This window comes from Telopea speciosissima, chromosome 10, assembly GCF_018873765.1.
Source record: "Telopea speciosissima isolate NSW1024214 ecotype Mountain lineage chromosome 10, Tspe_v1, whole genome shotgun sequence".
Taxonomy (NCBI): domain Eukaryota; kingdom Viridiplantae; phylum Streptophyta; class Magnoliopsida; order Proteales; family Proteaceae; genus Telopea; species Telopea speciosissima.
This window is the reverse complement of record NC_057925.1, coordinates 5395024-5515768: the sequence shown is the minus strand read 5'-3', so window position 1 is coordinate 5515768 and position 120745 is coordinate 5395024. Positions and strand designations below refer to the sequence as shown.

The following is a 120745-nucleotide window of genomic DNA, read 5'->3' as shown; positions in this document are numbered from 1 at the left end:
ATCTGAGGGTTTGCAATTGAAGCCATTTGATTATGCGACAGCAAGGAAACAGGTGAAATTTGATTTCTATTTTTTCACTTTTTGTTATGCTATGCCTGTGTAAATTTAATTTAATTTGTTTTCATAGAAGAATGATGAGATGTGAAGAACATGACTGGATGACACAACAGATATGCAAGCAGAATTTCTCTCAGATGTAATGCTCTTCCTAAAATGCTTATTTTAGTGGATCCTACTAGCATGGAAATTTTCATCTAATTAGCACTTCCTAGCATCGCTTCTATAATCACTTATCAGCATCCCATTGGTTTCATGCTGTCTTCTCATTGATCTGACTGGTGAGGGTTTTTTGGCTATCTAAGGAACCAAAGTCCAGAAAAAAAAATATGTGCAATGACTGATTTAGACCCTAACCAATCATTTTTGATTGATGAGAATGTGACATTTATCCATCATGAAGTTCTTGAATGCTTATTTTTGTGGATCCTCGGTCAATACTTATGGTGTGGAGCATGCTCGGTCTCTATTCTTCAAGTTTACTTTTTGTTCGCTATGTAATCTGCAGGTAAGGAAGAGCCTTTAAAACTTGAAGTGAATGATTTTGAAAGTGGTACATGAGGAAAAGAAGGGTGCTTTAAACTACCTGGTGAAGCTGGAAAAGTCACGAATAGACAAGATTATGTGTTAGAGCTTCCAATGGGAAGCCCTTCTCTTTCAGCACAGATGGGTGACACAAATATTGAGATAGGTCCTATAACTCCGACAAAAATTGTATGCTAAATCTCTGGAAATTGGATATGTATTTTGTTTGTAATTTGTTACTGAGGTTTTGTGTGGTAACTGGGCAATCTCTTGCTTTGTAGGTTATTGGAGCCACTGTCCAAATGCTGAAGAAGTCAAGCTGCACTTTTGGACACTTTTGGGGAATTCAACCTTGAAGATAAAGCTCAAACTAGATCAACAAGTGAGTTCTATTTTTATGTTATTGAAAACTTTACAGATTCCAGATTAATCTAACTAAGCTGACAGTTTAAAGTTGCCTAACCTGGCCGCTACCATTATTACAGGAATATAAATGTATTGTCACACTTGGGTTTCAATCTATCTGTCTTTTAAAAAATGCACAAAAATTCATACTACACATGAGGACCAAGATCTAATTATCTGATGAAAAACCACCATGCTGGTCCGGAGGCACTCTCAAACCTTAGAATTTTCAATAGTACTGTAAGCCCAATTCATGGAAAGGAGCCATTACTTAAAACCAAAGTCTTGGAATCTCTCTCTTTGTTCTTGTATCTTATCGTGCTCATCTGGGTCACACCCCATCCAAATGCCCCTTGTGCTTCTCTTCTTAATTCCAGAAAAGTTCACTCTTCAGAAAATGGGAAACTGTAGTTTAATAGGTCAGACTTTCTTTTCAACCTGATTGTGGTTTTGTGTATTGATAAGAGAACTGTTCTCCTTCATAATGGTTTCATGGTCAAATCTTAAGACTGTCAGTCCCTCCTCTCCTTATTCAACCTATATTGATGTTTATAAAGTTTGCAACAATTTAACTAACTATATTCTGTTTTCACTTCTCTACAATGTTTTTTACACTTGTAGTTGGGCCCATTGCCCTCAGACCAATGCCGGATGTCTTTTAAGAGTCCCTGGAGTTCGTCGAGGATTTGGAATAAGGTAGCCTAGTTATGGCTTATAAATGTGCATGTAACCAGAATTTTTGTTCGGTTTATGTTTTTTATTCTTGAAATTAAGCGTTTAGAGAATGGTTCTTTTCCACTGGTAGTTTGATGCTCTAATCCTAGTAAATTGGCATCATTTTGAACAAGAGTAGCTGAATCTGATAAGAATTGCATACATGTTGATTGACTTCATTTGGTCCTTCGATTTTTTTTTTCTTTTTGGTTAATCCTTCGACTGAATTAACTTCCAAGAGAAGCAAAAAAGACCAAGGGTTTCACACCGGAATTATACACTCACTCTTGCTGCTATTTTTTAGGTAAGTCATGGTTAAGCATAACAATGTTGTGCCTAATGGGCACTTTAGAAAACACTGGCAGAATTATGTTAAGACATGGTTTAACCACCCTACTTGCAAGACCAGAAGACATCTTGGTAAGTACCTCCATCAGGTTTTCTTTGTTTCTATATTCTGATAATATTTTAACGATTACAATTTAATCCTTCATCGTGCTTACTGTAGCAACATTGGAAAGCTGGCAAGCCCATTTGTCAACCATGTGCTGACTACATCAACAATAGCAAGAACACCCCTCCAAACAAAAAGAAATGACAATTGATTCTGAAGAGGAGGTTGAATTCTAAGAAAGGGCCTAGGAGCTGCACATTCTGAGAGAGACACTGCAGTGACCATGTTGGGGATGCTGAACGTGAGAGAGACTGAGAGGAGCAGTGATAGGGAGTGCAGGGAAGTGCAGGGAAAAGAAATGCCTTCAAAGCTTGATATTGGTGGCCTTGAGAATGTGAACACATAAATAAGTAATAAGCAAGAGATCTCTACTTGGTCGCATGATCTCTACACAAGCGTTTGGGCCAATGGGTGAGCACGCCTGGGTATCTACCCAGGGAGCAGAGGCATCATCTCACTGTGCCTTGTGAGAGTGCATAGGATACACTGCCAAGTAGATCTCCGGTTAGGGGAATTCATATTTGATTCGTGTTTGTATCCATTTAGGGGAATTCATATTTGAAATATGTATTTGATTCGTGTTTGTATCTGCATCCGCCGAGGTATTTTTGATATCCGTTCTTCAGAATTTTTTTCCTGTACAGTTCCCTAACCGGTTCCCTAGTTCCTCTCACAAGAGGAGGGTGGACCCCACCTGGGCAGACTGTTCGGTCAGGTGCTCCGGGTGGGTCCCACCCCCCTCTTGTGCTAGGAACTAGGGAACCGCACCGGTCAGGGAACCGTAGACGATAATTGTTCCCGTTCTTCATAGGTCTCAAGTATCTGAGTTACTCTTGATACTCATGATAGTAGAACGTGGGAACTGTTCACTGTTGTCCATTTTAGTACAGTTAAACTGTTATCAACATTTTTTCTTTTTGAATAAGAAGGTGATCATATCCTAGTATCCCACACAATTATATGGCTAGTTAAGGTTTTGGCCTTTTTCTCATGATGAAGACGAAAAGAATAATCTTGCCTTAAAAGTGACTATGGAGTTGAAGACAACGCAGGCAGTAAATTAAGGATTAACTCTTGGGAAAAAAAGGAACAAAAGAGAGGTTGAAAAAAAAATCCGACCTGCCGGATTCGAACCAGCGACCTAAGGATGTCTCACAGGATTCTCCCACTACAGTCCTCCGCTCTGCCAACTGAGCTAAGGTCGGAAAGAATGTGGCTGCTGGGATTCGAGCCCAGGTCTCCACGGCCACAACGTGGAATTCTTACCACTAAACTACAGCCACAACTTGGTGATGATAATATGCTATTCTTTAGGTAAATCTAGTTAAAGTTTTGAGTTTAGGGTCTATTTGGCAATGTTTCTGTTCTAAAATATTGTTCATGAGTCAGAAACAATTTTTTGTGTTTTTGTGATTTTTGAGTAATTCTATATCAACAAATGTTATATGGTAAAACTAAAAAAATAATATTTTGTTTCTGTCACTAGAAAAAAAAAATATGTATGTATAGAATTTCTTCTATTTTGTGGGGTTGATGGTAGCAGTGAAGGTTGAGGTGGAGGTGGTGACGGTGGTAGTATAGTGGGGGTGGCAGCAGTGGTGGAGTTAGTGGTGATGACTGATGATACAGGTGTCGCAATGATGGTGGTGGTAGCGGTGGCAGTAGAGTTGGTGGTGGTGGTGATTCATGAATATCGAGTTTGTATCATGTACATTTTTGCTTTGAGCTTGTGTTTTTGTTTTTTCAGAGTTTCTTTTTGGTGTTTCTCAAAACCATGCTAGAATCATTTCTTTTAATTGATTCATTTAAAAAAAAAAAACACACAAAAACAGACCGGGTGACACATTCAGAATCTGTTCCATTTTTTGCCCTCAGAAACAGAAAAAACACCAGAAACTATTTTTTAGAAGGTTAACATACAGACCCTTAGGTCTATATGTCAACGTTTCTATTCCAAAATATTGTTTCAGAGTGAACAGTTTTTTAAAACGTTGATCCTAACAAGTAACATATACTTAACTTCTTGCGGGTCTTCAGCCGTAATCAATAACTAAAGGATCCCCACCCTTTACACGATGTATCTTGGCATTGTAAGATCTTCCTTACAATCAATCAGCAGCCTAGGTCCAATCTTTCGGACTAAAATGCACACACACACAAAAAAAAAAAATGTTCCATACATCATGTTAAAAAACGGCTCAAAATTAAAACATAACAATCAAACATTTTGAAATGGCCCAAAAATGAAAACAAACGATACGGATTTTAAACATTTATTGAAATACAAAAACAACAATATACACATAAATTTTGGAGCCAATTTATGTCTTATTAATATTTAATATATAATATTAAAGTAACTTTTTAGAAATAAGAATAATAATATTCCTTTTTTTAATTGCCACTTTTCACTAAAAAAATGGCAAATTGGGACATTTTTTATGGTATACATTTGAGGCTAATTTGAAAAAAGATAGAGAAGCACGATACTCTTTTTTTGGGTAAAAAAACACGACATTTGATATGTATTTTAAATAACTATTGTTGATCAGTGTTTGGCTCTTTTTTTCGATCATTCAAATAATCGGTCTACCATTTGCTTGGTCAATCGTAACAAATAATGTGTAATAGAGAGTGCGGGCGTACCAAAGTCTGCAAGACTCAATGTTTGATGGAAATTATCCTTTTGACTTCTATCGATGTGGCCCTCTTGCCTCGATTGCTTCAAGGACTTTAGATTATAAAGGCCAAAGTGCAATGTGCAAAGAAAAGAACAATTACAAGACCAAATGATTGGCTTGAAAGAAAAACCAAGGATTTCTATTGATTCAACGCAAGTACATTCAAAGAGCATACTATTGATAGAGAATCAAAAGAGAACTTGATAGATAGAATGTCCGTGATGTTCTGAGAGAAAATTACACTAAGGAAAATAAAAATTGCGCTAAAAAAAAATTAAAGATAAATAAAATAACATGTTTTTGGTTGATCGAGAGATCCCTCTCACTTCTTGGATTCTGATATTTATATTTGTGAGGGTGATGTCTCTATTGGGAGTTCCTCAACTGCCCTTCCTTGGCGGTTACAAAACTGCTTAATCCCATGTACCCCTCGATTAGTTCCCACTCCAGTGGTAGTGTCAGTACGGGGTACTTCGCAATTACAACCCTCCTGGCCCCTCTAACTCTATTTTTGGGGAACCTAACTTGATGACCAATCTTTTTGCAGCTTGAACTCAATCAGTCTATCATTATTGGCCATTCAATCATTTTAGGGTGTAAACAATCAGTAATAGACTTTTGTAACTATTGTTGAGTTAAAGATAATGTGCTTTACTAGGGCCAAAAAAAATAAAAAAAGTTAAAGACAATGTGCATTCCTATGAGGTCCTAATTAACCATCCCTTTCTCTTTGATCTGAAATGCAAAAAAGAACTGACAAGATAATCTGATTGGCCCACTCATATTCGACAACCCTTTAACAAGCATGACCATAGTTGGAAAACTAGGTTTTGATTTGGTTGAATCTGAGTCGAGTCAAAATTTTGAAAAACCTAGTCAAGAGTCACATAGATTTGACAAGGGCAAGACTCTCTCTCTCTCTCTCTCCCCTTGGCGTTGGGAAGTTCTAACCTATTTTTTGTAGATTTTGGACAAATCTGAAGAAGCAAAATACTGGCTTATTCCAAAAGACTTTTTGTTAACTTTGCACCATTTTTGGGCTCTATTTTTTGTAGATTTTGGACAAATCTCAAGAAGCAAAATACCGGCTTATTCAAACTGACTTTTTTTTAACTTTGCTCCGTTTTTGGGCCCATAAGGCCCAAACATCAAAGGTTCCTTTTATGTGTTAACTATGTACAAATTTGTCATCTTATTAATATATATTTTTTTCTTTTCATTAAAAAAAAAAAAGAAAAAAATAATTCATTTCTCTTACCAAAATAAATAAGCCATCTCTGTCTCTCTCTCTCTTTCTCTCTCTCTCTCATGAAAACTTAAGGTACATTTTTGCTTGTTTTGATACATTTGCTTTGAGTTTGTGAGTGGGACAACTATTTATTTTCTTTAAAAAAAACCTCAAAAATTCATTGTTAGTTCAATTTAAGCAAACCTTATTCCAATTAATTAGTATTGGCTTTTGGAATCGTGTTTTACCATCCTATTTTACTTAAGGTCATTTTAGCTATTAAACTAACTAGAGAGGGTTTCCTACAAATGCATCGTAAAAAAAAGAATCTGGACAATGCACTAATGAGGGGTTAGAAAATAATATCATTCATATGAGGTCCACATTGGGCTCACATGGTTAGAATACGAGTCCCACTATTTATTATGTGAGAATGGTATAAAACGAATATGTACCGGGGCAGTGTAGCAATCTTTTTCCCAAAACTATAATCACAAAAATTTTTCCATCACTTTCCACCCAAATCTTTTTCATCTAGGCTCCGTTTGGTTGCAAGAAAAGTTAAAACGAAGGAAAGTGAAAAAATTTTAACCTAAAAAGAAAAGCATGGTAACCATTATCCAAATGATTGTATAAACTATATAATTTCTTATCATATTTAGTAATAATGTTTTTTAGATATAATTCCTAGGCCAAATGTTTTTTTTTTAATATATTTTTCTTAGGGGGAGGGGAACTGGGGAGGGGGTAGGTAACAACCAGGAGACTCGAACTCGAGACCGCCTGGTGAGCATGGGCATGAAGTGCACCACAACTTACCAACTGTGCTAGGCAGCTGTTGTTATTTCTAGGCCAAATGTTCTCTGTGCTGGGGGCGCAGCCTGCGCCCATACATATGGGGGTGGGGGAAATGACCGCCCTGTCCCCTGAATGGCAGAAATACCCATCCCCTCTGTCTGGGCGTAGCCTACGCTGCGGCACAGAGAATATCACCCTTAATTTCTATTTTACTTTTTTCAAATCCAAGGGATGTAGATGCAAATTAAAGTGAATTTTACTATCAAATATAGAATGATTAGTTAGAAAAATAATCATGTGAGTCAATAATTACGAAGTTTCATTTTTTAGTTTGAAAATTTTACTTCTTTTCCCTTCCCTTTAATCTCCCTTGTAAACAAACGGAGCCTAACGTTGTTAATATGGTTATTATTATTAGTTTTAGTTTTCATTTGGTAGTCAGAAATAGTTCGTAAACGATTCAGCCATAGACCAGGCCCGGCCTTGTCCAAAAAATAATCCATAATTCTGGACCCATTTAAGAACCCGTGTTTGAATAGATGTAAACCCTAAATCCAATCCAAAAAATAATAATGTAAACCACTAAAGATATCATTTATTAAGCTTGATGCACGATTAGGTTTCTAGGCCCTAATTGTTTGGCATAGAAATAATTTAAATTATGGGAGAATGTTCTCAAGGTCGTAGGTTGCGCCCAAGCACATGGGCCTGCCATTCAGGGGGCAGGAATGGTCATTGCACTCACCTTATGTGCCTGGGCGCAGCCTGCGCTACAGCACAGAGAACAGTACCCCCTAAAATTATTTTCATGGTTTACACTTTAAAGTCAATTGGTTTCATATGTTTCAATGGTTTAACGGTTTAATGGTTTTACTCAGGTCAGAACCAATAATTTCTTAATTCAAAATCTAATGGAATCAACTATTAGATATAAAAAATTTTGGAAGAAAGTTCTCTGTGAGGAGTGTATCGCTCACGCCTAGACACAGAGGGATGAAATGATCACCCATCCCCATGAAAAATGAAAATCTTACCATCATAATGTCAATACACGCGTGCTCATTGGCTCCGCATGTGCACAGGGGCCACTCTCGCCCATAGAGAACAATGACCCAAATTTTTAAAAACTAAATCAAATCGATTAATAATCAGTTTCGATTCAAAATTGATACCCTTACGTCAACCAAATCACTCCACAACTCTACGTCAACCAAATCACTCCACCATTCTCATTGGTGGAATTATTGGCTTGCAGCAAATATTCGATCATATCATATGTAATCCAATCCATAGCAAACAAAAGCAACACTTGAACGAAACGAACAAGAATGGCCCCTCTTCGACTCTCGCCGTTAGCGACTTTCCTCTTCTCTTTAGTATTCTCGATCATCCAATCACAATCATTCACGTCAACAAGTACAACCATTCAGCTCCCTCGATCAAATACCTCGTTCTCCGTCATCGATTACGGCGCCGCCGGCGACGGTAAGAACTATGACACGCAACACATACAAGCGGCGATCGATGACTGCTCCGCTGCTGGTGGTGGACGGGTGACATTTCCCGCCGGAGACTACCTGACGGCGACGATTTACCTGAGATCGAGGGTAGTGTTGGAGATCGAGAAGGGAGCGAGGATATTGGGAGGGACGAGATTGGAGGACTATCCGAAGGAGTCGAGGAGATGGTACGTTGTGTTGGCGGAGAACGCGATAGACGTAGGGATCACCGGAGGAGGAGTGATCGACGGTCAGGGATTGAAGTTCGTGGAGCGGTTGGATCCTCGGAAGAACGTGATGGTTAGCTGGAACAGAACGGGTGATTGTTACGGGGATGAGTGCCGGCCGAGACTCGTGGGTTTCCTTGATTGCCGGAATGTTAACGTTTGGGACGTCAGATTGACGGATCCCGCTTATTGGTGGTAAGTACCCACTGCCTAGTGCCTATATCTGATTTAGATCTGCCACGTAGCAGATAACCTGGCAAAGCAAGACTCATAGCCTCATATTAGGGAAAATTATCTCCTCCAGTTCTCCGGCTGGCCCAGTTCCCCGGATCTTTATCGCTCCAAGACTGGGGGCGGTCAAGTGCGATGGATTCCACCCGGGCAGGGCCCCAGGGGTAAGGTGGTCATTACACCCCTATATTACAAACACTAGGGAACTGGGCCAGGTTATCTGCATCCGGCTCCTCTCCAAGGACCCCACACCTAGGGAAGCATCCCATGGCGCTGGGCTGCTGGGTGTCCAGGGATGTGTGTGTCCAGCATGCATCTCAATGCACCCAGCAGCCTAGCACCGTTGGATGCTACCTGGGCAATGGGCTCCTGGAGACGAGCCAAATTGATATTATCTAATATTAAAAAATCTAATCTAGATCCTCTACTATCGAGCTGTGACCGTGCTGCCCAGACACGGTGAGACGCATAATGACAGCCTTACCCCCACTCGGGCAAGGTGCTCGGGCAGGGGTAAGGCGGTCATTACACGCCTCGTCGTGTCGCAGCACAGTCCTGCCAAGCAGCTCGGCAGTAGAGCATCCAAATTGTAAAAAATCAGAATTGGATAGGCCAGATCCACCTATTCAGATCAGAATTAGCTGTGGCCAATCCTGATTCATATAGGCCGTGATCAATCCTAATTCGAATCAGCCGTGATCCATGTACAGAATTTAGGGTTAGGATAATTATGGTCTATTCCGGCCAATTCTTGAACCAATCAATCCCGGACAGATTCAGCCTGATCCATAGTTGATCTCAATCCGGAATCCGAGTTCAATGACCTAACTTATTATTGCTTATCTGGGTTTCAGCCGCCTATCAGCCTAAAACCACACACCATTCCTGAGTCCTGACCAGCCCATAATCGGACTAAGCATGGTACTGGTCTGTTTACTTACCAGTCGGTCCAATGTCAGGATTTAACCGGCCTAACCTCCCAGTGGGCCAGCATTTTGATGCCCCTAATCTCAAGATGTATAGACTTAAGGTTCATAGCAACTATAGCTATGGCCATAAACCCAAATTATCCAGAATCTTTAATAATGCCTTCTTTTTTTTTGGGGTGGGGGTGGGGGGTTTAAATTTTGGGTACTCTTCTATAATGGCTATTGATGCTCAGTCTTAATATCATGAATATACAAAATTATTTATACTAATGTAGCTACCTTTAGTGTTCTCTTCACATGCTATTGTGCTCCTGCTATTGCAGCCTGCACATTGTTAGGTGCCAAAACACATCAATTCATGATATTTCAATTTATGGGGACTTCAACATCCCAAACAATGATGGAATAGATATAGAGGATTCAAATAACACTTTCATCACAAGATGCAACATCAATACAGGGGATGATGCAATATGCCCTAAGACATCCACAGGCCCCCTTGTTAATTTGACTGTTACAGACAGTTGGATTAGAACAAAATCTTGTGCAATCAAGCTTGGCAGTGCAAGTTGGTTCAATTTTGAAAGTATGTTGTTTGACAACATCACTATTACTGATTCTCACAGAGGGCTTGGATTCCAGATACGTGATGGAGGTAACAGACTTTTTGTTTATCTTCAAATCCCTTAACAAGTTCATTTTCATACCATTAATAATCTCCCTTTTATGCACAGGAAATGTGAGTGGCATTACCTTTTCAAATATTAAGATCAGTACAAGATACTATGATCCTTCATGGTGGGGGAGAGCAGAGCCTATCTATGTGACAAGTTGCCCACGAGACTTGAACTCCAAAGCTGGTTCCATCTCTGATCTGCTTTTTGTTAACATATCGGCCGTTTCAGAAAATGGGGTCTTCTTGTCTGGCTGCAAAGGTGGGCTTCTTAGCAACCTGAAATTCATTAATGTGAACCTTACCTATAGAAGATGGACACCGTTCCCAGGTGGATTGATAGATTACAGGCCAGGATGCCGAGGACTTGTGAATCATAGCATAGCTGGGATTATTATGGAGCACATTAAAGGATTAGAGATAGAAAATATGAGCATGAGATGGTTCGACGGTCACACAAGGCGATGGAATAACCCTTTTGACTTCAGGCCTTCAACTGTTAATGATATATCTTTGCTCAATTTCCACTCTGGTCTCTACGAGCAGTAGAGAGAATGTTCTTCACAAGCTCATCAGAAATGTTATTCTTTATGAAGATAATCGGGCACTGATTCTACATTGTTGTCATGGTTCAGCCCACCTGGGAACAAAGGGGGGAGGGGGAGAATTTTTCAAAAATAAAAAAGGGCAATGCCCACATTATGCGTGTGTAAATGATATATTGATCAGCAAGATTGGCCCAAACCATTTGCAAACGAGACAACTTTTTGAGGTCATTCGAAGTACATTGGAGTTCTTAACAGCATTGAAATCCATACTGCCAGAGGTTCTCTCTGTTAGCCTCACAAGCTAGGTAATGGGCTAAACTGGCATCCTCTCTACTAATATGCATATTATTACAGTCCAGAAGAGGTTTTTATTAAAAGTGAAAAGTATCAAAAAAACAATGAAAATAAGATCCATGGCCAGTCACAGAAATCAGATTGGTGCAGTAGTGGCACTAGTTGAAGGGAATCTGTAACGATTTGTATTCTTTACATACGGTGAGAGAGAGCTTGTTTGATCCCTGCAAGGATTCCATGTAGTACTGTTTCAGTTGCTGTTCCTGCATATCCACACACCAGGTTAGGTCTCTGAAGAATAGCACTCCAACAACCTATTTGTTGCATTGGTCTCTCCAAGCTTCCATCCATGCTTGGTCCAAAACTGTCAGTGGAAGTCAGCCTATTCCAATTTCTGTTTACTTGATTAATATCATGACCTTTACGTCTAAACATACCAAGTGGTTTCTTGCTCCCAGATTAACTATGCTAAGGTAGCACCTAAAACAGGGATTCTTATTTTCAAATCACAAGGCAGAGATTAGTCTCAACGTACTCCTAATAACCTGCAATTGACTAAGCTGGTCTCACTTTTGGTCATTAAAGATCCTTCAAAATGAAAATAACAATAAAGAGTCTTGAGAGAAGGAAAGAACATTGCAGTTTGCATGTTTCTATTCATGTTTTAGAGTCTTGAGAGAAGGAAAGAACATTGCAGTTTGCATGTTTCTATTCATGTTTTAAAAACTAAGTTATGAATGAGAGCAACCCATCCCTACTTTCAGGTCATAGATTTTGAAAGGAGTTCTTCAATTAACTCTTCACACTCTGGCTCATCTCCTTCCCTCCTTGTCAATGTTGGCTTTCCCAGCTCAATCAATAGATAGCCAGACAGCCAGTGACTCCAGCTTTGCCAATGGTCATCACTTTAAGCCGCTCCTAGACCAATACAACCAAGTCATATCGAATTGCTATGGCCCACTTGTCCACCTTCATGTCAGGTCCCTCTTGCCCTCACACCCCCTCCCCCGGATAACCAATCAGATTGATGCATCCCATGCATCGAATAGATTATCAAGATGCAATATAAATGTATGATAATTAGGGTTAATATTAACTCACATGGTTTTCTCCTTTTCTCAACTGCATCTTCTGTTCCATTGTTGCAACTTGTTGCAGGACATCTTTGCTGCAGTCAACTGAAAAATCAACTGGTGTCTTATCACAGTACGGTTTGAAAACACATCCCGCAACCTGCAGCAGCACATCTGAGCTCAAATTGTTTTCTCCTTTCCTCTATGGCTTCTCTTGCTTTCTTGAACACAGTAGGGTGATTGAAGAGCTCTGCCACTTATGACCATGGTTCCAAAACAAAACCATGCAAACCCATAATAGCTCACTCGTGACCACGGTTCCAAAAGCTCGTCAAAATCAGAGTTCAACTTACTTTACAACCAGCCTGAGTTATACCAAACTTCCTCAAGTTACAAAACTTGGGTGGAACTGTTATTGGTGAACCCTGATCTCAGTTCTAATCCAAAAAATACTGTTGATACTTCAACAGGCTGTTTCGCTCATTGAGATCTTTGATTTGATATGTATTTCGCCCTATGTTGGTTCATATCTCGAATCAGACCGGATGGATTCTGGGGGCAGTTTTGTACTTTCATGGGTGAAGGTTTTCTATATATTGTGGTTATCTTTTTGAGAGATGTGTGAGAGGATTTGTATTTTCTTCACAAAAATAGTGGATTCGGACTATCGCTATATATTGTGGTTTTCTTCTGCAAAATCGCCATTCTGCTACATTGTTTTTCTAACAAAAACTTCATCAAACTTTGATCAACTTTAGCTGCGACAATAAACTCCCAAAAAAAAAAGTTCCAAAACTTCAGTGGTAGTTTGGAAGTACTTCCACCATTTCAATTGAAGTTCATGTATACCCATGAAAGAAAAACACTGGCTAGGAGATGTTTCTCACAAGATATTTGATAGAATAGGTTATTGTATGCATTGAAGATGGTACCAAACACATCTAAAGGTCCATGTAACATAAAAAAATTGCCAAAATGCTCCTGTTATTTCGACAAGATACAGAGATCAAGATGGATTTGATAACGATAACGCCGGACATTAGGAGTTTGTTAACATACCACAAACATGGGCAAGATCCACTTACCCTGTAAAATGATAACAAACTTTTGGAGTATATTATATTAACATCACTTTTCAAGTATTCTATTATCATTGTCTGAAATGAACAAGATCTCAAGAATTAAACCTAGTTTAATCCAATTAACATCACTCTAAAAGGAATCAAATGTCAGAATCAAATCCAATATTCCAAAATCCTTCAGGAGTCATAGGTGGAATGTACTTATACCGATGCCTTGAAACACCATCATGATGCTCACAACGGAAATTGCGAGTGCTAATATTATCTGTGCCCAAACCTTCACCATCAGGTAGAACAGCATCATAGAATTTCTTGCACTGCTTGCATTCAATACCTTTCAGTTTCTCTCTTTCCGCTCTCTTTCTCACTGGTTCCACATACTTAAAATTTTTTACCTCAGGCCTTCTAGTTGATAGTTGATGTTTTTTTGGTGAAGGATCAACATGTATATCTTGTGTTTCATCATCTGAGCTCTCAGGATCAATGCCTTCCGGAGCTGGGAGTGGAAAATCAGGGATCTCTCCCTTCGCAGCTGTGTTTAAGTTCGCTTTAATATTCTCCATGGGAGTACAAAGAAAATCATGATGCAAATCCCTCCTCCCTGCAGACCTAGTGTCTCTCCAATTAGAAAATGGTCGCTTTATCCCAGAAAGTAATTTGGGTTGCACATAGGTGGGACATGTAGATGCACTAGAGGACCTGCAAGCAGGTGAGCGGGAACTTGAGCAGTGATTTAAACCAGACCTTCCATCATTTTCCAATTTTTCCTGGGGATTGATCTCATTCTTTTGTTTGTTCGCATTGGAAGTGGAGACAGGAGTATCTGGATCTTTATTTTCATTTTCTACAAAACAGGGAAACAAAAGACAATATTAACAACTACGAGATGCAAAACTTGTATACAAGTAGATGTAAATATTCTAAAGAGAGGCCCGATCTATAAAACAAATGCTTCATAAACTGTGATTCATTTTCACAGATTAATGAGAACAAAAACATTAGCTATAGAAATCTTGCCTTGTGAGACTCCATGAGTATGATGAAGCCTTGATGAATTACTTTCCTCTTCCATCCGGTTGTGGAGTGTATTTTCTGCAGTTAGACCAAACTTGCTGCAGAGGAAGTTGTATTGTGATTTCAAACTTTTGTAGGAAGCAATCATTTCTCTATTTTTCCACTTCTCCTTCATTATCTGAGAGACAGTTGATTCAACCTTCTGGAGTAATTCTTCTTGCAGTTTCTTTCCCTCGGCCACTTCTTCTGTCTTCTGCTTGAGCTCATTTTGAAGCTCATCAACAGTAGACTCTAAACTTTCAACTCTTTCTTGAAGTAGTTTCTTCTCTTTTTCATGCTTGCTCCACAAATACTCATTCTGTAATATGTCTGATGTTTCCAATTCAGATTGCTGGACTAATTTCTCTGGCAATTTACTTCCCGCAGCTATTTCTTCAGTTATTTCTCTGATGTCTTTGCGCTTATTGGCATTCTTCTCTACACTTTCTAGTTTGGCCAGAAGGTTCACTATCTGAGAGGCTTTTGATTCAACCATGCCTAGTAGTTTTTCATGCACTTTCCTTTTCTCGGCCATTTCTTCAGTTTTGCACTTGAGCTCATACTGGAGATGACCAACTTTCTCCTCTAGACTTTTTGTTTTTTCCAGAAGCATTTCCTTGTCCTTCTCATGCTCATTCCTTCTCTCATCTACTTCCCCAGTCTTTTTCCTAAGCTCCACTTTGAGCTCATTGGCGTTTTCCTTTGCACTGTCCAGTTTGACCAAAAGATCCTCTATCTGGGAGGCTTTTGATTCAACCATTCCTCGTAATTTTTCGTGCAATTTCTTGCTCTCAGATATTTCTTCTTTTTTCCACTTGAGTTCGTACAGGAGATGAACAGGATTCTCCTCTAGACTTTTTGTTTTTTCCAGAAACATTTTCTTATCTTTCTCATGCTCATTTCTTCTCTCATCTGCTTCCCAAGTCTTTTTTTGCAGTTCCTCTTTGAGGTCATTGGCATTCTCTTTCATGTTTTCCAGTTTGGCCTTAAGATCCACTATCTGAGATGATTTTGATTCAATGACTCCAAGTAGCTTCTCTTCCAATTTCTTTCCTTCAGACATTTCTTCAGTGCCAAGCTTGACCTCATATTGGAGACGAAAAACATTTGATTGAACATTCTTTAGTAGTTTCTCTCTTGATTGAGTTAACTGGGCCACTTGAAGACTCTTCTGTGTAAGCTGATGTTGGAGGTCATCCACATCCTTCTCCAGAGATTTTATTGTAGACAGGAGCCGTATCTTATTTACTGCATGCTCTTCCAACTGCTGATTGATCTTCTGTATCACAAAGTCTTCTGATTCAAGCTTCCTGCGTAGTTTTTTTTGCAAGCCTTCTCCATTAGCCACTTCCTTAGTCTGCTGGTGAATCTCATATTGGAGCGTAGAAATATTCTTCTCCAGGCTTTCTATTTTGGACAGAAGCATTTCCTTGTTACTCAAAAGCTCCTGCAAAAGCCGGTCTTTCACCAATTCCACATTATAGCTTGATTCAAGCATCTTGAGTAAATTTGCCTGTTTTTCCCTTCCTTCAGCCATTTCTCGATTCTTATACTCAAGCTTGTACTGGAGCTCAAAAACTTTCTCCTTTACACTTCTCATTGTGGAAAGAAGCATATCCATTTGATGCTCATTCAAAATCTCCTCACTATTCACCATCTGAGAGGCTTTTTCTCCACAGCTCTTTATCCAGGTCAGTTCCTCAATCCCCTGTCTGATATGCTCATGGAACTTATCAACCTCTTCATTCACCCCTAAACTTTCAATTTTGTCTGGAAGCTGTTTTTCATTTGTTGGTCCTTCCTCTACCAGCTCATTGTTATTCACTAATTTCAGTTTGAAAGAGGCAACCAATCGCTGGTTTTGTTCAATGATGTGTTTCTTTTCAAACTGAAGCTCTTCAATTATAAATAACAGAGACTTTTCCTTCTTTCTCCATTCATCTTCTGTTCTTTTGGCCTCTGCAAAGCTTTCCTCCAAGTTTTTAGAGTTCAATTGAAATTTTGGGAACAGCTCACCGCAGAAGATGTGTTCAATCTGAGACATTCTGTCTTTCACTTCCTGAATTGTGGCAACCATTACAGTACTAAGACCGGAAAGGTACTTGCCATCATCTTTATCAGCAGAAAGTGCTAGATGAGGGGGCATCTGCGAGTACTCTCCCATCTACAAAACAAAAGGACAACTGCAGAAACCAAAAAAAAAAAAAAATAGTATTACCCAAACTGCACATTACAACTTCCTCTGATTCACAACCACCTTCTCAACTAATTAGATTTCTGTCTCTTTCTCTATTTAGTGAGATAAATTACTGATATTTTCAAAGGTAACAATCTTGCTTTCTTGTTCGATATGTCTAAGCTGGAGTCCAACACATGACAGTCACAGATATAATGCATCATCAAATTGTTTCTGGTTGTTGTTCACATTTCAAGCAGTGGTTGGACAAACAAGGATGCGACCCTAACCAAATGCTGACATCTCAAGCAAAGGAACAGCGAACTGATTATGTATTACAAATGAGTGAATAACTTTCATTTGGATGCCAAGAAAAGGAAAAAAAAAAAAACATAATGAGACAAAAATAATGATAATGTAATGATTGATCTATAGGTCTCTATCTCTCTCCTCAAATTCAAATGTTTTTGAATGTTTTTTCTTTTCTTGACATCCAAACATTGTCTAAATGGAGAATTAAAACATAAACAGTTGGAACGTGAGAAGGGGAAATTATGGATCCTAGTTTTCTTATTATCTTGAAATTCATCCAAATGTTTACACCACCACCATCACCTATGACACTCCCCCCTCCCCCCCCCCCCTCCCCCCCCAAAAAAAGAGGAAAACATGGAATCAAACACAACCAAAATATAAAAGACCTTGTTCTTGCAACATTTTAGATTTCTGGTCAAAATGAACCAATAAGCAATATTTGAAACCAAAATAGTGAAACTGTGACAGTGATTGAAATGGCATTAAATAACACACTCACCTGGAAAACTTTAATGGTGTTGCAAGCGCATGTAAAAGAAGATAAATGTAGATCCAAAACACTACAAAGCCCCCAAAAAAACATGTTTTAGACTTCAGAGGAACTGAGGAATGGTGACAACAGACAACCAGATTTGATAAATTTGAACGGGAAGTAAGTTCTGAGAGATCAAATTTACCTAACAAGAAGAGATACTCGATCGGCGCAATCCCTTACTCATTTCCCCTCTAGAGCTTGTCAGAGACGCTATGCTGGTCTCAAAGACTTTTAAATCCAAAATTGTTTTTCTTTAAAAAAATATATATAATTACTTCCTTTTCCCGCTCAACTTTGCGCGGGACGCTTCCTGCTCCGGAAAAATGTGCTGTGATCTCCGGAGGATGCAATTTCCGTCCTTCCATGCGAACTGCAAAGTGGGCCTTGCCAATTGGTCAAACTTTACCACCTCCCTTCTTTTTTTCTTATTAAACTTTAGGGCACTTGTTTTCTGTGCCACAGCACAACTTGCGCCCTGGCACAGAGGCCTCCCATTCAGGGGGTAGGGTGATCATTTCACCCACCCCCATGTGTCTAGGCGCAATCTGCACCCCTGGCACAGAGAACATTTGGCCTAAACTCTATTCCACCTCCAACTATCTCATTTCTTTATCCCATGGACTTAATCTTCCCTCCCTTCTCATCTATGTCACGTCCTATAATATTTGGATGGCGATCTAGATGTTATCTGCCTAGAAGCGCACGGGGCATAGGCTGCGCTGAGACACATGGGGCAAGACAGGGCGGCCATTTCAGTCATTTAGGGGGCAAACTGATCAATTAGCCCACCCTCCATGTGTCTGGGCACATCCTCCGCCCCCAATGCAAAGAACATTCCCCATAATAATTATTTTTTTATCCCATCCATTTCCCTCCCCTTGCAATTAATTCCATTTCTCATCTCCACATTTCAAGTACATCCTTTAGTTCTTGCTTGAGTCCTCATCCTTTGCTTTAAAAAAAAAAAAGTGTCCTTAGGCTTTTCTATCGTCTTTCACCTGTCACCTAATTCCATTACATCATCGAAATTTCATATACTATCTCTTGTCTACCTTGGACAGGTTGATTGGGCCAATTGATGCAATTGCACTACCTTAGACCGATCCAAACTCATTTGGGAATCCAAATGAAGATGAACCAGGTCCAAATCTGGGGTTTAATCTACTAGGATATTAGTAGTCTATTTATTTATTTGGATTTATCTTTTAGTCTATTGTTTTATTTTGAATACAGTGTAGACAGTGATAGAGTTTTATTATGTTTTAGTTTTAGAGTTAGAATAGCTGGTTTTTGGTTCCTTTCATTTATACAATTATACCATGTAATCGTGCAATTAGAACTCAAATTTGAATAATGAATTGAGTTTGTGTTATGAGTTTCTGCTTGGCTTTGGTGTTAAGTGATCCTCCCCCCACCCCCTCTTCTTATGTGATTCCCCCTCTCCCCCTACAACTCTGATTCTTCCAAATTTCCCCTCTTTTCCTAACCGGCCCTCCAACAATTTGGTATCAGAGTCGAAGGATCGATCTCCTTCCCAATCAATCTCTCTTCCCTTGTCTAAACCCATTACTAGTTTACCCATTTCATCCCTTAGTGAACTCACTCATCGGTACCAAACTCTCTTTTGTTATTGCCTCAAAAAATAATAAAAAAGAAAGGCTTTGTTCAAAAATAGAGTAGTTGAATCAACACCCAACACTCCCCTGTGTTATCATCCATCAACCCCATCCCTTCGTTCTTCCATTGAAATCCTACCCCAACCCCCTTCGAATCCACTCTCTTAAAAAGAAACCCAACTCACCGCCCTACCAAACCAGCCCACCCTTCTTCCACAATAAGCAAACCCCAATCGCCCTCTCTTTTACTCTAATATTTCCTTCCCCTTTGCGCTAATGTTCCACCGGCAACAACTCATAAAAACAAAACAGCGAGAAGAGAAGAGAAAGCAAGAGCCAACGACAAAAAATAAATGGTTTCGAAGCTTATGTCTTAAGAAGTTTGCCTTTGATCTCCTCTCCAAAGCTGGACTTTTTGATAGTAAGACTGTTGAGACTCCTCTAGAACTCAATGTCAAACTTCGTCTCACTGATGGAGAACCTCTCTCGAATCCTGAACTTTATCGTACATTGGTGGGAAGCCTAATCTATCTCATGGTCACTCGGCCTGATATTACTTATGTTGTTCATGTAGTCAGACAATTTATGGATGCTCCTCGATCTATTCATTATGTTGTTGTGCTTCGCATTATTGTGTACATAAAGGGCACCTTATTTTAAGGAGCCCTTCTTCCGGCTTCTTCATCTCTTTGAGCTTCGAGCATGTTCTGATACTTATTAGATTGGTGATGTTACTGATCGTCAATGAACTACAGGCTTCAATATACTTTTGGGTGATTCTCTCATCTCACAGCGTAGCAAAAAACAATCTGTTGTGTTACACTCCAAATAGTGAAGCTGAGTATCATGCACTTGCCGACACTATATATAAGATTATCTAGCTACGAAGACTTCTTTGTGACATGGGTATTCCCTTGACTGCTTCAATTCCACTTTTTTATGACAATAAAAGTGTCATCCATATAAGTCACAATGAAGTCTTTCATGAAATAACACAGCATATCAAAATTGATTGTCATCATGTTCGTCAATAGGTACTCCACCTGCCACATGTCTCCTCTACATATCAACTCGTTGATGTTCTTAACAAGGCTCATAGGTATGTGTGTCTTCACAATTTCTTACATCCAAGCTTCAAATGGTTTCTCATCATCATCTTGACTTTGAGGGGGGGGGTTAGTGTATATAGTAAAGGGGTTGACACATGATTGTGTTAGTGTATATAGTAGGTGCCGACAAATTATTTTATTGTTTATTGCTTTTGTACATGTACTTAACTCAACACTCTTGTATATATACCCTACCGTACATAGATGAAGTCAAACAGAGTTTTACAAGTTCACACTTTTTTTCTTCTTCTTCCAAACTTTTGTTTATGCAAAACCATGGCACAGAGAAGATTGGGGGTTCTTTTCTTATTATTCTAAACTTTAGTTTCTGCAAAATCAAAGCATCAAGAAAATTGGGGGTTATTTTCTTCTTTTTCTTCTTTCAAACTTCAGTTTCCACACAAACCATGGCACTGAGAAGATTGGGGTTCTGTTGTTAGAGTAGAGTGCGGAGTAGACTTTAACAAAATTCAATTTCAAAATTGAAACAGGTCTTTAGCTATTTCACTATTTAAGATGAAAGTGATTTAAAATTTTCATAAATATGGTGAAAAAATAAAAAAAATCAAACATCCTAATATCAATCGCTACCTAAAAAAATCCTAATATTAATCATGGGTGGACATCAATGGTATGGATGGATTGTGAGCAAGTTGTAATAGGGCTTACTTAGGGAATATTAGGAGGGTGGCCTTGGGAGGTGTTCAATCTTCTTCTTCTTTTTTTGTTATGAAAAGGAAAATATATATTAAAAACTAAAAGTCTTTACAATAGATGAGGTAGCATCAGTATTTCTAGTGGCTTGCAGAGTCAAATTTCCTAGAGATCTAGCTAAATTGTCATTATAACATATCTGGAACTTCTATTTTTTTTTTTGGGTAAACGATCTGAAACTTAGCTAAGGAGAAATTAGAGGTTAAGTTTGACAGTTATAAGAAAACAAATAAACAAGTCCAGGGAATATTAACATTGTCCGGGGTGTTTATGAGGGTGTTAGTATCTCTTGTGGTGCACCATACTTCCTTAGGTAAGATTCATGATCTTTTTGCCGCCTTCCAACCTTCCACAAATTCGATGAAGTCTGCCTCTGTCTGATTTGTGGTTGGGTGATAACTTGCATCTATTAGCACAAGGTGTCTATCTATCAAAAAGCAAAAAGCCTAGCCCGACAGGCTTAGATCTGGGTTAGAAATGTCTATGCATATTAAAACATGGCAATTTATATCAATGTTAGCCACAACTTGAGATAGCTTGTACACCATAATATTTGTTGAACTATCGGGGGATATAATAGGCATATGAGTTGGGGGAGTAATATTTAATTCACATAACTAGTTAATTACAGATCACATGATAAAAGAGGGATCAACTGAAGATGATACATGGACAACATTGTTCCGAACAACCCAACTATAATAACAAGTGATAATAAAAATTGAGAAAAACCATTGAGAAGACTATTTGTCCAATGCCCAGGACAAATAAAGGGAGACACAAAGTCGTGCTAGAGAAGGGTTGGAGAGAAGCTCGGTTCTCAATCCAAGAGGGCCAGATGCCCATTCATGCTTAGTCCAATCATATGATAAAATCGATCCATCTGTTTCGAAAGCGTTGCTTTTGACAGGTAGTCCTGCATTCAAGACACACCAAATTTTTTTTTTAAATTTTGAACGTAATTTGAGTTTCTAGAAAAAACACCACCATTTTGCCAGGATGGGGCTGTAATGATTGTTAGAAAGGAATTTTGCAGCCTGTTGGGTTGAAAATCTTCCAGTAGAGGTGTTCAATCTTCTTCTTGATATCTCTTACTTGATGGGGTTTTTTCAAGTCTATGAATATTATAAAGAAAAACAGAGATATTATATCTATTGCTCATAAATGGGCATATAAGGCTCATACTGATAAGCTGATTGCTGTGGTCGTAGATAATGTATGTAAGTTTCTTTTTTAATAGTATGTTTTGACCCCGTGTTGATGCAGGATACATGACCAGGCAATGATCACTTATGACCCCATGAAATTGAAATAGGAATCATACCAAAATAGCCCTTAGGATTTAAATTTAAAAATTACTTTGATTTTTTTTTTTTAAATCATATTGTACAGAGTTTGATGTCGTTGAAAACCCATACCTTCTATTTCCAATTTTTTTTTTTTTTTTGTTCTTATTTTTTATAACTATGCATGTGTTCTCCACAAGGGTATCAAATTTGAATGGCAACAAAAAAATTGACATTGACGGGATAAACCAAACTAAACGAAACCGAATTTTATCTGATTAGGTTGAGTATTAGATTTCAAAACCAATTCAGTTTTGAATCCAACACAGGAACCAAATTCCAAAACCGAAACCAAATTGAGTTTTGATACTAGCATATTATAGTATGTTAATCTATTATAATACTAATATATTATAGTATATTAATACGGGGAAGCGCTTGTTGGTGCTTGCCTGCCTCCCATCCATAATCGGTAGGACATCACCCAGTTGTTGAGCTTACTTAAACAAGCAACAAGTGAGCCCCAGAAAGCAAGAAGAAGATGTGCGTACTAAGCAACCAAACAACTATGAGCTAGCTGTTCTACGACCACTCTCTCCTGATGGTCTAGCTGATCGTAGACCACCCTCCTCTTTCCGTCCACTCTTCCCAAAGTGAGCGAATATATTACACTATATAATATTAATCTTAGTATTAGATTTTATAATACTACTGTACTATAATATTATAATATAATAATATATTCTACTATCTATTATATATTATAGTATATAGATCGAGTACAAGAATCGGGATTGAATCATGTAAGAATTGAAACCGAACTAAGAACATTTGGTTTGAGTATCGAATTCTAGAACTGATTCAGTTTTTTATTCAGTTTTAGATCACACCAATACTCTTTAGAATCGAACTGAATAACCAATTCCTACACGGCTACACCCCTTCATTATTTTATTATCGTTTTTTTTTTTTTGTTTTTAACAAATGCCCCCCCTATAACTTTTTTAACTGTAAATTTCCCTTACTTCAAAACAGTGTAATATTTTGGTCCAATCCGTTAGGGTAGGGTGATAGAGGTTAGTTTCAGAAAATCTAATGACCAAAATACCATTATGATAAAAACCAATCAAAATTAAAAAGTACAGTAACAAAATTACCCTCATCTTTCTCAAATCGTTTAAGTTCTGAAACTGAAAATAAAAAAACCCTAAAATCATCTAACAAACCATCCTTTAATCACAAAATTTCATTTATTTCTCTTTTATACATCGATACCCTTGAACAGAGAAGAACACCGAAGAGCAATTAATCCTTTTCCAACTGTTCAGAGGAGCTTCTCGATCCTCTGTTCATGAAATCCGAGTAGATGAAATCCTATACTGGGGGGAATACAAAATAGGTAATTCTATTTGTCTTCCCACTGTTCCACTGTATCTTCCGCATATAAAAAGCCCATAACATGGGGTTCCCCAAATAGATCGACCAGATTTGCGAAACAGTTTTGAAGATATTCTGTATTTTAATGGGCTGTTATATGTGCTTCGTCGTAAAGGAGGTATTGTGGCTTAATTAGGATGTCAATGACCTTCCTCTTAATGAGGCAACACAGGTTGCCCCTCCATTTCGGTTGTTTTTAAATAGAGCTCCCCAGCCAATTGGATATTGGCTATTCAGGAAAAGGTATTTGGTGGAATCCTCAGGGGATCTATTGCAAGTTCTTGTTTGGTTCCGAGAGAAGTGGGGAAACTGTAATGATTTTGCTTCAGCTTCATGTAGTGTTTGCAGGCTTGATCAGGGTAGCAGGACTTGGGTTGAAGTTGAAAGTTTACCTGACCGTGTGTTGTTTTTGGGCCATAATTCTACGATTTCCTTATCGGCTCGTGATTTTCCTGTGTTTAGAGAACTCTATCTATTTTGTAGAAATTATTTTATGAATAGATCATTACAAACTCAAAGAGATCTATAGGAAGGTAACTCTTCAAGATTTTGTGATTAAAGGATGGTTTGTTAGATGATTCGAGGGTTTGTGATTTTCAGTTTCAAATCTAAATGATTTGGGGAAGATGAGGGCAATTTGATCACTTTATTTTTTTAATTTTAGTTGATTTTTATTATAAGGGCATTTTGATCATTAGATTCCTTGACACTAACTACCAACGTACCCGATTGACGAATTGAATCAAAATGCTATACTGTTTTGAAAGTAGGGGATAATTTGCAATTAAAAAAATTATAAGGAGACATTTGAACAAATGGGCATTTTCAGGGGGCATTGTTAAAAACCCATTTTTTTATTTTTTTGGGGTAGAACCTTTTATCGTCTCAGATCTCAGACAGTCAGAAACCCTCGTTCACGGTTCCGCCCAGCAGTGGACCTTATTCAGGGCATTTGGGTAGTTGCAGATTACAGAGTTCTCTCCACTTGCACGTGGCGACGCGATAAAGCTCAGGTCAGTGACTCTCTTTCTTGCTCGCTGAAATTTATTTATGTTTCTATTTTGTATTTTTTATGTTCTGCTGTTTTTTCCCCTTTTCAGAATGAAATCGTCTTTTTTGCTGTTCTGGTGTTTGGAATTCTCGTTCTAAACTGAAAATTTCCTACGTTTCTATGCAATTGCGAGGTTTCCTTTTGATAAAACCAAAGCTTACATGATATTTCTCTGTTTATTGGATGATGTATATGCCTGTTGCATAATGATTCTGTAAGGTTTCCTTCAATTCTTTTGACATATGGTTATGTTTTTGATTATCTGTTTCTCCTTGATTGTATTTTTTTTGGAATCGAATCCAGTAGATCAACTGGAACAGTTTGTATAGGGTTTTGTCACCGTCGAAGATTTTTGGAATTCTTCGTCTTCTTTGCCGTGAAATCAATGGGAAAGAACGAGTTTCTCACGCCCAAGGCCATTGCCAACCGAATAAAAGCAAAAGGACTTCAGAAGCTCCGATGGTATTGCCAGATGTGCCAGAAACAATGCAGAGATGAGAACGGTTTCAAATGCCATTGTATGAGCGAGTCTCACCAGCGGCAGATGGAAGTCTTCGGCCAGAATCCTAACCGTCTCATTGATGGTTACTCCGAGGAGTTCGAGAGCTCTTTTATTGAGCACATGAAGCGGAGTCACCGTTTCAGCCGTGTTGCAGCTACTGTAGTCTACAACGAGTATATTGCCGATCGCCACCACATCCATATGAACTCCACACAATGGGCCACCCTCACCGAGTTCGTTAAGCACCTTGGTCGTACCGGTCAGTGCAAGGTTGAAGAGACGCCAAAGGGGTGGTTCATGACCTACATTGACAGAGACTCGGAGACCCTATTCAAAGAACGTCTCAAGAACAAGAGATTGAAGTCTGATGTCGTAGAGGAGGAGAGGCAGGAGCGAGCTATTAGGAAACAAATTGAACGGGTTGAACAGACAATGTTCTCGTCAACGTCAGAAAACGAAGTAGGGCCCTCTGATTCTGAGCAATTGCATTTGCCACCAATGTCAGAACTTAAATCAGAAATGGGAGCTAAAGTTGCGTTTTCTATCAGTTCGTCTTCAAAACTTGTCGCAAGAGAGAATGTTGACAGCTCTGAAGTGATCTTTGAAGAGTCCGAAGCAGATAGGGGTGAGAAGATGATTAAATATGGGGGCAATGGAACAAAGAGTGGTGGTGGGTCAGCTCTGGATGAGTTGATGAAAGAGCAAGAGAAGGCAAAGGAGCGGAGTAATCGCAAAGACTATTGGTTATGTGAGGGAATAATTGTTAAAGTAATGAGCAAAGCATTGGCCGAGAAAGGTTACTATAAGCAGAAGGGTGTGGTCCGCAAGGTGATTGACAAGTATGTAGGAGAAATTGAAATGCTGGACAGTAAACACATTCTGAGAATTGATCAGGCAGAACTTGAAACTGTGATTCCACAAATTGGGGGTTTAGTGAGAATTGTTAATGGGGCTTACCGTGGTTCGAATGCAAGACTGAATTCTGTTGATACCGATAGCTTTTCAGCGAAGGTGCAAATTGAAAAGGGGCTATATGACGGAAGGGTTCTTCAAGCGATTGATTACGAGGACATTTGCAAGATTGTCCAGTGAGGCTCTCAAACGTAGATCATGAGGGACCCTTCTTTTGAGTTCCCCTGTTAACCCACTGTCTTTTTTATGTTTGAAATATTGTCTCTTATTTTGTAATTTGTACCCTTAATGCTCATCAAGATTGATCAGTGAAATCTCATTTTGATTCCAAGAATGAAAATTTGGATTATCCGATTGAAACTTTTTCATTGGTTGGCTCTGCATTTTCTTCTAACTATGCATAGTCTCTGTATATTATACTTCGGAAAATGGTTCATGGATGCATGGGTTGTAATGGAGTTGTCTGGGTTATATATATGTGCTGCCTTTTCTGTGTATTGTACATTCTTTTCTTCTCTTTTTCTACCAATGATGTAAAGTCGAATGTTGCTCCCAGCCCCAGGTGATAGTTGCTGTTTTCTATGAACGACATAGCCTGCATCTGATTACATATGAAGTGATTGATTTGACAGTTTATATGGTGGGTTGTAGACAATCTCCTGTTGAAAACAAATGATCCAATTGTTAACCATCTCATACATCATACATATTTTGTGTCTGGTGGGCTGCCTGGTATATCATATATGGGTTCTGCATGTGCAACAAATCTGATGATAAGACCAACAAACTGCAGTCTTACCGCATTAATCTGAATCTCCAAACATCATACCCTTACATGGCGGCAAAATAGGTGAATTTGAGTCGCTCCATTTTACTACAGTCTAAACCTATATAATTGATGAGGAAGTAGTTAGTTTTTTTTTTTTTTTGGATGGTTCTTAAAGTCCCTTCTTCTGGGAATATCATGCTTTACGAAACCACTATGAGTTGAACAGTAGTTATTTCATTTAGAATTAACCATTTGAAGGACCTGCACCAGTTTCATTGGTGTTACAATAACCTTTTGCTTATTTTGTTGATCTTGCTACCAGTTGCCACAATCATATGTGCTTCAAATCACAAAAAATATCACTTTCCTGTATACATAATTAGAAGTAATATGTGTGGCTACAAGGTGCTGGTGGAATCAATGCATCCCTTAAGGAGGTTTAGATTCCAACCCACAGGTAGGACTGTCAAGTACTGTTATACAGGAATATAGAGGGCTTAACATTCCCAGAAACAGTGTTTAGGTTAGACCTAAAATAAGATCAATAATATGACACAGCAACAGTGTTAGTAATGTAGTCCTAGGTAGGAGTAGTCCCACTAGGAGCCAGGGTAATGGGGTCACACACAAGGGCTGGCCGATTGGGTTAGGGTTTACTAATTTAGGTCAAAACTAGGGTTAGGGTTGGACAATGGCAATGGGGTTTATGGGGTTTTAATGTGCAGGTCTAGGGTGCTTTTATGGCATATAAATAATAGGATTTGGGAAGGTTTTCAAATTCTGCAATTTGGACAGAATTGAGTTGCAGGTTGTGGGTTTAATGGAGTGGAGGAATGGAGGGGATAGAGTGGGAATTATGAGCTGGGTTTAGGATCGAGTGTAGGGAGAAGTGTGGGGGTTGTGTGGTTCGAAATTGATGGTCAGATCTATAGTTATGAGGGAGTCCTAGTTAAGGTAGGAGTTGCAGGTTTAATGGAGATTAGGGTTTGATGGATGGAGGGGGTGTGTGGATTAGGTCTAATGAAAGGGGAATGGCTGGACAGATTGGAGAAGAAGGTTTGAAATCAAATTGCAGATTCAAACTTACTGGATTGCAGAGACAATGGCAGCAGCTTGATAACTTGAAGAAACCTCCCAATCTTCACTATACAAGGATTCGCAGGAGTCCACCCACCCTATCCACCTTGAGATCCACAAGGATATACACTCACAAAGAGCAGCAGCAATGACAGCAAACATAAAGCTAATTTTTATTAATCAAAATTCGTATTCAATGCTGGCCTCCCTTACAAACTTATATAGAAGACTCAAAAATAGATTTAGACACTAAAAAAGAAAGGCCTAACCCTATCCCTAACCTATTAGGTAACTTAAACTGACTAGGAAATTAGAATACTAAAGGAAATAGACTCAAAATAAGGCTGGACTTGTAGAGTCCTAATCCAGCCCAACTTACATCACATGACCACTTAAGTTGTCACATGACACTTAATCAAGTCACATGATCACTTAAATTGAACCAATTGGATACAACCAATTTGAACCGGTTCAATTGAAAAACATAAAAATAAACTAAGTATTGGTCTAATCCCGTATGCAACCTATATACCCCTAGTTTAGGCTCATTAAAGGGGCCTATACATCGAAAACCCTTGGGAACAAAGGCCCAACATGTATATAACCCAACCCTTGGCCTATTTCTAAAGAAATAAGCCAATGTCTATGATGAACCTGCATCAGTTAGCTACCCCATAGATGATCACGGTCTAATGGTTGGATTGACCATTACAGCAGGTTTAAAGTAAAGGGTAGGTTGCTGTCAAATTTGGTAACTCAGTATAACTCTCAAACCATAGGGTAGAATATCACCAAAATGATACCAATAGCAGGTCTCGTTTACAATATGACATCAGAACGTAGGTTACTAGTTCAAACTCCAAAATAGAAATTAGTTGCTAAAACAATAAATCAGCAGCACCGGCTGATGGAAACCTTAGTTGGAGCCATAGTTCATATCGAGGGAAGGGGCTGGCATACTCTATATCACTTCAGAAAATCAGCCAAGGTTGATGGCTGGATGTGGTACAACAGCCCAAGATAGAAAATAGAAACTACAGTGTAAAATAGTAATTTACAGCCCACAGCACAAACCAACCATTAGATAGGGCTAAAAGTATTACGGAAGGAGCATATCAATGAAGGTATTGCACCCTCAAAGTTTGAGATGAATCTGCTAGTCAAAACTGGAGGTATAGGGACTTGAAGTTTTCTGCAGTAGAAGACCAAACAAGCAGTGCCGCAGGGTTGGAGAAATCTTAATCACAACTGCTATTGATGAATCAATGGAGCACTCTTTACTCTTTAAACAATAAATCGGCAACCAACAACATAGTGGATTGATGGCTCAATACCTCACTGTTGGAACCTTGTTGCAGAGTTAACAAAATAGAAACTAAGAAGAGGAAAGATAGAAGAGAAAGGGGAAGGATGAAGGGGGATATTACCAAGGCCTTTCATCTATGGCCTTGGTCACTCTCTCACTATCCGTAGGTCTCTCTAATGCAAAAATCGACCTCGAACCAGGGAAACCAGTGGGAGATCGATTGCAGCCAGGATCAACACAATAAAGATGAACAAATTGAATAACTGAAACTTTTATTGCTTTTTTTTTTTTGTGTTTACATATGAAGAAACATTAAAAAAAAGGATAAGAAGAAGAAGAAGGGGATATAGATAGATGAAGGGGGGATAGGGATAGGAGGGGGGTAGGCTATCTCAGCCTAGGGTCTCTCACCCGCAGCTATCTCAGCTGTTGAACACAAGTCTTCTTGGACCAAACACTTGCAAGCAAGCAATAGAAATTCCATTAATCAAGTCTGAATTCAAGTACAACTTATGGGGCCTATTTATGGCTTGGCCTAAGCTTCACAAAATAGAAAGTCTCAAAAATAGAAACCAAACGAAAATAGAAACTAAATCTAACTAAAAGGAAACAAAGGACTGAAATAGAAACTTAAGAAAATAGAGACTTCTAAATACAAGCTAAGCCTACTTTCTAAATCTGAAATTAGAAACTAGTACTAACTTGCTAAAACTGAATTTAGAAACTATCTAATCTCCTATTACAACCAAACTGGAAAATAGTAACAAGGTAAACTAACATAGCTAAACAAAAAAAGGAACAAAACTGTCCATATGTGCTCCCAAATCACAGTAACTTTTAAAAAAAAAGAAAGAAAGTAATTTCTGTCTTGGTCTCTTATCTTCGTCATGCTTCTCTCTGGGCTGGGCTGCCTTTGGTGATGCTCCATCGAACCAACAAAAACTTGCCACATCATCAGACCAGGCTGCCTGTCACAGCAGTCGAATCCCACAACCTTGCTGGGCTGGTTTTGGGGCTTGTTCCCATGGGTACATGTGGACTTGTGATCGAAATCACTCTCACCATGGCTATCTTTGACAACAAACAAGGGCATAATATAAGTGAAGCTTTTCTTCAAACTAAAATCCTGGGAGGCTGTAGTACAGCCTCTCTTTTATTAATAGCTTCAATCAAAATACTTGTGGAGAGGGAATCACTACCAAATAGCAATCCAATAAAATAAAATCTAACCTAATATAGTCTCTATTTCTAGTTACATCTCAAATAGAAACTGGATACAAACAAAATCTACCTTGTAGCAACCTACTCAAATAGACACAGAAAAAATAAACTACTAAAAAGTCTCCCATGTAAGTCATATGAGGGGTCCCTTGGTGGGACAACACCTGGTTCATTAGTTGGGCCTAAAACATAGTCAACAAGGGGCTTTTAAAACTGGCTCGATGGACTTCATTGCTGATCCATATGAGGACCAAAGATGTGCTGTCTCAATGGGGCTTTAGGACTGGGTGTTGTTGGTTCTTTCTTCTCTTCAACCTCCATTAATCTACATCAGCTCTCCATGGCTTTAAAAATAAAAACCTCGATCTCGAGTTTATTCATTCAAGGGATCAACTTTGTGTGATGACAATCTTGCTTCAAGACCAAAACAAAACTTTAGCAGCTCCTTAAAGTTGGGAATGTAGCCTTGAAGGTGAGGATTCCTTTCTTTGAACTACTCAGGTGGAAATAACAAACTCTATGAGCTCATCTTCGAAATCATGTGTATACTTGAATGTAGTGTCCATAGAGTCCTCTTCTGTTGCATTTTTTGTCTTCTACCATGTCAAACTCCACTGTAGTGCCAAGTTAATGTAGACCTAGATGGATGATAGGATCTACTAGGAACCAGGTAAAATCAGGATCCGATAAGCTACTGATTTGGTGGGCAGATGTATTAGGACAATTCTGGGCCTAGGTTTATGATAATGGAGATAAATCTTATATGGTTTTAATAGGCAGGTCTAGGGGAAGCTTACAGTGAAGGTTTTGTTGAAATAGGCTGCTTACTGCTTACCCGATTGGGGTCAGCAGTCCTAGTTCCACTAGGATTGGTCCTACCTGTCCTAGCTTACTAGGATTAGTCCTAGTCGAGTTAGGGTGGTTAGTCCCACTTTATTTATGTTTCTTTTTCTTTATTTTTTATTTCCTTTTATTGTTTTTCCCCAGCCGAGTCCTAGTTTGGGATTCCTAGTTGTATTAGGAATTCCTAGTAGGACTAGGACTGAGTTAAGTTTCTATTTTCAGTTGTAATTCTGTTCTCTATATAAACAGGGCCTGAATGATCGAATTAATCATTCAAGCATTCTCTACATCTCTCTTTTAACATGGTATCAGAGCTAGTCTCTCAGATCTAGCCTGGTTCCTAGCCCACCACCCTCCTTCCATTATTACTCGATCTCCATCTTCCCCCCCCACTCAACTCTCTTCACTTTTTCTGGTTTTTTCTCCACTTAGGGCAGATCTAATGAGGTGATTTGTAGATGCTGCCCTAATTTTTCACCTCAACAATTGATGATTTAAGAAGTTCTTTGATCGATAGCTGCTGCCCACACTTCTGCAAATTTTTTTTTGGAGTTCTCCCTTATTGAAGATCAGATTCTCTTACAATTACAGGCTGGTTTTCTTGGGATCCAACACTGCAGGTTTTTCTGGACAGCTGCTGTCTCTGTTTCTCTTCCTACCATTGAGATCTGCATCAACTTTGAAGACAGATTCTGCAATTTTTTTTTACGACTTGAAGACCCCTGAATCTCAATCGACTTCTCTTCTAGGGTTTCCTCAAAAACCCTAACTATCGATTTTTATTTAGGGCTGGTTCTTGTTGCTACAGAAGGGACTCATCTTTCAGTTTTTTTACTGTTTTGTCTGCAATATGGGGGTCTCAGATGTAACCACGGCCAACTCTGGAGTTGATTCTCAGCCGGGGACAGAATTTCTCCCTTATGCTGCAGCTATTAAACTTGAAGGATCAAATTACCTCATCTGGGCCAGATCTATCTCCTTGACTGTGGCTGGTAGGGGACTCACTGGCCATCTTACTGGCACCACCACACAGCCTACTGAAGAAGGTGCTGCCCGTACTAAATGGGCTGCCAATGATGCTATGGTGATGTCCTTTATTATGAATTCTATGACCACTGACCTCTCCAGTCAATATCTACTCCTTGACACTGCTACTCAGATCTGGACTGCTGTCAAGGGAACTTATGGCCGTTCAGGTAATGATGCTCAGGTGTATGACATTAGGAAGACACTCCAACATACCACTCAGCAGGAGCTATCTGTCACTAAATACTATGCTGCTCTCAAGTGTTTATGGCAGCAATTGGATCACTATGCTAGGTTTTCACCTACTACTACTATTGACATTACTGCCTATCATTCCTATGTTGATAAGTTTCAGGTCTATGATTTCCTGGCTGGCCTCAATGATGATTATGATCCTATCTGGGTACAAGTCCTTGGTCGGATTCCTTTCCCCACTTTAGAGGAAACTTTTTCTTATGTTCACAGTGAAGAGACAAGAAGGGCTGCCATGATGATTACTCCCAAAGTTGAGCGATCAGCATTACTGACTGCTGCCTCCACTCCCGTTACTTCTTTTGACAGTGTTGGTGCTACCACTACTAAAGAGCCTGTGAAATGTGAGCATTGTCACAAACCATATCACACGAAGGCTCAGTGTTGGAAATTACATGGCAAGCCTGCTGATTTTGAGGCCAGACGAGGACGTGCTAAGTCTAAAAGCAAAGCCAATCACACTGAAAGTGTAGCCCCAACTCCTACTGCTGACATCGGTTTCTCTCAGGAAGAACTCCAGGCTCTCCGTCGTATGTTGAACACATCCGCTGCCTCTACTACGTCTGCTGCCAATTCAGGTTCCTTCTTTGCCCGTACAGGTATTTCTTTTGCTGGTCATTGTGCATCGGTAGTATCCACTCCATGGATCATAGACTCCGGTGCTACTAATCACATGACAGGTTCTTCTAGCCTTTTTGATACATATTCTCCTGCTTCTGGTAAGGATAAAGTCAAAATTGCTGATGGGTCCCTCTCCTCCATCTCAGGGAAAGGATCCATTGGTTATTCTCCTTCCCTTACCCTGCCATCTGTGTTGCATATTCCTAAATTTACAACTAACCTTCTTTCCATTAGCAGTATCACTAAATCCCTAAATTGTAAAGTGACTTTTTTTCCAATTCACTGTGTTTTTCAGGAGCTGGACTCGGGGAAGACGATTGGATCGGGTAAAGTGCATGGCGGATTGTACCTGCTTGATGGAGATCCTACACCTACTCAGTCTTTACCTTCGGCATCTTTCTCTTCTGAAATACATAAATGGTACTCTAGACTAGGCCATCCCCCCTTAGGAACTTTATCAAATTTATTTCCAGCATTAGTTAAGGATTGTAATAAGGAAGATTTTTTTTGTGAACCTTGTGTCTTGGCTAAACAGACACGTTCAACTTATCCTATTTCTAATAAGAGATCCTCTTCCTTATTTCATACTGTTCATACTGATGTATGGGGGCCTAGTAGGAAAGCTTCCCTGACTGGCCATCGGTGGTATGTCACTTTCATTGACTGTTATTCTAGGTTCACTTGGGTATACCTTATGCACACAAAAAATGAAGTTTTTTCTTGCTTTCAGCACTTTCATCAATTAATTAAGACCCAATTTACTGCCACTCTTAAAATTTTGAGTGACAATGGGAAAGAGTATACGGAAGGTCAGTTCCAAAAATACCTTGCTGCCCATGGAATCCTCCATCAGACCAGCTGTGTTGACACTCCAGCCCAAAATGGTGTGGCTGAGAGGAAAAATCGCCACCTCTTGGAGGTGGCTAGAGCTCTTATGTTTGCTCGCAATGTCCCTTCCCTTTATTGGGGAGATGCAATTCTTACTGCAGCCTATTTAATTAATAGGCTGCCCAGTCGGGTTCTTCTTTCCAAGGCCCCTATTGAGCTATTACTTGGCTCTTCTTCCTTCATAGTCCCACCTAAGGTGTTTGGCTGCGTTTGTTATGCCAGGGATACAAGGTCCCTTGGTAAACTTGACCCACGTAGTCTCCGCTGCATTTTCTTGGGTTACTCTGCTACCCAGAAGGGGTACAGGTGTTATTACCCTCCTTCCCGCCGGACTTTTGTTAGCATGGATGTTGTTTTTCATGAACATGTTTCATATTATGTGTCCCCACCTCTTCAGGGGGAGAGTGTTAGTGAAGATGTGCTAACTATTGACTCTCCACCTCCAATTCAGTCTGTTTACCACGAGTCTGAACCAGTTCGGCCTGTCCCTAGTACTTCCCCTGACTCAGGGGGAGAGGTTCCTATACAGGGGGAGACTATCTCTATTCAAGAGGAGCAACCTACCCCGGTCCAGACTCCTATCCAAAGGACTATTAGTGAATTTCAGAGGAGGATTGATGACCGTACTGTGAAGACCTATGGAAGGAAACATAAGCAGGTTCAATCAACTGTTGCTCCAGTACCCATCCAATTGCCGAACCCGGATCTAGAACCTGCCTCTCCACCTGGTAATATTCCTTCTCCTGAATTACCTATTGCTCTTCGCAAAGGTGTCAGGACTTGCACGCAGCATCCCATATCTCATGTTGTTTCTTATAACTCACTTTCCCCATCCTTTCATGCTTTTGTTTCCTCTCTTTCTTCTGTTCGTATTCCTAACCATTGGCAGGAAGCTCTATCAGACGGAAAGTGGAAGGCAGCTATGATGGAAGAAATGGAGGCCTTGAAGAAAAATAACACATGGGAGCTTGTGGTTCTTCCACCTGGGAAGAAAACCGTTGGATGCAAATGGGTGTTTGTGGAGAAACAGAAGGTTGATGGCACTGTGGATAGGTATTAGGCACGGCTCGTGGCCAAGGGGTTTACTCAGACATACGGCATTGATTACCAGGAAACTTTTGCACCTGTTGCAAAGTTGAATATTGTTCGTGTGTTATTATCTTGTGCAGTCAACCTTGGATGGGATTTGCAGCAGCTAGATGTAAAAAATGCCTTCCTAAATGGAGCATTGGATGAGGAGGTGTATATGGACGTCCCACCAGGGTTCTCTTGTGACAGAAACCAAGGAAAAGTGTGTAAACTGAAGCGTGCACTTTATGGGCTGAAGCAGTCACCTCGAGCATGGTTTGGCCGGTTCCACAAAGCTATGATTTCGTGGGCTATAAGCGAGTAATGCTGATCACACACTCTTTATAAAGAGGACTCGTGAAAAACTCATTGTTCTTATAGTCTACGCGATGATATAGTAGTTACGGTAATGATGGTGATGAGATCAAACGATCAAGACCTTCCTTGGACAAGAATTTGAGATTAAAGATCTAGGGAAATTACGATACTTTCTTGGGATTGAAGTGGCCAGATCTTCTAAAGGCATTTTTCTCTCCCAGAGGAAGTATGTCCTAGACTTATTAGCTGAAACCGGGTTGCTAGGCTGCCATCCTTCAGATACTCCTATGGACCCCTCTACTGTTCGACTCAAGGAGAAAGAAGGGGAGCCTGTTGATAAAGGCCGGTACCAAAGACTTGTAGGGAAGTTGATTTATCTCTCACACACTCGTCCTGACATTGCTGTCGCCGTGAGTACTGTAAGCCAGTTTATGCATGATCCCTATTCTTCTCATATGGAGGTTGTTCTTCGTATCTTACACTATTTGAAGTCGCACTGAAAAGGAATTCTTTTGTCTACGCATGGTCATCTACGGATAGAAGCATACACTGATTTTCATTGGGCTGGTTCTGCAGATCGCAAGTCTATTTCTGGGTATTGCTCCTTTGTAGGTGGAAATCTTGTCACGTGGCGTAGCAAGAAGCAAAATGTTGTTGCCCGTTCTAGTGCCGAAGCTGAGTTTCGAGCTATGGCACAGGGTATTTGTGAGTTACTCTGGCTTAAAGGGTTGTTACAAGATCTTGGTGTTCCTATTCGTCTTCCTATGATGTTGTACTGTGACAACAAGGCTGCAATCAGCATAGCACACAATCCTGTACAGCATGATCGTACCAAGCATGTTGAGGTGGATAGGCATTTCATCAAAGAGAAGTTAGAAGATGGGCTGATTTGTATTCCTTTTGTGACATCTGCGGATCAACTTGCTGATATCTTCACCAAGGGATTGTCTGGAAAATTGTTTCATCCCAATTTAGTCAAGTTGGGCATGATCGATATCTTTGCTCCAACTTGAGGGGGAGTGTTGAAATAGGCTGCTTACTGCTTACCCGATTGGGGTAAGCAGTCCTAGTTCCACTAGGATTGGTCCTACCTGTCCTAGCTTACTAGGAATAGTCCTAGTCGAGTTAGGGTGGTTAGTCCCACTTTATTTATGTTTCTTTTTCTTTATTTTTTATTTCCTTTTATTGTTTTTCCCCAGCCGAGTCCTAGTTTGGGATTCCTAGTTGTATTAGGAATTCCTAGTAGGACTAGGACTGAGTTAAGTTTCTATTTTCAGTTGTAATTCTGTTCTCTATATAAACAGGGCCTGAATGATCGAATTAATCATTCAAGCATTCTCTACATCTCTCTTTTAACAGGTTTGAATGAAAATTCAGAAATCAGAAAATTAGGGTTAGGGTTTCGGGTTTTAGGAAATAGGAAAAGGGATGAAATTAGGGTTTTAGGATGGGAATTTAGGGATGGGTTTCTGATCGAGTCTTCCAATGAAGGGGAAGAACACTCGGCCAGAGTTTCAGGCTGAATGGATGGGTACAAGTGTTAGATCTGGGAAATTCTAGGGGTTTTGGGCTTAATGTAGGTTGGGGGATTCTAGGGTTTAATGGAGGGATAGGGGAGAGAGGTTGCTGTCGAGTGTTAAGGAGATGGTAAGGCTGCTGTGGGTGAAATTTGGTTGTGATTGATGGAGGGAATGGGGCTGGACAGGGTTTAGATGAAGTTAGGGTTATGGGGATCGAATGTGGGAATGTAGGCTCAGGTTGGAGGATTAGGAGAAGAAGGATAATTGCAGGAATTTAAATTAACTTACTGGATTTGCAGAGTTCCAATAGCAGCAACTTGAAGCAGAGAAGAGCCTCCCGATCTTAACAGATGCAAGGAGTCGATTGGTAATTCCCCAATCCCTTCACCTTGAGATCCACAAGGCACACTCACTAGGGAGTAATGGCAGCAAAAACAAATAGAATTTTTATTATTTGAACTGTGGGAGAGCCTTCCACGATTATTCTTATTTATAGTCAAAGGGCCAATGGCCTTACACATATTCAGATCAGGAATGGGAACCCTAGATCTGATTCCTAAAACAAAAACAAGTCCTGCCCTCTTAGAAATCGTGGAGGGGGGACAACTTTAAATTAAATAACTTAAAAGGTTCTCTAAGAACCAATAGAAATAAAATAAATTCTAGCCAATAGGAAAGGGTCACTTAAATTGAACAATGGTTGGACCGGTTCAATTAAGTTTACAAACAAACCAAGTATAGAAAACTGAAAAGTAAAACTATGGCTCCAAGCAGCCCTATGTCTGGGGCTGCTTCTTCTTCTTCTTCCGGGTGCTTGGACCTGCATCACAAGTTCTTTAGGTTCTTCATCTGTGTTGTATACAATCATCTCAGTCATTGGGACCAAGCACAACACAAGAGTTCTATGAACTTAATCCTTGTCATCATCATTGTTAGCTGGTTGCTCTTCAACCACCTCGTCGAAAGGGAGCCCATCATAATATTTTGTCGCCGAGTTGGCTTTAATGGTGGCCACAATAGAATTCTTTGGACGTTGGGGGAAAAATTTGGCCAAGGTAGAAAATAGATACTAGTATGTAAAATAGTAACTTACAGCTCCCCAGCACAAACTGGCCACTAGATAGGGCTGAACGTATTGCACCCTCAAAGGGATGAAACTGCCGGCCAGAACTAGAGATATAGAGACTTGGAAGTTTTCTGCAGTAGAAGACCAAACAAGCAGTACCACATGGTTGGAGAAGTCTTCAATCGCGATTGTTATCGATGGGCCTATGGAGCACACTTCAAGCAAGAAATCAGTAGCAACAACACTACAACAGAGTGGATTGATGGCTCGATACCTCACTGTTTGAACCTAAAGAAACTAAGAGGAAAGATAGAAGAGTAAGGGGAAGGAACTAAGGAAGAAGGGGGGCTATGACCAAGGCCTCTCACCATGATTCTCTCTCACATTAAACAAGGGCATAAGTGAAGCTTTTCTTCATACTCCAATCATGGGGAGCAGTAGTACAACCCTCTTTTTATAAATAGCTTTAATAAAAAAAAACCCCTTGCATGGAGAGGGAATCAACTACAAAATAGCAACCCAATAAAATAGAAACTAACCTAATATAGTCCTTATTTCTAGTTATACATCTCAAAATAGAAACTGGATGTAAATAAAATCTATCTGTATCTATCTACTAAAATAGGAACTGGGCCAAAACTTGACCCATTAATTGGGGCTAAGACATAAGCCACAAGGGGCTTTTAAAACTGGCTCGATGGACTTCATTGCTGGTCCATATGGGGCCCAACGATGGGCTGTCTCAATGGGGCTTCAGGACTGGCTGTGACTGGTTCTTTCTTCTCTTCAACCTCAATCGATCTACATCATCAGCTGTGTTTCACATCCATAACCCAGAAGCAAGCTATAAATTCTCATTTCAGCTTCTACAGAGTACAACATCCAGCACACACCATGCATCCTAATTTAAAAGCCAACTCTTGTAGTTTGAAACTGCCTCTTACTCATGATATCATGAAGCAGTGTTTGGGAAGAAGGGGTTTGATTGAAAGGTGGGGTGGGGTGGGGTGGGGTGGGGGGGGGGGTTGGTTGTGGTGTATCGTGTATTGAAGTTGCAGTAGTAACTGGGTGAAGTCCAACTTACCTTTCCAAGGGGCATTAAAGCAGTGTTGGGGAAGAAAGTGTTTGATTGGAAGGTGTGGGTTGATTTTTGTTTATCGTGTATTGAAGTTACAGAACTTATAAACTAGGTGAAGTCCAACATTCCTTTCCAAAGGGCATTATGTACTATATTGTTTATGTGTGGTGTTACTAGTGTAGCCCTTATTTATGCATTGGATGAAAGAAAGATCCAATGGTTTAAAGCCTTTCCTAATGATAAGAGGGAAGGCCTAAGTGGGATGCATTCTTGCCATGGGCACCATGTATGTATGAGGAGGATTAATACAGCTGTTGTGGCTTAAGTATAGTGCTCTTGTATGTAGCTGGTTTAATTTATTCTCTTTCTCTTAATTCGGGGTTCGAGGATGAATTTTAATTTACTTCACAACTGGTCAAGTTCTTTCTTTAACTTTTCAATTGAGAGATCTTTTCACTTTTTTTTTGGGGGTGGGGGCGGCATTTTGCATGATTTGGCATCATTTAAACTGTTATCAAATTCCCCCCCCCCTTTGGTTAAGACTCAAGCAATTGCAGTCAATTTGGATCACTACATGTTTCTTTGTTATATCCGGGTTTTCCTTTTATTTTTTATTTTCATATTTTTTGCCTGATGAACGTACATAACCCATTCTTCTTTTGTGTAATTTCAAGAAAGTATTTCTATAGGCTTTTATTCAGACAGGATTGGACTACTGTATTTAGGAATCTGTAACAGCATTGCTGGAAATTTTAGAGCTGCAGGTTAAATTTGGGTTGGACAAACCCTATTTGTATGTAAAGTTCAATGTTCGTACATTGGTGTAACGGTAAGGTTGCGCCATTGTGACCAAGTGGTCATGGGTTCGAGTCTGGAAACAGCCTCTCTGCAAAAGTAGGGGTAAGGCGAATTTTTTTGGCATTTTGCATTGTGGTTGCTTTATCATCTTATATGATTTTCTTATCACAGTTTTCTGATCCGTCATTCAGATCGACTGTTCAGCTGCTTCAGGAAACAAGTGTAAGAAGTATCTTGTTTAAAAGTGTTATCTTGTAATAGTTTCGGAAGCAATTTATCTATAAAGAAACTAGCTGCTATGTTTTGTCAAGCAATTTGTGCTAATTACTTCTTTCAGTTCCATTAGAAACATGTTAATTGGCAGGAAACTTTTTTGCCAAAAGTTATTCTTGGACTATGCTGACTGATTATGTCCATGTTGGGGCTTTGGGTAATCGTTCATGCTACTTGCTTCAGATGCTGCATGAATTCATAAATTTATTATGAGGAAATGATTACTGTCTGGGTGCGTAGTCTCCACTAGCACTCCCCTCTCCTGAAATAACCTCTTTGCCCCCCTGAAATAATTCCTGTCCGGGGTTCTCATTGGGTGTTCCTGCCGGTGAAGGCTATGCTCCCTGACAGGAAACACTCTCCCATTTATTATATAGTTAACATAATTACAACTTACATTTCTCCCCTCCATCCCAGAAATAAAATATAAAAAATACACATTTATACCTTATTACTTATCAACAATCTTTTAAAATGTTTTGTGCATTTATTCAGTTTGAATGGATTTTCTAAGAGGTCTCCTTGCATATTAATACATCCACAGTATTTGAGTAAATCACGTGTCTTTGGTGTATCTTAATATCAACTGACTGATATTCCCCCCCCCCCCCCCCTTGCTGAAACCTTATTAAATGGGGTCTGCTCAGCCTCAGCTTTTGGTGTGTTCTGCAGGTCATCTCTGGAAGACCATGACCTATCCGTCTTTAATTGCACCTAATCATCCTCTGTATGCTAGCATATATTAAAGAGATCTCAAACACACCTTTTTGTTGGTCGTTCAAGGTACAGATTTGAAAATTATTCTCTCCCCTTAGGGATCATGATGATTGAACTGTTAGAGATGTCTTACATTCTTGGGGCATCAGAGTTTCTCTCTCTCTCCTGACTCCCTGTTGGTGAAACTTTGAAGAACCTAATGTGTCCATTTCCTTTTAGGTTTGGAAAAGTGCCAAAAACATTAATCTAGAGAGTTCTTTGATGAGGAAAAAATTGTATCCATGACTAACGGATTTCTTACAATTTATTGGCAATAAAAAAGAAGATTGTAAAAATGATCCTTGATGGATTTACTATGGTGCAGTTTTTTTTTTTTAAATCCTCCCCCAACTTTAACTAAGCACATTTATATTGATTTCAAAGTAGAAGTAATTTATGTGCCTTTTTTCTGTTTGAATTATTTGATAGTATTTTTGGGTCTCTTTTGACTTATCTCTCTCTCTCTCATTTTCTTTTAAATTTTCAACATGCATTTGTTAGTTTCCAACAAATCAATTTCAATTGATTGAGAGATTAGTATGGATTTTGATTCCTAATGTTTATCAGTTAGAGAATTACTGTGCGAAATCGGATGAATTATATTGGATGAAGTGTGGTTTTTGGATTGAAGAGCCTTCTAGCCATTGAAAGACACGATACCATAGCTCAACTTTTCTACGAGAGTGAATTTCCTCCTTCAAATATAAAGAGTTGTCTATTCAGATTGAACGATGTTGTCAATTTGCTGCACATCTTCTGTTTAATTTGCATGTAACTGTTCGCAGTTTCGTTCTTTGCACAGGTCATGACATGTTCAACCGAATGACTACATTTTTTAGAAGGAATATAAAAGATTGGGAAAGGCAGCAATCTATTGCTTTGATTAGGGTTATCTAGAAAGTAACAGTTATGATAGTTCGGAGCATAGAAGAGTTAAATAGCTAGAAAACTCTAGGTATTTTTTTTTAAAAAAAAAAGAGAGTAAAATCTGAGTTTGAAGCTCAACCACTATTATAGTGGAACTCTGTTCTTTGGTTTTCATTCATTAGGAAAAAGAGAATAAATAAAATAAACAAAAAATAATAGAAACAGGGAACTCTTTGTATAGCTATTTGGATCTAGGGAATTCCAAAATTTTTTCCCTACTTCTCCATACCAATGAATTTGTCACTTATCATTAGATTTTGCGGTTTGGCTTTAGAAGTTTTAGCTTCTTTAGGCTGTTATTTTTATCTTTTGAATTTGCTAGATGTCATAGTATTGCTAGGACTTTCTTTCTACTATTTTTTTTTTCTGGGTTGTGGGTGATGGGGGTAATAATGGATGGACCTTTGTTGTTGGTTTGTTTTTCACATTAAGATTACCTTATCTGAAAGATTTTCTTTCCCAACCCTTGGTTATTTCTTCCTGAAACTGTTTACTCTATGTGAGGATATATGAAAAATAGCATTGAAGATTTTTTGATGTGATGGAGGAGTCGATGGCCCTTTAGGGAATATTTTGTCTTGGGTATATTGATCTCTTGCTGGTTAACTGAAGCAGGGTTTGGTAAGTGGCTTGAATAAGTTTAGACAGACTTTATTGGAGCTGGTGTATGAGACTAAATGATTCTGTGTACTGCAGTTGTACTTTTCTTTCATCTTAATGAAATCTAATTATCAAAGAAAAGAAGAAACTTCATAGACAGTACAATTTGGGCATAGAAATTTTAAAGATCATCCAATTAGGACATTCATTTGGACTTCCTGCTCTTTGGTGAAGAACACAAGTTTACTCTAATTGGTTGCCATTGATCTGTTGATATAATCTGTTACTGGCTCCACAGCCACCTTTGCTGGGCTTAGCCGCATATCAATATAGCGATAACTTGGTGTAGTGCTTCCACTTCTGAAACCCAATGCTCACTTTAATTTGATCTACACACTGTTGCCCAAGAGATGAAGGATAATTTTCTCTCAGGCCAAAAAGCGGTATTAACTACATCAAGCTGATGACAAAAATGAGAGGGGAAAAGGAAACATGACATCATATAGTAGGCACAAAACTAAGGACAAATCTAATTAACACAGCTTGCCCTACTTGATATAAAAGGGGCATTTTCCATCAAGGTAATTTCATTTTAACTCGAGATAGAATTCTTGACAACATAGTATATTTAGCACTTGGAATAGAGTGGAGCCCCAAATAAAATGAATTAGATAGAGAATTTTAACAGCCAAAGCTTAGATAGATGAATGGACATTTGGGTAGACTTATCAAACATGAAGCCACTTTTCTCAAAATTAACCTGATGCACTGATAAATCTTTAAACAAATCTAAAATAGCCCTAACAGTAGAGACATCATGCTTATTAGCTTTACAAAAAATAAATGTATTTTCTCCAAACAACAAATGAGAGATTTCGGGGGCAGACCTAGCAATTTTGATGTCTTTAAAGAGATTCATCTCTTTGTACACATACATCAACCTCAATAATGCTTCCGTAGCAATAATGAATAAGTGTGTACTCAGTGGACATCCTTGACAAATGCCACAAGATGGTTCAATGACTTCAAAGCAATTACCCTCCAGTTATATAGAATATGTACAAGAAGCAATCAAATAGCCAATCGTATCACACCAAAGAGAACTGAATCTAAGAAATTCCAAAATTGATCTCAAAAAACCAATTCTAGTCGATCATATGCTTTCGACATATCAAGTTTAAAAGCCATCCAGCCTTGTTAACCTTTTATGTTTTTAAGAAAATGAAAGATCTGAGCAATTATAACATTATCAAAAATTTGATGTCCTTTCACAAAAGCTGCTTGGCAAGGCGATATAAAACTATCCAAAAAAAAAAAAACTAAGACAGATTTGATAATTGATTAGCAATAGTTTTATAAGAAATAATACACAAACCAATGGGCCGAAAATCCTCTGCTTGATTCACCTTATCCTTTTTAGGGATAAGAGAAATTAGGGTATATGATTAGTCCCAAATGGACGAGTTTGATGTTGGAAAAAGTTTTGAACCAAAAGGCATACATCCTGAAAAGATTGATTTGTGTTTTGTATTAGTAATGGAAGGAATACTAAAATTTGGACTGATCCCTGGATTCATGGTGTGGCGTTTTTTACTATTCCTAAGATTTGTGTTTGCCATAGTGCATACACAGTAGTCTCGGATCTGATGTGGTTCTCAGTGGAATGTGAATCTTATTTATAGTTTGTTTCCCGCTTCTCTTGCTTCAGCTATTGTTAGAATACCTTTGATGCATGATCCTATTGATGATTTGATTTTTTGCCCATATACGAAATCTGGAATTCTATCTACAAAACTTATTGCATCATGACTTGGTAATGGTGTACAGTCTTAAGGGATAATACTATAATAGCTGCTTCTTGTGATGTTCGATGTTGGTGGTTTTTTTTTTCCGGAAATTGGGCATTCACCCAAAATTTAGAGTTTTTGGTTGTAGATTATTTAGTCATGTTCTTCCTAAAAAGGGCCGAATTGCTAAATGGTCTGTAAGTGATTTATTATGTGTGTTTTGTAAGCAGGAAGTTGAATCTGATTGGCACCTATTTTTGTCATGCTCTTTTGAATCTGTTACATGCTTCCTGTTGACTGGTTTGAGCAATATAGAGTACGGATGATTGAGGCTGAGCAAAATGATACTGACAACTCTAGATTTTGAGCTTAATGTACAGAATCCCCATGTTCCTCTTACATCTGTCCTTGACAAATTAGGACTTTCACCATCTGTTTTGGTGAACCTGGCACTGAACTTGGTGAGCAAAGGGTAAGTGCCATTCTTCTTATGTCTTTCATAATCCATTGATGCGTTTTCAAAAATTTGTTGTCTTCCCTGAAGATGGTTGCTTTTGGAACCTTTAAAAACTTGCATGAATTCAGAGGGTTCTGAGATGGTAATGACACACAAGCAACTGACAGAATTGGTTAATCAACATACCTCATTAAACTACATCTCAATAATATATTTACTCAGAATGGGAGTACTTGTGTACTGTGCAATGTATTTGATAGCCTGTAAGCAGGTCTAATGCTTCTTCAAGGGAGGTGGGGGAAGAGGAAGGGGCACTCAAGCAGTCTGAAAGTCTATACTTTTTCTGCTGTCCTATTTCTTTTGGAACTTCTTACACAATGTTCTTCCATACTCTCAACCTGCAGTAATTATCCTTACATCGGTCATTATAGTCTGCCTTGCATGAATAGGATTTGAATGCATCAGAGCTGTATCTCCTAATTCAGTTTCTTTCGTATCTAAAAGAAGCTATAACAACTTAGTCTTTAATCTTTTCCTATAGGAATCCTAGGGTTTGTAACATTCCAAGTCAGAGTACTCCAACAGGAAAGGAATCTTGCTTGTGGCTCCAGTTTGCAAGTGCATGAAGGGTGATTGACCTCTCTGCAGACTTCTTTTATATCATGAACTTTAGAAATAAGGCTTATTATGAATGCTGCATAGGACTCTTTTAGGTTTCTGCATCATAGTCCTTTAGATGGATCCAAGATGACAGATTCTTTTTCACATCCTGTTATAATTATGGTGACTGCCATATAGCTGTCAGCTTTGTGACAGACGAACAATCTATGTAAACATATAAACTTCATTAAAGCCTTTGTACTTGTTTGGTTGCACTGATCAAAACAATGTATCTTACTATCTTCCCAATAATATTTGGGGGGAGGGGGGGGGGGGTAAGAATGAGGTAGTAAAGTTTCTGTTAGACTTATTCCTCCTGTTTGGATTTTGGTTTCTGACAATCAATGAATCAATTTTTCTACTGTTTACTGTGAGAAATTTAGCAGTAAGAAACAGTAACCAAAGCAATAACCAAATTATGACCCCCCTTCCCTCTCCTGCACACACACACACACACACACAGAGTGAGAGAGAGAGAGAGAGAGAGAGTGTGTTCTGGTTTTGCTCCCTTGCCTAAATCCTTATGAAACGCTGATTGCGGAACACATTTTTTTTGGAAAATTTGTCCTGTACAATATACATGCTGAACAAACTCTTTTTCTTAATTTCGAGAGCTGGTTATTCAATGTTGATTGTGTGTTGCAGACTGAAATTTTGCTGACAGTTTCTTATATCTCGGGTACTTGTTTGCTTCTTTTGCTTTTTCCATATTTTCACTTCCTCTTTTTTCGAGTTTTATAAACTGCTTTTGGCCTGTGTCAGTATTGTTTTCTGTTTTTTATATGAAAAGTAGCTTCTCTAGCTAGTCATTTATGGTGTGGCATATTGATGTTTTGGCACGTCATATTAATTGCAGGGTTTTCACAAGAATAGCATCCTCACCTGTATGTATTCTTAGCTGGCGGATTGATATGCCGTTCACGGAAAGTTTTATTTTATGTATGAAGTTGATTTCTGTTATGTTGTGGATACATTCTATGATTACGGTCCCATTACCAACTTGGTCACTGGTTATTGGAGATAGCCAGAGACCTTACAGGACCAGTTTTGTTGGCTACTTACCTTCTTCATAGAAGTGATTAGGTTTTTACGAGTCATTCCAAAAGATTTACTCCTTTATTTTCAGTTTCAAAAATTGTTTTTGCATAGCCTCTCTCGTTTTTATGCAACCTCTTCACCATAGTTCGGTTTTTTTTTCCCCACTTAAATCTGATGCAATGCCTCATTATGATTCCTATTTTGATCTTCTCTTTCATTCTGCAAAGCTTCCTTTAAAGATTGACAAATTATTTCAGAGTGAAGAAGAGAATTTGCTTTTGTAACTTCACCTTTGCAGTTTAGTCCATTCTGCTGTCAAAGCTATCTTCTTTGTCATTCTAAGCCATTTGAGGCCGGATAAAGCTTACTCAATTTTTATATGCTGTTGGAATCTAAACAATTTGGATTCAGGCAGCCACATTATCTATCAGCAATAGTGAAGCCAGTTGTAATAGGAGGTATTTTTAGAAAGGACAGAAGCATCAAGGTTTTCTTTTGGCCTAGCAGTATCAAGGGATCTAGAATGTGAAAGAAAGGGAATCTTTGGAAAGTTTTAAGTGATGGATACCCTATTTGGTTCTTATGTTGGCAGAAGGCTACCCCTTTCATGTGATCTCTTTGGTGTCTACAAAGGTTATGGGGTCCTTGGAGGCTCACAGAAATCTTGTGAACTGTTACTTGAGTATGGAGTTGGAAATCTTTTCAGCCATTTTCCTTTATAAAACTATGTAACCTTATTGTCAATTCATATCTAGATTTTTCTTTTTTTGGGGGTTGGGTTGAATAGTTCATATGTAGAGTTGGCTTCACAAGGGTTTCTTATTTAAGCCATTGCTTATTTTGATTGTATTTGTTTTTTTTTGTAGTTATTGCTCCATTTCTATGAAAACCCATTGGCACAGCCCCCTTTCTTTTGTTATTATGTCTAAATTATCCTTTTCTTCTTCATATTACTTTTGCCTATTATATAAATCCACCCATCAACTGACCCCAACCACAGCATGGACTTGTGCAGTTTTTCCCCTCTTCACTCATTTCTATCTTTCCATATTACATACTTACAGAAACAAAGGAGCATTTTTGGCTTGGGCTTGCTGAAACCATATGTTGTCTTTGGCCCATAGAAGATTGCATAGGGCAGACATAGTATGATCATAAAATTCTCCACCATCTGATATTTGTATTTCACAGGTTCGAGTCTGTAAACAGCTTCTCTGCGAAAGCAGGGGTAAGGCTGCATACATTATGACTCTCCCCAGACCCTGCTGTGGTGGGAGCCTTGTGCACCTTGGAGTTCGTACTGAATTTTTGTCCAATGATTCCCTCTTGGCTCTTTTCCAATCTCTCTTTAACCCTCCATTTGCTATTTTCTCATCCTACTTGGAATGTAAGTGGTTTTTTAGTGTATCTATTATCACTTTATATTTCATTTGAAATCATAGGAATCAAGTTATTTTTGCACCTCTTCTAATCCTTTACTTATTTTTAACAATGTGTCTAAATGGGTTAATGATTTAAGTCTGTTTGATATTCTTGTTTCTCCCTTCTCTATAGGTATCTATCTTGACTCTCTTTCAGATTCTTGCCAAATCTGGATCATTTCTCTCAGATTCTTTCTTGTAACATTAATGTATTTGGTATTTGATGTCCTACGTTTTACCATCCATTATTTACTTTGAAAATAGACCTTAGAACCTCCAACGGATTTAAACGAAGTTTGAATTCCAAGTAAACAATAATGGCCTTGGTTCTGCACTTGTGTATGTTATATAACCACTACCACAAAGATTAAGGCCATTCTAGGTCGATTTTACATTCTCCAACGATAAAAACAACTATTTTATCATTTGAGAATACAAAATCTACTTAAAATGCATACCAAAAGCTGCCTAAGGAATTGTGGCTACGCAAGCTTTTGAATCTGAGTTGGAGATTAAAGAAATATGGTGTTTTAATCACATGGTCATTGATGTCTCTCCATCTCCAACTCACTCCCCCTGGCCGTGGTATCTAATTAAAGACTTATTATATGTCAACTACTTGGATCCAAACATTACTTATAAATATATAGTGGATCATTTCTGCTTAATAGTAGCGCTAAATCTGGCCAAATATAATTTAAAGAACAATGTATCTTTCACCTTTGCTTAATATATTTTTTCCTCTTCTCATAAAAAAAAAAAAAAAAAAGGGTTTTTGTCAAATGCTCCCTTGAAAATGCCCATTTGTCTAAATGCCTCTTTACAACTTTTCTAATTGTAAACTCCCTCCTATTTTCAACCAATTGGAGCATTTTGGTCTAGTCCTCTAATTTGGGACGTTAGAAGTTAGTTTTAGGAAGTGTAATGACCAAAATGCCCTTGTGACAAAAACCAACAAAAATTAAAAAGTAAAGTGATCAAATTACCCTCATCTTCCCCAAATGGTTTAGGGTTTGAAACTGAGATGAACCCTAAAATCAAACCTCTAAAATTGAAGTTGAAGTGAAGAAAATTTCCCAAGAATCAAGACAAAAATTTGTAAAATTTAGGGTTTGAAAAAAAAATTATGAAATCAATCCACCGTATTCAATACAATTTAATTAAGAATCCTAAACGAATTTGGTGCGGGAGAAGCATAGAGTTGATTAACGCTGAACTTGAAACGGAAATTTCGTCTTGAAACTTGAAAGCAATAGGACTTGGAGTCAAAATTACCTTCATCCTTGTTACAGCTGATGCTAGAGAACCGGCAAAGGTATTCAAGTTGTCACAGATACCCTGATTTACAACTCCAATCAGACTACCATCGAACGAGCAGGTGTGTGTTTCTTTAGTTTCCATTTCAGATCTGTATCTTACACCTAATTGGGTTTCCCACACACCTCAAGTGGAAACAAACATTTAAACAGCCAAAACAGTGGTAGGCCTCATTGAGCCCCATCTTAAACCCACATACTGGAACTGCAATTCCAGCCCAAAGGAGTTGACGTTAATCCCCAACATTAAAATGTGGGTGGATCCTCTCTTTGCAAATTCTCCACAGGTAATATGTGTCTCCAAAATTTCTGCTCCACCGAAGTGGGTGGCCCTTATATCGTATTTTCCGCCTCTTTTCATTAGGGTATTTCGTTTCAAGTTTCTCTGCAGAGACGTGTGGAGTGCGTAGGATAAACAGGTGATTTTAGGGTTCATCTTTCCCAAATGGTTTAGGGTTTAATTTTCAGTTTCAAATCTTAAACCATTTGGGGAAGATGAGGGCAATTTGGTTATTTTACTTTTTAGTTTTTATTGGTTTATGTCATAAGGGTATTTTGGTCATTATTAACTAACGTCTAATATCCCAAATTAACGGTCTGGATCAAAATGCTATAATTTGTTGAAAATAAGGAGAAATTTATAATTAAAAAAATTGTAAGGGGACATTTGGACAAATGAGCATTTAACAAAAACCCAAAAAAAAAATATATAAAAATCTAAAGCACGGTTGGTTTGTTGAGTAATTCCCCAACGTCTTCATCAATAACTCTCCAGTCAGCTCAAAAAATATTTTGCTGGGGATTCAGAAATTTGATCTTTTTGTTGGTAAAAGATTCAGAAATTTAATTAACTATATTAATAGATGGGAAAAGCTGTTTGTAACTACCATGGTTACAAGTTATTGTTGTAACCATGTTTTGTTTTCCATTTATATCCTTCATTTTATATATCATTCTTCTTTTAAAATGGGTGTGTTTCGTAATTTCCCTCCTCTGCCTTCTCCCTTTCCCCTTCTTCTCAATCTCCGGCTCCTCCTTCCCTTCTCCTTCTCCCTCTCCCCGCCCATGCTTCCGAACCTTGCCCCCACCCCCACCTCCACCCTGACCTTGACCCTGCGACCCTCACCCCCGTTGTTCTCTCTCTCTCTCTCCCCCGCCACTGATTTGGCGCAGAAGACGAATACATTGCAAATTGTGAAGCAAAAGTTATATCGGTTACTGCTGGGATGGATGCAAACCAAGAATGTCATCTGAATTGAGCTATATTACTTTATTGTATTCCTGACAATAAATTTGTAGGCTTTCATCTCCAAATATCCATCTCGAACTTCAAGTTTTAGGACCTAAAATGCTGCTCAGATCAAATGATTTTGTTTAAATTTGGGCTCACTGTTGTCATTACTGCCATCATCACCATTGATATGTTAACAATATAAGCTTTCAGTCCCAGCTAAACGACCCATCTCCACTTCCAAGATGGACTGAATCGTTGTGGATTCCTTGCTCTCGACCTTCGTCGGAACCCTCACCAAGATCTCTTTCTTCTCCTCCCATACCCCGTCAAGTGTCCTCCAACGAAACCACGATCTTTGACCAGAATTTGCAAAACACATTTTTCCTATCTTAAAACAGAGAAGATAAAAGGGGGGAAAAAAAAAATCCAAATCACCTTTGACAAGGAAAAAGAATCTCTGATTTCGTCCATGGTTTTGTGGTGTATTCAAGAAAAAAGGTAGCTCCGCCAGCATTAAGCGTGGAAAGGAGGAGGAATTGGGACTTGCAGGGGACTCCGAGGGAGACAAGATTGGATAGGAGTCGGATATGCCCATGACTGCAGGAATCCACTTGCTGTTGAGATGGACGAAGCCATGGCCGCAGTCTGGGTTGCAGCGGTAGAAGAAGTATGTCTATGGTGCCCGCTCGACCCTGATCTCCATCTATCTCTCTCCCAGTACGAAATTACTTATTTGGTCTTTTTAATATACTGCCACATCATTTTATAAAGGGCATAAGAGTCTGGTTACGGATTCTAGACACACCCCCAAATAGATTGCATGTTTGTTCTTAAAAAAAAAATTGGGAGAATGTTTTCTATGCCGATGGCGCAGGCTGAGCCCAGGCACATGGGGGTGGGTGAAATGACCACTCTATCTCCTTAAATGGCAGGCTCATGTGTCTGGGCGAAGGCTGCGCTGCGGCATAGAGAACATTAACCCAAAAGATTTATAGGTGCTAACAAATTGTATTTTGTTTTAGTTTTTTCTAAATGAAAGAAGAGAAATTCATTAACCTACTAAGAGATGAAAGAGAAGATCTGTTATATCGTCTTTAATGTATTTATTTAGCTTCCAATATTTGGCATGGGATGCGAGATAATCTATCCATCTTTTTAATACAAAACGAGTTCAAAGTTCTAAGAAAAAAATGCAAATCAAAGAGAGTTAGGCTGCGTGGCCCTTAGATCAGCATAGAGACAAAGGCATCCATTAGGGGTAAGATTTTTCATTTCATGAGAGATAGAAAGGTCATTTCACATTTTCACCCTTCTTATGTTTGGCATAGGCTCCATTTTTCCATATTTTACTGTCACATTAAAGGGTTAAACCTTTTAAGTCATTAAATCTTATAGTCATCGCTATTTATCTGATTATAAAAATAGGGAAAAGGTTCTCTCGTTAGGTATGGTAAGTAAGAGATTGCTATCTAGTTGCGTGGCCTAGCAATGAGTGCACGTAGGGACATCAATATAGATAGAATTTTTTATTTTATAAAATAAGAAAAATAATTTTACGCACTCCTATGTTTTGATGCATGGCCATGCAATCATGCAATATTTATTTTATTATTATTTTCTTTTGAGGATAGGGTTTTGTGAGCAAGTGGCACCGAAAAAACCAACTATAAAGTGGTGTAAAAGTGTATCATATGTATAGAGTGAAGAGCAGAAACGACATTTCATGTGAGACATTTCCCATTTCCCTTTCTCTTAAGTGGAATGCACTTGTAATTCACCGAAAAAAAAAAGTGGAATGCACTTGTATACTGGGCTGGCTGGCTGGCTGGCTAAGCAAACTTGAGATCTATCTTATTATGGACTAGATTTTAGACTTATAATTAGATCTAACAGGATAGAGGACACTTGACTACGGGTCAAACCATTAATGTGGTCCACTCAAAGCTGGCCCAGTGGCCCCTACTTCCAGAAAAATCCAAAACCTGACGAACTTGCAGCAGTTGTGCACTAAATTATACAGGTAGACATAGCTGCAAGCCTGCAACGTTAATGGTGTTGTCTTCAACTACCCACTCCCCATGATGACGTGGCAACGAGATGTGCCATTCAAAGGAAGGAATTTAGATAAGTACTTAATTATTATTTAATTAATGCTTAGAACTTAAAAAAAAAGGGTTTAATTTTGATCCCGATAAAAATAATAGAACCATTATTCCATTATTTCAGTATGGGCCCACTTTCTGATCTCATTATTAATGATTTGATTATGATGTTACCCCTGTCGCCTACCAATGTACGGTGTACCATACGGTGTTTGCTTTGACTGGGCCCCCACCTCATCAACTTGGGCCTCACAATCTCCCAAACCTCGAAGTCCAAAATAGAGAATGATAGATAAATTAATGGTTACGACTTACGAGAAAGGTTCCAATCCTACAGAGGAGATGCATAGATCGTATCTAACGAGTTGGTATAGGAAAGATCGGGAGTTTATGTTGTAGTTGAGGTTAATTTGGTAATTTGAGAAACAAAAAGTTTAGGGTGGTGACATTGATGATTTTTATTTTTTTGCTCTTGTGTAAAGCTGACGACAAAAAGTGGATTCTTCTTGGAGGGGTCCCTGGGACAAAAAAAAATTCTACTAGCTCCGACCCACAAAAGGTGTCACGTGTCGGTGCGGGTTGTCCGTCTGGACACTGGACAGTGACAGAAACGGTGCCCCATGATGACATGAAATTACATTAATACCCCTGATTCTATCTGTAATCCGGTGTAAATTTGGATTATCAGGCCTCTCATTCCCATCATATGGGAATGATGAGGAACGTGGCGTGTTTTGAACCGTACATTTTGGAACATAAAAAGATAATGTAACCAGTGTAACACCATAAGCCACCGTTTCGTGTCTGCATGAGTCTCCTGGATAGCAATCGTACGGTCTCCTTTGAAAGGACACCCAACTAACCAATGAAACCGCGTGCATGGGAATTTGAAAGGACTGCTTTGTGTTTAAATCAGGCGATTCTACGTGTCAGTTCACTTTACATTCCAAAAAAATTCTAATCCAGTGGTTCTTAGTTCTTAACCACATTGTGTTTATTCATCTGGAATCGTCCAATGCCTAGAACTAGAATTCGTCATTGGTTGGTGTGTGGAGTAAGAAGGTAAAATGCACGATTTTACATCCGGTGATGGGTAAGTGACCGGGAGTTCCCGGTAGATTTCGGCCACCGACAGCTCTCCTCGGTCACCTGAAACCGCCCGTACGGTCACTTTCCTTGCTTTCACTAGCTTTCAGGACTTAAAAGAGAGAAGAAGAGGAAGACAGAAACAGAGATGATTCGAAGTTCGAAGCCTCGAATTAAAATAAGCTCCGAATCCGATATTCTCCTCGAGAAGAAGGAGCATTGATTCAAGGCAAAATCAATCTCAAATTCTCAAAATAAGGGAACTCTGGCAATCCCGGAGCTTTTCCTTCTGCAACTCTAGCAGATACAAATGGCGATAAAGGAGGCTCGCATTTGAACCTTTAAGCCTCGAAGACCGAGTTTACTGAATAAGATAGCCTCTGTGAGTTCTGTTCTTCACTTTCTCTTGCATGATATCAATGACATCGTTTTGTCAGTAACTTTTTAGTCCTAGTCGTCTTTCTTGATTCGTACTGAAACCGTTCTGATCTGATGCTCTGTAAAGGTTTTTCATGGCTTTTCTCTAATAATTTGCCCTTTCTCTGTGCTTATATGGTTTTATTAATGTGGCATTACCATATGTGAGCTGCCTTTGTTTGTTTGTTTGTTTTTTTTTTTAATTAGTGAATAGGTTAAAGCTCTTCTTGTTAGATTCGGTGGAGGAAGACTAAAGTTGCTTGTTTTTGGTGTTGGAACAATGCTCAATCGTGAGTTTACGAGGAATTTGAGCTCCTGGAAGTCGTTTTCCATTGTTAATATTAGACACTCATTCTACATCTTGCTAGTAATTGGAGCTCTCTGAAATCGCGTCAGGTGGATTCAGATGACATTTACAGGTTCCTTTAGTACCGAGATCTAGTTTTAACTTATTTAGTAGTTCCATTCATGGTTTTGCTGTTGTTAGTTGGTACTGATGAATTAAGTAGATCCAATTATGTTGCCGTTCATGTGAAAAGAAAGCTTTAGCAAACCGTGAACGTCCAATGCTTCAGTTTAATGAAGCTCTTAAGCTGGGTTCCGATCTCAAAATTCAGAGAGGATAGTTCCCAAATTTGATGTATTGTTGATTTAAAGATTTTATTCCGATTGCTGACCATAGTTTGTGGCTCAAGCCGCTCAACAGTGCAAATTTATGGGTCGCAACAGTGGTTGGTTGTGTTCTTTACTGCTTGTTAAAGTTTACATTAAGCCTCTTAGCTAACATTCCAAACTTGTCTCATTTTTTCTGTTGACTTTCTACAGTTAGTACTGGGTTTCTGAGTTAAAAGAAGCATGTCCGTTGCCTTAGTCTTCTCATATGATTCTTAATATTTGTGCATCCTGGATTTGGAATGACTCAATTGACTGTTAATTGTGTGACCCTTGGATGGAATTTCCTCACTTGTGAGATTGTCTAATGTTTATTTAATTTAAGGGCCATGAACAGCTCAACTCTGTCTACAAGAAATATGGGGAGTCGTTGGTTTTCATTAGTTGAACCATCTCTGATTTTTATTCTCTATTAAGGTCAATGAAAAGTATACCTGTGTCTAACGCAAACACACAGGGTGGTTGGTTTCATTTTGAAATTTGAATAATTTCTGGTTCTCATTTGGGAGGTCTCCCATGAGAAACGTAGACTTAATGGATTATCACAAGGATCTGATTCAGAAATTCCCTCTAGCCTTTTCTGCTTTCTTCTTCTCCACACACCCCACCCCCTCCTCCACACCCCCCCCCCCTTCCAAAAAAAAAGGGGCGGATGTGGGGTTTTTAATATCCACTTGTTGGATGGGTTATTGCAAATGCACGGATTTCGATATCAATATTTGTTGATACTCCAGCACAGCCTTGGTGGATCTGATATCTCAGAAGTTTCCTTCATGTGTTGCATTCTTCTTTGCTTTAGTCCTTTTAGGTTGCACAATTCTAGACTTTGTGCTGTTTTAGTACTTGAATAAGTGCTTAAAGATTGATTTCAGACCCTGATCTGTGGTGACAACACTTGCAGACAGAACGCAGCAACTGTGGTGTCTGCAGAATTGGTTGAGTGTATTGCACATTGGATGTTGCAGAAATCTCCTGTGTGTGGTTGTCTTATCCCTGAGAGATGAAGAGAGCTTATTGAGAATGCTATCTCATTGTTCCTGAATCATTCTCTCTCCCCCTTCCCCCAACACACACACACATCCCACCATGCCAAGACCCTTTTCCTAATTCATTCATGTTGATTTACACCTGCCTCTTTTTTTCCCCCTCTTTTTTCATGGTTAACATAGTCAAGTTTCATCTATTATCAACTCTTTAAGAGCACTTGGCTTTTATTTCACAGCATAATAATATTCCTAATTGTAGCATTATCTGAATAGATGATACTTAAATATGAAATTCCAGCAATAAGGTAGTAAGCTCATCCATTAACAATGTAAAAAAATATAGCACCTGATAGAAATGTGTCTAAATAAGTATAGTTTACACAGACACACTTTGGAGTTTTTAACATCGCTGCTACTTTGTGGAGTTCTTATGGGCCATTTCACTTTAACCTTGAGTTGAGCAACAGTTGATTGATTTGAGGATCACTACAGTACTAGAATTCTATGAATGAATGGTTAGGTTCAATTAGTTGTCGATGGTTGGTACTTGATATGATTCAGGAAGCTTAAATGAGGATGCTAATTGTTGGGATTGCTTGATTATAATTTCTAAGTCTCATCAGTGTCTCAATCCACTAAGTTATATGCTTTATGCGGTAAATTTAAAAATTTCTACGGACTTGTGGCTGGTTCACATTTGAAATTTGGTTTTACATGGAAATACTTGTTGTTTAGACATCTACGGTTTGATTGCACTAAGTTAAACATATCCTTTTTTTTTATAATAGTGCATCTTTTGCTCTGTCTGGAATAAACTCTTGCTGATTTGCTTTGCTCTTTAATAGCAGAAACCCTCAGAGGAAGCCCATCTTTCATATAGAAGCACTACCATGAACGATGGATGCAGTCATCCAGAAAACTTAGGTGTGAATAAGTGTCTTGTGCATAGGTGTTAATAAGTAGAACAGAAATTGAAGAGGTTTCTGAGGAATCCTTTTGTTATTTTTCTCCTCAATAGCTTGTGCTTTTGATATTACAGTTGGAAAAGGTGAAGTAGATAAAGCATGAGAGAGACTGAAAAGAAGAAAGCTTTGCCAAACAAAAATCATGTAAAACATGCTGGAAGAGGGGATCAGGGAGAACGTAAGCCGTCTCAAGAAAATACCTGCAAAAAGTTGAATGCAAAAGAAGTTGAATCTAAAATTTTAGACGCTAGGCCAGGTTCCACCATCTCAGTTAGTGATTCAACTGAAGTATATGAAAACATGGTTATAGATTATGTGGATGATATCTACAGGTCTGAGGAGGCGGCAGTAGATTCGGTAACCCAGGAAATGGCTGCCAAAGAGAACAAAGATGATTTAGAAGATCATTCAAGCGATACGGAAAAGGATTGTAAGCAAGTTAAGGAAGAAGAATCTGACTGTGAGACTGTGAAAGATTCTGTATCATCTCAAGGGGATGCGCAAACAACTGAGGATGACAAGGTAGAAAGAGCTTCAAGGGTTCCTAAAAAGCTTGTGAAAAAGGACTCCTCTGAAAGCTGTCCCCGTGCATCAAGAGCAAGAACTGATCGGCATGAAGCGAATAAAACACAAATCAAAGCTTCACATGGTACAAAGAAATCAGTGAAATCTAAAAGCGTGTCATCTAAAGTGACTGCTAAAACCATTGATGATGACAAATCAAAGAACATGAAAGTTTATCCTAGGCCTTCATCAGAATCATCTGAAGGAGTTGATGATAAGTCCATTGAAGAGGTAAGGGAGATGGATATCTTGGATGAGGCACCAAATGGTACTCAGAGCATTGGTAGCGACAATGAATCTGTTGATGCAGAAGGAAATGGTGTGGATGAAGAAAACGAAGTTCTAAATCAAACGATTGAAGAAATGGAACTACGAATAGAGAAACTTGAAGAAGAGGTAAGAGAAATTGCTGCTCTTGAGATCTCACTTTATTCTATTGTACCAGAGCATGGGAGCTCAGCCCATAAGGTGCACACTCCTGCTCGACGCCTTTCAAGACTGTATATTCATGCATGCAAGCATTGGACGCAAGACAAGCGAGCGAGCGTTGCTAGAAACACAGTCTCAGGGCTTGTACTGATAGCCAAGTCTTGTGGTAACGATGTCCCAAGGTAAAAAGAATTGAATTTCTGAGTTCAAATGCAAGTTTTTCTTTCTCTTTAACTAATGCAAATATCTCTCTGTTTCTGTTTTGTCTCACCCCAACCCCTTTTCCTTTTTACTCCATAAGATTGGCCTTCTGGTTGTCAAACGCCATAGTCCTAAGAGAGATTATCTCTCAAGCATTTGGCAATCTGCATCATTCAGTACCAAGGGTCATTGAGTTAAATGGTGTCAGCAAGATAAGTGAAAGCAAACCTTCGTCATTGAAGTGGAAAGGGATTTCTGGAAGTAAACAAGTGAAGAAGCTTGGTTTCATCCAACTTGTTGATGACTGGCAGGAAACAACCACATTTACAGCTGCCCTAGAAAAGGTGGAATGCTGGATTTTCTCTCGGATTATTGAGTCAGTGTGGTGGCAGGTAAAAATTGATCTAAGTGCTGTATGAAGGTTTATAAGTTAATATGGTTTAAGACTAGATATAGTCCTCTTCTAAATGAAGCAATCAACTGACTATTTTTTCTGACATGAACTCCAACTTTCAATTTGATAACTCTCCAACCTGGTTATGTACAAGTTATTGTTTCATATTTAAATTTAGTATCATAGTTGATTTTTTATTGGATTTTCTCCTTGAGTTAACCGAAATAATTTGGTTTCAGACCTTAACTCCGCACATGCAATCTCCAGTTGAGGATTTGTATGCCAACAAAACGTTTGGAAGACTGTTGGGACCAGCTTTGGGTGATCAGCAGCAGGGAAGCTTTTCCATTAACCTTTGGAAAAGTGCTTTCCAGGATGCTTTACAAAAACTGTGTCCTGTCCGAGCAGGAGGGCATGAGTGCGGTTGCTTGCCAGTGTTGGCAAGAATGGTGAGCAATCGATTCACCATGGAATTTTACTTGCAATCTAGTCTCCTTTCTAAATAATAGATGGAGCAAGCATATCCCATGTGTTGTACATTGATGGTAGAAAAGAGATGTTGCAAAACAAAGGCAAAACATCCCTTCAGCAGGCTCTTGCCTACAGATTAATACCCTTCTGCAAGAGGGAAAAGCTTTTAATTAGATTTTCACCTGTTTTGGAATGTCATACTCTGCTCCTTTTCGTTTCAGGTAATGGAACAGTGTGTGGCCAGGCTGGATGTGGCAATGTTTAATGCTATTCTGCGTGAATCAGCCCATGAGATTCCAACTGATCCTGTATCAGATCCCATTATTGATCCCAAGGTGCTGCCTATTCCAGCTGGCGACCTCAGCTTTGGATCTGGTGCACAACTCAAAAATTCTGTATGTATCACATATTTGCATTCGTTTCTTCTGCATTAGTCATGTACACTGAAGAAAAACGCTTTCCTTTACACCCCCTGGATGACACACCTTCTGATTGTACACCTTTTCTTCGAGTTTATTGATGCTAAAACCAGAGGATACAATTCCCCTCGCAGATTGGCAATTGGTCTAGATGGCTAACAGATATGTTTGGTATGGACACTGATGAGTCCCTGAAGGAAGATAAGGTCAACGGCTACGATGAAAACGGACGATGCAGGGATACTGAGCTCAAATCCTTCCGTCTACTAAATGAATTGAGTGATCTTCTGATGCTCCCAAAAGACATGCTTATGGAAAGATCCATCAGGAAACAGGTAGATTTTGCTATTTTTTATTATTATTGCAAGATGTACGTTTCAGTATTTTCATTAAAGCCCTAAATGCCGTTAGTTCCCTATTTCATGTTTTTCAGGTATGTCCCTCCATTGGTCTTCCCTTAGTTAAGCGGATACTATGCAATTTTACTCCTGATGAGTTCTGCCCCGAACCTGTCCCAGGAGCTGTCCTGGAGTTCATGAATGCTGAGGTACTATTTACTACACTACATTTAAGTTTCTTGTCATTGTAGCAGAGAGTAGCTACCTGTTAAAATATATGGGAAGGACCCTGTAGTGCAGTTTAGGCTCAAGTTTCCCACATCTCGTGTCCCCATCAAAGGTGTTTGCTTGCCAATGTCCAATAGGATGGTTATAAGCACATCCAAAGTAGCATGTTCTTCTGGATTACCAGGGAACATAACTTAGGACCCCCAATAAAAACAATTGCAAGGGGTGGGTATTATCATCTGCTTTGTCAATTTGGGACAATAATTTCCTGGGACCCTAGTTGAGTCACCTTCATCTTGTTTTTAGACAGCTGAGTATTATCATGACTCGCTACCTTGTGTTTTACTTGGTTGAGTTCACCCACCAGGTTTTCATTGAGTTCATCCAAAGTTTTGTAACCTTTTTTTGGGGGGAGTTCTTTTTAAAGTATTTATTGTGATTGATGAATGGCATTGTCTTCGATGTGCTTTCAGAGTTTTGTGGAACGAAGATTATCAGATGGGGAGTTAGTCGGTAACTTCCCATGTACAGCAGCTCCAGTTGTTTATACTCCTCCTTCCCTACTCGATGCCACTGAGAAAATCGGAGATGTTGGAGGGAAATCACAGTTGGAGAGGAATATGTCAATGGTTCAAAGAAAAGGATATACCAGTGATGAAGAACTGGATGAATTGGAGTCCCCTCTAACATCCATCATTGACAAAATGCCACCATCTCCAACAATAGGAAATGGGAATGGAAATGGAAAGCATAAACAAGATACAGGTTACAGTGGAGGGCTCGTGAGATACGGGCTACTCCGGGAGGTCTGGTCTGTATGAGTGATACTAAATTATGTATGCGTATATGGGTATCTCTTGTTTATGTATGTACAGACTTAAAAGTGGATTTAGAAAGAGGAAAAGAATATAATATTTCTGCAAATATGTATTAAAACAAAACTGGCTCTTGAAAATCCCCTCTTATATATAAATTCCAACACAGGAGGCCTGTACATGTGTAACATGACATTAGTTATTCAGATTTCTGTTGATCAACTCTAAACACTGAAGCTGAAGCTAAGGCTAAAGCTATCCAACAAGGGACCAGGAAAAGACAAAGGATAAGGAATGGAACAGATCGTCATACAAATGGACTCATTGGAAATGGTGAAAGGGCTTGAAAATCCCCTCTGCCTGGCCTTTGCGATTGTATGCATAATTTAAAAAACCGGAATCGGATCAGTTGAATCAGCCTATTTCGACATGGCCTTTTCGGCTGTATACGCAGTCTCAAAAATTAAAATCTGAACGGTTGAATCGGCCATAACCGATTCCCATGGTTTAAAATATCGGCTGATATGATACATATCGGTATCGATTGGTACCAATACGACACATATCTCTTCTTTTTTATTATAGAAAATGGCGTGTCTGGGTTGGTATCATATTGTATCAGCTGATATAGTTTGTTACGATATGATACGTATGTTAAGAGTTCTGTGAGAGTATCGATACGTATCGGCCGTTCGATACAGACCGATACATACTAATATGGTTGATACCAACCGATACATGTTGATTTAGCCATTAAAGGCCTATATGACTATCAGACTGATTTTGTTTTTGAGTTAAGAGATTGGAGGATTTTTCATAGAAAAAAGAGATTTTACAGAAAAAAAAAAAAAAGTAGGTTTCAGAAAAACATGATCTTTGTGTTTAAAATTTAAATCATGTTTTTTAATCTTATTTTGTGCTATAAATCGATAGATTTAGGTAAAACTAAGTTAGTTGATGCATCAAACTTGATCATTTGTAAGGATTTGTATTCAAATCAATGAAAGTTTCTTATCTCGTTATACGTTGTTTTTCATTTCAATATTTATGCATTATACATGTTATATATTGTTTATTTATATATATTTTTTTTGTTCAAAAAATATATTTCCATGTGTATTTGTACCGTACAATACATATCTTCGATATGATACAATACGATACGTCTCTTAAAATCACCCTTCTAATAGGGTACTTGATACCGATATTTTAAACCTTGCTGATTCCTACTGATTGCAGACAATTTTGATCATTTTCCAACTAATTCCTACCGATTCGATCCACAATTCTATGTTTTGAAACTTGACTGTATCACTGTATGCCTTCGCATTGTTTTGAAGTCATCGAGAACTTTGATTTGATATGTATTTCGCCCTATGGTGATTCGGATCAGACCAAGTGGATTTCTGGGGGCAAATTTTGTACTTTTGTGGGTTAGGGTTTTCTTATATATTGTGGTTATCTCTTTGAGAGATGGAAGAGAGAGTTTGTATTTTCTTCACAGAAATAGTGAATTCGGACTATCGCTCGGCTGTGGATGTAGCCTTCCTTCGTGGGGGTGAACCACGTAAAATCATTGGCTTGTGTGCTTGATTTTTCTCTCTTTGTTTTTCTTTTATAAAATCGTCATTCTGTTGCATTGTTTTTCTAACAATATGAAGGCACTAAAGACCAAACTTAACCGATGTGGGACTACACCTCTATAACCCTAACATCTCAATACTAACTCTTACGTGTAACTTCAGTATACTTGGCTCCATATGTGAAAATAATTTAAGGAGGACAGCAAATGGACCTGAGCTCTGATACCATATTGGAAGGTGTTAGAAAAGTATATGTTAGAATATTAATAGAATACAATTATCTTCAAGTTGTTGATCTTTTGAACGATCTCCGTTCCACAAACTCTTAGGAATCCTATAGCATAAACTATGTTAGCAAAACTGAAAGACTAATTCGTTTCACTTGATACTCTCCTTAAGATCATAGACATCTCCAATGACACAATCGGGTATAGATGTCAATTTGGTACGATATCGGTTTTTGGTACGGTATCGAAGTCACACACCCCATATCGAAACCGTACTATACCGGGTGTAGGGGTGACTTGACCATACCGATACCGTACCATATTATATCGGTTTGATATATGGTATATTCGGTATGAATTCAGTATGGTATAATTATATGATATTTAAAGTCTTAGAGTTAATTTTTTAAATGGGCGTGTAAATCGAGGTAGTGGAGACAATGAGTGTTGTGCTTTGAATTTTGAAAATCAAAATGCACTAAAATCAAGGCATCTTTCTTAGGTTTGAATACCCTTCCCATTCCCTGATACCAAAACCCCTTCCCCTCTTGTCCCTTATGGCCGAAACTCTCCAGACCCCATTATCGCCATTCCCCTCCATCTCCCCAACCAAAGCGCCTTTCCTCTCCATCTCTCCCAATCGAAATCCCCTTCTTCCCCATCCTAACCCTATCATTAGCCATCTCAACCACATTCCTTAGTTTATCTTAAAAACCCTAACCTTAGCTCAACCCCTACATTCTATCATTTCTTCTTAACCTTGAAACAAAATTTTATATTTTTGTTTGCATAGTGTTTCCACCCTTTTCAGTCTCGAAACAATACCTATTTTGAAATGGCTGAATTTTCATGATATTAAATATATTTCTAGTGCTTCTAATTAGTAGTTTATTAATCTATATGACTGTCATTCATGTTTAATGATTCTTTGAACGCAATGCCCTGAATTTTCTTACCTAGCTTTGTGGAACTAACCATACTTGTTGCTAAATTATTTCCTAAAGCTTAAGGTATTTATTCATTTGATTTATGATGTTATCTTGCTATTGAAAAATTCTGTTATTTAGTTCTAATGCTGAATGTAACGTTGTGCAAATTCCAGTCCTTGTTTTAAGTCCATATTAGGTGCTACAACCTGTGATCCTATCCTAATGCGGGATACCTTAGTTTTTAGGGTTTGTCTTGCATCAACAACATATGTGCCAACTTTGTACGACGTCGTCACAAGCCAAGCATGTCAAATGACCACATAATGTGGACTAGTTCTACACATTGATAAATAATTTAAAGAAGGATAACAAACGGACCTACGCTCTGGTACCATGTTAGTAACTAAGGTCAGTCTAAAAAAAAACATGTAGAAAAACTTGTGTAAGAATGTCCTATGGATATAACCTTAAATGGAAGACTATTGGAGCATGACATATGAGGTAATTTTGTACGACGTCGCCAAAAGCCAAACATATGAAACGACCACATAATGTGGACCTAGTTCTATACATTGATAAATAATTTAAAGAAGAATAACAAATGGACCTAGGCTCTGATACTATGTTGGAAGGCCTAACTCAAAATCTTAAGCCTTGTGTGTTTGACAGAAAAAAGTGGGTGGGATAAAAGGGTTGAACACTTTAAAAGTTTTCTATAAATTTTCAAAAATCATAGTTATTTGGTTGCTCGAGGTGATAAATTAACTGATAGTATACATTAATTAAAAAGACTTTGTTGGCTTAAGTGACAAGAGAATTATCCAACCACACTCTTCTTCAAGACCTATTATTTTATTATAAATTTCATCCTTAATCGTCGTTTTCTTTCTTTGTTTTTGCTGTTCTTTGACCGCAGTACATGTGGAATCTATGAATTTTTTTTTCACCATTTTTTTCGTCAAACAAATAAAGTTTATGACATTAGGTGGAGATAACTTCTCAAGTATATGAAGGCACCAAAGACTGAACTTAACCAATGTGGGATTATACCTTTATAAGTTTTAACATCTCAGCACGTTCTCTCATGTGTATCTTCGACATACCTAGCTTTATATGTGGACAGATAATTTATATAGAACTACACCTTTATAACTCCTAACATCTCAACACTCCTATCACGTGTAGCTTCGGTATACCTGACTTTACTCTTAGATAAATAATTCAGAAATGACAACAAACAGATCTAGTCTCTGATACTATGTTAAAGGGTTTAACCCAAAACCTTAAGTTCCTTATTGACAAAAATACTTTAAGGTTTTCTATAATATTGTAAAAACCATAGTTATTTGGTTGCTTAAGGTAGTAAAATAATCGACAACATGCATTAATTAAAGACCATGTCACTTATGTGGCAAGGAGTTATTCCACCTCACCATTCTTTATGGTTCATTATTATTCTAAATTTCATTGTTTATCATCATTTTTTTCCTGATACTCTCTGAACCCATTATATGTGAAATCCATAACTTTTTTCTATTCTGTCAAACCAACGGGGCTTAAGGCATTAGGTAGAGATAGGTGACCGAAAAATATTATTGAAAATGTTATATTAAGAGTTTCTATCTGGATTAACTGTCTTAAGATTGAGATATCTGTCAAGAAATTACCATTGAAGGGAAATTTAAGAAGAATAAAAAGAAAAGTCAAATGAGAAAAAAAGGACAATCAACAGCTTTGATAACCAATTTACACAATAAATGATCGAAGCAGACACAGCTGAAGAGAAGGGGAAGTAGTCCGACCAATTTGAAGAGCAAAGGATGAAGACGGATGCCACCTCCACGATTTTTCAAAGACATTTGGTTCTCAATGTGTTCGATTCATGTCTAACACACAAAAGAAGGGCACTCTTTAGGTTTTTCTGGTTAAAATGATAAAGTCGCAATCATAAACAAAAATCATTAACATCTCGTATGAAAAACTGTCGTATCAAGATCGTCGCCATAACCCATGTGTAGTGGTCATTGTTATACAAGGGAAAAACAGTGTCAATAAGGTGTTGACAATACTTATTCGGTCTCCCCTCTTTAATGAGCTGAATAACTTACTCTGCGGACTACCGCATTGCTTGATCGATAGACATCAGGTGGTACAAGAACGTTCTAAAGCCGATGGTCACGAACATTGTTTGACGTTCAAGTACCTCGATCTCTGGAAAAATAATAAACAAATTTGTGTTTAATTCTATTAATCCAAACTTACAAAATGTTATGTCTTTTTGTATATATTTTTTAAGGCATCAAAGACTGAACTTAACCAATGTGGGATTATACCTTTATAAGTTTCAACATCTCAACACGTTCTCTAATGTGTATCTTCGGCATACCTAGCTCTACATGTGGACATATAATTTATATAGAACCACACATTTATAAATCCTAACATCTCAACACTCCTATCACGTGTAGCTTTCGTATACCTAACTCTACTCATGGATAAATAATTAGGGAATGACAACAAACAGATCTAGTTTCTGATACTATGTTAAAGGGTTTAACTCAAAACCTTAAGTTATGTTTATTGACGGAAAAATACTTTAAGGTTTTCTATAATATTGTAGAAACCATAGTTATTTGGTTGCTTAAGATAGTAAAATAATTGACAACATACATTAATTAAACGGACCATGTCAGCTTATGTGGCAAGGGAGTTATTACACCCCACCCTTCTTTATGGTTAATTATTATTTTAAATTTCATTATTTACTATCATTTTATTTCTTTACCTTTATTACTCTTTGAGCCCAGTACATGTGAAGTCCATAATTTTTTTCTATTCTGCCAAACCAACGGGGCGGGGCTTAAGGCATTAGGTGGAGATAGGTGACTGAAAAATATTACTGAAAAGGTTGTGTCAAGAGTTTCGGTTAAGATAGTTCATAAGAAAATGTTTTGATAAAAAAACTGAAGAACGGTCAATGTACAGATGTCAAATAAGCAGTTACTATTTTTTAAGCGGTTATAACTGCCTTAAAATTGAGATATCTGTCAAGAAATTACCGTTGAAGCGAAATTTAAGAAGAATAAAAGAAAAATTCAAATGAGAAAATGAGGACAATCAACAACTTTGACAACCAATTTACACAATAAATGATCAAAACGGACGTAGCTGAAGAGAAAAGGAAGTAGTTCCGGCCAATTTGAAGAGCGAAGGATGAAGACGGATGCCACCTCCACGGTTTTTCAAAGACATTTGGTTATCAAAGTGTTCGATTTATGTCTAACACAGAAAAGAAGGGCACTCTTTAGGTTTTCCTGGTTAAAATGGTAAAGTCGCAGCCATAAACAAAAATCATTAACTTCCCGTATGAAAAACTGTCGTATCAAGATCGTCGCCATAACCCGTGTGTAGCAGTCATTGTTATACAAGGAAGAAACAGTGTCAATAAGGTGTTGACAATACTTATTCGGTCTCCCCTCTTTAATGAGCTGAATAACTTGCTCTGCGGACGACCGCATTGCTTGATCGATAGACATCAGGTGGTACAAAAATGTTCTAAAATCGATGGTCACGAACATTGTTTGACGTTCAAGCACCTCGATCCCTGAAAAAATAATAAACAAATTTATGTTTAATTCTATTAATCCAGACTTACAAAATGTTATGTCTTTTTGTATATGTTTTTTAAGGCATCAAAGACTGAACTTAACCAATGTGGGATTATACCTTTATAAGTTTCAACATCTCAACACGTTCTCTAATGTGTATCTTCGGCATACCTAGCTCTACATGTGGACAAATAATTTATATAGAACCATACATTTATAATTCCTAACATCTCAACACTCCTATCACGTGTAGCTTCGGTATACCTGACTTTACTCATGGATAAATAATTTAGGAATGATAACAAACAGATCTAGTTTCTGATACTATGTTAAATGGTTTAACGCAAAACCTTAAGTTCTGTTTATTGACGAAAAAATACTTTAAGGTTTTCTATAATATTGTAGAAATCATAGTTATTTGGTTGCTTAAGGTAGTAAAATAATCGACAACATGCATTAATTAAACGGACCATGTCAGCTTATGTGGCAAGGGAATTATTACACCCCACCCTTCTTTATGGTTCATTATTATTCTAAAATTTATTGTTTACCATCATTTTATTTCCTTACCTTTAGTACTCTTTGAGCCCATTACATATGAAGTCCATAACTTTTTTCTATTCTGTCAAACCAACGGGACTTAAGGCATTAGGTGGAGATAGGTGATCGAAAAACATTACTGAAAATGTTGTGTTAAGAGTTTCGATCAGGATAGTTCATAAGAAAATATTTTGATCGAAAAACTAAAGAACGGTCAATTTACAGATGTCAAATAAGGAGTTACTATTTTTTAGGCGGTTATAACTGTCTTAAGATTGAGATATCTGTCAAGAAATTACCGTTGAAGCAAAATTTAAGAAGAATAAAAAAAAATTCAAATGAGGAAAGGAGGAAAATCAACAACTTTGACAACCAATTTACACAATAAATGATCAAAACGGGCGCAGCTGAAGAGAAGGGGAAGTAGTTCCAACTAATTCGAAGAGCGAATGATGAAGACGGATGCCACCCCATGATTTTTCAAAAACATTTGGTTATCAAAGTGTTCGATTCATGTCTAACACAGAAAAAAAGGGCACTCTTTAGGTTTTCTGGTTAAAATGGTAAAATCGCAGTCATAAACAAAAATCAGTAACATCCCATATGAAAAATTATCGTATCAAGATCGCCGCCATAACCCGTGCGTAGCGGTCATGAAAATGATGATAAAAAATAAAATTTAGAATAATAATGAACCATAAAAAAGGGTGGGGTGGAATAACTCCCTTGCCACATAAATTGACATGGTCCGTTTAATTAATGTATGTTGCCGATTATTTTACTACCTTAGGCAACCAAATAACTATGATTTTTATAATATTATAGAAAATATTAAAGTATTTTTCCGTCAATAAACTGAACTTAAGATTTTGGGTTAAACCCTTTAACATATATCAGAGACTAGATCTGTTTGTTGTCATTCCTAAATTTTTTATCCACGAGTAGAGTCAGGTATATCGAAGATACACGTGATAGGAGTGTTGAGATGTTAGGAGTTATAAATGTGTGATTCTATATAAATTATTTATCCACATGTAAAGTGTGGAGAGAGCATCCAAGTCTGGACCAATTTCAGTTTTTCCACTCCTCAACTCCATAGTTTAGCTTTAAGAAATGGAAATCCCTGCCATGAGATCACATGTATTCATTGAGAGAATAGAATCTCCACTGAGTCACCGTCGGTTCTTCGAGTCACTCGGATCGTCCTCACTCTCAAGGCCTCAACGGATCTCTCTCTCCTTCCATCAGACGATTGTCGGAACTCAAAGAGCTCTTCTTGTCGAACAACAACCTCATTGTCCCATATCGTTGACTGCCAGAAACTTGAGATCTTAGATCTCCAGAATAATCGCTTTTTCGGTAAGGTTCCGTCGGAGGTGTCCTCCCTCGTACATCTCCACTCCCTTGATCTCTCTTTAAATAGATTTTCTGGTGACCTGAGTTTCTTAAGATATTTCTCCAATCTTGAGAACCTCTCCCTCGCCGATAATCTTTTCTATGAAAGAATACCAAATTCACTACGATCTTTCCGAAGTCTCCAATACCTGAATCTTTCAAGAAATAATTACCTCTAAGGTCCCGTCCCAACAATGAATCAAGTTGGCTATTTCAACTCCCCCAGGTTGAAGATCAAAACCAGAACTATAAGTCTCCCCAAGCGCTACATATTGGCCGAGAATTCCTCAAAGAGTAATCATGGAATAGGAGGGGTTGCCATCGCACCATCACCATCGGCCACTAGTAAATTAAAATCCTCCAATGCCGAGGCTCCATCCCCTTCTGCATCCCACAAACATCATACGAGCAAAAGAAAGCTCAAAAGGTCGACCTCCAGCTTCTTTTGTGGTGCTGCTGCAGGGATAATATCGTGGTTGATACTAACGTTTTTGTTCAAGAAGCTCTGGGTGTGCATCAGACGCAAAGTGAAAGACTCGAGCCCAGTAATGATCTTCAGTTCCTCATTGATCAAGGACGTCGAGGCCATAGCCTTCCTCGAGAAAGTAGATGGATTGTCTTAGCTAGAGCTCATCGGAAAAGGAGGCTGCGAAGAAGTTTACAAGACCGAGCTTCCAGGAAGCAACGACAAGATCATTGCCATTAAGAAGATACTTCAACCTCATCTTCAGCAGCCCACCGCTACAACTGAGCTTGCAGACAAAGATAGCAAATTCCTCAATAAGAAGCTACGGCAAATCCGATCTAAAATCAAAACCTTGCCGTCATGACCCTTGTGTAGCGGTCATTGTTATATAAGGGAGAAACAGTAACAATGAAGTGTTGACAATACTTATTAGGTCTCCTCTCTTTAATGAGCTGAAGAACTTGCTCTGCGGACAATCGCACTGCTTGATCGGTAGACATCAGCTGGTACAGGAATGTTCTAAAGCCATTGATCACGAACATTGTTTAACGTTCAAGCACCTCGATCTCCGAGAAAATAATAAACAACTTTGTGTTTTCTATTAATCCAGACTTACAAAATGTTATGTTTTTTTGTACATGTTTTTTGTGGAAAGTTATATTGGCTTGCAATCGACCCGCGATTTTATATATCCGAGTCCGTGTTTTCCCGCTCATCAAATGGGTCACCTCCATCCTATTTTCTTGCTGTTACCGCTGGTGCTTGGTGATCTCTTCCTCGAAATAGTCATGGTGTTCTTCTGTTAGACAATGTTTTGGTGGCTCTCTGCAAGGCCTTTTGGGGTTACTCTGCCTCATCCTCTTGTTATTTCTCTTTGTATTGTACGTCTTTTTCTTTTTTTACGATTCCTCTTATTCACACACAAATACTGAACATAATCAACTGCATTATTTTTTCACTAAATAGTTACATGCATGAAACATATATTGTCTCTCATAAGGTAAATGTTGTGCATGCTCCTCAATTAGATCATCATCATGTCTACTTGTCAGTATCAACTCCAATATTGTTAAAAGGGATCTTACTCTGTGATGGACTTCCATCTAGGATTTTACAGATTGTACAAAGAACTTGTGCTAGCATTATTGAGATCGTTGAACCCCTAAAGGAGGATATCAACTGACTCTAAAACTCAAGTTTGATAAGATTTCACATGGTAAAGATTTGGTACTTTTTCTCATGGCACTGAGTTCTGCTAACTGTTGATTGATGTTTGCATAATAAATGCACTTATAGTACCTAATATTTGTTACATAGTATTTTCCTTTATTTTTTCTATGCAAATTGTGGGAGAGAATAGACCTGACTACTCTAAAGATTTAACATTCACTTGTAAAATCAGTTGGTTATGTTTTGAGAAAAATATTAGAAGGTTCAAAGATTGAACTTAATCGATGTGAGATTATACCTTTATAATTTTCAGCATCTCAACACTCTCTGATACCATGTTGAAGTGTCCTACCAAAAACCTTCAGGCCTTGTTCATTTGACGGAAAAATGTAGGATGAAGATAAATGGTGAGAAACTTTAAAGATTTTTCGTAAAATTTTAAACATCACAATTGTTTGGTTTCCTGGGGTGGTTAACTAACCGAAAACATGTATTGATTAAAAAGACACTATCAATTTATATGACAAGAGAATTATTCTACCCCATCATTTTTCAAAGTCTTACGGCCTGTTTGTTTGTTGGAAAAAATTTGGGTAAAAAAATGTAAGTTTTCCATAAAATACCAAAACTCATGTTTGTTTGGTTGCTGTGCTAGGAGAACTGATGAGACAACTATCCATAATTTAAGGGGATTGTCGACTTACGTGGTAGTCAAATTTTTTCACCCTCGTAAGTAGGATTTTTGTGGGGAAAGGGAGAATTGGTTATTTTATTGATTTGAGGCTTAGAAAAACAATTTTTGTCATCGTTTCCTTTACTTCTATTTTCTGTTGAGCTACTCCATTACACATGGAACCCATCTCTTCTACTATCCCACCCCTTTTCTTTTGCTAAATGATCATTTGTTTAACGGAAAGGATGATGTGTGAATGTTATTAGACTGGATCCCACAGTGTAATGGGTTGGAGAAAATTATGATTAGATTTTTATTTTTTTCATGAATAGTACTCAAAGTCCCACTAATTTGGTAGGACTTTAGATAGGATAGGAATGGATTTTTAAGTGTCACATCAGCAAACAAAACATTTAATGTTGTTCCCTGAGCTTTTGTAAGTTCATCTGGGATTTTGAAGTGTCACATCAATATTTTTCTATCACAATTTTTCATTTGTGAGAATGACGGGGATATAAATTAATTTATTTTGAAATTTATTGTTTACCACTTTTTCTTTCCTTACCTTTGCTGTTCCTTGGTCTCATTATATGTGGAACCCATGACTTTTTCATTCTCACTTCTTTTTTTTTCTATCAAATAAACGAGGCCTAAGATATTAGGTGGAAATAGCTCATCAAGTATATGAAGGCACCCAAGGATTGAACTTAACCGATGTGAGACTATACCTCTATAATTTTTAACATCTCAACATTTCTCCTCACGTGTATTTTTGGCATACCTAAATCTACACGTGGACAAATAATTTTAGGAGAACAACAAACAAACTTGATTTTTGATACCATGTTAGAGTGTCCCATCCAAAAACTTCAGACCATGTGTGTTTAACTTAAAAAATAAAAGATGAAGACAAAATGTGACATACTTTAAAGGTTTTCTATAGAATTTAAAAAACCATAGTTGTTTGGTTGGCTAGGGTGAAAAACTAACTGAAAACATGCATTGATTAAAAAAAATCATATTGACTTATATGGTAAGGAAATTATCCTACCCCATTCTTCCTTACAGTCTTAGGGCCCATTTGTTTGATTGGGAGGATGGGGGTGGGAATGTTATGGGACTGAGTCTCACAATGTAGTGGGTTAGGTAATAGGGGTGAGATTTTTATTTTTTTTCATAAATAATAACCATTCGGTAGACTTTGGATAGGATAAGGGTGGGTTTCAAGTGTCACGTCAGCAAACAAAGCATTTAATGCTATTCCCTAAGCTTTTATAAGTTCATCACCACAGGTTAACCAAACAAGGTTGGGGTGGAATTTTGAAGTGCCACATCAACATTTTCTCATCCTAACTCTCCCACCTCACATAAGTCCCCGTCAAACAAACGATCCTTTACCATTTTCAGTAGGATTTTGTGAGAATGACTTATTTTAAATTTCATTTTTTATCACTGTTTTTTTTTCCTTGCCTTTTTTGGTCTCTGACCTCATTATATGGGGGTACATGACTTTTCTTTTACCACCCATTTTTTTCCTACCAAACAAACGAGGCCTAAGGCATTAGGTGGAAATAGTTCATCATGTATATGAAGGCACCCAATGATCAAACTTATGTGAGATTATACCTCTATAACTTTCTATCTCTCAACACTTCCCCCTGCGTGTATCTCAGCATACTTGACTCTATACGTGAACAAATAATTTAGAAAGGATAACAAATGGACTTTAGCTCTGATACCATGTTGGAGGGTGTTAGAAAATATATGTTAAAATATTGAGAGAATACATTTATCTTCAAGTTGTTGATTCTTCAAAAGATCTTTGTTCCACGAATTCTTAGAGATCTTGTAACAAACATTATGTTAGCAAAACAGATGAGCTAAATCGTTCCACTTGACACTCTTTAAGATTATAAACATCCCCCAATGTCGCAATCGGGTGAATTCTGAATCAACCTCTAAGATAAAACAACCCACTGACACTCCAAGTCGTACACTGGACTAATTAACCCCCTTTCGAGTATTGCATCGTTGTGCTCAAACTAAAAGTAAAACACTTAAAACAAATTTAATTTGACACTCAAAATAAGAGAAACAAGATTTCAACTTTCACAATAATGACTTGAGAGAACTTCGTAATCACAATGCGGAGAAGTCCCCTCTATATATAGAGGAAGGGAGACTTCTAAAGAAGAGATAAAGAGACAAAGTCTCAAGAAGATGAAGTAATAAAAGTCTCTAAAATAAAGAGACAAAGACTCAAGAGAAATTAAATAGATATAGTCTCATACATGAAGTGACAAAGTCTAAAAACTTTCTAGATAAGACAAATATACCTAGTAAATACATAAAAGGTCATGTGATAATTAAAAAAAGATAGACAAATGAAAGGTCATAAAAGAAGATGAAAATATTGACAATTAAAAATGAAAACACACAAAACATAATGTATTTTGAATTTTTCAAATTTAAAAATGGGAAAAGGTGGACATGTCGCAGGGGCATCTCTCCTCCCTTGTAATGGGAAAGGACCACCCAACTCCTTCCACTGCGCAAGATCGCTTGCTCACTTGGAGTGGGTGATGAGCCCCACCCTCTCCCTTTTAAAATATTTGTTTAAACAATTAAACAGGGGTTCAACTCAAAACCTTTGTTAGACAGAAAAAAATTGGGGTGTGAATAAAGGTGTGGATACTTTGATTTTTCATAAAATTCCAAAAACCACAATTGTTTGATTCCCTAGCATGATAAACTAACGGACAACATGTATTAATTAAAGAGACCATGTAAACTTATGTGGATCCACCCCATCCTTCTTCAAAGTTCTACCATTTCCGGTAGGAATTAGCGAAAAATATGAGGGTACCACCATTTCCTTTTCTTGTCTTTGTTGCTCCTTGAGCCCAAAGAAAGGCTAAGCATTAGGTAGAGATAGCTACTCAAGTATATATATGAAAGCACCAAAGACCGAACTTAACCGATTTATACCTCTATAACTCTCAACATTTCAACACTCCCCTTCACATGTAGTTTCAGCATAACTATCTCTACACGTGTAACATAATTTAAGAAGAACAATAACCGGACAAAGACCAAATAACCAATGTGGAACTATACTTATACTCTCAACGTCTCAACACTTCCTCTTATTTACACGTTCATTCCAACAATGGAAACCACAATTATGGTAATTTGCAGCAATTAAAAGATGTATTAACAATCGAAGAACTAAATAATAGGAGAAAGGCTATGATAAACAAAATATGGAGAGGGAGAGGAGCAATTCCCAGACTCTCGATCATTTTTCCTCTTGCAAGTCTATCTGGGTTGCCATAAAAGTAAGTCTCCCTAGACAGGGAATTGCTTTTTCTACAGCCAAAATTTCATCAACTTCTTGGCTGGAAAGAAAGAAAAAAAAGAAGAAATATCTACACGCTGCTGATGTGGAATGGAGTCTGCGATATATTATATACGAAGATACAGAATCCAGCCGAATTAGGCTGAGTCTGATCTAGTCTCACCTCGAACTAGAAAGGACGCCACATCCATGGTTGTGGTGACCATAAGAACCTCAACAGAAACGTGAATAGACTAAGGGCTGATTTGGCATAATTTCAATTTCATTTTCAAATTGATTTCATAAAATAATCAACAAATAGATTTTCAGTCAAGAAAACGAAATTGTTTTGGTTACATCAATCTAAAATATTTAAGAATAAGAAATCCAATTGGTAGATCAATTTCTGAGAATAAATTCTCTCTTAATTGAATATATTTCTTTGGGAGTATTGCCTATGAGTAGAGACTTCTACGAAATCACATGTTTGACCTGCATTCCTTGAAAGACCTTTAATATTGCTCAATTTAGCGTACATATCAACAATTGCATTGCCAAAATAACAGTGTCTTCTGTAAGCCGGCCAACCCCGCCTCATGATAAAACCATGTACGGCTCTGCTGTTTTTAACAATCCCCAAGATTGAGCAATTATGGATGCTAAGTTCACTAAAGTTACACATCGGGTTGAAAATTGTTCTTCATCATCTCAACAAAAAGGTCTATTGTTCTACTCATTCACAGTAATGATTCAGTTCGATTATACCAAATCCCTCACCACCATTTAATCAAAGATACGACTTGCAGAACCCAAGCAGCCTAATTTGGCATACATGTTAATCAAAGCATTGGACACAAACACATCAATCAAACTCCAACCTATGGTTGACAACATACACATAACCAAGTCCCTCTTCAACCCTTCCCAGCTCATATCCTCAACACATCCAACGCCTCTGCAGCCGTCCCAATTTGACAAAATCCAGAAATTATTGCATTCCATGACCCCAAATCTCAATGAGGCATTTTATCAACCAACATATGGGCATCACCCACGAGCCCAAGTTCAAAATCCAACAATGAATCTTCCCGCTTCCGCCTAGATCATTACAAGCTTTCAACATGACGGGAAAAAGTAAAGAAATCAGGAAGAGTATTGAAATTGAAGTCTTTGGTCTTGTTCTCGAGCCCATTATCTGACAAAGATTGCAGATATGTGACTGCTGCTGCATAGGAGCATGGGCAACATGGTTCGTGAGGCATGAAGATGGTCTTGTGACTCTTTTTGTGTTAGGTAATGTACGGAGGAGGAGAACAAGACAGCAGCTCTTTTTGTGTTTTTGTTTTATAAGATCAAAATTACTTCTTTACCCATCAAAAGAGCATTTATTCAACATGTGTTTATTAATGATCAACGTGAAATAGCGTGAATGCAATTTCAATTTTAAAATTGCAATAACTTCTGACATATTTCTTAAGTTCTCTACTTCTCTTTCATTTGATTTCTGTTTCGCTGAAATTTGATATAAAAATCAAACCAAACAATTTCAAAAATCAAAATCACTATTAAGAATCCAAGACATTCTGTACCATGCCCACTTTTTATGGTAAGGGCTGTTTAATATATAGGCCATATCGAACCAACTAATCTAAGTACTTAATTCTCTGCACGTATACCAGATTTTTACTTTCTACAGTAAGGTAAACTTGATAGTCGCTGACTCATTCTCATGCCAAAGATTTTATGGGCACAGAAATCTTATCCTTTGGGAGAGTTTTCTGTCCGGGAGCGTGGCCACTGCACCTACACAAGGGCTAATGAGAGCAAACGAGAAAGCAACAGTAGTGAGATTTCGACCTACTGAGTGGTCAGGAGCTGCACTCCCGGGCTCACAACTTTTTCCCTTGTTTTTTCTAGTAGATAGGCAGCCTGTAAAGAGTTGAACTCATGACCTCTTTTAATTGTGAGGTGTCGTAGTATTTGCCAACTGAGCAATAATCTTCAAGGAGATAACAACTCTCAATCAAGAAAAGAACTCTGTAAGGAGGATGATGATGCCCTATAATTCAAATTACATCCACATCCTAGTAGAAAAAATTGTCACAAAATCCAAAACAAGGACAGTTTCTGAAATACATAAATATGATCAAAAACCAAAAAATTACCTAAAAAACACCAGAACAGGGTAGTTCACTCCCCTTCTTCAATGACCTTGGTTCCCAAACCCTTCAGCCCCTCAGGTGGAACTTCTGCAACAGTAACTAATGAGTAGAGCTCCTCTTTGGCGTCTTCCTCATCATTCCTATTTCGTGCAATGCGCACACGGCCTTGGCACACTCCTGATCCCCCTGCTCCATACGTGCTTATTCAGCTTCACATCAACTCTAACATCAGTTGTCCCCATTGCTTTCTGGGCAAACTTCCTGATTTCTTTTATGGCCTTGGGAGCCATCTTCTTGAATGTGCTGTAAACAAGAACATGCAATCATCATTCATATCAAAGTCTCTGAAGTAATCTTAACCAAAACACAACACCACAAACACCCCCCCCCCCAACAACAAGAAAGATGTCAATGCAAGGAATAGGAGACGGAAGGGTCCAACCATCCAAGGGATGAAAATACCCATCCATGGTATATCAGCTGCACCATCTGTTCTATAACCTATGGTATGATTCAGGATACTTGAAAGCAAATTAGGTGACAATAATTATGATTTCAAGAACAGCAAAAATTTTATTACCTATAGGCATGCTTCCTTCTCCAGCCAGATGGGTAATTATGGTTGGGGGAACAATCAGAATGTGATTGATTAAAATGAGGTTGGATAAACCCTAAAGATAGAACCATCATCCATTTAAGAGTGAAAAGAATGACGTAAAGAAAAACACATTTCCTCGTGTGATACATGGATACAGATCTTACATTTGAATGGACAACACATGTGCAACAGCCATCCATACCCGACTAGCCTATAAAGGTGAGAATGATTTGAAAGACAAGACGAATCCAACATAAGGTTGTCCAATATCATATATGTTCGGCTAAAAAAATCAAATTAGTAAGAAACAAACCAGGGATGTCAGGAACTTGTCACAGCTGTAGATACTGACAAAAATACTGTCTGATGTGGCCCCAATTGCCACATCATCATAACATTGTAGTTGTTGTTCAGGTGCAGACTATAGTGGTTGAGTTATACCACCCTCACATTCTCTGATGGTAGGAGGTGGGGTAGTCATCTTTGGTGCCAAAAGGGTCCTTGGTTTCGCATACAAGGACAGTTGAATTCCAACAAACTATACCCGTCTAAGAAAGAATGAAGAAGCCCATTAGAGATGAACATTGTCTAGTTCTTTTAAGTGTTCACAGGCAATGGGTTATTGGAGATCAGGCATCACAATCACATTGGACAGCATGGTGGGATTGCCAATCTTCACCGAAGGTAAGTTTTGCAACCTCCATTAAGTTGCTCTCTTATATGTGGCGTAAGAAGCTGACACTTAATGGAGGTTGCAAAAACTGAGGATCACACCCCTGCCTTGTTGTCCAACGCAAGTGTAACTTGAGTTTCCAGTTGTCGGCACACACTAAAAATCACAATGTCTAATCACTATATGGCAGGATTTTGGCAGCTTCAGTTTTCCCTCAGATGGGGTAGCGGAAGATTGATTATTCTACCCCTTATAATGAGAAGCTAAGGTCTCAATACCATAACTACACCCAACCACCACCCATCGAGGTAGGAAAGGGTAGCTATAAATTCTTAGTTAACCACCAGTCCCATATGCGCCCTAAACTGCAACAATCAAAACAAGTGGACAGGTTGACGTGACAATCTAAGCTACATCAGCCAACATTCTCCCATTTGGCCCATATTGCCACATACCAAGAAAATGTCTTTAGTTGCAAACTTGATATATGGACATGCTATAACATTTAGACTCAATCTTTATGGATTATGCTAAAAATGAAAATTCTAACCCAAGAATCATATCAGTACAAGTGTAATATGTAGGCTACTCCAGTCCATGTATTACACTAAGCACATGTTGTTAGAGAAATTCGTTGTAGAATTGTCACAAATACGTATTGGCTTCCCGGAACAAACTTTAGATTAGTGACCAAAAGCTTTAACCATAATGCATAAGAGACAACCTCATAGCACGCCCTAGCTTTAACCATAATGCATAAGAGACAACCTCATAGCACGCCCTAGCTTTAACCATAATGCATAAGAGACAACCTCATAGCACGCCATAACTTCTAAGGTACAAAAAAAACGTTATACTAAAATCTTTTGAATACTCCCACTAGGAAAGCAGGCCTTGTGCAGACCTGAGCATACATTAATTGCATCCCACAAGCACATATGGGATCTTCTGCATTTCTTTTAAATTATTCATCAGACATTGTTACAGACCGAGTCTGTCATCGCTACAGTTGATGAAATACTTCAGCAAGAGGGGTTTAGAAGGTTTTGCAAGGCTTCACAACCTAAATTCAATCCTTTATCGACGAGTATGCCTTACCACCAAAATCTTGGTTATTTGTGCCTCGTGGAACATTACATTAAACAAAATTAGAGGTTGCAACAAAGGAAACATTAATTTTTGTGTAGTCCCATTACCACATTGATGAAGTTATTGATAATGTTTTTGAGTTGTGTTTGATAGATTGGGGTTTGGAGAAGTTATACACTATTGCTGTGGATAATACATTTAATAATGAGATTGTGATTTGAAATTAAAAGAGAAGGTTCAATATGAAAAATGGTTTATTGTTAGATGGTGAGTTCTTCCATATGAGGTGTTGTGCACATGTTTTGATTTTGTCAAGACAAATCTTAAATGTGTTGGGGATTCTATATCTAAAGTTTGTTCTGCAATGAGCTATGTAAAGAGTTCACCAGCAAGATCACAACAATTTAAGAGGAGGCTCTATGTTTAGATGTTCCCACTCGTTTGAACTCTACGTATTTTATGTTACAAACTTACAAACAATTTTAGACTTAGAAAGGCTTTTGAATGCCTAAAAATTAGAGAATTAAACTTTACGAAGGCTTGCAAGGATGGGATCCCAACTAATCAAGATTGAGATAAAGAGTTTTAGAGTTCTTTTACAATGCCACAATAAGGTTGTTTGTGTCTCTTTATGCTATTGTAAATGTCTATTTTAAAGAGGTTTATGTGATTGAATTAGTCTTAAACAATTGGCCAAGAAGTAAAGATGCTATGTTATGTAATATGTAATTGGCAATAAAGGAAAACTTTAAGATATAACGGGATAGCACAGATAAGAGGGGAACTTAGAATGTTAGTAAAGGTTTGAAAACATTGGAAGAAGAGGGGAGTTTCCAAGTTGGATCGTTATTTGGTGGAGGCGGTTTAGAAGGATGATATAGATGATTTCGAGATCTTGAATTGGGATATCCAAGCTCTGTCGTGCTCAGTCCAACCCAGCCTGGCCCAGGTTTAATCGTGATTGAGCTGGGCTTCGGCTAGGATTTTAAAAACCCAGCCCATCCTGCCCATTTGACACCCCTAGTATAAAGAATGAGGTGGTGTCTTTGGATGTAGTTGTATATATTTATAAATGATTTCTACAGGTAGTACATAGGGTCAGGCTCAGCCAGGCTGAGCTGGCCCAAGCCCAGCTCGCCCCTGAAAATTTCAGCCCAGGCCCACCCTGCAGGCTGAAAAGCTCAGCTCAGCTCAGGCCCTGTCCGAGCTTGGGTTGGTCGGGCCAAATTGACACCCCTAGTGATAGATATGAGGTGTGACTTGTGAGACTCATGCGGACAAAGAAACTGAGATAAGGGGAAAAAAAGGAAAAAAGAAAAGTGGACGGTGTCGGTGGAGATGATTAAAAAAGAGTGGAATCCTAAATATTATATAATATTTGGGAGAAGGTTGGGTATGCCACCAGCTTTCAGTAAGATAACAGCATGCCAACTTTCTCCCATAAATATATAGCCAAATGGGGAATGGTCTCCATCAAAATACAAAAACCAACCCCTATTTTATGAATCGTCAATGGGGGATAATTCATGTGCACAAATCCCTTCCCATATTATAATATATTCATTTATATACACATGGTTGGGCTGGGCCAGGTCGGGCTAAGGCCAAGCCCATCTTGCAGGCTGAAAAGCTCAACCCATGCCCCATTCGGCCTCAGGGCTAGCTCGGTTTGGCGGGGCCAAACTGACACCCTTAGCTTGTGAATCCCTAATTTTGGGAAGAACATTTCCATTGAATTGATCTTTGTTACCCATGAAGAGTAGCCAATTCAAGTGTTGCAATCCTTTGAAGAAACTGCACTTGTGGATTAAGGTTAACCTAAACCCTTCTTGTGTGCATTTGTTCAAACCTACATTGCACTTTCCACAATGGGGGGGAATGGAAAATTTTTGTCACGCATTCCCGACCACCGCCACCACCTACGGGTGTTAGTTTGGCTTGACCAACCCGAGCCCAGCCAAGGTCAGGGCTTAACCCAGCCTGACCCAACCCTACCCTATGTATATATATTATATAGGGAAAAAGAACTTTGCTTGGTCGTGTGGCTCCTACACACAAAGACAGAAATGAGCAAAATTACCACCCAACCCCTCCTAAAATAAAATGGCCCATTCGTGTTGATGCCCATGTGTGCGCCATCATTGACCCCCGTGTTGTTGCAGGGGCTACACAACCAAGCAACAATCTCTTGCCCTTATATATATTACAAAATTATAAAATTGAGAATAACCTGTTGCCAAAGTAACGAACTAACAAGTTACAACCTTACCATTTTGCCCCTTGTCTTACTCCCAAAAACATTTAATGCAGTTTTTCAATGAGGGTAAATCTGTCATTTCACATAGGAAGTTAAGAACTATGTTAAATGTTGCCTTAAATGACTTTGAACTTTTTAAAAGCCCCCCTTTTACCCTTGCATTAAATACTGCATTAAATAACTTTTGGGAATAAGACAAGGGGTAAAAATTTAAGATTAAAATCTTGTTGTAACCAAGATTTTTCCCTAGAAAGTTTCACTCTTTTTTTTATCATCTCCAAAAACACCACCCACCTCTCTTTACGTTTCCATATTTAATTCTTCCTAGGAACATGCATATAAGTATATATAATATATAAAATTGTACACTCTTTTTATAATCCACGACACCATACTATGTTCTTAGGACAGAACATACTAAATCCTAAAGAACCTTTCGACCAAAAAAAACAACCTAAAGAACTTCTACTTGCCTCTTTCTATCTCAATTTCTCTCTGCTCCTCTTAAGTCTCATAAGTCACACCCTTTTGGCAACAACATTTTAATGTGCCAAGAAATTTAGGGTTTTAAGATTTGAATTTCCTGCCAAGGGTTTGTTGAGATTATCACTTTGAACGCCCTCTCTCATCTCCTTTAGGCTCTTTAGGGCTTTCTCTCCACCCTTGAGGATTCTCTCCCACTGCCTACCTTGCCAATTTGTTGTGTGTGTGTGTGTGTTTACTTCTGAATGCTTTTATTTTTCCCGAATTGTACAGCCAAATCTCAGGAACTTGCTTTAATTGTTATCGATACAACTACTCAGCTTATCCCAACTAAATGGGGTTGGCTACATGGATCCTTACCCTCCAATCAGCTCTATTTGAGGTCATACATGATACAAAGCCTAACTATACATGTCTTTCCTCACAACTTCTCCTAAAGTCATTTTACGCCTGCCCCAACTCTCTTAGCTCCTTCAATCTGAATCAAATCACTCCTCTGTACTATAGCATCCAAAGGCCTCCATTGAACATGGGCATGCCACCTCAAACGACACTCTCATAGCTTAAAATGAATCGGAGCTACTCCCAAAACAGCTATAATATAGTTATTCCTTACTTTATCTTTCCTAGTTTTGCTACACATCCATGTCAACATCCTCATCTCTGATACACTGAATTTATCAATATGATGTTGCTTAACTGCCCAACATTCCGCACCATACATCATAAATGGTCGTATGACTACTTTATAAAAATCTCCTTTTAAGTTTTAAAGGAATACGTTAATGATACAACACTCCAGACTCACCTCTCCACTTCATCCATCTTATTTTAATTATTTGTGAAACATCATCCACCATATCACCTTTATTTATGATTGGTCCATCCTATTTAGTTTTTATGTGTCATCGATACCCAATATTATTGGGCTACTTTGGTGGCCTTCATCCTTTGGCGGTGTGGGTCTCCCTCACTTGATGCTCTTGGCCAATCAAGTATCAAGGTCCTGTTATTCCAACCATGACTACATCACAATGTTTCACATACGAGTCTAGTGGGACATTGATGTAGGTCCAAGCATGCGAAAGAAGAAGAGCCTTGACTAGGCTGATTTCGTTGGAGCCTTTAGTTTTTAGTGTTTTAATTAGTAAGGTTAAAACAGTCTTTTTACTTTTATTTTCTTAGTTATTCCCCTCCATGATTTTAGAGGGATGAGTGTTTATTTGTTTAAACTTATACTCCAATTTAGAGTACAAGTATGCTATGTTTTTTTATGTTTTGTTATTAGAATTCAGGTTAGGAACCATTAGTCCTAATCTGACTAGGATTGGATTTAGGATTTGGAACTAGGATTCCTAGTTCAAATCTGGTTATTTGTGCAAGGCCTTTGGTCCTCTTTTCATTATAAATAGATGGATCGTGGGCAGGCTCCCCCACTAATTTTTGCATAAAAAAACTCTTGTTTCAATCTGAAACTGCTGCCTGCGTGCTGCTGTCTCTGCTCCTCTGCGAGCTTGCATCCGTGTGGACTCAAGGTGGTGAAGGGTGGGTGGACTCCTGCGACTCCTTGCACTGTGAAGGTCAGGAGGCTCTATCAATCTTCAAGCTGCTGCCTTATCTCTGCATTACAGTAAGTTAACTTGCTGCACTTTGTTTTCTCCTATTTAAACCTGATCTATACCCTTTCTCCCATCAACATTAGACCTCCATTAAACCTGCAACTTAATTCTGCCCCCTACAGCAGAATTTGAAAACCTATCCAAACCCTAACCTCTTTACATCATTAGGATCCCCTAAACCTGCATATTAAAACCCTATAAGCCCCTTTCCTAAAATCTGCCCCTAAACCCTAGATCTCACAAACAGTCCATTTTCATAAGGCATCCTACCCGAAACCCTAGATTTTCAACCTCAACCAAATTCGATTGAACTTATACCATTAGACTCATAACAACCTGCACTTCAATACCAAATAAACCCTAGTTCGAAACCCTAACCCTAACCCTAGTTTTTGACCTAATCACCTAAATCTGTCCATTCGGCCAGCCCTATTACATAACCCTATTGCCCTGGTTCCTAGTGGGACTTTTCCTACCTAGGACTACATTAGACATGGTATGCACTACCAGACTCAGCCGACCTTAATATATGCTTCTTTTACTAGCTAATTTATTTCAGTTGTTCATCAAAAAATATACATATAATTGATGAAGGGAACCATTAACCATTTGCTGTTTCTCACTCATGGTGTGTTTGGAACTTTTATTGGATTTATTTTTAAAGAAAAAAATAATTGATGAAGGGACCCATTAACTGTTTGTATGCCACTACTTCAAGATAATATAGTATGTTAGTTACATCACAATCATTGTGACGGTGTGTGTTTAAACTTTGTATTTCTAAAATAATAGGACATATAAGGACACACATGGAAAAATAAAGGGGCAGCCAGGGTCAATCAGGGCTAGCCCGGCCCTGAAATGGCAAAAATTAGAGGTTGAGAGGGTCAATCAGGGCCGAGCTGAGTTGGGCTGAGATATCCCAGCTTGAACTGGGACGGGGGCTGAGTTAAAAGAACTTAGGGTAGGGATGGGTTTTTAAAAAATCCGGCACAGCCAGGCCAGGTTACACCCATACCGCCAACAATACTGGTAGTACAATTCCATCAAACTCTACTTGTCTGAGAGAGAATGAAGAAGCCAAAATCCTGTCACATAAGAAACTCTGCAAAGATAGAAACCAGGGAAACCACGGGCAAAGATGAAATGCATTGCATTATTGCATTGGACAGCAAGGTGGGATTACAGATCCCGACAGAGGTAAGTTCTGCTACATCCTTAAGTTATATTTCTCACAGATAAAACACAGACAATGACAGTGTCTAACTGTTCACTTCCAACCTCATTCAATAATAAATTCTCTCAATATATCTTTGAGCAGCCGAACAAGAAACAGAACCAGAGCCAAGAAAACAAAAATTCAACCGCTGGAAGTCTGTAAGATTAGTTAATAGCAACAATTCACGATTTTCTGAAAACTCAAACATAAACCAATGGAGGAAACAACGTAGCTAAAAGAATTTAACGATAGAGAAGAAAAGGTCGAGCTTAATGTTAAGCACGACATCATTAATCTAACTACATGACACCTCAGCTTGCTAACGCAAGCACAAAGAAGGAACAGGATGCATTATGCAACTAAAAAAAAAATTACCAACAATCAAGAACCTGCAACGAATATAAAAATAACAAAAGAAATCATGGAACGAACAGCAATAACCAGTACTCAGACTCAGCGAGAACCGTAAGCTTTAGATTCAAATACATACAAATCTAAACCGTTTCTGGTCTAACAATACAGACAAAAAATAAGATTCAAAAAATGAAACTATTTTGTGATGGGAATACACCCTTACCATCCATGTAGACGTTTGTGTAGATTGATGGTGTACTCCCGGGTAACCACCTCCTCTTTTCTTCCACCCTTGCTGGGCTTCACCACCATTGTTGCAGACTTGCAACTCTTCCGGGGGCCCAACCCTAACTACTACCCTTTCGGCTGCAAAAGAAACCCTAGCTGTCCGATTCGGGAATATATATTAGCAAACCCATAATCGAAAAAGTAACCTCGTCTTTCACAGAAAACTTCAAAAATGCCATCATCTCAAATTTATTCATTTGGGCTGATGGGTTGACAGATCCGGGCCAGGTTTGGGATGCCACCAGCAAGTCAGCTTCAATCTTGTTGTCCAAACTCCACTGGACCACTGGGTACCACTCGAAGTACTAGCAAGGGTGTCAATTCGGAACCGAAACCAAAATCGGCTGTTTAATTTTAATCTGAATTCTGAATCGAACTGAGAAAAATCGATTCAACTTTGGTTTCAAAACAAGGAATCCATAGCTATTCTCGATTTGGTTATGTTTCGGTTTAAAGGGTGAAATCATTCGGTTAAAACCAAACTCAATCGAATTTACTATTTTCAAAACAAATTGAAAAAAACCATATACAATATAACTTATAAAAGCACTAATGCACAAAGTAAAATTTTATGTGGTACAAATTCGACCTACAGTTTGATCAGATATAGTAAAGAAAAGAACTAGTTGAGTTTTCAAAGATAAAGGCATAAATCATCATTAAGTCACAAGCAACTTTGGGACATTTGTTGCATATCCATCCTTATGAATCCAACTGATTAAATATGCACTCTTAACTTTGAAATGTAATTTCAAAACAAGATACTAGAACCTTTGAAATATACATTGTTTACCAAAAAACTTTGAAATATAATTTCTTTGATTCTTCCCAAAACAAGATACTAGAACCTGTTATTTTTTTCTATGGATTGTGCATTGTATTCAAGTTGAATTCCATATTCTACATTATTTATTGGAGAGATGTCTTTGTGGGTGATAGGACCTAAACTAAAAATGAAACTAAATAAGGAACCAAATACGAAACCGACTAAAATCAAACTAGTTCCGGCTTTGGTTTTGAAGATGTGTTCTTATTTATAGTTCGATTCGTTTGATTTATGTGTTCTGTATCTAAAAGCGAACCGACTAACTATCATTGAACCGATTGACACCCTTAACTCAAACCATGTTTTGCACATGTACAACATTAGCTTAGAATTCTAAAGAATTGGGCCAATCGAAATTACAGACTAATTCAAACAACCATACTTTTGATCCAATAAAATTTTGCCACATCTAAGGCTTAGTGATGGAATATTCCTGATATGGTCTAACAGTCCTACTCTCAATTCTTGAATTCATTTTCTTCGGATATACTTTGCTCGATCTCACCCTCACCATAGATACAGATTAATTTGCACCTAGGTGATCTATCCATGACCAAGATGAAGCTAAGTGGATGTCTGAACCAACTAATGTTGAAGAACCAGCAAATGGGTTGTGGTTAGGGGTGAAATGCCACTTGAACCCAAAGCTAGCTGGTTCTCCCTGAAATGCATTGAGGTGTAGCAATTGACTGGGCATCTAGGGGTAAAGCATTGTTTCGGTGCAGGCGGCTAGAGCGATGCCAAATCGAGGCAAACTCTGAATACTGGGTATGACACCCCCCCCCCCCAAAAAAAATGGGTCAAGGTCCGCCAGTGAGACGATGGGATAGGCTTCATCGTCTAGAAGAAAGCAGCCCAGATCACCAACTAAGGCCCCTAAATGACTGCTCAGTGATAAAGAGGTAGGGGTGTAGAGACAACTAGAAGGTTTGCCTAAAAGTAGTTACCCTTGAAAGAGTGCATAATAACTCACTGTATTTGAGCATTCTTGCGCTGAAGATGAACGGGGCTAAGCGATCTGCCGAAGCTGTGGGATGTAAAAATGCATTACTAGGGGAGCGTTCCGCTTTAGAGGCCCCCATGCGAGCAGGTGTAGACAAAGTGGAAGCGAAAATGTCGGCTTGAGAAATGTAAACATTGATGAGAATCCAATGCCCAAAAAACCTAAGGGTTCCTCCGCAAGGTTCTTCCATGGAGGGTGAGTCATGGCCTAATATGTGAATATTCCTATAGTAACATTTGTTGGTCCTGAAGGATGAAGGAGGCTAGGTTAGCTGAAAGATGGTTATCGGTTAAAGGATGCAAGGTGACCTTGCTTATTCAGGTTAAGAAGGGGTAGAGAAAATGCCTCGAGCTAATGTCCGAGTACTAGGTGCCAAGAAAATAAAAAATCACTCTTAGGGTTAAGAGTGTGTTTGGAGAACAACAGCTAGCGCAGCTAGTTGGGGGCTAGTTCAATTGAGCCTAACCCGCCAGGAGGTCTCAGTTTCAAAATCCCCTGTTACCTCATCTAGGATCCCCCTCACCTTTATCTAGCGTGGCTAAGGTCCTCGTATGAGGACGGTCCTTGGGACCTAAGCACCACCCACATGGAATCCAGAGGAGGCAGTGGATTTCATATGGGTGGTGCTCAAGTCCCAAGGACCATCCTCGTACGAGGACCTAAGCCGGACTCCCCTTTATCCCTTGTCCCCCACCCAATCCCCTTTGTACTACGAAACAAAAAAAGGTTAAGAGTATATTTGTGATGAACTTAAAGTTTTTACTCATTTGGTCAATTCTACACTTAAAAAAATCATATGGATTATGTTTACCATTTTTTATTTCTCTAATTCATTGAAGCTTCAAATCATATATATATATACATCAATATATACATATAAATATGCCTTAAATCTAGTCTTGACTTTAAAAAATTATTTAACGGGAAAAAGGGGGGCACATGATTGTGGTGTACACGTCAATAGGTTTTCTCTCAAATCCGAATCCCCTCCCCTGTGGATAACCACCCACCCCCGTCATACCATCCATGGAGTGTGGGAACCACTTTTTGGGGTGTGGGGATAATACCCGATAGATGGTGTGAGTTGGGGCGGGATGGTTATCCACAGGAGAGAGGAACCTAATTCTTTTCTCTCCACGCTCCTCATTTAATAAAACATGAGCCCCTGTATATGAATCGTTAGCCAACAAAACTCCTCTCCCTCCTCTAGGCATGTAATATAAAGGAGTAGATCCCTTTCCATATTTAATTTTGAAAGTATATATTATACTAGTGCTCCCACACCTACTGCTGTCACTCTCCTGCACACTTTGAGGACTCAGCAATAGCACATAGAGTTACGGCTTGGCATTTTTTTTTTATTACCCGAATCCGATTATAGATCCGAAACCCAAAGTCAGGGCATCGAGTACATTATGGAATGTTAGTTGGGTGTTCGAATGGGTAGATGGTGAAGAAAAACCTTTTTCAGCAATGCGTCACATATCAGAAAAATGACGGATACCTCCCTGTGTAGTTGCAAGACCCATCGATAGACGTATGAATCACGGTAGGTTCCACTAACCGACAAGCATAAGCCGTGTTTGATATTTTAAACTTAAATATTTTTTGCGAGAATGTGTTAGAGAAAGTGGGGAAGATCCCCAAAGAAGAACCCTAGGATTTCATAAGTAAAAAGCCATAAATAAGGCATCTGAGGCAAGAATGGATGCAAGCACAGTCTTGGGTCCAGCCTTGAGTCCAGTGTGGGCTGAACAACAGGGTACATCGGATTCACGCACGGATTCACATCCAGGCTTGGATCCGGCCTTGTATCCGATGCGGGTCGGATACGAAATTTTAAAAATTATATGTAATATATTATTATATGTTATTTAAATGGATTATATTATAATAATGTTACTATAAACTAAGAAGTATTATCATATTAATTTAATATAGGCTATATACAATATAATAATATGGTGTTTATATTTATATCTATGTATATGTATATATATGATTTATTTATTCATGTAGCACATGGGTAATATAGTATTACATAAATAAATAGTGGAATATGAGGTGGCCAAGGGAGCATGTTGTGACATGTTGGACCAATAGTGAAGTAGGAGGTGGCTAAGAAGGGAGATAATGGTTGGTGGACAAAGCCACCTAGCACATGCAAGGGGAGGTGTCACCTAATGGGACTTAGCATTATTATCCTAATTACTCTAGAGACTTAGCATATCTTTCCTAATTAATCTAGAGACCCAACGAATGAAACAGTTTTGCAAAAATTGAAAGGAAAAAGAGAAGAAGAAGAAGAAGAAGTGGAGGAAGAACTTGAGATCCCATCTTTGATTTGAAGGTAGGGACTCCACTCTCTCTTCCATTTTATTTAAAGTCTATGGCTGATTTGTTTAACCTATTCTATTATCCAATTTTAATTCTTGATAGTTCCTTTAGGAATCTATGGAAATTGAGCTAAATCACTCTATGGGGAACTTGATGCTTACCTCTAAGACCACTCTTGACCTTCTATTTAATCCCTCACTTGAATCTAGGAATTTTAATGGCAAACCCTAGATTTAGGTCTTTTTGGATGATTTGTTCATTAAACCCAACAAATCCCTTGATAAGAGTAGGGTATGTAATGATCCTAGACTTAGTGACATTTTTCCCCAAGCTCATATGGCTTAAAACCCAAGTGAAATCAAGTTGGAAAGCTTAAACCTTAAAAATTCAGATTCAGCAGATGTGGACCCAGTGGTGGACTCGCGCTAGAATTCATAATAAAAGCTCACACCTATTCTGTTTTCAGGTGGACTCAGAGGTGGACTCAGGCCAGAATCCACAACAAGAGTCCACACCTATGTTGTTTACAGGTGGACCCAGAGGTGGACTTAGGCCAGAATCCATAACAAGAGTCCACACTTATGTTGTTTTCAGGTGAACCTAGAGGTGGACTCAGACCAGCATCCACCCAAGAGTCCAGTTCAGGTTTTTGGGCATTTTACCCCGGTTGGCCCAAGCACTGTGCCTCTACATAAATGGGTTAAAATACCACTTCGAGCTAGGTAGCATGTTCTGTCTTCTATTCTGGGAGATTGATCCCTGTTTAGTAAAATGGTATAACTCCTGTGTAATCTGAAATTTACATACAAAATTCCCCTTTATTCCTTTAAATTCTTGTAACTACCGTTAAGCCTAAAGGTGATTCTAAACCTAATCTAACCTAATCCTAAGGCTACCCTAGGATCTCACCAACACTCAAACATATCATAATACTTGTGTATGCCTTAATAATTATAAGGAATAATCATTTGGTCATCGAAACCTATCGGCAACCGTCTCAAGGATTATTTCAATCTCGCAAACGCAAGCATAACAAGGTAAGTGGGGATATGCTTTGATTTATTTTGGGAATGTTTATTTCATTTAGAATGTTGTTAGAAATCATGCATATAAATGAATATTGTCTTTATTCGAAAATTATCTTTTGGCTGATGGTTATGGTTATGGATATGGAAATGTGGAGTGATGTTGAGATGATGGTTTGAAATGTGAATCTTTGTGTTAGAATAGATGCCGTAGTCGGCTTGAAAACGAGAGGTATGGTGTGTCGTAGTATGGGATGCAGGAGCACTATACACCTCGTACTATGCCATTAGTTTGCATATGGCTAGGAATGTCACTCCCTAGTGCTACAACCCTTACCAACAGGAGTTTACGTGTTGGATAGTCCTGCCTGGGGAAACCAACCGTTACCAACTGAGGTACTGGAACCGACGATGTCTGATTGAGGACCGGGAAACCAGTCGTTACCAACGGAGGTACTGGGAACGGCGATTTTCGACTGAGGATAGGAACTGTGGTAGAGGACTAAATCTTGGGGGTTTGCTGAGTAAACCAGCCGTTACCAACGGAGGTACTGGAATTGGCGATTGTCGATTGAGGATCGGAAAACCAGCCGTTACCAACGAAGGTATTGGGACCGGCGATGTCCGATTGAGGACCGGGACCGGCAGGCTTCCAGCGCAACTCGGGCTTGACATCGCCAACAGAGGGGATGCTACCTAAGGTGTTGCTGTAGCACAAACCTGACTTAGGCATTTGTTTGTTAGGTGGATTTAATATTAAAATTGAACCCATGCATTTAGGATGCATGCTTGTGTGTGTGGTCTATGCTTTACTTGCTGGGCTCAGTGGAGCTCGCCCCTGTGGAATTTTCTCTTTTTAGATGATCCTGCAGGTGAATGCATTTATGGCAGAAATGATTATTTGGAGAACAGGAACTGATGATGTGGCGTTATTTTTTTTTATTTTTATTTTCTTTCGTTTAGTACTATCCTTTTTTGTGGAAGAATTTCTACTGTTTATATTTTAGAATAGTTGTGTGTTGGTTCGATGGTCATGATCTTGGGAATATCGAGCCGTTGAAACTTTAATGTAAATTATATATATAGGACTTGTAAATATTTACTTTCCCTGCACTCTGATCAATGTAACACTTGTTATCTCGATATTGTGTGGTGCTTATGACGTGTATTTACTGCATCTGGATCCTGGAGGTGTCTGAATATTTCGAGTATTCGGGTCAACCGTCGAATCCTCCCAGGGGGTTTCGGGGTGTGACACATAGCATAAATAGCATACATTGACACACCGTATGAGAATTGACCATACTATGGATATCCACTGCCTTTCTATGTTACACATGTTGTTTAAAAGAATTTTTTTTTTTTTAATATGAATTTGGATCATTTGAATAGTAGTCTACATTTTTGTTGCATTTGTTTCTCCATGAAGAATATTAAAAGAGGAAACCAAGCTTAAACTAAATATATTTGGTTAGGGCATAGTTTGGGTGATCTAACCAAGGCTCAATTCCTAACCTAAATCTTTGGGAGATACGATCATTTACCCTTCCATCTAATGACATACCTTCTCGTGTTTGTCCATACGAGCCCCCATTGTAGTCTTGTGCATTCTCTTGATGGTCCTAAAATTTTCAATTCTTTGTTTTTTTTTTTTTTTCCACTTGACAAACTAAAATTAGATAGAAATTATACATGTAAGGTACCTTGGGGTATACATGTCCAAAAAATTTTCAGCCCTACAGGGTCCACCACATGGTAGAGCTATGTCTATTAAAGAGATTCTTTCCTTAATCTTTATGTAGGAAAACCAAGTCCAAAAGGAAATACCTTTCACTTTTTTCAAAACATTTTATTTCAAAAAAACAAAAAGTTTTGGAAAATGCATTTTATTGCCTTCTCAATAAAATATAGTGAGGGAACGAACCCACACAACTTTTTTTGAGAATTATTGTTGGATATCTAAGAATTCAACCTCAAATTCAATCATGAAGAGAGATAGTGCGTCAAGCTGTTCGCAAGGACCAACTTGATCTTCTTCCCTAGGGATCCCAGATGAGGAAATCCTAGGAGAGCCGCCAACTCCAACTACCATCCATGTACGATCCATTATAGATCTGACCAACCTACATCTGGACAGAAATAGCAAGATGGGCTTATCTCCTTTTGATAGATGGCAAGTTTAAGTTGTTTGCTACAGGCTCGACCAAATCTTCCCACGAGTTGGAACCAGAGCTAGTTTGTATTCGTAGAGGGCTAGATCATGCCTCCAATTTAGATTTGAAGATAAAGGAAGTGTAGTGTTCGAATCAGTTGATCCCCGATCTTCTTGCATCTCCAACTACCAATCCTTGGCCGTGGCATCTCCTTCAACACCTTTTATATATCAGCTCTATTGCCCATGACTTAGACTTAAAGTTTAGTATGATAAGGGATCCTTACTGTTCTGCAGTAATTTCTAATTTGGCCATAAAGGCCCTGGACTCCAACTCTCTTGTATATTCCTCTTTTTAATTTATAAAATTTTTCTTCCCATAAAAAAAAAAAAAAAGAACCTTGCACCTGGACAAAAAGATCCAATGAAGCTCTACTGTTCCTAGGGATTGGCTTTGGGCCTTTCATGCGCAGCTTAGGTGGAGGGCGGAAAATGCCTCCTTCCGGGGGGCCCGAGCCATAAGTGAGATACCACTCTGGAAGAGCTAGAATTCTAACCTTGTGTCAGGCTTCCCAAATGTCGTCATACCCTCCAATATATGTCCAGGCACCCAATTGTAGTCTTGTGCATTTGCCACTTGGTAAACTTAAATTATTCTAAATTTGTCATGTGAGCAAGAGATCTTGGGATCAATACTTCGAATTGGGAGAAAGAACGCTACTTGGACGTGTGCAGCCCCTATGCCTAGACAGAGGGCCATGCAAAATGACAGCCACGCTCCCATGGAAAGGCGGAAATCCTTGAGGGCGCAACAATCATTTTGTGTAGCCCTACGTCTGGGCATAGAGGCCACATGCCACATACGACCGGGTAGTGTTCTCTTCCCCTTAAATTTTTTTTTAATTATTTTTTTGTAGAAACTTCTAGTGCCCAAATGAAGTGACAATTGAAAATTTGTATCTACGCTCAAGCGATGTCAGCCTGATTTGAACAATTTTGGGCAGCCCATGAACATCAGATGGACCCGGTGGGATCAGAGTTCAGATCAGCTAAAGGAGCACAGTAGCCCATCAGGCACAGGGCCATGCTCAAGTTCAGCCCATTTAATCATCGTCTTAAGAGAGCCAAACTTGATAATTGGTCTAAGTTCAAGCAGGCCCGGATGAGAACTACTGGCCTACAACGAATTAGAACTATTGCCATTGCTCAAAGAAATACATCCATAGTCCAGACACAAGATGGGATGAAATAATTGCCCCATCCCCATGAAAGAAAGAAATCCCAATAATCCCACCTCTATCGATGCTTATGCGGCATGCTCCCATTGAACCACGCTGGTAGACAAAATTATGTATTCTACATAGTTCAACCTTGATCTAGAGGTCAATTTAATCAGATCAAATATTGTAAGCATTAAAATCCAATAACAAAATCTTTCGGGCAAGAAGATAAGGTCCCACACTAAAAGATGGTAAAATTAAAAAAACGGGAAGTAGTAATCTGACTGGGAGTGTGGCCTGCGTCAGCACTCTCATGTGTCTATCTCTCTCCTCCTTAAAACAAGGGGGCAGAGGTGTCTTTTACTTGGGGGAGGAGAGAGGTAGACTCATGGGAGTGCTGATGTAGGCCACACTCCTAGCCAGAGTTCTTTTTCCCTTAGAAAAAACAGAGTCAAACTTAAAGCTTAATAAAAGAAATTTTAAGACCAAAGGTAAAGAGATTTGAAAAAAAAAAGCAAACAAACCCTATTCAGGGTCAAAGGCCAATCTAGCACCAACTCTTTGCCCCCCCCCCCCCCCCACAAAGCTAAGAAAGAAAAGGAAAAATATAAATTATTAGATCACTTGAACTTCTACATGTCATTGGGCACCTCTAACCTACCTAAACCTAAGATGTAATGTTGAAATAAACAGTGTAAGATTCATCTCTCAAGCTCAGCAATGGCATCAGTAAGAAATTCCGGCTTGCTCCTTTTGCCACAAAGCTGATGGGATGATATTCACTCCTTCCACTATTCATGCTAAAACTCACTGCCTGTGGGAATCCAGCATCGGCCGTCCCTGACTGGCAGCTAAGCTTAGCACTTGTGCCTGCATTGTTGTTCAGCCCATTATGAACAAAACATCCCTGATGGCTCTCTGACTCCAAGGAAACTGAGTTATCCTTCCCATCTAATCCAGCCACCACCCTAAAAGTGGACATCCCTTCGTCACTAATAGCACTTGCCACAATGAGGTTGCTATTCGGGCCTTGTTGCAACACCTTCATCCCAGGAAGATTAAATGGCTCTAGCATAACAGATTTGCCAATAGCATCCATTGGTGATGAGAAATGAGAGGATTTCTTGTCTTTTGCGATAAGTCTGAAGGTGGCATGGACAGCAGAATCTGTGCCTGATTCCGGCAACCTCTCCATTGTGATAGTATTGTTTGTGTTCATTAAGACTATCTTCACCTTGCCGACCACCTGGGAAAGAGAGATCAGCTGAGAATTATAAGCTTTTGGGATTGCTGTTATCCACTCTGAGGGAGAGCTTGCAGTTCCTGTTTTAATGTCCCAGTCACCACTAGTCAAACCTGCCAGAAGGTAGGGCCCATAAAGGATTGCCTGAATAGAAGCATACTCAGGTCGGTCATCTAAAATACATACAAAGAGATAGTCAGTTGTCTCAAAGGGCAAAATATACTAGTATGTGTGCTATCAATGCAAGTACTAATATATATCATACTCAGCCAGGTGCATCAGCTTAAGATATAAATAGAACATTGAGAAGTTCCAGTCATGTTACCTTGTATGGCCTCTGTCCGTAGACCAATAGGTAGCCGAAGGGTCAATTCGTCTCCAGCACTCCATTGTCTCATCACCGACAGGAAATTACCTGGTCATGGGAAAATTGAAGAGTTACCAACCACTGTTTTTGCCATGCTTAATTCTGTTACATAAGTAACACATACATGCATATAAATGAATTAACATGTTAAAAATATGTACTAATAAAATGCTTAAGATACATTATGGGGGGGAAAGAAGGGGGCGTGCCCAGTGCACAAGGCTCCTGCCATAATTAAGGTACATTATGGGGGAGAAAGAAGGGGCGTACCCAGTGCACAAGGCTCCCGCCATAATTAAGATACATTATGGGGGAGAAAATGACACACACACAAATTAAAGAGACGAAATCAAAGAGAAAACTATACCATAATCCAAACCTGGCTGAGGTAAATCCAAAATCTGCGCATTTAATGCTGCCTTGACACCATTTGAATACGTCCAAAGTGGAATCCGCAAATTCAATGTTGATGATTGGCCTGCTCTCTTCATAAAATAGACACGACCAAATTCATCGAAACCATTTGCCAAAGTAAATCAAATCCTATGTAACTAGAGAAACAAATTGCCGGCCCACTTGCAAGAAAAATTTGCAAAAACAATAAAGAAATTTAAAGAAATTCCACAACATTGGAAGTAGGACTAAAATGAAATATATCCTTTAAAGTTCTTCATGAGATAGTATACTGGCTTTGAAATACCTCCTTCGTAAAAAATGCCAAAGTGACACGAAGGTAAGGATCCCATGAAACAACAGGTTCTACTGTCTGATTTATCACAATCTGTCCAGATTTCCAATCAAGATTGCTTGACATAAACTGGATCACGTAAAGCCCGGGAAGTTTTCCCTCCTCCTCAAAGTATATCGAATCTCCTAACTTTGAGAAAGATTCAATTCCTAGAGAAGCAAGATGAAGGATTAGGAAATTATACAATTATAAAGCAACCACAGTTGAATTAAAATGATTAAAAAAAAAATAGTAATGGAAAATTTCAATTTTCATTTCCACCCCTCCCCCCCCCCCCCCCTTTTTTTTCTTCTTTTCTCTCAGAAGCTGGTTCTTTGTTTTTGCCATCATCAAAACTATTTGTGTCAGTGTGAGTAGATCAAGATGATCTACACCCCAAATAAGGGTTAGCGGGGGAGGGGCACACCCTCTGTAAAAATTTAAAATAAAGGCATGTAGGAGATATGTGGAACAATAAAAATTTTGAATATGCATACAAGTTAAACACTATGGGCCTCAAGTATAGACCTGTCCCATAACAACACCAGAAAGAGTTGAACTTTGTTCCCCAACCAAGGTTACTGTGGGCCTTTGAAACCCCACGGCCCTGAGGAAGCATGTAGATCATTACCCCAGGCTCCCTTCCTCTCTGGATACTAAGAACACCATTCGTCAGGGCACGCTCATAATAGTCTGCATATGACATTTCCTTGGTCCATCTAAATAGGTGACGAGAAACCTACACAGAAAAGAATGAGCATGAAACATGTATATTTACTGTAAATATACAAATAATATACAAAATATAAAAACAAATCAAGTTGTTCTGTTTGCAAAAGAATGTGAATATACAATTTCCGAAGGCCAATCAAGATCCACAAACTCAATTGGGATCAACCATCCACCTCTGCTTACTATGGATTTCATTTTTATCCCCAAATCTCTTGGTCCACGGTCTGTAGGAAGCCAGGTGCAGATGGATTTCACATCTGTAGCACACCATGCTTCACAGACATCTGGTCTATCATATGGTAGCTCTTTCAGAGAACACCAACCTTATGCGTTCCATGTTCTCACTTGGAACAATTAAATCAAAATACAAATGGGTATACCTTTAGCATGTTGTATGTAGTGCAAGATTCTTCATTCTCTGTCTGCAGCGTGTCTGCAAGGCGTTTTGGGTTAGACCTGCACACAGATCAAGAGGGAACGGTGTAAAACAATGCTAAATCCTGCATCATCAAATTGATGCCTTGAAGGGTTAAAAGTAAATCTCAAAATTATGCTTCATGTCCCATCACAGCCAACAGCATTAGGTGCCAGGAAAAACTTATCTAAGGACATTTGATGCATAAAACAGAAGGATGCCCAATATTACCAGAACTCATCAACTGATGTTCCACCTGTTGCATAGCTGTGCGAAGAATTCACGATATCCATAAAAAATCTCCCTATTTCCTGCAACACCAAATAAAACAACTAAAATAATAAACTTATAGACAAATGGTAACATACAAAAATTTACTATGTACATTTCAATTGAGAAGCTTCCTACTAGAATTATTGGGCACTGATAAACAAATAAGAAGCAACACGTAATAGAAATTTCAGTAAATAGCAGCCAAGTAACTGACCCTAAGTAGAGGTTAAAGCCTGTTTTGATAACCTATGAGTCTATTCTAAAATTCTAGTTTAGCATATTGTCCATTTCCAGATTGGAAAACAAAAATTAACTTAAATTCTGAACAAATTGTACATGGCCCCATACAGTGAGAAAAAAAGAGTTCACATTTATTTACCATGGAAAGAGGAACTTCAAAATTAAACATAAACTCATACAGAAAAAAGAGGCATGTTATAATAGGAATCCCTCAAGAATAATGAGTACCCAAGCCTCAAATACAGGCAACATAATGTTTTGCAAACTCTGCATTCCTATCTGTAATTTTAGACTGAGAAATTTCTTCAAGGTGAAAGAAAAGCCCTTCTTTCAAACGAAAAGATTTACCATGAGAAATTGCATTATACAAAAAGTAAAAACAAACGTAAACGCAAGATGTAACAAAAGATAAGTACTTGAACTCAAAAAACAAAGTGGTTTATTAAACAAATGAGACAATTTACCTTGTAAAGTGGATCACCAGTAATTTCATATCGTATTTGAGATCCAATGACAACTGGAATATGTGTATTGGCATGAAAGCCGGAAATACTATCCGCCTGCAGGCAAACACCCAGGAAAAAGAAACATTTCATAAATTTTAATGAAATGAACAATTATGACATGTTTATAAAATAAAAAGGAAAGCACATCCGTCTTCTCTCTCTCTCATGACTGGGCATACCCAGTGCACGAGGCTCCCGCCACTGTGGGGTCTGGGGGGGAACATAATGTACGCAGCCTTACCCCATTTTGTGGAGAGGCTGTTTCCTGACTTGAACCTGCAACCACTAGGTCACAATGGAGCAACCTTAACTAAGCCTTACCCTAGCTTAAGGATCATTGTCTCTTAAAATAAAAAAAAATTTAGGGGTGGGTGGGGAGGGAGGGATCTTGTAATAGTATGATGAAGCAAAGAATTTCTACAAGATAAAGAAAACTAAAGAAGATGACTGTATGAAAATAATAATTACCTTCACTGCAAGCAAACCTAGAAAGCATGGTTTATCAAAAAGGTGGGCTAACATCAAATGCTTCTGATCTCCCTGCAGATTTTAAAATAAATCCTAGTCAGAAACATAATTGAACTTCAAGTATCAATAGGCAATCAAAAGATCCAATAAACAAATTGCCTTCAAAGTTTGTCAAGCTACAAATGACAAATTTGTAACTTTTTTTTCTTTTCTTTTGGTGCAAGACAAATTTGTAACTAATCTTATCATTAAGTTATAAGAACTTGTCTTATACACTGAAGTTGGTGGTCTTTATAGTACATGTATCTCTTTAGCAAACTATTGCAAGATGACAGGGTGGCTGAGGCAGATATAAATTATGCTATACATGTAAGGTCAAAATTTGTGCCTGAAACACTACCTGGTGAGTGACCAACAAATAGGAGAAGATGGCAGCTGTCTGGTTTGAAAACCAAGATGGTGTGGAAATGGTAAAACAACAGTTGAGTGAAGGCCACCAAGCAAGAAATGAATCATAAATGATACAATGTCCACACTAACAATTTTCTGAGTAGATAACACACTAAGAAAATAATATGAGATGCACAGATATATAAGTTTTACCGTTATGCTGTATAGCTTATAAAGGACATCATTCATGCCGCCAGTTTCTTCATTAAGTGACAGCCAATGCCTTTCAATAGAAAATTTTGATATGACATTTTGGATACGGTGGTAGAAGTACTCAACCATACTGACCACCATTTTTAAAGCTCGAGCATTATCAGCTAATATGTATTGATCCAAAAGGCCCGCCAAGATCTGTCAAAGTAAATATGAATAATATTTATGATACCCAACATCCTGCAACTACTGAAATTGAACCCACATGATAAGATTCTTGAATTAGGACGATGCTACCTTATGAATGGTGTAGTATGGCGCCCACACTGGTTTTATAGCTTCAAAACGGTCAAATAGCTCAGATGGGAAAGCTGATAGGTAACCCGAGGACATTTTCTTCTGACAGGCATCAAGTGCAGAAACCACAGCAGACATTTTCCCATGTAGAGTGTCATTGTGAGTGCTAGCCCACATTTGTGCTGAAGCACTCAAGTAATGCCCTTCAAGATGCCAACAGAAAGCAGGTTGTCATAAAACATACAGATAAAACCTTTGAGAAACTAGAAACAAGGAAGAAATTCTAGGAAAATACAACCATTTTGAGGTTCATGATGAGTTCAATCACAAAAGTTGAGATGGTCCAGCACACAAGTCATTCAACTTTTATGGTAAAAAAATCAGCTTAGACTTGACAAAGGAAAGGGCATAGGAATAGGGGGTGCAACTGAGGTGAGCCTGGATTGGGAAATTGATAAATTTTAAGGAAAATTACCAAAATCCACTAGATAAGAAAAAGTATTACAAAACAAGTAGGTTTGACTTTGTTTACACTTAATTTTTTTGTAAACCTACTTGTTTTGTAATACTTTTCTTATCTAGTAGATCTAGGAAATTGCCCCTAAATTTTAAACCAAATTGCACCTCAGCCCGGTTGGGTTCAAAGTTGAGCATGAATGCAGCCGCAGTTGCACTCTTGAATATAATCCCACATAGACCCAATAAAATAGATTCTAGAAAAGATCAATCATTTAAAAGGTACTCCCTGAAATGATAGTGAGATAGTCCTTAATCTGATCTGCCAACCCTCTAATTTTTCTTTTCTCACTTCTTTTTCTCCTTTCTTTTTTCGATCCCAGCCTGAACTATTGTCGTACATACATGGATAATTACAGGTTCAATAAGAAACCTGTAATGGTATCCTAAGCCTTTTCCTGTTCATCATGGAAGACAGTCAATAGAAACCAAGGCTGGCTAGCCCAGTTTACAATTTTGTGAAAAAAAATGGATCTTATGGCCACAGAAAATATTAGTTCTATGCAGATCTCTGATACTACCAACTAAACATGCATAAACCAACAAATGAATGGGGTGGTGTAGAATAAACATGCATAATTACCAAGATCGCTGATTATTCTACAAGTCCAATCTAAAGTCAACAAAAATCAATTATGGAGTCCAAAAGAATTAATTGGTTTCATAAACTATTCTGGAAACCTAAGAAATTCAGTGGGTAGGACAGGATATGTATTTTCCATTCCCCTGAAAAAAAAATTTTAAAATCTTTTTGCTGAGCTCTGAAAAAACTAAACTTTGTAAATGGCACACTTGACTGCAAGTCAAAGAAAGAAACTAAAGCATGATTTGGTTGCTTCCTAGAATATCCTACAATTAAGTAGGAATATATAAGAGATAACTATGGCTAAATAAAAGGGTGGCAAATATGGATGGTGTCATGGAGTTCTCTTAAAGCCTAGGAACTATACTACTCTTCATATTTTAGTACTATGAACTCATGCTCCCATCTACTGTTTACCTAGTATCATTCTGCTTCTTCTTTTTTTTTTCTTTTATATTTGTTGTATTGACATCAAACAAACAAGTTAGTTGTAGTAAAACTCTGCCAAAGTAAACTTTTAAAAAATAAAAAAAAAAAAAAAAAAAGAGGGTCTGCAAAAGCCTATATATTACACCATACTAATATTCTCATTGTCAATGAAGCCCTAATAAGTGAAGCTAACAATACGACCAGCCCCCAATCAATATATGGAAATGAAAGGATAAAGGCACAACCATAAATAAACAAGATTAACAAACTGAGCTAATTCATCCACAAAAAAAAAACTGAACTAACCCACGAAATGACCCCGAAGCTCGCAAGTTGGGTCCTCCCATCCTCCATAGGGCTTTCCAAGAGTTGGCAAACCTGCCGTCTTTCTAAAACTCCAGACCAAGCTATCCACATCCAACATCAACAAGTACTCCAAGTTTGTCTGCTGAGCACGACCGTGTAAAGAATGTGGGTTCAATCTCACGTTGTGTAGCGAGACTTCCTTGAGGAAATTCCCCACCTCTTGACCCTTATTATGCTCATTAGAATGCTTCATTCTTCTATACATCATCGCCCAACTGAGTTCCTCCCCATCTTCCTTCAAAACCTTCCGAGGACGCAAATTGGCCCATGCGGATTCATCTGTTGGAGTTAGATGATAATGCGAAAACATCTCTTCCCTCCAAGTTTCATTATTGGAAGACAAGAGCTCATACCGATAACTGTGGGACGAAATCTGTGTCGGTTTGTTCGTGCACTTTTTTCCACATACACAACCAGAATAGAACACAGACAAGAGTAGGAAGAAGAACACAAAGAACTTGGATTTCTCCATTTTTTAGATCCCAAATCTCACTAAATTGAACATGAACAAGGTTCAAGCTTCAAACATTTAGTTCAAAACTCAGCTCCAAAGCAGAGAAGCAATCGGTTGAACACTTAAAGAACAACTTATGGCTTTCATCCAGGTAAGAGCAGGCTCTTAAACCATCTCGTGAAAGGTAAGAAAGATTTCGCGTCAAATGAAATAAAAAAACAGGAATTTGAAGAGAGGAGCGAGAGAACGACAGGTCGAATTCACGGTTTTGGTGTAAATATAGATGAAGCTGTAGAAATGGTATTGTAGGGACATCTCCATCAGCTGAAGTGGGTTAAGTGGGGAGGGCTTTACTCCGTTAGTTTTGTTTTTGGTATAATTTATCCGATCTTGCGTCAAAAAGGATAAAAAGAAGAACTCATTCCAGCTTTTTGGCAAAAACAGATGTCAGAGTCGGAGCTCCAGAGGAAAAAACACCAGAGAAGAGGATAAATCATATCACAAGAGGGATGATCGAAAATGAAAGTTATCATAATCCGATTAACTTCTATTGCTTGCTACTTCCTTATTTGCCTTATGGTCTCAACTCTCAATTGATTGTTAGCCGTTGTTGGTATAATTCAACTAGTAAAATGTAAAAGTGGGAAGCAGTTTCCTGTACGGGAGTGCGGTCTACCCCAGCACTCCCATGTGTCTATCTCTCTCCTACTTAAAATTAGGAGACAGAGGTGTCTTTTCACATGGGGAGGAGAGAGATAGACTCATGGTAATGTTGACGTAGGCCACACTCCCGGACAAAGATCTTTTTTCCAATGTAAAATCATTTAAAAAAATAGAAAATATTCTCTGCATTGGCAGCGTAGGTTGCACCCATAAACATGGGGATGAGCAAAATGATCACCCTCCCATTCTAAATGGCCAAAATTCCCGTCTTGCCTCGCCCCATGTGTTTGGGCATAGCTTGCATCCCGTGCACTGTGGTGTACAGAACATCTTACCCTTTTTTTTTTTTTGGTAAATAGTGGTATACACGTACCCCCTATAATGCACCCAATATTCCTCGTACCTCCCTAAGGTTTTGAAAAGTCCACGTACCACCCCTGCAAATTCCACGTACCACCCCTACTTTACCCCCCTAATTCCAGATAAATCCAAACCATTAAGTTTAGCCGTTAATTGCTAAAAACTGGACCATTTTACCCTTTCTTATATGTTTATAAATTTGAAAAGACCTAATTGCCTTGATCCATTTGTTCATAATATGAAAAGATCTTTTTGCCCTGACCTAATTTGATAAGACCCTTTTACCCCCACTATTTGTTCTTAAGAACCTAACCCAACCTAATTACTAAAATGCCCTTGCTAGGGCATAATTATCAAAATACCCTCATCTTCCCCAAAATCCGTCTTCCATTTTTGAAACTTCTCTCAAAAGATTCAACATTATTCTATTCCATAACAATAGCAATGACCCTGAAACGACTAGCAACAGTATCAAAATTCCGGAAGAAGAACCCTTGAGAAGCACCATAACAAGTGTGGGAGAACCATCCTTACTGTCGACTGTAACTTTATTGATACACCTAGGTTCATCACTTGAAGAACGAAACCACCTGATCCTAGAACCCGGTGGCCCAGATCCTATATTAACCTGTTCTTGAACATACGGAGTTCTGTGAAAGCAATCAATTCAGTGAATCAGCAAAGAAACACTATTTACATAATTGGGAAGGCTAGCATGCAATACTCAAGTGGTCTTTATGTATTTTAATCAAGCCCTATGTCTTTTGGGCGTAGTGGTAAGGTAGTTAACATCAGTATTTTTCACGATTACTGTTCCAGGAGTTAGATTAAAGGAATCTCTATACCTGAATTCCCATGGGAAGAATTCGCAGGAAGCAGAATTCCAAAGCTAGGGTTCATAAAGCTCGAAATCTAAAGATATCCAATAGAACTGGAATAGTTTGGAATAGAATTCACGGGTGAAACACCTAACACCTTGAGGAAACAAAATCGAGATAGATTAATGTTGAATCTTTTGAGAGAAGTTTCAGAAATGGAAGATGGATTTTGGGGAAGATGAGATTTGGGGAAGATGAGGGTATTTTGGTAATTATGCCTTAGTAAAGGCATTTTAGTAATTAGGTTGGGTAGGTTCTTAAGAATAAATAATGAGGGTAAAAGGGTCTTATCAAATTAGGTTAGGGCAAAAAGATCTTTTTATATTATGAACAAATAGGTCAAGACAATTAGGTCTTTTCAAATTTATAAACATATAAGAAAGGGTAAAATGGTCAAGTTTTTAGCACTTGACGGCTAAACTTAACGGTTTGGATTTATCTGGAATTAGGGGGTAAAGTAAGGGTGGTACGTGGACTTTTCAGAACCTTAGGGGGTATGAGAAATATTGGGTGCATTATAGGGGGTACGTGTACTTTAGCAAAAAAAAAAAAATATACAATTAGCATACCCATCCTATTTCCCTTTTTTGTTCAAATAATAGGGATGTTAGAACTTTGTTAAAAAAAATTGGTAGATTTGACCAGAGCCGACCGGTTGAAGTTCAGCATTGGTTTGATTAGTTACTAAACGTGTCGAGCTCGAGCACTGATTGATTAATAATCGAATATTTCTAATGCAAAATAGTAGCCCGATGGTCCCTAAACCAAACCTGTACCTTGACCGACTGATAAATTGACCATTTATAGCTTGATTAAAGCTCGTTTATGATCTGTTTAAGAACAATTTATAACTCCATTAGTCAATTAACTCATTTAAAGGCCGATTATGGACCAGTAATCGGTCAACCGAATAGAAACATGTAAATGACCTGACCTACAAGGATCAATTACTTAAACGGATGAAAATGGTGCGAGACCTTAAATTGGTAGGGATCAATTAGGCCCGACAAATTAACACTCCTACATTATAGTAGAGTCATGGTATCGATATCGCATGGTCGTATCGATATTGAGTATCGTTGAATCCACCAAAATATGGTAACAAAAGTGGTTTTTTATATATATGGAATCGACTTGAGGCAGTCTGATATGGTTGATTTGTATCGATATCGATATTGATATCGGCAGAGACCGACATGGATGCCAATACCTATTATTATGTTCTTCAGTAGAGTATTCAAAAGGCTTGGAAACAGTAAAATGTTGCAACCCTTTTTTATTCGGCCATTTTTTTAAGTCAAGGTAGAAAGAAGTAAGCAAACAGAGTACTTGGTTGTACCGAGATGGCCTTATAATTTGTGGAAAAAATTATGCAATTCTTCATTTATGAAATACTTATCTCGCCTCAAAATTTTAATCTTATCTTGTAACTATTTCTCATGTTTGCCTTCTAAGCTAAAATTTAATTATTGAGATGAGTTTTGGGTACACATCATGTCCACCCAACCACATCCGTCAGTGTCATGTAACAAGAGCCACCAATTTGTTGTATTTAGATTTCCAATTATACCTTAAAGTATCCTATAATGTATTTCTTCTAAGGTTGATTTGTCAGGACACTCGTGTGAAGGAATTTTCCAATACTACACCAATGGTAGTTCGGGAAATGATGTAATCTACATGGGATCCACATGATTAGGATAAGCGAGAGAAAGGGGGAAAAAAACATGTGAGACAATGATAGTATTATATATTTTTCTTTAAGTAAAAAGAATGCTAATCGATCGTGTAGTTCCTGACCTAAGACATAAGATTACGATTTTTAGCGTTTAGTCCTCAAAGAACTCAAAAAATTTCATTCTAAGTTTCCAAATGATTCGCTACATGTACTTTTATTGGCTTCTACACTGATGTAAATATTACATGCCTAGACAACGATCTCCTGTCCTTTTATTAATATTGATTTAAAAATTTGAAGTCAAATAAATCGGAATTTAGGATTTTAATTCCAATTATCAAGAAATACCAAACATCCCAACATAACACGAAAGTCATATTTGGCACAGTCGAATAGGTAAAACTATCTCAAACTATAAATGGAACCTTGGAATAATTTAGTTGCTAGTCACTATCATCTTTGTCATGTAATGGTAAAGTGTTAACAGAAGTAAGAAGAAGTGGTGGTCCCGTCTGATAACCTCCAGTGAACAGAATAATATGGTGCGCAGTCACATCTTAGCCTTGAATGGCTAACTAACTGGTAACAAGTAACAGAACAAAACTGCAAAGTACAGAACCGCCCCTTCTAATTGCCTCAATGCCTCATGTGAACCTCTCTCTCCCTCTCTTCTAATAACCTTTCATGCCCTCATGTGAACAGGACTGCCCCTTCTAATAGCCTCATGTGAACCTCTCTCTCTCTCTCTCACTTCTAATTGCCTCATGTGATCTCTCTCTGGTAGATCAGGAAATAATTGAACTTAGAACCAAAAAATGGCCATGAGGGGTCAGGTTTGAATAAGCATAGAAACATATCCTAAAATGAACAGCCAAAACTAGATCACTTACCTTTCCCTGATAATTCATAAAAGCCAGCCAATGTAGAAGCCATGTCATGGATCATTTCGCATAGCATATGAGACTCATTACAGGTAGGCTAAAGTTTAACCAATAAAAGTTGTGCCACGTATTACAAAGAATATATGTAATGGATACACGACGGACCAGGGTTTTAAAACGCAGGATCAAATCGATTGGATTGGCAAATTCAAATTGAAATCAAGAGGCTGGAGCTAATCTCAATTCCGGTCAGTCCAGAGCTACCAATCCATACTGCATTTCTAGGGTTAGGGCATATAACGGAATATTCAAATGTTCAAAATTTGAATTCCCAACTGAACGAGTCAAGAGAAGAGGAAGCCGTTCCAGAAGTTAAGGATAAGAGTTATCCCTACAAGTTAGGAGAGTTTACATGAAATCAATTTCTATCCTTGTAACAAGTTTTGTGTAACGTTGTACACTTTGAATCAATAAAAATTAAACCCCAAGTCGATAAAGACGATAAGGGGAAATACCACTATTCAACTTCAATTTGGTTTCTCAGTTCTATCTTGGTATCAGTCGCCCTTGACACACGTCTCTCACCACCACCATGACAAACTTAGACGACTCCGCCACTGTCACCTAAGCTACTGCTACCCAGCCCACCACCATTTCTCCCACGAATATTGTTTCCTTGCTGCCAGTGAAACTCGATCGCACCAACTACCTGCTGTGGAAGTCTCAATTTATTCCCCTTCTCCATGAATATGATCTCTATGGGTTTGTCGATGGAACTCATCCATGCCCACCTCAGACGTTGTCCACCACTCCAACCTCTTCATCCACTGATCCAACTCCTAATCCAACATATTTGACTTGGCGGAGACAAGACCAGATCATCTTAAGTTGGATCATTTCTTCCTTAACCGAGAGTGCACTTGGCCAAATTATTGGTGCAACATCATCAGCCGCTGCATGGAAAATTCTTGAACGAACTTATGCATCGCAGTTGCAAGCACGCGTGATGCAACTCAAATATCAACTTCTTCAATTAAAGAAAGGCACACTTACAATGACGGAGTATCTTCAACGAGTGAAAAGCTTGGTTGACAACCTTGCTGCAGCAGCCAATCCTATGCCTGATTCTGATGTTATTCTCAGTACCCTACAAGGGTTAGGACCGGACTATGAGTCCTTTGCAACGTCCATTACAACTCGTGTTGAGCCACTACCATAGGAGGATTTCACGGGCATGCTTCTCAGCCAGGAGATTTTCAAAGGTCAGCACACTTCACAGCCTGACCTACCCACGGTGGAAGCCAATATGGCTACAAAGAACTCCAACAATTCCTCTTTCAACTCCAACCGTGGCCGTGGCTCTTACAATACTGGAGGACGACGTGGTGGCCGCAGGAACTACTACAACAATGGAGGCCGCGGTTCCAACCAGCAGAATAATCAAGCACCATCAACTGTCGGTTTCGGGTGTCAAATCTTCCATAGAACCAATCATACGGCAGCAACTTGTTACAACAAGTTTAATCCAAACTATCAACCTCCTTCACCATCAACTGGATCAACCCAAATTGAAGCATTATTAGCAACTCCATCTGCGTCTTTTGACTCAGCGTGGTACCCCGACTCGAGTGCTACTCATCATATTACTTTCGACCTGGGCAACTTGAACATCAGTTCTCCTTACACAGGTTTTGACCAAGTACGGGTTGGAAATGGTGCAGGTTTGGTTATCAAAAATACTGGCACTTCTTATATTCAACATTTTACTCTTAATGATGTTTTACTTCTAGAACGGCTTCCTCTTCTCTTGACTCGTTCAGTTGGGAATTCAAATTTTGAACATTTGAATATTCCGTTATAGGGCAGAATGTGGTCAATTGCAACTGATTCCTGATCTGTAGGTTTTGGAATCGGTCAGGACCGATTTGGATCCTAATTCCTCTCTTTAAAACCCTGTGGTAGACTCAAGTTCTCTCCACCCATGGTGGAAAGAGGATCTCTTCATTCACTTGATATGACCTGATGATTGGACTAAAAAAGGGTATTTTGGTCCTTAATAGATAGCGGTGGGATTTACTGATGAGCCCAGAGTCCAATCATAGCGTCGAATCACAATTGGATCATAGGTGGAAGATTAAGACTGTATAATTCATCATATTTAGCCATGATTTGGAGTTGAGATCTTTAAGGGATACTTTGTTGACAACTATACGTTAAACAAATACTGAATCCATATATTTAATATCATGGGTAGAAGATTAAGACTGCATTTGATATGATTTCTTGAGATGCAATTGTAAGATTTCCATAAGGTGGGCTTACATCGTCCCACTTTTGTTTTTAATAAAACCAGTTTAGTTGTGTTGATGTGGGCTGCCTTAATGGTATGAGTCCAGTTACTATGTGTGGACCTAAAATATTGTTTCCTTAATGGGAAGGAAACCCTAGTTTCTATGCAGGGTTGGTCCCTACCCTCACCACTATAAATAGTTGTCACTGACCCATTAAGTAACAACTAATGAGAAAACCTAAAGTTGAGTGGAAGACGGCAGACCAAACCAACAGTTCGTGTGCGACAGGGATCGTAAAAAATTCGATTGCCACAACCACGGATCCAGGTACGCCAATCACACCACTAGATTTATCGTATGCTCATTGATCTCCATGAGTGTTCCGCATAATATTTCTATCAATGGTATCAGAGCTGATCATGGTTGATCAATGGGGTTGCAATTTTTTTTATTTTGGTTGTATGTGAATCCATCCAGTAGATATAAGAAAAAAAAAAATTTGCATCGGCCATGGCCGAAACCATGGCCGTGGCTTTTATGCTCAGGGAACCGCAAGCCAAACACAATGAATTCTATGAAGTTTTTTTTTTGGGCACAATTTAAAATTAAAAAAAAAATCTGCCGCAACTATGGCCGAAACCATGGCTGCAGCTTGCAGTAATTAAACCCATTTGTTTACTTGGTGGTTCTTCGCCGTAAAGTTTTACGCAGCCGGTTGGCTGTGTTGGCCGCGATCAATATGGCAACAAAAAAAAAATTTTATTTGAAAACACTGTAACCCGCAAGGGTTCTCAGATTATAGGGATGGTGGATTTTCTACTAAATCGTGGTCGTCGTTGGTTCTTCTTCGAGTTTTGAAACCGGAGTCATGACCACCAGGGCCTGGCGATCGTTTGCTGGCAGTTTTGATGCCATCGGCCTCTATTTTGGCCGCCGCAAGTGGAGTATATGGTATTTTTGAAACCCTAAAGTTTTGGCAGTGGGTTTTTTTTTTACCAGCCATTGAGGCCGGGGTTGAGGTCGTCGGAGGGAGGGCAGTCTTCACCGGTATTTTTTCTGATTGTTGGACCCTGTCTTGGTCACCGGCAGTGGTGGATTTCCATTTTTTCTTAAAACCCAAAAAACCCTGTTTTAACGTTCTCTGGTTTGTTTTGGGGAAGAAGATGGGGGAATATTCCCCATCTGATTCCCCCATTAAGTATTTAAAAAAAAAAAACAAAAAAAACAAAAGGGAAAAGTCAAAAAGTAAAGTACAACGGTCAAAAGGATTAAAAATAATAGTAAAAAAAAAGGGTTGAAAAGGAAAAGTGTAAAGTAAATGGGTTTTGCTATCGTGCATCGGCAGGGTTTGCTAACATGCACCAGGGTTGGGGTCGACCCGAAAACCCGATCCGGTAGCCCGGATGCCGACCCAAATTTTGACCCGGTCTGACTTGGTTGACCAGTCAGCACGTTGACCCTTGATCGACCTGGTTTTGGTTGGGGTTTGATCGGTTTTGGTTCTATGTTATTCGGGTTGCTTTTGGTTCGACCGGTTCGATTATGGTTCACAGAAACAGAAACAAAAAGACAGGTTAAACAGAAGGAAAAAAAAACAGTTTTTTTTTTTGTTTTTTGTTTTTTGCAAACAGACACAAAAAAAAAGGGAAGGTTTTGGTTTACTTTTCTGTTTTAATTCTATTTTTTTGTTTATGTTCTGTGCTATTCTGATCTGTCACAATAGAGAACACATAACTTCTAATGCTTAGAAATTTTTGATATGTTTTCAATTTTCACATAATGGGATTTTGTGATTGCCATTATGATAGAAAATTATTTATTCGTTGGATCTAGTATTGGCATAATGGAACACCTAGCATATGTATATTAATTGTTTCATGCTCTTATGTTCCATATTACAGTACGAATCTTTGATCGTATACATTGTAACAATAGGACATATGTCATGTAAATCTAGTGACTGTTTGTTATTGTCACCATGAAGCAATGCTTGTACATTGTGGTGTTCCAATAGGAACACGTTTATGTGTTTAATTTGTACCTCGTTATGTTTCAAATTGGCACGATAGGAAACTAGTATGTATGGTAACACTTGAAATTTTTCTTCTTGTACTTACTACATGCTTAAAGAAGACTTTTAACAGAAATAAAATAAGTCCATTCAATTTTTTGGTGGCTTATTATTATTATAAAGTCCAATAAATTATAAAAATGTGTAATGTGGATATAAGCATGTATTAATATTTTTTGTTACCGGCTTATCATCGTTTCATGTCATGTTTATCAATATTGTCATATTGACTGATCGAATCGGTGGGAGGATGAAATTATGTACTCTGAGCCGGTTATATGGTTCGACTAGTGAGACAATATAATTATGAACTTTGTTCAGTTTTTTGGCTCAGTTTGTCTATTTTGGTATAATTCAGACTATAGATTATTTGTAAAAAATGATTTGGTTCATTCCATTTACAGAAGTAATTTTTTGTTGATATAATTCATGGAAACATTTCAGAGATTCCTTTGGTTGAATTATTTTTATTGTAAAAATAGTTTTAGTAAAATTGATTTCTAAATTAATTTTAAGGCTATTTTTTTACCATGAATTTTAAGAGTACCTTGAATCGGTGAGAGTATTAAATTTAAGTCAACGGTAATTTAATGTTCCATACAGTGTCAGGAATGTGTTAAAGTATACTCTCATTTTGAGAAACATTAAATTAAATTTCCACATAACGTTTTGATTAGCTGCATTACATATCCCTTGGCCTTTTAAGGTGTTGTTTTGGATACACAAAGTAAATTTTAGTGCATATTGGTTGTTTAGTTGGTTAATCATTTATGTTTTGTTTTTCGTTATGCTATATCATACACATATATAATATGCAGCATCACATTTTGGATTATTCGAAGTGTGGATTCAGTGCCATTAAGGTTGTGACATCTAAGTAAGTCACAAGGCGGTAAGTAAAACCACATGTGTATTATAATACATAAGGAACTCGTGACTTTTTTGTATTGTCATGAGGTATTATAATCAGTGATGTACGCTTTTGGTTATTTGTGACATTTAGGAAAATACATCTTTAATGTCTGATATTTATAAGTTTGCCATTGAGGGGATATTGTTGCCACATGTTCCATCATTTTATATCCCACAAAATTATTTTAGGCAATCTTATGAATATGTGAAAGCATTGAAATTTTAATTTTGGGAAATTTATGCATACCACCCTGAGGTTTGACAAAAGGATATTTTCACCCCCCAGGTTTGGAAAATTCTACGTACCCCCCTGAGGTTTGCAAACGGTAACAGATAGGTCCATTCCGTCAGGTCATGACTAACACTGTTAAAAAGTAGACTTGAACTGACAGAATTGCCCTTACACAAAAAAAAAAAAAAAAAACACCTGCAACTCATCTTCCCCAAAATTGATTGGGGAAGATGAGTTGTAGGTTTCAAAACCCTTTCAACCCTTACTGAAATTAGGGAAAATTTTCAAATCCACTCTACCTGCAACTCATCTTCCTACGAGGAATCTCATTAGGAATGAAGCGAAGACATGAAAAAAGAGAGAATTTAACAACTTCAAGATTGCCATGCTTGACACAAAAATCAAAATAGATAGAAGTAGGCCAATGTCAGATTATTTCAAGAAAGAATTCAGTAAGGAAGTAATCTCGATTTTCAATTACCCATATGGAGGAAGAGAATTTTTATTGGGGATTTAAGTCATTCAAACTTGAAAACCAAATTATCAAAAGGAACAAGCTAGAATAAAATAGAGCGTTACCTGCGGAGTATCAAAAGCATGTTCAGTTTGGGTGCTTGATTCTTCCTCAGATGAAGCAGGCATCTGAGCTATGAAGTTTTGTTGGTTCTCATATGATTTTACTGAATAACCATCCCCATTAGCACCCTCTGATATCTCAACAGAATAGCTTACCCCATCGCCGAACAACAACCCTGGATCTGGAAAGGTAGCAGATTCCACAGAAAGCTTTGCAGATCCAGTACCTCCATCGTTCCCATCAAACCCTTGGCCCAGTTGGCGGAGAGCCTAGAGATTCTAAGACTTGTTCTGAAGCATAATTCTCAGAATTTTCAGACATGTCGATCAAACATACTTGGACTCTACTACCCAATTACAAGATTAACCAGATCTCCTTGCGAAACCCTAGATTTTGTAATGCAGGTAGTACCCTAAATTCCTTAAGGGTTCTTCGTCTCTTTATATGTTTCGTCTTCGAGAATCGAAGCCAAAACCCTTGTTTGTTTTTGTGTTTAATTCATCTTTTCTACCTCTTCTCCTTCTTCTAAAACCGAATCGAATTTTGAAGAACCCTAACCTGTTGTTGAAGTTTTCTGAACAATTGAGCTTGGGATTAGGGAAAACAACTCCGGCACCTGCGTCAATGACGACGCCAGTTTTCGAACAACTAAGAACAACCAAGGAGAAGTAGAGGAATTTGAAGTGCAGAGCAATGGGAGGAGCCAAAAACAGAGGAACTCGCTTGCGGAGTTTCAAGTTGTTCGAAAGCATTTAGTAAAGAGCAGGTCCACATCTTTGGCTGTAGCAGCAGTGCCGCCATTCCTGTTATAGGCCAGCAGTAGACGAGATGATTCATTGTTGCAACAGGAGGACGGCATCCAGGGGGCCATCTTGCAATGCAAGAGATCGTTCAATGCCATTAGAGGTATAGATTTGATCCGATCTCTAATAGATTCTAATCTATGGTGGTTTTATTTTAATCCAATTTTAGTGATTTGCAAATGATCTGGAGCTTAGTTCGTGTCTTCCTTCGCTGACTCAGAGACCTCTATCCTTTCATGGTGTGCAAGCGATCCATCTCACGACAAGTCTATCCCCTTTTTCAAACCCTAAAAGATTTGGGGAAGATGGATTTGACATTGCTGGAATGGGATTCAATTCATTTATTTAGTTCTAGAAGCTCCCAATTTTATTGGGTTTTTCCCTAAATTAGTGCATCAGCACAGCAAAACCTGCAACTCATCTTCCCCAATCGGCAGGGTTTTTTTTTTTTTTTTTAATTGTAAGGGCAATTCCGTCAGTTCAAGTCTAATTTTTAACAGTGTTAGTCATGAACTAACGGAATGGACCTATCTGTTACCATTTGCAAACCTCAAGGGGGTACGTAGAATTTTCCAAACCTGGGGGGTGAAAATATCCTTTCGTCAAACCTTAGGGGGGTATGCGTAAATTTCCCTTTAATTTTTTGTAACTTCTGTACAAGATGCACATGATGTTGTCCACATATAATTGATGTTTTGGATCATTTAAGTAGTAAGCTTGGACTTATAAAGTTACGGATTAAATACTTTCATCATAGTTTTAATGAAATCTACTTGAAATGTCTTATAAATGGATTGACCATAAATTGCTTATGGAAGTGAATCAGAAATTTTACAGTTTTAAGTTTGACATAATTTCTGAATTTTTAGCTATGATCTTATGATTATTGAGTTTGGATTCATCTTTAGAAATCGTTTATGTAGATTGGTTTTATATATATCTTTTCTGATCTTGAAAATCATTTATCAAGAAACACTTAAGGACTACTTTCTGTGTTTACAGTCATTATTGTGGAACCTCTACAATGTCGTAATTATGAATATATATTGACTTGTTAGTTCTACTATTGTGCATTGGTATTTCTGTCATCGTGTTCCACTAGATTGGGTCGACTCAATAATCTGGCCCGTCAACTTATTTTTGGGCCAGTAAACTCGTTGTCAATATGGTTTTTTGATTTTGATCGATTTTGGTCTTTTAGTTTAAGACAGAGATTCTAACAATGTTGATTATGTTATTACCATGAGAAGATAGAATTCTATCCTACCATGGGTGATGGATGCATTACACATTGGTTTATATGCATTACACTAGTCTTTCATGAATATTTTAGCCAATTTGATGTATTTTGACTTGCTCATCGGTGTTATACAGTATGTGACATTCGATTTCGTCATGAGGGATTGCATGTAGCCTATTCTTGATATTGAGATCCTGTGATAATTCTGAACGTCACGAAAAGGTTAATTTATGTGACATTTCTGTAAATATATTGGCTATGTATGTTTTATGATAAAAAACTGATATTGATGGAGATTATTGAAATAAAATGGGCATTCAGTAGCAATCCAAGTCTATGGAGTTCATGATTTAAGTGATTACGCTTCCACTCAGTGGGCTAGTTACTTGGATTGTGAGATCATCATTGACTATTCAGATGGATTGCAGTCAGGAAAACCATATGGCGAATGATGTGTGTAAGTACCGTGGTCCTCAGGACGAGGGTTCCTCAGCCTTATGGCGACAAGGATTGGCTTCGATGAATAATGGCGTATCATTCCGATATATCATCATAGGGATTGGGATCCTGCTTTATAAAGAAATAGAGTCCCCACCTAGGATTAGGGCCTAGGACCCAATGGGTGTAGCCCCATCCGGGGTTAGCGGAAATGGCTACTTGATTCCATATGGTCTGGTCAGAGATTCAAGGTAAGTAGTCAGGTTACGAGGGTGGGAAGGTGTTAGGCACCCACCTCGTCCGGATAAATCGGTCTTTCTACTATATGCTGGTTTTTGAATATTTTCCCTTGATAATATATCTTATACTAACATGTAAGGCTAAATTATGATACACTAATCTTGACAAAGGAAGAGAAAATCATTTATTATGTACACTAAACGAGTTGCTTTAATTGTCTACATTATACCAAAAATAATGAAAGGGAAAGAGACAAATACTTATCTAGAAATGCAAGAAATAAATGAAAGCGCACTGAGGGCGAAATATGTGATGTCCCACGGCTCAGGTGGAGACGGACGATCGGCTTCTCTCTCTTTTGTCAGACAGAATGAGGCTATGCGAGATGAGTTTTGTCACTCAGACTTCGGGCAGAGTAACGGCTATATAAGAGATTCTCATTATCTGTATACATACAGAATAACGACTGTAAAGGGGGTTTTTCGTTATCCGTACACTGACGGGATAACAATACCCAAGAGCATAATCGCTCTATGCTTGGATGGGTAATCGAAGGATCTACCCACGTCGAAGAAATCCACTCACTCACATATTCACGAGGAAAAGACGGAGGAAAAGAGGGCGAAAATGGGGGAAAACAAGCCCTGGAGGGTCTCCTTACCCGAGAAAAGCTTGAGAAATGAGGGGGGGGGGGGGAGACCCTCCTATTTATAGGGAGGGGTCCCCTCTCTCTCCTGGCCAGATAAGTCCTCCACGGCGCCATGGAGATGTCCACGGCACCGTGGGGGACTTTTCCACGGCGCTGTGGGTGATGTCAGCAGGCTGATGTCACACCCCCTCATGGCGCCGTGGAAATCCGATACACATCCCCACGGTGCCGTGGGAAGGCGTCCACGGCGCCGTGGGAGCGCAGTGCCATTTTTCCTTATTTTTTGGATTTTTGGCTCCCTTCTGACTCTTCAGTACCTCCTTCAGCATTTGATAAAAGGGTCTTATAAGTCATTTTAGGGATGTTAGGGTGATTTGGTTTAGATGTAGGGACAAGAGTCCTTCTTGAGAGAGATACCGATGTCTGTCCGTGTCCTGTTGTCATCATCGTCGGGGGATGACAAAATTCAGTGTCTACAATGTGCTCTTGCCACCACAGGTGAGTCATCATTTGGTCGGTTTCGCTTGACGATGTGAGGGTGATATTTTGGGCTTCGCTACTTTGGAGGTTCTTGTCTTACCACCACAGGTGACGGAATCTTTAGAGTGGTGTTGTTTCAAGCATCTCACCTTGCATGTGAGAGATTCCACTGCGCGTTGGGTGATCTTGCCACCATAGGTGTGACCCCGATGACGCCGGATCTTTCCCCAGTATATGTTTTTCTACAGTTACTGAAAATAAAACTGGGATAAATCTAATTAATAAGCCCAAAATTAATCAGTTTCTGTCATATTATTGGGATATAGATATACCTTCAATTATTGCATATTGTATGTTTTGGTAAATTTTATGTGATCATGTTTACTAACTTTAATTTCCCAATTATCTTCCATCAAAATCTTGAATGGTTCCAATTTAGGGAATGGAACGAATTCTTTAATGTTTTCTATGGCTACAGTGAGTATGGATTTTACTATTTTAGAATTGACAAACCTCCCATGCCATTGGCTGACAGCTCCATTGAACATAAATGTCTTTATGAAAAGTGGGAAGAGTCAAATCGGTTATGTCTGATAGTCATAATATACATTATGGACATGACCATCAAGAAAAGTATTATTTTGATTGAGAGTGCTTAGGAATAGAAATTCATTATGCCTGTAAACAGAAGATTTATTGTTCATGATGAGCTTTAAAGAACACTTACATAGATTTTGTGTTGTTTACATGCAGTTCTTATAATAATGTGAGTGTGTTTATGAGTACATTATAAATTACTAATTATGTTATCCAAGTTGAGTTAAATGGAGATAAAATACTTAATATGTTTCTTGTATGGTATATTATTCAGTTATTCTTATCTTAGTTTAACAAGATTTATTTGAGGATCAGTGGGAGTTAGATAATCTTTTCTTTTATTTTATAGTGATGATATTCTTGCTGCAATTAATAATGTTACCATTTTACTTCAGATAAAATAGTATTAACTTTTTTGGTAAAAAGATCTTGGTGAAGCCTCTTATGTTTAGGCATTAAAATTCATCATAATAGAATTATATGTATTCTTGGTTTGTTTCAAAAGATTTATTGTAAAAGAAAACAGATTTACCAATACTCAATGAACTCAGGTGAATAATACTCTTTATGCATCTAATGTTGGTAGTTTAATGTAACCTAAAAAATACATGTGGATTGACATTGCTTATTTTATATTTGAATAATCTTGGAGTAGCACATTAGGTTACTGCCAAGATGGCCTAAAAGACTATATGTGGATATCTGTTTGTGATGGCAGATGGTGCTATATGTTAAGAGAGTGTCTTACAGACACCGACTGCTTTTCTATATACAAGCAATGGATTTGTGGCTTATTATTATGTCACTGTTTAGACTCTATGGCTGAGATTTTAACTCAGAGAATTTGATATTTATGCTTCCTTGTTAGAGATAAAGTATGTGAGTCACAAAACTCAGTATGGTACATTACTACAGATAGTATGTTTGTTGATTCTCTCACTAAGGACTTGACTCCAAAAGTTTTTTTTTGGAGTATGTCAGTAATAAGGAACTTATTAGTTCTTTTGATGCATTTTATTAGTGGGAGTTTTGCTTGTGTATACAGTTACAACTGATTTCAGATTCATGTCTTTTTATGACATTTTATTCTCAAGAATATACATGTATTTTTTTATGGCCATTTGTTTATTGTGTATACACTTGATTAATTGTCTCATAGAGAATTAATTGAGATCATATGTGATGTATTTACCTCATTCGGTATATGAGGTTCCAGTCAATACACGCACATCCAATTATTAAGTAAAGGCATGCAGATTCTATTGTGTACACTTGTTTTTGTCTCCTTCAGATATTTGAGGCTATGTGGTGTATTTGTCTCCTATGATATTTGAGACCTTCAGTAAATACACGCACATTTTGTTTACTAGAAGAGCCTCTTTCGGTTTCGAGGACGTGTACTAGTATGTTGAGACATTTGGACCCAGTCTCAACGAGCTTCCTTATGTGAAGTGTTTGCGTTTGGGCGACGCTTATGGTAAATGAGACCTCCAGTATTTGTCTCGTGGGGCTCATTCGATTTTTGAGCCTGGACCCATTTGAAAATTGGTATGTTGATCATTGTATCATGCATTTTCCATACCACACTCTCATACTGTACAGCCCAAGTTGGTGAGGCCACATGTTGATCATTGTATCATGCATTTTTCATACCACATTCTCATACTATACAGCCCAAGTTGGTGAGCCCATAAGCACTTTGACGTGTTAGATCCCATGTCTCTTTAGATGTGACGATCTGCACTGTTGGGTGTTTGTAGTTTCATTCGGACCAAGGCATCAGGTTTAAGGTGTACTCTAGTTAACACTATCTTTGTGGCCACAATCAGTTTGTCTAAACCAGAGAGTCTTTTTTTAAGCGTTTTTCAAAATCAAAACTTGTGACATATGCAACCCAAGTGGGAGATTGTAAGATTTCCATAAGGTGGGCTGGCATAGTCCCACTTTTGTTTTTAATAAAATCAGTTCAGTTGTGTTGATGGGGGTTGCCTTAATGGTATGAGTCCAGTTACTATGTGTGGACCTAAAGTATTGTTTCCTTAATGGGAAGGAAACCCTAGTTTCTATGCAGAGTTGGTCCCTACCCTCACCACTATAAATAGTTGTCACTGGCCCATTAAGTAACAACTAATGAGAAAACCTAAAGTTGAGTGGAAGAGGGCAGACCAAACCAATAGTTCGTGTGCGACAGGGATCGTCAAGAATTCGACTACCATAACCACGGATCCAGGTACGCCAATCACACCACTGGATTTATCGTATACTCATTGATCTCCATGAGTGTTCCGCATAATATTTCTATCAGCAATACCAAACGTAGAAAGCATTCCAAAAATGCATACTAAACACAGCCTAAATTTAGACAAAGTATATCATCAAACTATATCATCACACTACATGAAGAGGACAAAAAGCACACAAAAACACAAGGTCTCCATAGCTCTCTCTCTCTCTCTCACAACATAAATAGGGGTTGGAGAGCCATAGGCAAGTTGTGTTTATTACATTGATGTGGGTCTGAAGAGTGTGTGGGGTTGAGTGAGCAATGTACTTTGCATCATTATCATCTTCAACAATAATTCATCAACTCAACTAATAAAGGAAAAATGGATGAAAGCAGTGTGACTGTGAAATGTACATTCCCAAGAGAGGACTGAATCCGAGACTTGAGACCGCCTTCTGTTGTTGCATTGTTAGCTTAGGTATGTTCTGGACTATTCATGGATTTTTTTTCTGTTATGCCACTCAATCCTAAAAGAATTTATCAAAAATCTTATGCTCTTCGGGTTATCTTTTGTGACACGAAATAGAATCAAAAGATTCTTCATTCCGCAAATGAATTCCAAGGTGCTTGGACAATTTACTGCCATTACAGAACATATTACAGTAGTGAGAAGAAAAACATCAAAGAAGGGAACAGATAAAATAATGCTTATGACACCCAAAATAGATATGATGATGTTTTGTTTCTCTATGAAGATGGGAACAACGTGTGTATGTTATAAAGAAGAGAGTAGCAAAATGAAATGAGCTTTCAAATTCTTCACTAGAGATAATATGTTGGAAACCTACAAAACTTGAATCTGTACTCCATATGAATTCTTATGGACCTATGTTTTACTGTTTTACCGAATCATTATCCTCTCCGGTCCTGTCCTCACATGGGGTGTGAAATTAATGACGACCTAACCCCCTGCCTGAACACACTGCCAGGGCAAGGTTAAGTCGTCATTTCATGCCCCCATGTGAGGGGACAGCATGGTCCTGTCTGGGCAGCGGACAAGAGAGGGAAAAAATTCATGTTTTACCTTCTACTATTTAGAAATATTTGTAAAATAGAGACATACACGTTGAAAGGAAACTTAGCTAATCTTAGGGGATAACTTGCTTGTACTCATTTTGGAGGTTCGTAATGAGTTCAATCACAGAAATGGTCATATTTAATGGCAACCTGACATTTTTGAATTTTGAACAGTAATTTTGAATTTTGAATTGAGCCCTTCAACCAATGATTTATTTGCATAAATCAAATCCACTGGGAGTTGAGAGCACAGCATGATGGCCACTCAACGGCAGACCTCAAGGATCCAAATCCTATAACAATACTATTCAGTCTGGCACAGCCATCACGGATACCCATGTCAACAACAAAATCCAGCCACACACTCATACCTACTTAGTCTACAAAAGGAAGGATTCAAAGTTGGGAAGAAAATGGTTATGAGCATTCAATGGCAGAGGCAAGGAGAGCCTCTAGTCTCACATAACAGCA

General features: G+C 38.4%; 5 protein-coding genes, 2 long non-coding RNA genes, 2 other non-coding genes and 2 pseudogenes across 16 annotated transcripts; 5 read left to right on the top strand and 6 right to left on the bottom strand.

Moving 5' to 3' along the window:
• Window positions 1-3268: 3268 nt before the first annotated feature.
• TRNAY-GUA lies at window positions 3269-3360 on the bottom strand. Its single transcript is given in 2 exon segments — window positions 3269-3304; window positions 3324-3360. It is a non-coding gene; the product is annotated as a tRNA-Tyr (tRNA).
• A 6-nt stretch (window positions 3361-3366) lies between these two features.
• Window positions 3367-3438, bottom strand: TRNAH-GUG. Its single transcript has one exon. It is a non-coding gene; the product is annotated as a tRNA-His (tRNA).
• A 4713-nt stretch (window positions 3439-8151) lies between these two features.
• LOC122641930 (exo-poly-alpha-D-galacturonosidase) lies at window positions 8152-11036 on the top strand. The gene is made up of 3 exons (XM_043835270.1): window positions 8152-8783; window positions 10072-10403; window positions 10483-11036. Exons 1-3 carry the CDS (start codon window positions 8191-8193, stop codon window positions 10968-10970), a joined length of 1413 nt encoding a protein of 470 aa, XP_043691205.1. The 5' UTR covers window positions 8152-8190; the 3' UTR covers window positions 10971-11036.
• A 2383-nt stretch (window positions 11037-13419) lies between these two features.
• LOC122641507 (protein gamma response 1) lies at window positions 13420-17507 on the bottom strand. The gene is made up of 3 exons (XM_043834763.1): window positions 17462-17507; window positions 14436-16654; window positions 13420-14262 (listed from the first exon to the last, which is right to left on the bottom strand). The coding sequence occupies exons 2-3, from the start codon at window positions 16633-16635 to the stop codon at window positions 13559-13561; spliced, it is 2904 nt and encodes a 967-aa protein (XP_043690698.1). The 5' UTR covers window positions 16636-16654; window positions 17462-17507; the 3' UTR covers window positions 13420-13558.
• Window positions 17508-24090: 6583 nt separating this feature from the next.
• On the top strand, window positions 24091-47237 carry LOC122644103. Its single transcript, XR_006330234.1, has 3 exons — window positions 24091-24102; window positions 27277-27287; window positions 46519-47237. It is a non-coding gene; the product is annotated as an uncharacterized LOC122644103 (long non-coding RNA).
• LOC122644102 (KIN17-like protein) lies at window positions 25046-26490 on the top strand. The gene has a single exon (XM_043837706.1). It carries the CDS (start codon window positions 25096-25098, stop codon window positions 26302-26304), a length of 1209 nt encoding a protein of 402 aa, XP_043693641.1. The 5' UTR covers window positions 25046-25095; the 3' UTR covers window positions 26305-26490.
• LOC122644104 lies at window positions 38871-44779 on the bottom strand. Its single transcript, XR_006330235.1, has 3 exons — window positions 44602-44779; window positions 39826-39830; window positions 38871-38883 (listed from the first exon to the last, which is right to left on the bottom strand). It is a non-coding gene; the product is annotated as an uncharacterized LOC122644104 (long non-coding RNA).
• Window positions 47238-56565: 9328 nt separating the features above from the next.
• Window positions 56566-60757, top strand: LOC122644101. Of its 5 annotated transcripts, none has more exons than XM_043837702.1 (8): window positions 56566-56631; window positions 56747-57847; window positions 57967-58258; window positions 58500-58709; window positions 58953-59126; window positions 59285-59485; window positions 59584-59697; window positions 60190-60757. In XM_043837702.1, exons 2-8 carry the CDS (start codon window positions 56772-56774, stop codon window positions 60535-60537), a joined length of 2415 nt encoding a protein of 804 aa, XP_043693637.1. In that variant the 5' UTR covers window positions 56566-56631; window positions 56747-56771; the 3' UTR covers window positions 60538-60757. The 5 variants fall into 5 exon arrangements, with proteins under 5 accessions (XP_043693637.1, XP_043693636.1, XP_043693640.1 ...); XM_043837704.1 differs by lacking the exon at window positions 56566-56631 and having other exon boundaries at window positions 56863-56942; window positions 57005-57847; XM_043837701.1 differs by having other exon boundaries at window positions 56567-57847.
• A 2984-nt stretch (window positions 60758-63741) lies between these two features.
• On the top strand, window positions 63742-69643 carry LOC122642315 (annotated as a pseudogene).
• A 6878-nt stretch (window positions 69644-76521) lies between these two features.
• On the bottom strand, window positions 76522-85292 carry LOC122642696 (annotated as a pseudogene).
• Window positions 85293-94351: 9059 nt separating this feature from the next.
• LOC122641585 lies at window positions 94352-102001 on the bottom strand. 4 transcript variants are annotated; one of them, XM_043834865.1, is made up of 12 exons: window positions 101470-102001; window positions 99636-99838; window positions 99339-99536; window positions 98736-98807; window positions 98226-98321; window positions 97480-97559; window positions 97214-97289; window positions 96630-96840; window positions 96075-96271; window positions 95754-95868; window positions 95333-95428; window positions 94352-95180 (listed from the first exon to the last, which is right to left on the bottom strand). In XM_043834865.1, the coding sequence occupies exons 1-12, from the start codon at window positions 101999-102001 to the stop codon at window positions 94432-94434; spliced, it is 2625 nt and encodes an 874-aa protein (XP_043690800.1). In that variant the 3' UTR covers window positions 94352-94431. The 4 variants fall into 4 exon arrangements, with proteins under 4 accessions (XP_043690800.1, XP_043690801.1, XP_043690802.1 ...); XM_043834866.1 differs by having other exon boundaries at window positions 95333-95422; XM_043834867.1 differs by having other exon boundaries at window positions 95754-95859.
• Window positions 102002-120745: the final 18744 nt, after the last annotated feature.

Excerpts from the sequence above, each read along its gene's own strand:
- LOC122641930 (XM_043835270.1), top strand. The coding sequence starts at position 8,191 with ATGGCCCCTCTTCGACTCTCGCCGTTAGCGACTTTCCTCTTCTCTTTA. Across the intron at positions 8,784-10,071 it reads ACGGATCCCGCTTATTGGTG|CCTGCACATTGTTAGGTGCC; the intron begins GTAAGTACCCAC and ends CTGCTATTGCAG. Across the intron at positions 10,404-10,482 it reads ATTCCAGATACGTGATGGAG|GAAATGTGAGTGGCATTACC; the intron begins GTAACAGACTTT and ends TTTTATGCACAG.
- LOC122641507 (XM_043834763.1), bottom strand. The coding sequence starts at position 16,635 with ATGGGAGAGTACTCGCAGATGCCCCCTCATCTAGCACTTTCTGCTGAT. Across the intron at positions 14,263-14,435 it reads TACTCATGGAGTCTCACAAG|AAAATGAAAATAAAGATCCA; the intron begins GCAAGATTTCTA and ends CCTGTTTTGTAG.
- LOC122644102 (XM_043837706.1), top strand. The coding sequence starts at position 25,096 with ATGGGAAAGAACGAGTTTCTCACGCCCAAGGCCATTGCCAACCGAATA.
- LOC122644101 (XM_043837702.1), top strand. The coding sequence starts at position 56,772 with ATGAGAGAGACTGAAAAGAAGAAAGCTTTGCCAAACAAAAATCATGTA. Across the intron at positions 59,127-59,284 it reads GTGCACAACTCAAAAATTCT|ATTGGCAATTGGTCTAGATG; the intron begins GTATGTATCACA and ends TTCCCCTCGCAG. Across the intron at positions 59,486-59,583 it reads AAAGATCCATCAGGAAACAG|GTATGTCCCTCCATTGGTCT; the intron begins GTAGATTTTGCT and ends CATGTTTTTCAG.
- LOC122641585 (XM_043834865.1), bottom strand. The coding sequence starts at position 102,001 with ATGGAGAAATCCAAGTTCTTTGTGTTCTTCTTCCTACTCTTGTCTGTG. Across the intron at positions 97,560-98,225 it reads CTGGTGATCCACTTTACAAG|GAAATAGGGAGATTTTTTAT; the intron begins GTAAATTGTCTC and ends TTGGTGTTGCAG. Across the intron at positions 95,869-96,074 it reads TGGCATTTTTTACGAAGGAG|TTTATGAAGAGAGCAGGCCA; the intron begins GTATTTCAAAGC and ends GGTCGTGTCTAT.